Source organism: Agelaius phoeniceus, chromosome 3, assembly GCF_051311805.1.
Source record: "Agelaius phoeniceus isolate bAgePho1 chromosome 3, bAgePho1.hap1, whole genome shotgun sequence".
Lineage (NCBI taxonomy): Eukaryota > Metazoa > Chordata > Aves > Passeriformes > Icteridae > Agelaius > Agelaius phoeniceus.
The window spans coordinates 73693022-73803901 of NC_135267.1; the positions used below are offsets into that span (position 1 = coordinate 73693022).

At 41.5% G+C, this 110880-nt stretch overlaps 1 protein-coding gene across 1 annotated transcript; it reads right to left on the minus strand.

The window, feature by feature from the left end:
• Positions 1 to 833: 833 nt before the first annotated feature.
• PGBD5 (piggyBac transposable element derived 5) lies at positions 834 to 68975 on the minus strand. Its single transcript, XM_077175605.1, has 7 exons — positions 68266 to 68975; positions 42586 to 43013; positions 34376 to 34510; positions 23173 to 23353; positions 16181 to 16378; positions 10180 to 10285; positions 834 to 8718 (listed from the first exon to the last, which is right to left on the minus strand). Exons 1-7 carry the CDS (start codon positions 68948 to 68950, stop codon positions 8523 to 8525), a joined length of 1929 nt encoding a protein of 642 aa, XP_077031720.1. The 5' UTR covers positions 68951 to 68975; the 3' UTR covers positions 834 to 8522.
• Between the last annotated feature and the right edge of the window lie 41905 nt (positions 68976 to 110880).

The following is a 110880-nucleotide window of genomic DNA, read 5'->3' on the forward strand; positions in this document are numbered from 1 at the left end:
GGGTACCACTGGTGGTACAGACAATGCTCACCAGGAAGAGCCAGAGCAGCTAGGGCAGAGGGCTGGTTCTGTTCAGCACTGATATTCGAGAGCTGGGACAGCTCTCCCTGTCCTTGTGTCCATCCTGCTCTGCCCTGAGGTGGCTGGGAAGTGTCACAGACATCTTTTATGAAAAAGCCTTTCCTTAGGATTTTTCCTCCTGAGAAGCTGAGAGGCCTCAGGAACAAAATGTAAACATTGATTATCTGCTGCTGTGGAATGCAACAGGTGGATTTTTGATTGGCCCATGTTGGATGTTTCTAATTAATGGCCAATCACAGCCCAGCTGGCTCGGGCAGAGAGTCTGAGACAGAGCCTTTGTTATCATTCTTTCTTTTCTATTCTTAGCTAGCCTTCTGATGAAATCCTTTCTTCTATTCTTTTAGTATAGTTTTAATGTAATATATATCATAAAATAATAAATCAAGCCTTCTGAAACATAGAGTCAAATCCTTGTCTCTTCCCTCAACCTAAGACCCCTGAACGCCGTCACAGGGAAGTGTTACTTGGCAGGGTCAGAATGGCATGGCAGGGAGAGACAGCAATCCCCTTTCCTATGTCTGTGTGCTGACTACACTGAAAGGCTTTTTCAAGTCAATTTTTTCTAAAGAAAATGCCTTTGTTCCCAGTGGCTGGACAGAGATGGTAGCTTTATGATTCTGATGGTCTTAGAGTGTGAACCTGTAACTTATCTTGCAGTATATTCTCTACATCCTTTCACTTAGGCACCCAGAGCATGACCAAACATCTTCCCCACATATTTCAGAAAAGAACAAGACAGGAAAAGCAAGGGGTAATATATCTGACTGTATTTCAAAGTTGTTGATTGTAAACAAACTTTGTTGAAGAAATAAAATCACATGACAAGATATCAGAGTGATACTACAAATAAATTTTGTTCTTGTTGCCACACTTCACATTTTTGGAACTCGGAATTCAGCTTATGGTGTACAAAATTTGTAAAAATTTATTGCAAGCGTGCCTTTGTGTAGAACAAAACTGGTGTCACAAAAGTAGTTCCCTGTCCCATGCAGAAACACAGCTGTGTGTCTCTTACTGTGAAGAGGTCACACACCTGCATTTCCTGAAAGACTTGGCTGTTATAAAATTGGTCTGAGAAGATTTTTAAAAAGAAAAAAATAAAGTAATTTGCAGTGTATATTTTACCTCTGTAATTTATGCTTTCAACAGAAATCTTCAGAATTTTAAAGAATATGGAATTTGCAACAGAACCGCAGCTGCTGATGGTGTGAGCACAGCCCAGTGGTCTTGAAAGCACTCAGCCTGCTAAGGCCCATCTTCGCAATTGGAACTGTCACTGCATTTGATGGAATGTAAGTTGCACACATCGAAAAATAAATGAAAACAAAATGCCAATGGGGAGACTCCTTCTCCAGAATCCCCATTGTTCCTGTTTCTACTGTGGTGCTTCCACAGTCTGTAGCTTCCATGCTGTGCTGACATGCAGCAGTGCTGTGACTCCAAGGCTGACGACTACTGAACACGTATAGCCTAAGGAAAGGCATGGAGTGAGGCAGGGATGTAGCTAAAGCAGGGTTTGTGTTACTCAATCAGCTGTGCAGACTGGTTATGTTAAACATCAGCCTTTTCTTTAATTCAAGGGCAGCAGGAGAGAGGGATATACATGCTGGAATTATGAGAGTTAGAAGGGATCACCTGGCTTCTCTCTCTACACGTGCCCATCCTCTGAACTTTCTTCTGCCTTCTCAAACCCACTGTTGAACTCCTCCCTGTGTCTGTGTCTACATCCCTCCATGCTGATTAGCCACACCTTCACAGGACCAGAATAATCGCTGGCATAAACCTGAGTTTTGTTATCTCTGATACCAGCCCCAGACCATGGGATCAAGCTATTTTTTTTTATTTCAGTACTGAAATGCCAGGCAAATATTTAGTTTATATCTAGAAGAAAAATCCAGGTTGCAAAATAAGTCAGAGAGACCTGCGAACTGTTTTCCATCAAATGAGCAACTATGTTTCACAGAGACATGCAAATTGTTCAGCAGTCACGTTTTGCAAATGCCTTGACACAGATTATTTGAGAACAAGACCACAAAGTTACTTTGACACAAGTGGGTTGGGGTTCTGGACAGCTGAACCTAGTGCACTGTGCTTTGCTTTTAAATTTCTAGGCTTTTTGAGGGGAACTAGTGGAAATAGGTCAAAATGCTCTGAAGGCCAGAGCACACTGTAAATACTTGAAGTGTGAAAGCATTTGCCAGAGTGTTTATTTTAGAAACAGAGTTGCAAGGGCTGGGAGCAAACTGCATAGGCCTGGAATTTTCCCTTTCCTAGAAAACCTTCTGAGACCAACTTGACTATGAAGTCTGCTTGTCCTAGGAGCTTGGATTGCAAATTGTGATCTTGTAGCTCCCCAGCTTTTTTCCCCAGTCAGGTCCTGCCCATCATGGTCCTACAGCACAGCATGACAGTCCTCTCCCACTGGGTTCCTCACCCAGGGCCCCCAAGGCATCCAAGGCTGTTCAGGTACAGCAAATTATGCTCTCCTGGGTCAGGTTTTCACACTACACATCATGTGGACCACTCTGACATCCAATACAAGCAATTATTACTCTAAAAGAGTGATACAAAAGGGATTTACCACTTAAGGCCTTTTAGTGATACTTAACAGCTGTTCACCAAACCCATCAGAGTGAAAGGGCTTCAAAAACAAAGCAAAACACAAAGAAAATCCCCAGACCCTGTCAAAGGTCTCTCTATGACAGCAACGCAGAGCTGAGGACTATTACAGCCATGCCAGTTGGAGCAGTGGGTGTGGTGCTGCTGAAACCTCTTTGGGGTCCATCCAGACCTGCTGGGACAGCACTAATGGGGCAAAGCAGACAACACCTTCACAGTGATTGCAATCAGAACAGCCTGCAGAATCAATACCCTGTTTCATCTGAGATCTGCAAAACAGCAGAAAAGACCAGCAGAGCAACACTACAGAAGTAAACTGAAAGGCCAACTCTGTGTTGTCAACCCTTCCAGACTAACCAAGAACGTGCAGGATGCTTTGGATGTGTTCAAAGTGCAAGGAATGAAGGAAGCAAAGGAAAGTGTGGGGCAGGAAGCTTCTCCAGGGCTAGATTTCCAGAGAGGCAAAGCTGTCACTCAGAAGAAGAGGAAGAAATCCTTTTTACAAAGCACAGCTGTTCTCAACTGTTTCCCAACAGTGAGGTGATGATACAAAGGTGCTTCAAGTTCATGATGCTTCTGATGCTTACAAAGGTAAGTTTAGGAAGAATTGTGACAAGAATGAATATGTATCAAGTAGCACTGATGACAGGCTTGCTTTTGAGTAGATGATGTGATGTGCTGGTGCAATATCCTAGTTAACAGCAGGCCAAATATATACCTGTTTTGGGTTTAGAGTTCCTTGCCCTTGTGAAACTGTGAACAGGTCTTCGACACTTCAATGTTTTCCTCAGCCAGACTGAGATGAGCTTGTTTTATAAACAGCCAATCTTACCTCAATCCGAGCACGAAGGAAGTGCCATGGCAAACTCCATAACAGAGGTGGATGGAAGACTTCATATTCCATCTAAGCCTCAGTCACTTTTCTTAACTCAGTAATTATTTGTCTGAATTTCACACTGATTACTGGACTATTGCAGGGCTTCAGATTTTCCATTTATCTAAGTTCCTCTAGGCTTGTTGGGCTCCTACATTTTATCAAATTTTCCCTTACCTTTAGTGCAATTTGGTTTTAACTCATGCCAGCCTGTATGAAGGAACCTGTGCTAAAAGTCCCACAGCGCTTACTTACGGGGAAATGATATTTGGCATACTTTCATTTCTAGTTAGGAAAAGTGCTTTTGAACAAGAACCAAGTCATTGAAAACATAGAACATGGCCTTAATTAGCAGGAGAGCAAACTCCACTTTACAGTTTCATCACCCCCCTTATCTGTGCTGTGCCTTGGTGTCTGGTAGGAAAGGAAAAGCTGTGATAAGCTAATGATGTCTCACGAGTGCTGAGGTTGTTACAGCACTTTGCAATCCTTGCTTGGAAAGTACCAGAGATGCACAGAATTATCAGAGCAGCATAATCCCCCAGTCCCCCCCTTGTCAGTGGAATCAGCTCTACCACAAGGGGACTAAGGCATGGAAGAATGAGATACTGGAGGCTTCTTTCACTACTCACTGGCTCAAGACAGAGTTCTAAATAACTGTTAGAAAGAAAGTAACATCTTTGGGGAAAAAAAAGGCCACAGAAATATATCTGGAGGTAAAGAACAGGAATGCTGTTTTTGAGTTGCTAAATTCAATTTTCTCTAGAAATTACCCGAAGAAAAAAAGTTGTACTTCTATAAATTATGATTCCTGGACTATTTGTATATAGAAAGGTTGGGGATAGAGAATAGAAGCAGAAAATAGAAATGAGATTTCTTTAAATTGTGCCCTATTGTCAAGTATACAGATGGACTGAAGTAAAAAGTGGCAGAATTCCTGCAAGCCCTTGAAGCATTTTTCAACAGAGACAACAGTGGAAACCACTTCCGAGTGGCTTCTAAGCTCTGGCAAGTGTGGCATGACACACTGGGAAAAGAAATGTTTTCCAAGAATGGATCGTGGCACAACAGACATTTCCTGAAAGTACTGTGCATAGAAGGTGGTTGGTATGTCCTACTGATGGTCTCGGTTCTTTGAAATAAAGTTTGCATACCATGAACAAGTAATTATCGGTTCTTAGAAGTATGGTTCTAAACAAGTAAGTATCAGTTTTTAGAATATCAGTGAAAATTCAGTTAAGCAGGAGAGAAAGGAGCTGTGCTGTGCTCCCTTCACTACTTCAGTGTTGAACTTTTTTTTCCTGAAAAAGTTGAGAGACATTCCTCTGTGACTTGGTTGGCATTTTGGCTGCATTTTACCTACTGCTAAGTTCTCAGATCTCTTACCCAGATTGTCTTAAGGCTACAAACAAACCAAACTATAATTTCACAAGCTATTGCACAATTAGACACACACACACATTATAACGAGCATCCTTGCACTACTTTGAGACATTTTCCCCCCCTTTAATTAGGGAGAGGCTTTAATGTTACAAGCAGGTGGAGAACCAAATCTGAGTAAGCCAGTTTGCAGTAAAGGAAATAATCCTGCACAGGCTGAGCTGCAGTTGACAAACTTTAGCCTTTTAAAAATTATCCTATATCTTCTTAAATTACTTTGCCTTGGTTGTAGTAACAGAAAAAGTGCAAGATGCTTCTTCAACAAGGAGAAATCTTAACTTTCCCCAACCCTATCCACTTCCAGTCAATAAAAGGAGAAGATGAGGGGGAAGAGTCATCTGTGGATATAGACTACACTTTGGTGGCTTTTGCTTGTTGGCTTCAAGAGCCAAAATTCAGGCATTTTGTACATACAAATATATATAAATATTTTTGCTTACTTATGGAATGTTTGTGCATGATAAGAACAACAGTTCCAAATGATGAGGGATGTTTAAGGCTAAGAAAATGAAATTCATTGCAAAGCTATAATTTTGTTTTCATTTTTCTCCTTTACAAAGGAGACCAAAGCATCTTCCCTGTAATAGTCAGCCACTGTGTAATCCCCCGTCAACACCAATTCTAGGGAAAACTACTCAGGACCCAGTCCCTGAGGCAAAAAGCTAGGATCTCATGATTTGAGCTCAAGTAATCCGCATAATTAACTGCATACATTGGTGAAAAATTAAATATTTCAAGGCCTCAGGCCTATAGCCATCCAAAAAAAGAAAAGGCATTTTCTGTATGGGATGGCCTAGATCCAGGCCTTTAAGCATACATGATGTAACAATTGGCCAAGGGCTCCAGATTTATCCCAGGGGCTTACAGTGTAGCTGGAGAGTGGTCTGCCTACTCCTCAGAAATGCCAAGTGGCTCCAAGGTGGTGTTGGAAACCATCCCATGTCTGCTGGGGGCAGGGGTATCCTGCACATAGCCCAGCATGGCATGGGAGTGTAAGGAAGCTGGACTCTTCCTTTAAGCCATCCCATCAGTAAAGTTCCAGCCGTACTTTTCCTTACTGCCCCAGTTTCAACTACCATATAAATTTACGGGATATAATGAGCTAGTAGCTACACTTCCTGATCCAATATAGGCTGGCATTGTCTGAAGCAGGGAGCAATAAGAACACTCTGTGAAATTTCCTGAAAAAAAAGAAAAATATAGGTTTATATTGCTGAACATTTATTTTTCATGCTTCAGGCTAGCTGCTGTCTCCCTTTGAATACTTAGAAGACCGACAAGAACCAGCTATCAAACACACTCAGTCTGAAGAGGGGTGGGCTCAGTTCTCTGCAGGGTCAAGAAATTCTGAACTCATCCTTGGGTTCCTGTGCAGCTTGGCATGGTCAAGGGCTAGGGTGGTAAAAACCCACCCCCTTCTTTTGTGGTTAGGAGGCCTCAGTGAGCACAGTTTTGTCCTTTCTCCCATGTTTCCTGGGTGGAGACCTTGTGGACTGAGCAGTGAAAAGGATGCTTAGGAATCCCGCTGCTGTTCATTGTGCAGCTGGCAGGCAGAGCAGGATGTGTGGGACAGGCTCCAGGCTGTCCAGAACCACCATGGAGTCAGCCATGGCCATCCTCTTCTCTCCTTGCAACCAGGTGAGATCTGCCTCTAGGTCTATGCCAAACAGTAAGACTTTGGTGGAAACAGAAAGGTGTCAGTGCAAGGATACTCCATGGGTTAGTCATTTACTAACCCCTGCTGGATTCTTCCTCTCTTGTTATTTACATGCTATGCATTTGCATGTCACAGAATGATGAAATCTGAGAAGTTTGCAAATTTATGTTGGTTACCCTCTACTGCCTCTTGTCAGATAGATACATGTAACCTGGTAAGAATTACACTGATGAATCAATCATTCACTCCATTCCTCTTCAATCAAGTCTCGAGTCATTCTTTGGGAGTAAAACTTTTCAGGCTTAGGTCCTCTAATCAACATGGTTTTCTGCCCTGTAAGTTAATGCAATTCTGTTTGTGCCCATCACTGCTAACCTTCAGAATACAGAGTTTTTTGATGATTGAGTTGTGGACTGAAATCAATAAAGTGTAGAGGGCAGGGTAGTAGTTCCCCTCAGTATTGATTCCCTCATTTCAATCATAACTCTCTCTCAGCATTGTTTTCTGAAACTCCAGTGGCTTTCAGATTCCACAAGCACCAAAATATGGCCTTGACCATCAGCCCACGATGATGCTTGTCCTCTACAGTGTCACTCAGAACAGAAGAACCCTTTGGGCTTGCTCTGTTTTAGCAAGGTTTAAGGTTGGTTTCAACTGGACTTCTTTCCTTTTCTAAGACACAATGCTACGTTATTTTGCTAAACATGTAATCTGCTTAATTACAACTACTGTGACAAGCCCTGAACTCTACCAAAAGGAATTCCTATAGAACACCCCACAGTGATAATGGGAAACACTTGGCTATTAGTGACTTTTATTCCTGCCAACTGTGCGCCAAACAAAATTCTAAAGTGGACCAAAAAGGTCTTGACAGTTACCAAAGAAAAAGCAAGAAATTATTGTTCTTAAAACTTTAACAGTCCATTACATTAGCTTTTTAAGCAACATTTAAGATACAGTTGAAATCAAGAAAAAATATAGTTGGTATATTTTGATTTCTCACCTGTACAACTGACCGTGGCAGTTAAGATGTGAGGCAGTATTACTTACTGGTTTACTCACTGTTAATTACAGTAATTAACAGTAATTAATACTTAGAGTATTAATCACTGTTTGTGTAAAAAAATTTGAAAGAAAAAAGAAAATCACTGTAATGTATTTGTAATTTTAAATTCACTAATGTACTTGGTTTCTCCTACTTTTCCTGTGTTCTAACTGGGATCAAATTGTCTTATGTTACATTAATAAAAACGAAGGGGGAAAAAAGAAACAGAGAAAGAAGAAATCATGACTGGTCCTCAGTTCCTGGCTGCCTGCCTGTGAAGGTGGTGTTTGTGCAGATGCCTGCTGCAGTGTCCCAGCGGAGGACAGCAGCAGCGACGCCTCGCGGGACGGCAGCCGCGCTCAGCCACAGCCCACGGGGCAGCCTCACCGGCTTGTCCCGGAATTTAGCAACTCCCAGGAAGGTGCAGAGTTTCCTGTAAGGCCCATCTAGGACTGCTGAGCTGTGCCAGCTTCTGACAAGCTCTTGGCCCAGGAGGAACTTTACAAGATGACCCTGTTCAACAAATAGCATTGAGATGACGGTTAATTTTAAGTCTGTTCTCGGTGTACAGATTCCCACAGGGCATTCACATACGGAATTTTGTGTCAGCTTTTCCAGTGGCACTTTCTGCATGAGATGTTTACATCCAGCTGATACTAGGAACAAAGTTTGCACCTCTCTAGTGGCATCACTCGGCGTTTTTGGATGACAGCACTGGTGGTGTCACAAGTTCCTTGCTTTGCTGCTCCAGGTGTGGTATCTTCTGCTTTCCCTCCAGCCCCTGCCTATGCCACCAAAGCAAAGCATCAATGGGTGGGTGAGGTGTCCTCCAAGCCCAGAAGCTCCTTTACAAGTCTTTCACCAAACTGTGCACGGCTGTACCTTGTCACATGGTAGGCCTCTGACATTTTGTAGAGGATGTAGGCATTATTTATAGCAATGCTGATGGCAAACCAGAACACTTGTTGCCAGGTCTTGTTTGGTTTGTGAGAAATGAAATACCTAAAAGCCAAGAAAAGAGGGTAAAACATTGTTCAGCCAAACAGTTGCAGCTGGGATGCAAGAAATCACCCCAAAGATCCTGCAGTCCCAAAGGAGAAGCAGACATGGGACTTAACGCCTGGTTCAAGTATTATTTTAAGAAATTTTGTACAATGTATTTGACAGACATTAACAGCAAATTTGCACAATTTTGGACATTTCTGGTAGTATGTAAAAGAGCAGACCTCCTTGCTCTCAGAAGCAAACTTCAGCAATAATCTCACCTCTGTATCACTCCATGTAAATAAGAGTACGGATAAATATTCCTTGAGCTCACCCATGACAAATATCCTTGTGATAGGAGATGTAGGTCTGAATCCCTTCAATTTGTAACTAAAAAAAAAGCCTCAGTCACATTACATTACAATTTTGGGAAGCTTGCTGATGCTTCTCCTCAGATTTATTGTGAGCAAAGGATGATTGCTGCTGCTGTCAACAGTAGGTGGGAGGATGTGGGGGTAGAGCGAGAGCGTACACTGCTGGTAGGTGGACCACAAGGCAGAACTAGAAAGGACTGACATCTTTATATTTAGGCTCTGACTTATTCTAGGACTGCCAGAATATTCTCTCTTCAGTCATAAGATTTCCCATTCTCCCATTTTCCTACTTTCATTTTTTTAGTAACCACTTAAATCTACTACCCGCATTGATTTCCTCAGACCAGATCCCAACATCATTCTCCAGTGACCACCTCCTCCTCTGTCATATATTCTACTGAATTCTTGCTGCCTTGCCCAGAGCTGGCTTGAAAAATCTGTGCTTTTTCTCTCTTCTCAATTTCTAGTTCTTGAAATCTTCTGTACCTCATTGCTATTCCCACAGCCAAGCTTCACTACTGCTATTCTTACTCCCTGCTGTTTCTCCCTGCTACATTAAGAGCTAACACTGAGGACACCAACTGGAATTCAGGAGCCAAAGTTCTACATTCTGCCTCTCTTTGTGTAGATCAGTTTTACATGCAGAACTGAATGTCTTTTTCCTTCTGGCTCCAAGTGATGCAAATATCACCAGGACAGATTATCAACTCAACACCAGCTACTGCTAGAGGTGGAGAGCTGAGTTAGCCTGAGAGACTTGTGGGGCTCGTAGACCCTTGATGAATTCTCTATCAGTCTGCTGGCTCATCCTCCCATCACTTCTTAAAAGTCATTTATAAGATGCAAAGGACCTGTGTCTTAAAATTTCTTTTTTTTTTTTTTTGTCTGATGGATGGGTAGACAGAGCCAAACCAATACCAGCAATGCAGTTCTTGCTTTGTGCAAAGCCAGTATCTGACCTTTGATTTAAACAGAAGTTCTGTCAGAGAATCAGTGAAAGCAGCATCGGGCCCTCAGATGCAGCTCAACATGAACAACTCAAACCTTGCAGCAACAGAGAAAATGTGAAAGAGGTACACACAAACATGCACATCTTCTTACTTACTTGCTGTATTTATCATCATATTTGCAGATATAGCTAAGGTGAGCAGCAAAGGCTTCAACTGCCAGTGGGCATGGAATTTCTCCGCTTTTTCTCTTAATTATAACTCCTGCATCAATTAGAAACATAACAGTTTTAAATTGACATCATAATTCTAGCTACTGAAAAACATGTTTTCTATATATGACTTATAAAATAAATATTATTGACAGTTTTCCCCCTTAAGCTGGAAAATTATCTGTAACAGAGATGCTAATTTGATTTCTTTTCCCACAAGTAGTACATTGAACAAGTGGAAGGGGAAGAAAAGGGATCTTTTTTCAGTTGGAAATGAAAAGGTGCTAGACACAAACATCTTTAGCATATATTCAAAGGAACCCACACATTCCTGTAGTCCCACAGCAGCCCCCTATAGACAGTGTTAATCTCTCCTTTTTAAGCTCACAAGAAGTTGTGGTCACCTCTGGAGCAGTAACTTGCTGTTACATGCTTTGAATTCTGGAGGTCCCAAATTAGTCCCTTGAAATTAAATCCTTTGCTTATCTCCACCCATGGGGACCAACAGGGGAACTTCCCTTCTCTTCACTGGGTGCCAATTGACACAGAGAAGAAAATACAGTAAGAGGGAGCCAACTGGCTGAACTCAGTGAAGAGAGAAGTGAAGCTGGTGGGTGACTGCAGTCTCAGAAATGAAAAGCAGCCTCGTTCCAGCTGTGGGGAGCCAGAGCTCAGAAGTACCCGTAGGTTGCTCTCTGGAGATGAGCACACATTTCTCTGCCTGCAAGTGCTGCTTCCTGTCCTGCCTGCACAGCTGACTTGGTAATTCAGCTCATCATAGGGGATGGCCATCCTGCCTACTCCAGAAATCTGTGGAAAGTCAACAGGCATCACCCTGCAGCCTTCTACCAACCACTCTTTGCACAGGCAGGTGCTAGAGCAGGTTATTCCAGAAATGGGCCCCATTCCTTCATGTAGTCTATCTTTGACCTGGCCTTATCCAACACTCCTGCAGTATTTGTGAGTCCAATGTCTTCCTAAGAAACTCCCCTAACTCTTTTCTGATGTATTGCTCCTGGAGAGAGCTCCCTGTAGGAAGGAAGGGTGGGTAAAACAAACTTGGAGCATAGGAGTCTCTTCCCTAACTTTTGATGTTATGCCCCCACAGGTTTCAGTCGTGGGCTCTCCAGGGTATGGAGCACCACTTACTCCATGGCTATGGCACACTGCCCAGTGAGGCTCCCTTCTCTCAGGTACAACACTGTTTTGTCCAGGTCTAGAGAAGCACAGGCTTGGTTGCATCCTTTCTCAGCATTGTTTCAGGACAGGTACAATCCTTGGCTTTCTCATTTCTCAAGCTTTCAAGAAAATTTCTTCACCTTCCTTCTACCAACTCTTTTCCAATCAGCCCTTAAATGCTACTCACGTTTTGATTACAGACTTCACCATTTCATTCCTCCAGCTGGAAGTCTCATTCCATCCATTATCTCTGTCAAGCCCCCTGTGCTGTCCTAGCTGGCAGGCTCTATTTTGAAGCTAGTATGTGACATACTAAATGTCATGTTGCAGCTGAGCCATGCAGAAATTTATTTCGGGTGTTTAAAGTCTGATTTTTCAAGAGTCCAAAATTATATTACCTCTGAATTGCTCAATACACTCTCCTTTCACCTCTGCCTCCTCAAGCTGGGTGTAAATGTAGCCCAAGGAGTGGGGGGAAAAATCAATCAAACAAAAAAATTTCTTCATTACATTCATGTAATTATTATAGTGTGGTTTTGATTCTTTTAATGAGCCCTACACATATCTGGCCAGCATGAGGTAAAAAGAACAGATACACCACCAGCCTGCTGCATTAGTGCTGCAAAATTACTTGCCATCTCATCAGGGCAAGTCAGGAAAGGGTAAGTATGGGTAAGCGTTAAAAAAAGAAAAAATCACCTTCTTTCTCCTCTTGCTCTCTTCTCTTTCTTCCCCTTCTCTTCCTTTGGAGAATTTGTACTTCCTTTGCAATTTGCTTTGTATTCATAATCTTTAAAGGAATGCATTGCAGTGGCAGAACCACATACTCCCTATCACTTTCTATTATATTCCCCATAACATTCCCCTGTTTTGAGAATATAAATAGCTGTATAGCAATACTATTTTTAGCCTTTCCTAGGCTTGTTTCACAGCCATAGCCCACCTTCCCTGGAAGACAACTGCCAGAGCTGGGTCATTCCTAGCTGCAGGTCTCTGTGGCACGTGGTCCTGAGCTAGCTGACTCATCGGCACATCCGATGGATGAGCCATTTCCCCTCCTGGTCCTCCCCCAGCACTGCTGTGTTCCCATCCCTGGCAGCACTCCAGGGAACACACCACCTGCACTGCAGCCACAGCCTGCCTATGCTTCCATGCTGGAAAGGGTGCTGACTGCTGGCCTCCATCCTGTCACCATAGAAAGGCATCACCTTTTGGGTTTGGTGTTCTTTTAACCCATTTTTGTTTTTAATTTAAAATTTTAAGCTGTATCCTTGTGAAGCAAACCTTGAGAAATACTACCTCAAACAAAATAAGCCAAAAGACAAAGGTTTGCATATGTTTGTTTCCTGAAAACACTATCTAGAATCATGCTTTTTTGAAAATGGGTATCCCACTAATACCAGCACTTGCATCCATCTTGTCAAACCTTGAGATTTCATAACAGTGAAGAAGGAGTATTGCATGATCCAAGAAGAAGGGGTATTGCATGATCCAAGTGCTATCTGGATTTTTATCAGGACTTCAATTTCTTACACTCTTTATTGGAATTGCCAGCATTCAGCGTTGAACAAGGTCTGATGATCAAGGTCTTCCCACTGGGGTCCTCCAGCCCCATCCCCAATCTCACCATACTTGGACACAACCTCCTAGTCTCACAAAGGACACATGGAAAAGGTAAGTTGAAAGTCTAAGCTTATCCATTCTGAAACATGCTTTTTAACACCATACTTCTTTCCCCAGATTTTCCAATTCTGGGCCGATCTCACGAGCTGATTTTTTCAGGAAACTGGACTGTCACCAGTCACCTGTTGCTCCAGCTTCTCCTGGAGTAAGAACCACACAGAGACTCAAACAACTGCTTCATTCAATTGTGATGGCTCCACAACATCTCCCATCTTCTCACAAGTCACTTTTGAGATGCTAACATGCCATCTGCAGCTCTTTATTCCTTGCACATGTGTCCCAAGCTCTGTTTTCTATGCTTAGTTATTGATTGTTTAGCTTTTAAGTAGAGCTAGTTGGTGAAGAGCAGCTGTGGAAGTTCTTCTCAGAAAGAAGCTACTTAAAAAGACTTTGGGTTCAAGAGTTTTTTGCTGAAGATGTTATTCTGGGTATCCTACTGGGCAGCAAGTGAGGTCGCTGCCTGTTCCATCCTGCTACATATGGAAGGTAGAAAAGATTGCAATTATTTCTAGAACACAATAATGGAGATGCTGAGGAAGTGGGCATCAGATCTAGAGTGAAAAACCAAAATGCAGCTTTGTCCCACAGATGGGGAGATTTGGACCAGCACACAGATGACCTGCTTTAGAATAAGTTGACTTTTTGATCTCTGGGGGTCCCTATCTCTTTTGAATTCCCACTTCCTCTGTAATACAAGCACAAGGAAAAATTAAAGCTTAAGAGCAATTAAAAATCTGACCGGATTTTGTTCTAAGCAGAAACTACATACTTGATAGCAGAGTAAGCAGGATATGTTTGCAAGACCAAAGGAATTAGAGCCATCCTTGAGTATCTGAGATGATGTATTATGACATGCTGGTTTAAAACATCCATTATAAATAACCTTCTGCATCTAAGAATAGTATTCACAGATCTGCTCTGATGAGTGTACTGCCCTCCTGGTGCCTCTGGCTTGGGTGGGATTTGCACTCCAAGTATAGGCAAGATTTACCTTCTTGACTTTTTTTTAAATTGCAATAAATAGTTAATTATTAGCTCTGTCCACCTCTTTTCTCATCCTAAATGTTCTGTTCACCATCTTTTGCCTACTGTTTCTAAGGTTTTCTCTTCATGGCCTCCTCCAGCCCACGCACATTTACACTCAGCCAAGTGCAAACACACTGTGCATCACAGACAATCCCACTGGCACCAGTCTCTGTTCAACTACCCCACGTGGCTTTTAACCCTGTTGAACTACCTCCTCTCCCATGTAACATGGGCTGAGCACGTCTGTGCTACAGGCCTGCCTCAAGCAGCACAGATTTCTCCTCTTCCTCCTCTATATATACATATCTTAGAGGAGACTGGTGGTCCAGCTTCTCTTGAGTTGGTTTAAACTCTCTTTGCTGCACTGACTTCAGCGATGCCAAATCAGAGGCAAGCAATCTGGTCTCTTGCCTTCCCACCGAGCTTCCATCTGTTCCCATGTCCCTGCTAGAGACTCTTTGCCCAGCATCACACTTTAAAAAGCCAGGCTCTGTTTTCTGCTCTGATTCACAGTGATCTATGTCAACTGTCCCAGACAGAATTTGGTGAGCAGTGAGTTGGGAAAGCCTTGTCCATCACACACAAAGGTTGTAATCATAAATACCTCAAACATCACCAACAACCCCATTTATGCCAAAACAGACCCAAGGTCAATCACAAGCACAACAGGTCACACCTCCATGTCCTGCTTTTAAAGGATGCTGCCAGCACAGTCTGCTTTTGCTCCTCTTTTTAACAGGGCAATTAACATTGATGTTTACAAACAGAGTATTTTCCTAATATTTATGAATTATAATCAAATGCTCCATGCTAGTCTGTAAGAAATAAGTAGTAGTTTGTAGCGATAAGTCTTGTCCAGTTAGTGCTGCTGGATGATCTAAATCCAGCAAAAGATACAAGGAAAACAGCAGAAATCTTGATGGTGAAAGCCCCTCATGGGGAGCTCCATTACTCCAGAGACTGGCTTGAGCAGGGTGTTCAAGTGTCATACTTCCTTTTCATAAATATTTTCAGCATTTGTGCTCAGGCATCAGTCCACCTGAATCACCAAGTTCTCACTCTGCTGGGATGCTGAGCACAATTCCTCAGGATCAGCTCATTGCTTTGCTTAGGCAATGAGCCTCCTGGCAAGGCATTGAACAACACACTAAGTCAGCTTTTTCAGCTTACCATACAGTAATTCCAGGCCTTAGCTTTGCTTCTGTAGTCTGTAAATACATGTAAGAGTTGCTTGGGATTCAGAAAATTAGTGTAGAAGATGCCTTTGAATTGGTGGCTTTGTATTTAAATGTTTATATTATACTCATTTGTCTCTGGCAGTTATACATAAATCTGAATTATAAAAAATTCTAAGAAACTGAAACAATATTCTCATTGAAAAACTCATTTCAATAAGTTTTAGTCATTGCATTTTACAGAAGTTTCCAAATGTTCTTAAAACCATCTTATACTTTCAAAAAGGAAAATATTTCAGTAGCAAGAAGCTCTCTGTAATTATTTGAACTACCCGAATTATCTGTTTCAGTTTTCTTATTATCGACTGCCAAAATCAGTTTAACATACAGCAGGAAACCTTAATCATATCTACTTCTGGCAAAAAAGATACTTGTTTGTGACTAAGTTTTTACTAGATAAGAAAAATTAATTGTAGGATCTGCTTGGAGTTCAAAGTACATCATGACGTTTATTAATTTTTCTGTTGTAGCAATCCTACAAGATGCTTTGCAAATGGAACTAATATTGTCCTATGAAGCAATCATCTTCCTTTCTCTGACCATCAGCAAAGATATAATCTTAAAACCTGAAAGGAAAGTGCCTCTACCAGCTCAGGCAAGGATGCTGCATTAGCAGTAGGCTTTTTAACCTTTGTATGGGAAAGAAAGAACAGCTGTATGAAGATACAAAAGGGAAGTAATCATTACAGCTACTGTTTATCTAGGATGTATCATCAGTTACAATCAAGCTCTTTGTTCAGGCTTATTATCAATCTCAGTGACTCACTTTGGCTTGTGACATAAAGCATGTGCACTTTTGAGATGAGAATAGGAATATTGCTTACCTTGTTGAACTGGAGAATAGGCGTTGGTCAGAAAACGGAAGTGCCCTTTATTGTACCAGCAAATCAATGACATGTTTCCCTTCATTCTTATTCTGTACTGTCCTCTGGACTGTGGAGTTGCAGAATTGTTCAGCATGGATGGAGGTAGGCCTGTGCAGTCACTCTTCCTGGTGCTCAGCAACCCACAGCAGTAAATCTCTGCATGTGAACAAACACATTCCCTATTAGCAAGCCATTGCATGGACCTAGAGAGCAAAGCCAGCAGAGCAAGCCTGAAAGACCTCTGAAAGAACTTCCCCTACAACCTTTTAGTCCAACATATATGTCAGCCAATTTGGTTTTCTTCTGTAATACCAAAGATTTGTGTCCTACAGACAAGTGCAGAAAGCCTGATCTCCTATGATGCTTTTAGTCACAATAATCTACTGCTTCACTGTGCTGCCACGATCTTGATTTTTAGCTCAATAGTCCTTGCACTTGCATCATCTGCTTTGCTAAGGAAATCCTGCTTAAGCAGCTGGAAACCACTGAAACCAATGGTTGATTTTAAAAAAGTGCATATGCCAGAAGGATGGAGAAGATGGAAATTTCAGTGAAAACTGATTTTAGGGCACTAAAGCAAGTGCCGATCTTGTCCTGCAAAGACACCAGAGGCTCTTGCAGGAGACCAGGAGACACAGTCTGTTGCTCACAGCTTCCTGGCCTTTTCATATGTGAGAGGCAATGAATAAATTCTAACACAACAAAATGTATCTCAATGCAGCCAGGCGGGCACAAACAAGGTTTGAAAACAACATTAATAACAATGCTTGAATTTTTCATTAGGCTGTGAAATACTAACAGCCTGTTTCTGTTAGTCCAAGAGAAGCAGATCTTCTTGAGCAAATTGTTCCCTGACTCAAAGAAATCTTGGATGGAAATTTCCATGGTCTCCCTCAGTTTTGTGTTAACCCATTTGAGTAGAAAAAAACAGTGGGCAAGGAAGCAGGTGACATCAGTGCACATCTTGTGGCGGTTTAAAGCTCATCTGTCAGCTAAGTCTGCTTGTTCAAATTTTTCATCCTGCTGAATTTTGCATTATATCCTTACAGTGAAAATACAAAGTCAGAATGCCGTGTCCCCTAAATATGCTACCTCTGTTCTTATGTTTCCATAAACATGTTACCTCTGTTCCTGGATTTCCATTTATGTGGCTCTTCTGTCTCTGTCTTTCTGGAAGCACCTAAGCTCTTGAGTGCAGGTGCAGCCTTTGCCCTCGCCTATAGTGATTGGCATGCTGAACATCCCCTCAACAGCTCACAGACACTACAAGAATACTAATAAATTAATTGCATCTACTCATGCATTGGTCCAGTTGCTGAGGGCAGATCTACAAAGAGCTACAGCTCTTCCATCAGAAATTTAAGACACTGATAGGAGAAGGTCAACTAACACAGCAATGGGAAAACTTCATTCTCAAGGGAGAAACCTGCACTCCACCAGTTATTTCTAATGAATTAATCAATCCCTGGAAATCTGTAAGTTCTTTCCACAAAAGAAAATGAGAAAAGCCTGATGACAACAGGCTTACAATCATTATAGAGGGAACTGCACCTCCAGTGGAAAGCTGATTTTTGATTTTTCTTTTTAAAAATTTCTTCTGTTGCTAAGAGGTACCCAAACAGTGTAGGTCATGTACCTGCAGACTATGCTATTAACATAGCAAACATTTATAGAGCTTTATTCTAGCCAATATTAAGATCTTCCTGCTTTGATAACAAACAAACCTGAGAAGAATTTCCTTAGCTGCCCAGAGTTTATTATTCATTGAAATGTGATACTTTTTCTAGGAGGCTGCAATGGAATAAAACCAAGCTAGTAACTACATTATTGTGCTAAAGCTTCAAACAGCAACAGCCATCTTTGAGATCCCATAATAATTAGCTGTAGCTTTTCCTTGTATTGTAGCAATAAGCCTGCAGAAAACTTCCAGCAGGTGTTCCACTCCTCTTGTAGAATAATGGGAACCATTTTCTCTCTAAGGAACACATCGTGTAGCCTTCCTGCTGTACAGCCCAGAAAGTGCAGCACTTCTGTAGATTTACTAGCATCTCTCATCATGGATGAAAACCTTAATCTACTGTAGAGGTTTTTAAAATCACCCAGTTACTATAGCAATAGAAGCAATAAAAATTACACCCATCTGGCTCAATGAAGTTTTTGTCGGTAATTAAATCAGAATCACAACAGGTGTTTTCTGCACACACAAGAGTCAGTGGAAACAGTTTGTTCTCTGGTCTTCTTAAACTGTAGGTGCAATATAAATGAATACACCTAAGATAGTTTAGCAAAGAAGAAATGTGGTATAGTCACCCAAAACTCATTCCCAGAGTCTCTAGCCTCCAGAGAGCTTGTGCTGAAGCCTATTTCACCACATCTTCACTAGTACAGTTCACAAAGGCCATCAGGCTCGAGCTAATTCAGGCAAAAATACACATTCTGCAATCATTTATTCTGCATGCAACACAGGGTCAAGTCAGAGCTGGGAAACCAGGATGGGGGCTGCTGTGGGGAACAGAAGTGAATTTGTTTTAGTCTATGTGCTGGAGCTGCAGGATCCTGCAAACCTTGTGGGAATGCCATGGTCAACCAGGCTGGCAGTTCTTGCAGCTTTGCCAACACCAGCCCTTCTGCAGAATAGAGACAGCTGCTCCTCCTGGTTCAGAACATGCAGAAGAGACTTTCAGGGATCATATGTTTAAGGGAAGCATGGAACACGGGGCTTTAGGAGGTTTTGTCCTCTATAAAGGACAATTCTAATGCTTAGAGAGGGAACAAGGGATGTGACTATGAATGAATGTCACAGCAAATAGCAGTGACAGCTGCTCTGTCTGCTCACAGAACAGAGAATCTGGGGCATTTCAGAGCAGGTTTCCAGTTCTATTCAGAGGCCAGTGAAAGAAATTCTTTGTTTGTCCCCTGAAAAAAAGGTCTATTCAGTGTTTTGATTTTGAAAAAGATCAAAGTGCTATCTTATTTTCTGAAGTTTTCTCAGTTCTTGGTATCTTCACGTAGGTCTTAGAATTATGTTCACTGACATCCCTTTATATTACAAGGCACACTATTGTCTCCTGTGGTACAGTGAAGGTGCTGCACCACAGGCTCTCAATAAAGAGAGAGAATTATTGTCTTTAACAATAATACATGTGTGGGCTAGGGTGAGGAAAAGTGAATGATAGTTAAGATTTTACAAATTTTTTTTATAGGATCACAGGGTCCTATGGATTAAAGAATAGTTCAGGCTGAAAAACAACTCAGGAGGTCTCTAGTCCCACCCCCTGACAGAGACAGTTGAGCTCTGAGGCCAGACAGTGCCATTCAGGGCTTTATCTTGTCTGGGCTTGTAAACTTCCAAGGACAGAGACTGCACAACCTGTCTGGGCATCCTGCTTCACTGCCCTCAGGAAAAATCCTGCATCTAGTCTGATCATCTTTTTTTTCAGCCTAAATCTGTTATTTTTTGTCCTTCCACAATGCAGCACTGTAAAGAGCCAGCTCCATTCTCATGATAGGGTAGCATAAGACTGCTGTTGCATCCCCCCAAAGCCTCTTCTCAACCTGAACAAGAACAGTTCCCTCCCCACAGCAGAGTATACTTGTATCCAGAGTATTCTTGCACTGGAGGTATGCTGTCTAAAACTGTAGGAGGCAATAATCACCAACCTTGACCTACAGGCTAGACTCCTGTTAACACAGCTTGGGACAGTGCTGACCACCTTGGCTGCCAGTGCATGCTGCTGACTCAGGTTCAGCATGCTGGTTACCAAGACCCCAAGTCCGCTCCATCAAGAATTTTGAAAGGAACTAATAGAGTTTTAGTGGGTGACTTTCCAGATTTTCCAGAATTGCCTTTAGCTGCCTTAAAACTTTGATGTTCCCAGAAAGTTTATGACTTCCAAGCATGAACTTATCTAAATATTTCTCTGTTCATAGTCACGAAACCACCAAACAAAATAAAGCAGTTATATCAAAACAGGCCAACCCCTGTGGCAGGGAGGAATGACAAGGAGGACTCCATCTTATCAGAAGAATAACTAATTACTTTATTATACTATATTATTCTATACTATATTAAATTACATTACATTATATCTAAACTGAATCTGCCAAGCACTCCACTGCACTCCAACTGCACAGGATCTCGTGACTGTCAGCCAACAGTCCCGACACACACACACACTTGGCCCTGATAGGCCAAGGAAACAAAACACCATCACTTTGGGTAAACAATCTCCATATTGCATTCTACTTTGGCACAAACACAGGCATAGCAAATAAGATATGAATTATTTTTCCTTTCTCAGAGGTTCAGAGAATGTGAAACCCAGAAATAATCTTAGGAAGAATTGTGCCTTGTTTTTCTCTGTGAAGAGAAATGTGGCGACACAGTTAAGATCAATACCAATTTCTTTTTGGTTTTGAGTCTCAATGGGATCTTTCTACTACCGGTTCTGCTCTAGCCCAGAAATGGAATCTTCTTGAACAAAAAAAGTAAATTTATCAGTTTAAGAATGGGTCTTGAACTGTCATGAGCACTGAGCATAGATGCTTTTCAACAGGCTCTCATGACATTTTCTGGTCATCGTGTCGCTCTGTTCAGGTTTAGCTGAAATCATACACCAAAAAGGAGTCACACACCAAAAAACCCCAACACTGACTTCATTGCTGAAGGAGACTCTGTGGTAGATCAGGAGAGATCTCTCTGTCTAGTCCAGGCTTCTTTTCTTGCCTCTCCCCAAATGTCCTGCTAATGCAGCAGGATCCCAGCAGGTGCTGGCAGTACACAATCTGCTCTGCAGCAGAGTCAATAAACACCATCTCCTCCAAGGCTCTTACTGACTTCACCACAGCTTGACATCTCAAGCATCTCACCCCTCCCGATGTCTCACAGTCCTTCCAGCTCAACATTCCCTGGCAAAACCTCTTTGCTAGCCCCTAGCAGCTCGTGGCAAATGCGGACAATCCCACTGCCTTATTAAACAGAAACATTTTTCTCTCCGTGTTCTTCTTTATGTAGGATGCCATGCTACATTGCAAAGTCAATAAACCTGCTCTCTCGGTGTCCACCCCCTACCCACCTCATAGCTGCACCCCTAGGGAGGTGACAGTGTGTACCAGATCCGAAATTTAATTTTGGAGGCAGCTGTCAGAGATTATAAAGTCTCATGAAGCTATATAACAAATCATGCACTAAAATGAAATCTCAGTGTTGCATTAGCATATTTGATCAGATAGTAAGTCAAAATTACATGTTTTTAAAAGACATTACTGAATTTGTTACCTGCTAGAAACCATTAATTTGAATGATCTCTGCGGTGCAAAGCCTATGAATAATTCAACTCTGTGAACAATTTGAATTATCTGCAAGTAATAAACATTCAGCTGGTTTAGTAGCCATGTATCTTTTTCACCAGGGTTACTGATCAAATGGATCATGCCAGATCATCTTTATCCTTCTCTAGCTGAGCATAGAGGATGAAGTCAGTCAAGCTGTCTTTACATTTAAACCTTAACATTTCATCTCAGGTACAAAGAGTATGTGTGTTACCTTCTGCATTTTTTTAAACTCACATTTTGTATCATTGGTTTGGCAGTCTTAAAAATGTAATGCTTATAATCATCTGAGAAAAGCCATCTAACAAAGATAGGTCTCTGCTCAAGGAAAAACTCCAGTGCACTATAAATATGCTCTACTCCATTCCCATTTGGCTGTTCACAGCATTCGGGAAACCATGGCTCTTTTATGAGGTATGCAGATATTCCACTGTAGCCAGTGAGCTTCCAGCTTCCCTGAATTAATGTAGGAGCTAAGTTCTGCATGGAGCTCAACAGATGCAGCCCTCAGTGCCAGCACAGTCTGTAGTGCTAAACTACAGCACTGGTGCAGCTCACTGATCTCATTTTAAATGAGAATTAACATATTGTCTCAATTCCCAGACTTTCCCCCTGCTTTGGGCCATGTTTCATTAATATAATGTTTGGCGTGGGTTTCATTCTCTGCAATGACAAAAACCCCCAACTTGGACAGCAGTGGTGTGTCAGCAAACAGCCTCGTAGCTGTGATGCATGATGGCAGCCTCCAGCCTCATTGCTGGGAAGGACCTTTTCCATGCAGCACATCACTCTGAAAGGCTGTGCTGACTGAAAAACGAGACCAGAGTGATATGAAATGACTCAGAACTGACTGGCAAGAGCGCAGGATCCTGTAATTGCAGGGGAGTCACAAGTCCTCAGCTTCAGGAAAGTGGCTTTTCCATGCTCAGAGTGAGGGGGCGTTTGACAGAAAGGATAACCTGGGGCTGCTCTTTGCAGTAGCAAGAGACTTGCTTGGGAGAGTTGTATCAATGGACATTCCACTGATAAGTGTGCTTTTGCTAATGGAGAGTTTTATTATGCTTTCAAAACCAAAATCTGTCCTATCAAGGTATGTTGATACTAGCAAAAATCCCCCAAAACAGAAAAAAGCAAACTTTTCTAGAGCTTTTGCAAAGGCATAAAATGTCCTCTAGAGAAAACACATCTTTAATAGATATTAAACCAAGAAAGACTTCTAAGGCACATCTCTAAGGATTCATCCCATCCTTCATCTTTCACAACAGGAACAAAAAAATCACAGGCAGATAGGAAATTCCTTGAAAAGCCCCCCGGCTCACCTAACAAATTTTACCTCACATTTCTAAGTCAAAGAACCAAAGCAAACACTTTAAATAACCTTATTAAAATTGTTTTTACATCCTCATTTTGAAGACTTAATAAGGAAGATTTAAAGAGCAACTTAGAAAGTCTTCTGCATAGTACCTTCTCATGAATGAGAAATTTTCTTAGACATGAACAACTTATCTATACAAGGAATTGAGATGTCAGTGAAGACTTTTGGATTTTTTTTTAAATTCAGTGGCATGAGGCCCCTAGGTCTGTTGCCATTAAAACCCAATGAGTCACCCAATACACACCTTGCTTCTCAAATTCTTCAAAGAGATTCAGGCTGGTAATGCTTGGGCCTGTGAAGATGATGTAGTTCTTCCCAGAGGCGTTCTGACAAAGGCTTTTGGCCACCATGCTGTGAAGCTGTGGTTTATTCTTCAAAGCATCCAACCCATCAGCACCACTCCCTTCTTTGAGATGGACATAAATCTTAAATGAGAAATGATAAGAAAAGTTAGAAGGTTATAAGGAATCTAGAGGGAGCAGATGCAATTCCCAACACACTTGCACAGCTCATCTTGAGGCAAACTGAGAAGGCAGCAGACACTTGTTATAAAGGCTAATTAAAGTCCCTCTCAAGGGCCTGTTGCTTTTAAACCAATTCAGGTTAGCTGGCACAGCTACTGATAAATATGGCATACTTCACCTCCCTTCTGAGGCTCCTATCACTGTTGTGCAGTTTGAAGATTGTTTGCTTGGCAGGAAAAGACTCCAGTCATAACTGGGATTACATGTTATACTGAATCTGCACAGCCTTCATTGCTGCCAGCAAAAGGAGAGCATGGGAGCTTCAGTTTCAAGAAAAGCCAGTGTAAGATGACCAGAAGGAAATGGCCCATTACCTTCACTGCATTAATATTCAGATTTATTTCCCATTTGCAGTAACCATCAGGCTGTGACATAAGTATGTGTGCACCTCCATAAATGAGCAAAATGCACATCCAACCAGCCAGAACACCCTCATCAAACTCCCCAAGTACAGTGCTAACACAGATTCTTTATGTAGATCCTGGTTTGGAAGCAACCCACCAAAACAGTTTGAGCCATGCAGAGAGAGAAAATGTGTAACCCTTTGTTTGTACACAAGCCTTCTATTTTATTTCACTGACAGTATTTTAGAAGCACAATGTTCACCCCAGTTCAACACTTAATAAAGCCAACTAGGCATCCAACCTTCATCTTGTTCTAACATATAGCAGAAATAAACTGCTGGAAAGAGAAATAAGAAGAAGCAAACACTGTACTCTGTTACTGAAATACTACTGTAGTATCATGGAACTTGCAAATATTTAAATAAACAAACAAATGCAAATTCAGAAAAACTTGCCCAGGCCTGCTTTCATGACCTTGGCTCTGAAATACTCAAATCTTTTATGAATTACAGAAAAATTTACCTGTCAAAGAAAAAACTGAAACTTGTTCAGTATTCAGGGGCAGGGAAAAGTAATTTTGCCTTCGTTCTTGGAGTGATATATCCACCACAACTTCGTTAAATTTGTTTGAGAATTCAACCATGCAAAACATGCATCATTACTTTTCTGTATAGCTTATTTCTCTTACCAACAGACACTGTTAAAAATGAAAATTCATAGCAATCCTCAGAGAACAAAAATGCTCATGTTTGCACTAGTGCTTCCAGTAATTTGTAACTCAATGATCTTAGAGAAGAACAAAATTCAATTAAACAGCATCTCCCTGTTTTAGATGGTGCATCTCCCAGCAGTGGTATTCTGTGCAATATTCCCTAGCAATTCATGCACCATGGAATAGAACTCAACAGAACTCAATAGAATGTGTTACATATGAAATTTCTGGGAAATTAGACATAATTTGTATTTTGAAGGACCTGATATGCTGAAAACAAAGTTGGTACAAGGACAAATGTGCATTAATTTCAAAAAGTAGAGTGCATATTAAAAGGAAGTCTTAAATACACCATTTATCTTAAAAAAAAAAAAACAAAAAAACCCAAAACAAACAAAAAAACCCCTTTTATTGATAGAAACAGCTCTCAGATGAGGACAAAGGCAGCAATGTCTGCAGACTCCCTGATTCCCTGATTCTGCTCCACTAATTTTGGATGGCTGTCAAATTTGTGCTTTCTCCAGTTCTAAGACTGAGGACTAGCTAATTATGATAAGTCATTTAGGTTATTAATCAGGGCTCCAGAAAGCCAGTGGAATGCATTCAAAGAACAGATTGTTGCAAATTTACAGCAAAGGTATTTAGTGATTATTGGCAACAAAACTAAGATTAGGTTACTAGTATGTCAGCACAGAGACCACACATCAAACACTCAAAATCTACAGACAAGGCAGTGGAGACAGAAGATGCAGACAGATTAGTTTCGACCTTGCATTAGCAGATAAGCTGAAAATAAAGCAGGAAATCTCTCTAAGGCTATAAAAGTGTCTTACACCTTACCTTCCCATATCCAGTAAATCTTAGAGTCTCTCCCGCTCCATGCTTGCTCTGTGTTCCTCGTAGAGTGCTGCCTCTCCAAGGGACAGTCCTCTGCTGGTGTGCCAGCTGGTCCCAGCTGTGGGCTGGTTTGTGTCTGCAAGCAGCTCCTTCAAAGAGCATGCCCACCATGCAACTGGCCACTGAGATACCACTACTTTCATATGAAGATGCTACACACTTCACAGGTTTTGTTAGCACAGTTCTCTGTGCATCTGGCTGTGAATCTCAACCCCTTTCTCTGTTCACCTCCCCAGTGCCCATTACTCAAATGTCCATACCACTGCTGAACCTTTCCTCCTCCTCCAATGTTAAATATATTTTCTCCTTGGGCAGTTACCTATCAAAAACCAGCATTTTTTCTTGGCACAGTATTTTGTGTTTTGGAGAAGCATCATTCAAAGCTTTATCATGCTCAGCTTTATTGGGCTGATGGGTGACAGCAGCACAGTGTTGGAAAGCATAAAGGCTGCTGTGAAACACTGGCTGTGTACAGATAACTGGCAAAGGGATGGCTTCAAATATCTTTGCAATGCCTAGGATCCCATATGGCCTTCATTTTCCCTCATCCAACTTATTTCATTCTACCTCAATCCATTAGGATCCTACCAACTGAAGCCCACAGCACTTCCTGCCTTTCTGTAATGCATTAAAAGTGTTGTTTAGTAGTCAGGAATCTGCAGAAAAAGCACCAATTGCCAGAAATTGGCTGTTAGACCTTCATAGGCACAGTCAGAAACTGCTCCCCCAAAATGCTTGTTAGACCATTCACTAGACCTTCTGGTTTGTCCTGGGACATTAGAATTTTGTGTTCTTTCCATGTGCACCAACAGCAAGATATCAGAAGTACAGGCTCAACAGCTGTTGCTGGATAACAGATGGGAGCTGCTGGCAGCAAACATCCTCTGCTTCTGTGCAGGACAGCCCAAGCAGTGCTGCTGGAATATCTGCAGAGATCTCTTTCACTGTCTGTCTTTTCTAATGGCTACCAATACATTTGATCTACAGCACCAACTGGGAAAACCTGTATGGATGTGACATCATCTGTCTTAGGAGGTGACTATGGGCTGAAGATATTTAACATGCAGTGCTTTTTCTATTCATTCCTCAATTATTTGTTGAATATCTGTTCTTTATCAGAACAGTGACATGCTCAATTGTGCCTTCTCTCTATCTGTGGCTGCTCTACTGCACCAGATACTTTCCAGTATGTTTTCATTACCTTCTTGTGGAAAATTCATAAGGTCTCACAGAAACTGAGTAAAAAACTGAACACTTAGGAACAAAAGTTACATCTTGACGGCACATTTAAGAGAATATGCCCTAGAAACTGAAGTACTGGTGGTTTTTCTCATATTTAAAGCTCAGATGGCGTATTGAAAGCACTTGTGAATAGCACATCCCAAATATTCCACCTTCATACATAATTGAAGCACCCCAGGGTACAATTCTCAAATGAAATAGATGACATTTGGAAGCAAAAAAAGGGGCAGAGATAGTAATAAACAGAAGGAAGATTTTGAAAGATATATTGTGCAAAAATACTTCACAAAGGGCAGATCCTAAACAACCACGAAACAGAAGCCATGTTTTTAGATGACTTAGTTATAAAAGATAACTTTAGATGCTTTTAGTTATAAAAGCAAGATAAAAAAGTAAAGTAGTCATGACTTTTCGATCCTTGATAGCTATTGAAAAAATAACTTTATTTTTTCTACAGGCTTCACAGCCCACCCACAACTGTGCATTCCTCGCACTACTTTCTAGATCCTGCCTCAATTGGTCTTTCCCTCTCATCCTAAACCGCACCTTTAACTGTTGCCATTGCCAACACTGCTGGGAGATTCTCCTCTCCAGTTCCATCCTAAATCTGCTGCAGTTCATACCCTCTGCTTCTTTAATGATCTCTTCCCAGACAGCTCTTGTCTAGCAGATATTGGCACCGGTGGTGGTGCTCTTACTGAGACCAGATTTTTTCATTTGTTCTAGCCTATCTTCATTCTCTTCCTGCTACTCTAAAGGCTATTTTCTAAAGGGTATGCAGGAACATACCGTTTTCCCAACCTGTTCCCAGCTAGTTCCTGGTGTTCCTAATAAAGCTCTTTACTTGATCCCTTTCTTTTCCCCCTCTGCATTCTATTTAGAATTATTTCAATCTGCATTAACACTCATGGATGCAGCTAATATCTTTGTGCTGTGGAGTGACAAACATCTGTTCTGCTTGCACATATTCTTCAAAGTTTCTAGAAAGATCTTTGTGAGACTGGCAAAAAGATGCTGGTAGAGTTGACAATGCAAGTCCAATGTGGCTTAGAGTTCTTTGCTTTTCTTCCCTTGATTTCTTTGTCACTGAGGGCACAACAACATCTTACCTGCATGGCAGATTGACAACCCATGGGTCAACAACTCAAGGAGCAACAAATGCAGATTTTGCTCTGTACCCTCTCCCAGGCAGCCACATCTAGTTTAGGCAGATTCATTTTCTCTAACAGCTCCATATAAATAATTTCCTATTCTTTCACATACCTAAGAACTGCCTGGCTTTACTCCCAATTACTGCAATCATCCTTCTTTACTTTGGCCTTGCTGCAATGTATCTTGACATCCAGACAGTGCTTCAGCCCTCAGATGACTTGCCTGACCCTTTGCTTTAGCCATGCCAGCCTTCTGCCAGTACCCTCTTCTTTGCAGCATCAAAAGGAAATGGGGCTGGAAAATGAAGACAGGCCTTTATGGTCTAGGCTTCCCCATTCATCTCCTATATCATGTCAGTATAGTGATTCCTGCTCACACTTACCCTGTGAAGCCAAGTATCCACCAAACAATGTCACACAATCCCACATTTGCCTCTTTCCATGCTGCCCTTCTCCTGCCTGGTTGGAATCACCACCATCTCAGCAGAGCTCTTTATTTTTGCTCTTCAAAACCTTTCCTGGAAAGGATGCAATCCCCACAAGGCAATTGCTAATCAATGCATTGGTCCTCTTTCTTCTTAATGCTACTTTTCTAGGCTCCCTCTGTGTAACTGGCAGCCCAGCTCAAGTCCATGACTGAGGCTTCACTCTGATGCCACACACAATTGCACAACATTGGCTCAGTTTTTTCTATGAAAATTACAGCTGAGCTGTGAGAAGGTGTGTAAGTGGGAAGATATAGAAGTGATGCAAGGCAGGAGCAGTATAAACTATCAGAAGTGCTGTAACTGTGGAGGGGATAACACACAGCAGCTCAAGGAGGAAAATACATTAAAAGGGTGTAAAATCTTAAGATGAAACCGAGTGACAAATCAGTGACATCAAGGACCCAGCCATTTCCAAGGAGGAAGCACAAGGCTGATGACTGCCTGGCCCGTGCAGGCTCACCAGGAGTAGGGCATATACTGGCACCTAGCAGTGTGCTAGTCCCAGACCTCTGCCATGTGCGTTAGCCAAGAAACACTGCTGCACTCAGCCTGCTTCCAGAGTTCTCTGGGCAGCCAAAACGTGTCTGAACTAAAGAGATTTGCTGTAGGAAGCTTAAGCCTCTTGCACTTAGATCCTAAATTTCCTAGGGCAGGGATATTTTTTTTTTTTATTCTGCTTACTACACACCACAAAGGGCCTGACCTATTAAGTACACAAAACAGGAAGCTCTGGTGCTTTTAGTCTCCTTTCCCAAGCAAAGTTGCACTGAGAACAGCTGCAGAAGGGACACAACTATGCAGGTAGCTTTATTGTCATAAACTCCAAGCAGCTCAGATAGGAACTAAAAATAACTTTTGCTCACACTTGAAAATAGAAACTAAGACTGTGTGTAAGCTGTGACAGATATTTGCATTAGATCACATCTAGGTTTGGTTTCCTATTCATTTAGAAACATTTTAAGATTGTAAAGTCCATAAAAATGAATAGGACTGGCCCATCACACATGTGCAAAAATACCTTTCCAGTTAACACTGGTGAGCAAGAGGATAATTGACTTTTAACTGAGATCTGGGATTCTCAGATGCTGACATTACAGAACCACATGCATTAAAAAGGCAGAGCTGGGTGGGAGCCAGAAGAAGAAAGTAGATAGGATTTTCCAGTCACCAGTGGCTGACAAAGGAAGGTGATCATATTTCCTGGGATCCCCTCACAGACAAAGCCTGACCTTGAGGACCTCCTCAAAGCAGCTGCTACATCTGTGTGTTCCAGATGCAACTGTTCTAGCAATACAGGAATTATCAGGGCCCTTTTTAAAGAAATAGAAGGGCTCAGACTAATCTCTAAACAGAACTTAAATAGGCTGAAACACCAACATTTCTGAGCAGCTTATTAAACAAGTGCACAGATGGCCAACTCTCCTGCAACTCTGACCTTGAAAAAAAACTGACTCCAGGTTTATTTACCCCTCCCTTTCCCATTGACTGAATGCACTTATGTGGTGTGTTGTGAAATTATAAATTCTTTGGGGCACAATCTCAGTTTCTCTAAATTCTGGAAGTTCTTACTCTGTAAAATCAATGGGGTTATGAACTATTCAAGCTGGCTGTAGCTACCCTGTCTGACATGAGCTACATGAGCATATACTGTAGAAGCATGGTGTTTACATTGTTTGGGGTTTTTTGTTGTTGTTGCCACTGAGAGCTCTGCCATTGATCTGTGGAGCAACCTCAGACATCTCCCTTCACTGAGACTGCTGCTCTTTGGGGAGAGAGCCCTTTCTCACCCTCTCAGGCAGGGGCTACCCCGAACCAGGTTTCATTCTTTCAACATGGCTGTCATGCAAATCACTGTTTCTTCAGGACCATGGAAAAACTCAAGATGCAGAGACACAGTACTTTTCCTTACTCTGTTCTGACTCATCACTTCATGGGAAGCAGTGGAAGGTGGAAACTCAAAGTCAGTCCCAGCACAAGGACCTAAAGGGCTTCATAAATCTGAGTAACATATTTCACAGGGATATTAGTGAAAATGAAATGCATTATTGCAAGAATTTTCTGCCAGGGAATAAAAGCAAGTACAGAGCCCATATATTCAGGGGCAGGGAGGAGGTGTGGGAAGGGAAAAGTCTCCAGTATAGCCTCAGAAATTAAAATTAATCTCAGTGAATAGGAAAGGATATACACATCCATAAACTAATTTTTTCCTCACCATGATACCAGCTTTTAAAGCAAACAATAATGTTGATGAGTTAATTCCATTACTGCCTATCAGAGTGATTAATATTGCCTGACTGTCCCTTTGTGGTGCTCTCTACCATCTAAGTACTCTCTTTCATCTTGCTAATTGATGGCTCTTTGGGTCAGGGACTGTCTGAGGGTTACATTTGGGCTATGGGTCTGTGCTTCAGGATGAGGCACTATGGGAAAACCTTGCTCTGCCAGCTCTCCATGTGCTGGGGTTCACCAGCATCCTGTGCTTCCTTCTCCTGCAAAATGATCAGAAAACCTTCTTGTGCAGGAGGAGCTATACAAGGACTAGGCATCACTTGGTAACAGTTACTCATAACCATGCTCATTTCTTTTGAGCCACACAAGAATGCAAAGAGAGAGCATGATATGTCTCACCAGGAGAAAATAACTAGCCCTGGTAAGGAATTTGAGAATTTTCTTCAACATTTTTTGATGAGCAATATTGCTATATCTAAAATGAGAAATAGTCCTACCAATCATATTTATGAACCATTTTTATAATCAAGTGTTCCAGATTTTCTGAGAAAAAGAAAGAAATAAGAACTCACAAAAAAACTGACACAGCTGGAGTTTTGATTTAAATAGCATGACTTACTATTTAAATATACTCTAAGCAAATACTGTAAGAAAGACTTCTAAGCTACTTCAATAATTTAAACTGCAATCAAGACATTAAAATATTGGTTTTATAAGTGTCTCCATGGTAAGTAGGGAAAGAGAAGTGCTAAGTAGTATGTAGGGAAATAGATTGGAAAGAAACAAGAAATGCAAAGAGAAGATGGAGCAGAGAGGCACACACGAAGTCCTGCAAGCTGTGTTTGTTGTTCCCCCTGAATGAGAGAGAAATGAGATGGCCCAAGCCCTCTCCCACAGCAGCTGCTGCCACCTTGATGTCCAATGCCAAGGGCAGGTGAAAAAGGCAACGGTGTCAGGGCAGTTTTGCCATCTACTTTGCCAAAGTCAGCTCTCCTGGAGCCCTTCTGAGCCCTCTGAGAGGTTTTGATCATGTCCCCAACTGCGGCAGACATATATTTCCATTGTTTGAATAATGTGTCCTTCCTGCATGCTCCCACTTGGCCAGCTGACCGTGAAGAGATGCTCAGCCAACAAAGCTATTCACTGCAACAAGATGCTCTGCTTGAGGTTTTCTGAAGCAGAGATATAATCTGAAATTGTGCATCCATTTTAAAACAATTAACTGTCAGGGTGCAGTCAAGTTATCTGGAGTACAGAAGACAGAATATTAGTGTTATATTCATACATTATTTATATTATGAATATATAAGCCTATGCACCTTCTTATGTCCACAAGCAGCACTTGAGCTTTATGCCATTTCTGTTCCATGAATGGCTTATTGGGCTAGATTTTTAACCAAACACCATTTCCTTAAAAAAGTAAATGATGAGCCATCAAAAAGAAGTGTTTACTCATGTCCAAAAAATTGATTCAAAGTTTTGTTCACAAGAACAAGCAGGAACAGGAATTTGAGGAGACAAGCAGCTGAAACTCCTAATATTAACAACTGACCTGTCAACCAGAGTTCACACAGTAACTCAGCATGTGGCATATTCATATTTCATTAGGAAAAACCAACCAATCTTTTTCATCATAGGAAAAGCAGAACACTGGGAAAACTAAGATGTCTCCTCAGATGCAATTTTTTTTTTTAACACCAGGATTAATTCAGGATTGGGGGACATTGTTTTTGGCCAGAAGCATCAAAGACCTCTTGAGGTTCCTTTTGTCCCTGAAAACCTGTCACATATAGGTCTCTCTTCTGTGTGGGCCTACCTTTTACAGATACATATTATTCAGATTTTTGAAACTGAATTATCCTGATTTATGATGTGTTGATAGTCTTATTTTATCTTGAATAAAAGGACCTCAATACCATCATGTGAAAGCAGTGAGGGAGGGAATTCACCCAGACAGAATTAAAGAACATGTATATTCTGAAGGTTTTTCCAAGATTTGGCAGGTGATAGACAAGTCGGTCCTTAACTTTTAGAAAACAAGTCCTTTTTTCATGATGGCAGCTTCACAAGAGATGGAAGGAAAGGTGTGTACATGAAGGGAAAAGCACTGGATTTATTTCTGGTTTAGATCAATTTTCTCCCTTTGTTTAACACAGGAAAAAAAAATATAAACCTCTGTTTTAATACTCTAAATACACCAAACAACCACCAAAAATGCTTTGGATTCTGCAAAACTGTTTGTAAGTGTGACGCATAAATGAACATAGCATTTCAATCATATCATAATTGAAGTTGCCCATCCTCCCCAGATCAGGTTTTTCCATTTTGGCATGAAGGTATAGTCTTTTTCACTGGTCCCTAAGGTCCCTTTCACCCAGTCATTTCAGCATGTTGATAATGACAGCCAAGTCAAGGAATGAAAATAGAAGGCAGCTGGTAAGATAATCCTGGACGTCATCCGGATGCAAGTGAAGCATGAGCATCTAATTCATTAAGGGAGTGGGAGGATTAGGGTGGTGCTGAGCATCTATTCTGTTTAATTTGACATTCCATTAATTTAGCCTCTCAGTGGACAGGACAGGAGGTGCAACATAATTATGGCTCAGAATCTGAAACCTCTGGCATGTCTGAAGACTTATTAGTTTTGTGGCAGTTGTCTGGGGGGAGCGTGGCAAGAGATGAGCGGACTTTGTGCTCGCTGTACCCACTTCAGTAATAAACTGCATGTAGGACTGGTGAAACTCTCCTTGGAGATCAAAGACACTGCCTCTATATAGCAAATTACTTTCCAAGAGCTTTGAGAGCAGAAACTTCCAAGGATGCTTCACAAGGTGAGTCTATTTTGTATCAGACAAAATAGCTACTTTAAAAGCTAGATGGAAGAGGTAGGATCCTAAATTTCTTCTCAGAGTGAACAGCATTGCTGAAAACACAAACCCGTGTTCCCAGTGAGCCTCTTTTCCTGCACAGCTACTCAAACAGTCATAATGATTCACCAGCCAAATCCTGCTCTGAACCAATGTTCAACTGCAGCAAATCCACAGGCCCTGTTCTGACATGTATTCAGCCTTAGCAAGAGCTGTGCACTTCCTACCTCTGTACCACCATGCTGGAACATGCAGGATCCAACGTTTTCACAGGAGCTCTTGGGAGAAAGAAATATTGGAAAACATCTGCCCCCTCACCTCTAAGCATCAAAATAAATGACCAGATTTTTCAAGGGCTCTCAAAATACATCAGCTGTTGGGGAATCTGAGTATTTGAGAAGATGTTCCCAATGCTTTACAACAATACAAACAAACACTTTAACATGTCTCTCACTCCAGCTGACATCTCACCTTGAAGTCACATCAGATTTTATTTCTTTGATTGAGAGGTAGATGTGTGAAAAGATGTGTAATAGGGGCCCCCACTAATATGTTTCTCACAGAAAAATTGACATCTTGGTACCATATTGATTTAGTCTGTTGGACACTGCTGGCTATCAAAGGTGCAGTGTTATAGAGAAAACATCTGACTCATTCAAAATTACATAAGTCACAGTACCTAGACATTTAGATAAACTTAGGATATACAGACAGACCTTTTAACTGCATTTCAATGTAATTAGCTGAAGGCTGGCAGCCAGATGGACAGCATTAGAGACAGAAACTCTCAGTTAAATCATACAGCAAGCAAAGCATCAGGAACTTGTCATCATCGTCCGTCACGTCTCGTATCCGTAGGAGTCAGAGGCCTCCTGCATTCAGACTGCAGCCCCCAGCCAGGTAACCAAGAGAAGTGACTGTTACCTTTGGTCCTGCAATACATTTAAGGGCCTACTGGAACTGAATGAAGACATTTGAAGAGGTAAAACCCACCTGGCAGATGAAACCAGTGGATGAGCACTGCCGAACCCAAAGACTGAATTTCCTCTTTTTCCTCTTGCGCAGCTCCCTCTCTGTACAGGTTGCAATGAAAACAGGATCCTCATCTATCAGGGGCTCATGTAGTACCTGCAAGTGGCAAGAAAACAGGCAGGGAAAGAAATGGAAGAATACATGATTGCTAAAAAAAGGTGCTTTAATTGCTTTCAAGGAAATATAACCCTTGCACTTGCTTGCGTGCATCACCCCAAACAGAGAATCAAAGCCATTTTTGTTTGATGCTACCATCCAACAAAAACCAAAACCTGGCTAAGCACACCCCATTATGGATAGCTGGTCTACACATAATTTGCAAACATTGCAAGGCACAGCTCTCACTTCTTACTATCTGCTACAATTCAACATCCCTCCAAAATGATGCAGAGGATGGGGCAGGGAGAGTGGATTTTTAGCAGCATCCTTCTCCATGCTTCTTCATAAGCTTCATATTGTTTGGCAGATTGTTTTCTACCCAACCATCCCCTACAATTTGTTGTAAAGTATATTCCTTGGTTATAGCAAAGGAAAAGACATAATAAAGAGAGAGAGAAGTTAAGGGAGAAAAAGATGCTTTCTGCTGCCACTTGAGGAGGTGGTGAAGAGACAGAAAATATTTTTCCTAGCAGCAGCAGCTTTAGGGAAGTCTCTCTTGCCTCAGGAGCTGAAAAAATTGTCGAAAGGAGGCAAGGATAAACTACCAGATGCAGGAGTAGAAAAGCTAAGACAGAGCTTTTCTAAGCAAGTAATGAAGACCTGTGAAAACGAAGCAGTTTCTGCATTCTGCATCCAGATGATGTAAGTGGTTCCCTGTTTCTTAAAACTGTTTTGTTACATTTCTCTGCATTAATTTAGCAGCAAAACTGAAGTGTGCTACTGCTAGGTATCACACTGTGGAACTCACCTATAGCAAAGTACTAGTAGCTCCCCACAGCTCACAGGCAGCTGTGCATAACATACACACACCTGAGTGCACAATGTGCAAGCTGTTTAGCAAGCCACTTGTGAAAGCACAAAGACTTGCAAACTGTTGAAAGGTCTCAGCTGATGAATGCTGGCCAAATTCAGCCACGTACATCTAAATCAGAGCAAGTCACTGCAGGCTCCCCTCCTTGTACGTGTGGGGAAAGCAGTCCCAGCAGGCCATAATTCATACCCTTGTAAAGACGTGCAAAATAGTCAGATGGGTTATAATTTAAAGGAGTCTGTTCTTTTCCAGTGACCATCCCTCCAGGAGATAGGCTCAGATACAGGCATGCAGAGGCCCCCATCCTCAGACAAAGCCTCTCCACACCTGCATGTGTGCTACTTTTGTGCACATCTGCAGAGTCAGTGGCAGAAATGAGAACAAAGCCACACTAAACCTAGGAGTGACACTTGTAGGAGAGAAGTGGTGGGTGAGCAGTTAAGCACCAGAGACAAGCAGCTGCTTGCCTCCTGAACACAAGATGTTTGCTGAACATCATTCTGTCAGCCCAAAATAGGCACCTGTGCCCTCCCCACGCAGTGATGGCTGCACGCTGTCATTTATACGCACTCCACTTCGTAACGACTCATGAAACATTCACAGGACCATCTGAAAGCACTCTTGCAAAATGTTCAAATTATACACCAAAATGCAGATGTGAGCAAGGAGAGCTGCACACAAAGCTATTTGTTCTTCCAGCTGCAGCTGCCCTGTTTCCCCACTGAAGCCAAATCTTCCTCTCTCAAGGTCCACACAGAACAAAACCCTTCCTCTCTAAGGCCACCTGGGGCATTTCCCACTTCTGCCTCAGAGGATTCTCAACAGCATTTTGCAAACATTAAACTTGCCCTCATTTGCTTTTGCCTTGCTGCTTCTCAAGTGCAGAGGGAAGGAGCACTTCCTTGGGATAGGGTCAGATACATGGTTAAGAATTTCTCAGCTTCTGGAAAGGCTCTCTTACCTGCTAGATCCCATTGAGTGGTGTAGTTCCACTATTATAATCTCCCCTGCTGTAGGATGGAGAGCAGCAGAAAGAAAAGGCTGTATAAGCATCACCTTAGAACATCTTTTACCCTCTGTCATTAGCTTTTTTCCCTCTGCACCACAGCATCAACTCTCCTCGCATCAGCTCGACTGCATACTGTTTACCCTTCACACTCTTTCTGCCTTCTGTGACACAGTAAGGCCTGTCAGCCTTACATCTAGAAAGCAAATCTGAATATTTAAAACCTCTCTCCATCTTCCTTTTCTTCCTGCCCATGCTCAGCCCTGCCTTCCCTCCTTCGTTCCTCTGTACTGAATTTAAGTAATTTCTCTGTAAGTTCCAACTCAACTTTTGTGAAGAGGGAATAAAAATGTGAACAGACTCGGGAAAGATCTGCTGTTGCTGCAAAGACAAAATGTGGACAGGCAAGAAAATTAAATGAACACCCTGGAGCTTCCTTCAGAGAGTGGGGGACACCCACTCCACATGCAACCAACAGCTGTAAAGAACTTTGGAAGCAAGGCACTGTATGGGCTGTTCTTGCCCCTGGCACTGACATGGTGTTTTTAGGACAAAAATTGGCCCTGTTGTCACTGGCCCATCCTATTAGTTTGTTCACCCTCCTGTATTCTCAGTCTCCCTGCTTTTCCTGTAATCTCAAATCCATCTATTTGCCAAATCCCCATGCAAAATTATATTTGCTCCCTCTCTATTCCCCATTCTTGCTGTTGCTGCAATACACACTTTTACAGCAGTGAGCTTACAGGAAAGAAAGGCATATTCTTTCCTGCTTCTCATCTTCCTTGATAAAAATCTACTTTCAGGTTTAATTACTCCTACACATATTCCTGGCCGCCTCTTCACCATCTTTTTCTCACTCCCCAAGCGCTCCCCTCTTCCTATTCTGACTTCCTATGATGCAAGATAGTTTGTGGATTTCTTCATAGAAATCATCCCCATTTTCTTCTCTCAAATTCCCAGTTCTGCTCAGATCTCAGAAGCTCTTCATCTAGCTGCTTTGCTCCTCCACTGCTATCACTCCTTTCCTTTCCTTTCCTTTCCTTTCCTTTCCTTTCCTTTCCTTTCCTTTCCTTTCCTTTCCTTTCCTTTCCTTTCCTTTCCTTTCCTTTCCTTTCCTTTCCTTTCCTTTCCTTTCCTTTCCTTTCCTTTCCTTTCCTTTCCTTTCCTTTCCTTTCCTTTCCTTTCCTTTCCTTTCCCTTTCCTTTCCCTTTCCTTTCCTTTCTCTTTTCCTTTCTCCTTTCCTTATAGTAATCCTTATCCCTGATAGATCTACCTGCCAAATCTTCACTCTTTGTTTTCCCCCCAGTCTGTATTTGCACTCCAAGTGTTGCAAAGGCAAGATTCCAAGATGGGACTCCATCAATTTCTCTGTCTCACAATATCTTTCACTCGCAGAACAAAACAGCCCCTGTCAGGAGTGCCTTTCTTTCTTCTCCATTTTAGACCATTTCCAATGCTCTTTCCACACTTTCCACACCAAAATTCCACCCATCCTCTCTCACAGAGTCCAAACAGGCTTGTAGACAAAGCCCAGAATCACTAAGTCTGTTGCACTTGGAACTCCTGGACTCCATATACTTAGATAATGAACCAACATATCCAGGAAACATATTCCCCTGAGCTCCATGGCCATCCACAACACAGGCTGTCTCTTCAGCCTGTCTCCTGGAGAAGCTGCCTCAGCTTGCCTTGTCTCTGGCTTTTGGTGGGTACCATCCAGCTGCAGAGGATGGTAACTGTGTCTGGATGCACAGTCAGTCATTCCTTCTGCAAGGATAGCTTGTGCCTCTGCCTCTCTGCTCTAAAGCTCCTCCTGTCTAATCTAAATTCTCTTGCTGGTGTCTGACATCTCTGCTTGCATATCTAGCTGCCAGTTCTGATTCCATTATGCTGCATTTGAGAGCATCTCCCTTCCCTTAAGAACCCCTCAGCATTTCCTTTTTTGGTAATTGCAGACGTCCCTCTCCTCCTGCTGCAGATATCACTGGCTAGTGAATCTGAATGTCAGTCTTTACCTCCTACTTGCAAAATCTCCTCAGCCAGGCAATGCCTGCATTTTCCATGCTTTCTGAGTAAGAGCTCTAAAATGGCACTCATTTTAGAGTAGCAACCCACCCAACCAGACAAGTTTACATCCAAACCCCTCAATCATCCTGCAACAGTTTTATTCAACATAACGCAATCTTCTTCTACAGACTGCTGCTGGAAAGCCATTTTCCTAGTCACTCACACTGACCACATCACTTTTCTTTATTTCTCTATCATAGTTCTTCTCCAGTATATCAGACAGATTCTTTCTATTCCCATTTTTGAAGTCCTGCTTGGCCTTTCCACATTTTACAGCTCCTCTCTGCCATCATTCAAAGGTAATTGACTTCCAGTGGAGCCATGATTCCATGCTCCTCTGCCCATTTGTTCAGTCATCAATCAGTCCTCTTAAGAAACAAAAAGTCAGTTCTTACAGCACTCCATTACCATTAGGTAATTTAAAAATAGCAATGAAGTTTCATAATTTTCTGCTGCCAAACTCTCCCTAAAATCTGGCATCACAAAAGGATCAACTAGCCAAGAGCTACAGGACATCAGAAATTTACCTTGCAACTCAATAGTCCTATTGCTCCTCTGTCTGTCTTTCTCTTGCTCATACTTGTCTTATATTTGGCCAGCAGTCTCTGAATATTTATGTATTTGTGCCACTCTCACAGAAGCTCTAAGACAGAATGATTCACATTTGGGACCAGCACCCTCAACTCCTAAAGAATCATTTTGAGAACAAGAAATCTGAAAGACAGAGGTACAGCATAAGCAAGGTCTTATAATTTGGAAATACCCAACATCAAATGAACATATAAGCATGAGGACAAAAAAGCAGGTTGACTAGCCTGGTTTTGCCCCTCTGTGTTTTCAAAGAGGCTGTCACCTAAAGCTGTGAGCTGGTTTGGAAGAGCTATGTTGAAACTGCTTAGCTGTACCCTATGATACCATCTAGAGTGAAACACAAAGAAGCTGCCCAGTAACTGGCCAATGTTGAGCACCATGCCCTTGGAGCAAGAGGCTGGACTTAACATCTCTCTTTTTGTCAGGGGATTCACTCCTGCTGGTGACTGTTCCCAGCTGATATTTCACTGGGCAGATGCAAAACTGTTTGGTTCCAAAACATCAAAAAGAAGGTACTTTAGAGGGAGTGGGAAGCAGAGAGAGCCTGGAGTTATGCTCCTGACCTCTCCCACACCAGTCAGGGGCAGCCAGAGACAGCAATCCTGTCTAGCCACATCCTGCTGATGAGCATATAAACACTCAGCAGGCACAGAAGGATATTTGAGCAGTGATGTTATTTTCCATGAACTCCTCTGGTTTCTGGAATTCAGTGTATATCCTTGGCAGGTGAGTACCCTTGAATTTGTTGCTCTACACCTCCCAAGTGCAGGCAGGGCATCCTCCCTACCTTCAGGCTTGCAGACAGTAGCACAGCTACAAAGCTAAGCAGCAAAGAAATAACGCTGCTTAAAAGAACAGACCCAAATCACCACCTCTTGTTGCTCAGGTAGAGGCAGTGTTTATTTATACAGATGATGCTGAGGAGGGATAAGATGCAGAGAATATTCCTGTCATTTTTTTTTACCAATCTAGGTCAGAACAACATTTTTTAAACTTCAGAAACTACAGCTAGCACTGCTGATGCACAATTAAAATGTTCTGGACTTTCAATTCCTTCATAAGCTGGAGAGTAATTATTTCCTTTTGTTTGCTCAGTATATTTAGCAAAATAATTATAATTCACTAGATTGTCTTCTTTGTTTTGGTATACTGGCATAGTTCTTTCTCCCTGTTTCCTTTCATAGCAACTGTGGTGTTATTTTTACAGGCACATTTGGGTGGGGGGAGGGGTCACAGACAAGAAAAAAAACCCTAAGAATTTTCTGACAGAAGTTCCACTTGAAGAATCTTTTCTAGCTCTCAAAAAAGAAAAGATCAAATCTATAGAATAAATAACTGTGAAGGCAGATGTTGTACTGCCTGATGGATGCAGATAGTCCCTGCTCTGTCCATAGGGGTGAGTTAAACATGGCATCTTCCTAATCTGTGCTCTATGAGTCCACACTGCCAGAGGAAAAAAGTCAGTAACAAGCCTACCCATAGGCCCAAACAGCCCTGCTGCATTCAACAGGAGCCGTGATTTAGCTGTTTGATGCCACTTACAAGAAGGTAGCATAAAGCTTGTGGGTCAGCAACAAGCCACCCAGGCACCACAAGTTTCATGTTTAAGATACAGATGTACCTTAAGGAACAAATCTATTCTGAACTTGGGATTTCAGGTATCACTGATCACAGAAACCTGGGGATCCCTTTCCAACTGGCTTTCAGTGGCAGAACTTCCAAAAGCCCATCTAAGTGGTTCTTTCCCCTCATCTTTGCATTTGCTTCTTTGCAACTGGCTTATTATTTTTAATTATTTCTGGTATTTCTCACTAGGCATTCTGGGTCTGATGTTTACTGCAGTCTGAATTCAAGACAATTTGCAGGGAGAGGTCTTTCCTGCTGTTTTGAGCAGATGGGGTCCTCATCTCTTGAGACAAGTAGTGTGCTGCCCTGACTGATGGCACCCAGGAGGATGTCACGCACAAGGCTCCCTTCAGGAGGAGGCCTGGAACATCCCCCAGAAGCCTACTGGAGGTACACCAGGGTATTTTTAACAACAGATTCAAAACCTTATTCTTTCTCACAGGGTTATTTTTGAAGCTGTATTTTAGTGCTTTTTGTTCCACTCAATATCACTGAAACATGCTGCATAGAAATCACTGACGTAAACACTGACAAAGGAGCACAGAAGTGGAGGAGGAAGGAAGAAAATTGGGCTCTCTCTCCTTCTTCCCCCTTATTTTTTTTAAGTAGCATCTCCTTACCAAGCTCAGGATAATAAAACATTTTGCTTGTGAAGATTTAGATGTTTTGCCACTGCAAACAGGGTGCTGTGATTTTGTCAATTCAGTTCTCAAGCCTTACTTGGAATGGGGAATGCATATACATGCAAATAAAATCTTATCCCTTAATGGATTTGCACTCACAGTGTGTGCCACAGCACACCATTATAAGCACTTGCATTAGACACAGTGATCAATTTCTGAAGCCTTTATCTTCTCCCCGTTGAAGTTAGCAGCCATAAGGATTAGATTTCATATCTTTAAGGGAGCTCAGTCCCAACAATTACATGTTTCTCATTGCCTGTTTTGTCTTAATGGAAACATACCTTGCATAGCTTAGTGAGAACACTCTTCCCTCCTCCCTTCTCTGCCTTAACAGCTTTTTAGGTGGCTGTGTTCTCATGGGTTATATAGGTGTGATTTTTATTGTCTATAAAATAAACTGTAATCACTCGCCATTTATTTTAGGCACACTTCAATGCATGTACAGCATCTATGCCTTCATTAATTTTGTGCAGTGGGCAAAAATGGGATGCTTCAGAAGGGAAAGAGGAAAAATAAGAGGACTATGTATACAACACCCTTTCCAAATGCTTAAGTGAAATATTTATGTTCTGGAAATAGAAAATTGATTGAAAAGTTATATCAAGCAGTAACGTATTTCATGCTTATTCCTTTTTTTTTCCGGATTTCTGAACACAACCAGTAGCAACAGCTTCAAAAGCAGATAATTTGTATTGAATGAAGTTTAAATAGATTATGATGAATATGAAAAGATTTTCACCTGTCTCCCTTTCCAGTCATGAGGAAGCAGCAGTGTTACTGGACCCTACAGCAAGCACCTACTGCTAAGGTCAGGGACAGTCACTCTAGCAAACTCAACTCCTCCACCCCACTCAGCCTGCTTCCCTCCAGCCCAGCTGCACCAGCTCTACCCCTTCTACCCTTGCACAACTTGCAACCTCCCATCCTCAGGATAGCAAAACCTAGTGCCAGCCTCACTGAGAAGTGGCCAAGCTTTTTTAGGTCACTAAAGCAAACAGCTCCAGCTCAGAGAGCACCATTCCCACTGAAACCTATTTGGTGCCTGCACTGACAGACACTGATGAGCACTCACACAGGACAGTGCTGCTTTCTCTCTTGCTTCATGGAGGCACTGCAGCACAGCTTCACACTGGGAAGCCCCAGCTTTCCCCAAGCAGCTGTGCTGTGCACTTTCTGTCCCAGTGAGACAACCAGGTCAGCTGTTCCCTGCCAACAGCTTAACTCTTACCTGGGCTTGTGAAGGCTTGAAAGCAGAGTCAAAGCCATTCTGCAGAGAGTCCAGAAAAGGCTGGATTTTGTAGAGGCTATGCGTTGTCTGGCTCGAGCGGAAGGCCACAATGTGGAAGTACTTCAGAATCTTCTCAAACCTTGATTGTGTCATGATAAGTGCAATGCTCTTGTTGCTGTAGAAGCCGCTGCTCCAGATGCTGAGAACAGACTCACAGTGGTGGATGCTGGTTGATATCATGTAGCCTAAGAAGGCCTTCATTTCTGTCAAGGTGACGTCAATCCAGGCATCGTCACTACCAAACCTCTCCTGGTATTTCTTTGCATACATGTTGGTTTGGACCACCATATTCTTTAGTACATTGTCAGGGACAAAGAGCTGAAAAAAGTCCATGGCACTGGCCGTCAAGGGCATTTTTCGTGTTGGACCTAGGATAAAAGAAGGAAAGATAGGCACACTCCTGATCACCACAAGGCACATCCAACACCAGAAATTAAAAGCATGAGTAATTTTTCTCATGCAAATGATGGTATGTACCCATTGCCTAACAGACTTCACCAGGAAACTCCTCCTCCCCCCCAAATTCTTCCTCCTGTATGATACTGTACACTCTGAAAAGTTTCTCCCTCTGCTCTGCGCTCATTACTTTGAAGCATGCAGGCTTGTGAGACAAGCAGGCATTTTATTTCTCCACTTACACATTACCTGAAACTTTTATCCTCAGCAGCTGTTTTGGACTCTTTCTGGATAGTTTTTTATTGGTCCATATGCATGTCAAAGCAGTGCCTTCCTCCAAACAGCCCAGAAGGACAACGTGAGTCCTCCAGAGGCAGCACTGCCCTCATCCCAGACAACATAATTCCTAGGCTCTATAACCTGATCCCACCTTTCCTCCTGCACCTCTAATTCCTCCCTAGTTCACTGTCATAATTCTGTGACTTTCATATCTGCCCCTGCTCCACACAGAGTCACATCCAGGTCTATGTGTTTTTGAGTTTTGTGCCTCTGCCACCACACTGGAGTTTTATCCTGCACTCTGATATCCCCAAGAAAGCACATTACCAGAACAAGTGACAGCTACCATGTGGCTAGTGTCACTGTCCCACATCACAGGGAATATTTTTAGCACTATAAGACATGCAGTGGTCCTCTTCTTCCCTTAATGTAATAAGCCTTGCAGTCCCATGCTGTGATTACTCTAGCATTTCACTGATCTTGCACCTTTTCTGCCAGTTTCAACTACTCCATCAGAGGAGGGTGATAAAAACAAAAAGGAGGCTCTAAGGGCTGGCAGCACTGTATAAGTTCAGCCAGTCAGACACCAGATTACACTAAACTGAATTAGGAACATCAAACCCACAATACCAGGGATGCAGACACCAGTACTTACAGCCCCCTCTCCTCTAATCCCTCCCACAAATTAATCAAGCTCCATTCCAAAAGTAGTAGTTTTCATGCTTGCACCTCCTAGTAGTGTTTTAGTTATCGGGTAAGGGCAGGGAACATCCTCTATTCTACACAAGCAGTGAAAACCAACACCCTGAGCTGAGCAGCCTCTTCAAACCCAGCAGACAGGGGAGCACTTAAAAGCAACTACACTCCTGTGAAAAAGACAATGTCCTGGGTATAATCCCAAACCCAGAAATACTGCACCTTAGTCCAGCAGCCTTTAGCCCTGGAACTGTCTGAAATACTCCTCCTAATCAAAAGCAGAAGGCATACAGCTTCTCATTTGGAGTTCTGCCCAACAAGAGCGAGTCTTTCTTGCACTACAGGGCTGTCTGGATCTCAGCCCCAGCTGCATCAGAACATGAGATTGACCATCACACAACCTGGCTCTGCAAAGGTCCACTAGCACGTTGCTCAGGTCGCGTTCTCCAGCACCCTTGTATCTCAGTTCACATTCCCAGGTACAGCAACAACTACAGCTTGCAGAAATTTTCCATGAAACAGAACTACAAGGAATTACACAAATATGGTGGTTGGACTTGCTCTTAAGCCTTAATGCTTGAGTGCACTCTGGTGAACTCAAGCTACTAGAAGGACAGCAAAAATAGACTTTGAAACAACATCAAGACTTTGAAACAGTAAACCTCCAGATTGCAAAGAATGCCAAAAAAGCAAACAAAACTGGATTTTTTAAAATAAAACCTACCTATTTAAAGATTACTTTCCAATTTTAGTTTGTGAGATTAAGAAACTTTCAGCTGAAAGCACATTCCTCTATATTGTAAGACCAGAAGAAAGAGCCTTGCACAAACCATGTTTTGGTTAAAACAGAAAATTTCAGTTTAAATGATAAAAGGTTTTCATTATCAATGAAAACTATGGTGCTAGAACAGATATATTTACTTCACCTTAACTACTAGTGCAATAATAAAGTTGCTTAATAAATGTTTTCTTCTTTTGATCAGAAGGTTTATTTTCTGCTAGCACTGGCTAGCACTGTTATAGCTCACAAAAGATGCTCTATGCATGATTCTGTATCTTCATTCTTCCCCATAACTTAATCAAGTTTTTATATTCTACTGTAGGTATGGCTAATAACAACACATGGAACAGAGTGTATTCCTAGTTCTATATGAAATCTTGAGTAGCTATCAAACTCAGCTCCAGTGCTCAGACAACCTTCCAGGTAGCACACAGAGATAGTTTTTAAATACGTAGCTTCAGAAGCAGAAGCTGGGAGTAGGGGTAATATTTTAAATCTTGTCTACAGCAAACAAGAATTCATGAAACATCAAGTCTTACAAAGTGAAATATCTTGAGACTCTTGGATATGGACAACAGGTACATGCTGGACTCCATCTTCAGGGAGGTAAGAGCAGTCAGAAGCACAAAAAATGTAATTTTTGTGTAATTAAATTCTCAGCAGCTGCACAAGTTTACCTTGATAAGTGATAATGGAAACCTGACAGGTATACGGCATACAATAATCCTTCCTTGCCCAGCAGTCGTGCTCAGGACACAGAGAACCTGCTACATCCTCTCCTTCCTTGAATAAATACACAAGCTTTGTATCTCACTGGTCATGCAGAACCCACACAGCTCTAAAAAAGCAAGCTGAATCACTTTCTGACTCAAACATCAACATAATTGTTGATTAAATAAAATTATGAAAGCCCCTGTATAATCTCATTGTCTTAAAAAACAGCCTTTATTGGCAAAGTGAGCACAGCTGATTCATAATTTACTGATATGCAATATGATATAACAAGAGCAACATTGAATTTCAGTAGGAAAAGTGAATTTTTAACATTAATTGAGTTTTGCATAGTTAATGACCAGTCTAAAATATTTAAATATTACTTTCTAAATACACAAATATATCCCATAGAGAGAGCCAACTATCTGCATAAGGAACTTAAATAGCTAATTTGTAGTTTTAAAGGATTTTTACATTGACTTAAATGACACTTACCCAGAAAATACTGATATGAAGAGTTCAGTGTTTCATACATGCACTGTTTACCTTTCAAAGCTTTACTCAGATAAATGAGTGACTTTGCATAGTTGTCCATTCTCAGAATAATTATACAATTGTGACTGTATGTAAAATTCAGATTTTTCTCTCTCCTCTGCAATAGAGTGCATGGAGAATATATTTACTTTCATAGGGTTTCTTTAAAAGCCACTTGGGGTTTCCAATACAAATTACAGAGACAAAGTGCAAAAGCACTCTTGGAGTGTCTGAACATGCAGCCAGACCCAGTATTCCGTGCACAGTCACGACAGGGACAGAGCTCTACTGAGTAACCTCTGATTGGGCAGCACACACGCCAGCACCAGAACTTTGGGCTTGCTCTAAGTGACCTTGCAGGATGTGGAAAATAACAAACAACTTCTGTTATGATACAGCCTACACACAAGCTCCTCTTCCTTTTAACTCTGTCTGCCAGCAAGAACTTGCCTGCGCAATCTGCAGCAACCACCTTGCGAGTCATTACTGCTATTTTGACTCGCTGGTTCCATTTTCTCTTTTGCACTCAGAAGGAATATCTCCCACAAAGAGACATCTCCATTTGTAAGAATAGTCTCAAAATAAATGAAAAAACAAAGCATGAAAAGCTATTTGTGTGTCTGTACTGGCAATGTGACTGTGAAGCAAAAGCTGGCCCCTTGCCCTTGGAGCATGTGCATTGCAGAGCCCGGTGTGGCTCAGCTCGGCTCAGGGCAAACTGCAGCTGCCTTGCTGGCCCTCCTGTCTAGCCAGAGAGCACGCTGCACACTCAGCTTCTCAGCAAACATACCCACTGCACAACTCCCAGAATGATCTAAGAAAAAGTTCAGGTGGAACTTCAGGCAGGCCCTGCTTGTCATCCTAAAATCCCTGGTCTTCTCTCTTAGATGGGTGCCCACCAGTCACATTGTTCCCCCTGCTTCGTTCCCTTTCTAGTCTTCCTCGCTGAGCAACATATTAGGAAAAAAAAAAAAGAATCCCAAGTGAATTAAATGTTTTTTCCTTACTTAACTGGTTTGCAGAATTAAGTAATTTGAGAGCATTTTTAAAAGGTTAATGTATCCTTTCCCATTTTTTCTGTTCTGATTACCAACCTCAGAATTCACAGAATAAGGGATGGACAAAAGACAGAAAGTTTCAAAATGTACTGTAACCTATCAGTGCTTACAACATAGTATACAAATCTTAAGAAGGTCAAAAGCATCATTGTTTTGGGCACGATAAATCAGATATGTAAGGAGAAAACACAGTGAGAGAAAGTTCTTTTGCTCTGCTGTGCAAAAGACTCTGCTCTCATTCAAACTGCAATTGAGGCCCACAATAAAATATCCCATTACTCCAACGGACCCCTATGTATAACCCAAATTGCATGGTTTGTAAAAAAACCTTGTGCAGAGCTAATCACAGCTCATTTTGAAATTAATGCAACTTCATTAACAGCTTGGGCAGACCCCAATAATCCCAAATCAGGAACAGGAGTGGTAGAAGTATCAGTTCGATAATTTAGAAGTAATTTTATTGTCTTCTTTGAGGAAAAAAATCTAACAATTTATAGCCACCCACGAGAATAACACATTAAGCATATTAAATGCAGATACATACCTAAGAAAAATCAATCCAGAAACTGGTTTTTATTGGCCATTGGGAAGTACTTTCTTCTCCAATATATGGTACAGCCTTCAAAAACCAAGGTTTAAAAAGCCAATTAATTCCTTTTCCTAAGTCCAAGTAATTAGAAACTGTTTTATATTCCTGACAAGTTACCTTTGCAAAAGTGCACAACATGATTTTTGGGTCTTATTTAGAGAACATAAAAAAATGCTGACAGAAGCTTTTCATCAGAAAATATTCATCCATCAAAAAATCATGACATCTTTATGGAAGGTGTCAATGAAATATGACAGACAGTTAAAACAATTTCTCATCTTTTTCAATGTGTAGGGAGCATTATAAAGAGCTAAAAAATAAAAAAGGCAAGAAAACAAAAAATGATGTTTTAATATTTCCCAAGTGAATATTTTTCAGAATTTCTGTTCACACTAAGTTTCCTCATGCAACCTTTGGAAGCACTGGAGCTTATCTGGCTTGCCAGAATATCAGTCTTCATATCAGCTCTATTCTTAATGGCCTGGAAATGTACATCAGACCATCCTCAAACCATAGCTGGTTTGACAGCATTACAACAAGCCTGTCAAGATGGCTTGAAGTAAGTTCACTTAACACTTCTTTTCTGAGTTTTATTCCAGTTTATTTCAGAGGCCGCTCTCCTGTAGGAACTGGGTGGCAAGCATCCAGGTTTTTACCTTATTATGCTGCATGTTTTTGTTCATCTTCATTAGAAAAAGCTACCAAAGCTTCAGTGACAGGCCTATTTTGCTAAGTCAAAGGCATCATCCTAATATATACCAACTGTGGTTCTGACCAGTATTTTGGGTGAGTAGATGTCTGCATCTGTAATTTTGGTTGACAAATCTTAGTTTCCTTTAGGGACCACCTTGCAGAAGAATTCAATGATGAGAAGAATCAGCAAGAATAAATGATGAAAACATGATCCATACTGTGGCATTGCTTGGAGTTAAGAGCCAGCTTAGGAGGAGGCAATAAAAAAAGTCAACAACTCCCAGGCAGACACTCTTGGCTTAGAAAGAAGAAACTGGGCCTTCCAAAGACGGTTCTTTTTGTAGACTGTAAGGGCTCGCTCTCAGCCGCCCATGCTTCTGGGTGAGTTTTTGCAAGGTCACCTCTACAGAAACTTACTTTGCACCCTTGCGTGGGCACTCAGTAGCTGCACTTCTGCTCTACATTTAGTTTCAGTAAAACTATTCCAAGGTATTTAGCAAAGTGTGATTTCCCTGCACTCTTCCAACCTTATAAATAATCCTTTGACAATGCCTCCACGGCTGCACGTAACAACCGTAGTCAAAAAATTGTTCCAAAGAGCTTCTCTGAAAGGCCACTTTCTCCTCCCTCCCTGGCATTAAAAAGGATTGTTTTCTTCACAGCGTCAGCAATAAAGCGATCCACAGACTGCAGTCTGACTTTTATCCATAGAGAGCATTAAGAGCTGTGTCTAGAAGCAATCCAAGGACAAATGAAAGTGGACTGAAAAGCAGCACAGAGCTGCTCCATGCTGACTCTGGTCCTAAAAGTCTCTGGCTTCCACAGCAAGCAGCACTGAGTTACTGATAAATTAAATAGAGAACTTATTTAGAAAATCAAACAGTAAAATTAACGAAGTATTTCGCAAACTAAGGAACTTCCTGCAATTCAGCTTATTTCTGTGCTGTGTACTGGATGCAGACTGTCATTCAGCTTTTTAAAGCATTATAGCAAAATCCTTGAGCATTAAGTGTAGCAGGTCAGCCTGGCACAGGTCAGGGATGAGTGATGCACTGTTCCACCAAACACAAGACAGTCTCCTCCCCTGATGCGATGGTGACCTTCCAAAGCCTGGCGTGATAACCAAGGCACCCTGCCCATTCCTCCTCCATACTGCCATGCACTGGCACTTCAGCCTGCAAAAGGTGAAGAACTTCAATGGGGCATCAAGACTGGGATACCAAGGATAAATAATTTTGGCGGTCACTCAGTACATTATCTTGTGTGATAAGACACTGTAGAAGTACAACTAAATTTTGGGGCATTTTCAAGAGACCAAGCAGGCAGGACTTACACCTTTCTCATTGATCAAATGCATGTTGTACCACCAACAGCACTGGTCTGAGAATGAGAACACACCAGATATGTTGTGGCAGTTTCCATGGAAGTGTGCCTTGTTTTAGATTCAAGCCATGGTAAAAAACTGTTTAATTAAGAGAGTATTTCTTTGTGTTTACCATCATGTTTTAAAGCCACAAAGCTTTCAAGCTGTGACAAGTACTAAGAATAAACAGCCTACTGCAGCTGATGTTGATACCTTTAATTATATACTTAATTTATGTGGTGAGATCTTGCCATCTACCAATCACCATTTTTCTAACATCCAACAGAACCTCCCAAAACACTGGTACAAGGTCTTAGGGTTAAATTATTTCCAAAATCCAAAGACCCTAAAGAAGCTGAGTCAATGCTGAAGTAGTACCCTGTTGTGTCAGTTTACATAATTCTTTGCACATTATTTGGCTGTGGGACTGCATATGCTCCTCCTCAGGGGAATTCCTGCTGCAGCAGCTTCCATGGCAATAGTCCACTGTGCTCTTTTGCCACTGTAGTTTTCTATTAACATTTTACTGCACTGCTCCTGGCAGCCCAACTGACACTGGGCATATCCAGCAGATGAGAGATGACCATCGATGTGCTGACTCCATACACCACCTGTAATACAGCTTTTAGTAGATCACATAGCAGCTACACATCTGCTGTGGGCACAGCCGTGCACATTTACAAAATATCTGTACAAAGCAGCATGGATTATGTCAGCACAACTCCCATTACCAGCAGAGTGACCTTCATAGCTAAATCCCAGAAGATTGCTTTGGGATGCGGTTGCTTTGGTCCCACGGGGGGACTCTTCTCCTGCACTGGCAACTCTTGCAGGTGCAATCCTACCATCCCCTCTTTCTTTCCCAAGCTCCTGGTCTGTTCTAATACATACTGGTCAAAATACCATTACTCCCATGATACTTGCTCCTTTCCAGAAATTTAAAATAAAAATTCACCCTAAGCATCGCCAATATTTGATTTGAGGGCCCCACCTTGAAAAGTAGGGCTTTTGTGTTTGAAGGAGGGAAAATAGCCTGGTATGTTTTCCAACCAAATCATCAGAATATTTAATTTATCTTTTGTAAATAAAAGTCAATAAGTCAATATAAATGACCAACTAATGAGATACTGAAAGCCTTCATATCAACTCCTGCCTTTTACATACAACACACACATATGCCATTGAAAAATGAACCTCCAGTTTTTGAGTAAGTCTCACAAAGAAATGGCTTTGTTTTGTTCAAAAATTAGTTATTTAAGAAAAAAAGAAAAAAAATATAGCAACCAGAAACCCAGACAGTTCAGTAAAGCATTGGAGACAACCTTATAATGCATGGACATTAATTTCAGTACAGAACCTCCTAATGATTCATCTCCATCTCACATGAGCTAAGGTAGCTACAGTTCTGGTGTCTGCAATTGCTTCCCAGCAGCAACAGGCTCTTCCTGGAGAAGACAGGGAGTAGTTGTTAGGGTAAGCACATAGTCCCCAAGGTATTCAAAGCTACTTCTTACAAAGAGATGTGAGCACCTACTGCAGCAGCCACCTGGGAGAGGGTGAGCTGCGGGGTGAGGCTGCAGCTCTGCTAGAAGAGCTCAAATTCTGGAATCTGCCAAGGAGGCTGGTGACGGGAGCTGCATGGGGATAATATTCAGGCTTTTTCAAACCTGTTTCTTTTAGGTTGTACCAGCCTCCCTTGGATTTTACTGCTCTCTGTAGGAAAGTGTGCATTTGCATTTCTAGGCGAGTTTCATCAACTGCCCAGTAAGAAAAGTCTTCTCTGCTGTCATCATCCCAGATTAAGAAGGAAAGGAGCTCTCATCACTCCATATTGCATCTGGACTTATACACCTACTTTTAAATTTGTAATTCCCTTGCTTTATATTCTCCATGTTCCTCCCCAACACCCTCAAAAATCTTGGGACAAGACACATGTTCTCTGCATTAGGCTTAAAGGCAGATGAAAATCTTAATATTTTCTTAGGACACCTAAGATGCAAAGTGGAGGTCATGTATTTGAAATCCTTGCTAGGGTCAGGACTTCTTTACACATGCACAATATCACTTTGTGTGCTTTTTTGTTTTCTTTTTGATCTTTTACTCCTGCCCCTGTCATTAGACTGTGTTTTTCCATCCTTGTTCTGCCCGCCATAAGAACTGACCAGTGCTGCAGGCTGTCTGAACATCTCAACTCAAGATAGGCAAGCAGTTGGACAGTTCAAAAAATTACTTCTGTATACCATGTACATCAACACCCCTAATCCTCTTACCACATGCAGGAAACATGACACACTCCACAGCACTCCAAGTGCTTAGGCTTCCTAATAACTCTTATAAACCCACAACTTGCCAGTTTTAGGAAATCGGTGCACTTCTTCAACAATTAAGAGTGAAATAAAAGGCAGTCACCTGTGGAAAAGGTGGGATTTATTACTTGCACTGCCTGTGTTAACTTCAGGGTGACACAAATGTGTTTAGAAGCCACTGTACCCCCCGGAAAGGTTTTCAGGGAGCTGCATCTACAGAGAGCAAGCCAGAAACACAACTCAGAGCTGAACAGCGCATAGATTCAGAGTGGGATCCTCAGTGGCACAGCACTGCTCACTCTCAGCAGCAGCAGTCCCTCAGCAGCACTCTCACAACCTCTACCCGGGTACTTTGTACAGCCTGAGGAACTGCTTGGCTCCTGGCAGCTCCCACCGCAGCCCACGCCGTGCTGTGCGGCTGGCAGGGGCAGGTGCAGCAGGAACCAGGCCATGGAACTAGGTTTGCAAAGAAAAACATTGTGTACTTCCCCACACAGCCTTTCAGGCAAGATGCTTGGTTGCTCTGGAGCCAAAGTCCATCTCTTCAAACACAGGCTTAGAGTGCTGTACTCTGAGATCAGGCAGTGAAAAGACTGGAGGTCACCACACAGGTCACTAGCAGCCATCCAGAACACCAGATCACAGCTACACTTAGAGATCAACTTGTCCAGGCTTCTTGGGGGCTGCCAACATATGAACCAATAAAAGCTGAAAGATCTCATAAGAATTAGTCTCTGTAAGAACATAGTTTAGGTTATAAAAGGAGAAAGTATCTTGTATTTCTCATCTTGGACCTAGCAGCAAGAAAGATTTCAGACAGCAGAGGTTTTCAAAGAACTTCATGGTGTGTTCACATTTTAAAAGAAAAGGGAGCCTCCCACTTCCTAAGCTTTCTGGACCTAACTGCTAAAGTAGTTTTATATTACAGACAGATTTGTTCCTTTACACAGCCCTTCCAGTCCCTCAGCCATTCGTTACTATGTTCACAAAGCTCTCACTTAAACATTTCTTTCCTTTAATTCTTTATGTTGACCGCCTCATAAAATTAAGAGATCTATCGTGAAATTCCATCAGCTTCTTCCATCACCTTTGATACAGCCCCTTTCCTGCTCACTGTGAATGGCCGTGAATAGGAATAGCATTTTACCTTCCACATCAAGAATTTTTTACATGCATCACTTAAGGTCCAGATTCTATAATCCTCATTGATGTTTTTAGTAGGGGGTAAAAAAAAGTCTTCAGATTATTTTTAGCAAAACTGGGCCTGGAGTTTTTATAGCCTTGTCTGAGAAAACCCCAAGCCTAGTAGGCAAGGTAGAATGTTATTTATTTGGGAGAAGAGAGAAGACAGAGAAAGCAGGTGAACATACGGCTTTTCATCCCAGCTACATCTGGGTCTGGTAGCATCCCTGGCAGAGGGATTCAAACCACTTCACAGAAATTCTCTTTCTGGGCCTGAACTGAAGCAGTTTGGCAGAGCTGGACACAAATGACCACAGTCCTCCTTGCCAAGATCCAGGCACCATCTGCTTGGTGGTTGTATGTGAACTTTTATCAACATCATTACATAGGCCTTAGCACAGTGCTTTCCAACATAGGATACTGCATAAAACAATCTACTGGGACAATCTACAGCAGGAAGAAAATATTTTTCTCTGTTGTTAACAAATAAAAAATAAAAAATTAAATAGTGCTAATTTCATCTTTGTATCATCCTGGTTTAAATTCTGGTTTTGTGTATGCTTTATAATGTACATAGTATATTAGTACAGTAGTCCAGGTATATCACCTATAAATAAAGAAATAAACATAGATTGGGGGTACCTGTTGAGAAAACCTGCACTGATAGGGGTGAATGATCAAAAACGATCGGGGAACACTGCCCTAGAGCTCTCCAGTAACTGCACTCAGGACTAAAGCAGCCTAGCAGATACAGCTCACCTAGCAGGGAGCTGAACATGTCCTCAAATCCTATAAGCTTCAGCTGATCTGCTTTAGGTTTTATATCAATATAAAAAGGAGCAATTTCCCCTTGTCCTTTAAGAAAACTGTCTTCTTGTAAGAACAGGACAGTGGTGGTATCAGTCAGAAGTCCTTCTGCATTGGTATGACACTTTCCATGTCACTAGAGAAATACATATAATTCAAGTCATATCTCACATATCACTAAGGTAGTACCACCTATTCATATACTTATATGCCTCTCTGGATTCAAAGAATAATGCACTATATTTACATGCCTTGACACTCCCATTTGAATTTTAATTTGTGTCACTTGCAAATCAAAAGGAGGTGTAAGAGCCTTGTGTTTTTCTCTAGCAGAAATAGGTTTCCAGAGCAGATACTCATTTTGCAGTCAGCCATGCAAATTATTAATCCTAAAAGCAAGACTGAGGCCGCAATGTGCGTCATGGCAGGAAAAAAGGGGAATGTCTTTTCACTATGAAAATCCTTTGTAGTTTATCCTGCAGCCACTTTGTCCTCCCTCCTGGACCTTACAACCACCGGAGATTTTGCTCACTCTTTGCAAACCCTAGCAAGCAAATTGGAACTCATGTTCTCCAGGAAGCATGGATTTTTCCTTTTGATCAAAGGATTTAATATTAGTTCCTCTTAGTCAGATCTGATACCAAACTTTCTGATGTTGTGACAATATGAAGCAAACAGGTTGTACTTTCAATAAACATCAAAAGGGATGTTTTCTAAGAAATTTTTGAAGCTACAGTTTGACACCAGTAACCTCTCCTAGGGTCTTTTCACTCCAGCCCAGCAGAAACCATTTGAGGCAGACTTAACTTTAAACTACGGTGATCAAATTATTCTTAGGCATTAGTGCAACACTACCCTGAAGTGCATGTTTTTGAAGTGAGATTAAGCATACTTCTTCTAGCCTAGGATTGCTCCAAGCAAATGACTTAACAGTGTAAGTATTGCAATGTCAAGTGATGCAGTCCATAATAAAACACAGAAATAACTGCGAAAGGATGAATATTGGCAAGTATAGTACAGAGTCCTTGAACACACAGCAAAAGAGGTACTTAAAACTCTGCTCAGAAAAAGCTCTTTTTTCTACTTGAGTTTAAAAACTTGCTTACTTTCTCCTCCCTCTTCTAAATTATAAACAAGGTAGCTAACAATGACTCTCTACAGCAGTAGTCAGAGAAAGAAAAACTTAAAATAGATCTTCGTGTCTCCTTTCTTTCGGAAGCATTCAAGATCTACCAGTATGTAGAACATTGAGTTCAGCTAGCCTCAATGAGGAAAAGAAAAGCAACAGCTACCCCAAAACTGCTTATAAAAACTGTAACATTTTTGTTTCTTTATAAAAATATCACTTGATTTTGGTCATCCTCCTGCCTCTAGAACCAAGGTCTGGCAAATAATGGACTACAGGGTACATGTCACAAAGTGAGTGAAGAACCAGACACAAGAAACACAATCCCCACTCCTGCCAATACAGGTGATTGAGAAAGAAGAATATTCCTCAAATGCTTGCTATAAAGAATTGGGCCCATTACTCGGGGCATTAGCCTCTAAAACTGCACTCATCTCTTCTATTAAGTAGCAAGAGCACAGATGCATTCACAATTCAGACACAATAAAATGCTAACACAAAACTCCATGTGGGGGCAGCTGACACTCCTGAAGTGCAACCTTCATCCAAAAACAAGACTGAAAAATCATGGGATAACCAAACCCACATGAACTATCAGATCTGAACTCAGATTTTGTTGAGCTGTATACTGCATTCCTGCCAGCTTTTTAATGCTGCGTTAGATGCTGTGGTGGGTGTGACAGTTCACATATTGTATGGAGCATCAGCTGTAGCAAACTGGGTGAGCAGTGTGGTCAAGAGCACCTGGCCATTATTTTCTTATGTTAGAAATACCACCTGTTATCTTTATGTGACACTATGAGGCAAGAACAGGCATAGTCTGGTTTCACATGACCTCACATCTCAACATCAAATGCTTTTTTCATCACAGGAGATGCTGTTGGAGCCTACAGGCTCTTCTAACTACAAATGTGCTGTCTAATAAGGATTGAACTCAAGGGAGACATCTTTCAGCAAGGGCAATTCAAAAAGCTGTCATCCCATGAACTATCTTCCCATAAGTTAGGTAAGGACTCAATATCTGGAAGACCTTTACCTTCTCATCCCACCAGAATGGACATGGGGCAGAGAAAAATTGCACAAAGCCTGGCTTACCAAGAAGCAAAATCTGATTAACTCCTGCCCCTGACTACTTGCAATCTTAACAAGAACAGTAGAGACATGGTATCCAGCAGAGCCCAGAGAATAAAAAAAAGGTGGTTTCATAATGACTAAGAACAAGATGTTAAAATGGGAAGTACTGGTAGAATCTATGTTAAGATATAAGAGAACGGTTCATTTTTATGACGGGAGAAGATTTTAGAAAAGCAAAATACAATTAGAGAAACTAAATGCTGCAGCACAGAAGGGCAGGTTAGAAAGAGGTTATAGTACAGATGAAAAGGATTCAGTAGACACTGAAAGCTTAAAAGTAAAGTTTTGAGCAGCTTTTGTTACACTTATTTCTTGTTCCTTTTCTGATTAAAGTATTGTGCTGATGGATTCTCCCGTTAGCTGCCCATTTCAGCTTAAAAAAAAGAATCCCATCACCCTTTTATCTTGGGAAGAAAGCTGACATTAGAGCAATTGGCAGTGCACTGCTCAATGTCAAGCTGCTCTAGGTCAGTACTCAGACCCCTTCTGAGTCAACCTTTCAGCAAAAAAAACTAAAGAAGAGGCACGGTTTTTATTTTAACATCTTGCTCACTCTCCTGCTATATATGTCCATAAAATGCTATGAAACGTTTCTGCTTCATCATATGACACAAGTGGCTGCTTTTAGAAAAAAACTAATGCTCAGTTAGTTTCTTTTCATTGATTCAGGGAGAAAGAGCCAGCAGCCCAAAATAAAAAACCAAAAAAAAAACCCCAAAAAACAAAAACAAACAAACAAAAAAAAAAAAAAAAACAAAAAAACCCCAAACCAAACAAAAAAAAAAAAAAAAAACCACAAAAAAAACCCCCAAACCAGCGTCACATTAACAGTGTCAAGTCCATTTCATATTTCTAGAACCATTTCATATTCAGTACCCACTTTGACAGTACCATCTCAAAAAATATCCATAGCTGACTATTTCACACTCATCTGTCCCCAGAAAGCAGTGAGGTGTCTGCACTACTATTTGCACTCAATATAGTTCAATGTATTTTGAATTTACCCAGGTCTAGTGGGATTAAAGGTTTTGGTACTGCTGGCTGAACTTGCATCCCTCTTAACCAGAAACAGCCATGGCTTGTACAGAAAGGCATTATTTCATTTTTTTTACCAGGACATGGAATTAGAACCAATTTTATGCTCAACAGACTATCAGAAAATACTGGGTTGATCATCCCATGGGATAATACCTGAATTTATTGGCCAAAATAAATCTTAAAAACCCATATTTAAAGTTTTTTTTTTCTCTAATTATCTGCTGAAATCAGGGACAATCTCTTATTCTGCAGAAAAATGAGAATTTTTCAAACAACTGACTTCTAGAACAGTCACTTTTTGGATAGCATAAAGCAGGTTACCTTTAGTGGAGATAGTGACATATGAGTACCTTTGAACAAGGAACTTTAAGACCTTACTTGGCAACTGTGCAATTTGTCAACAAAGAGTTGACCCTACACTCGAAAAGGCAGAGAACTACCACTAGAAGTAGGAGTGTATTCTTGCAAGGAAATGTTGTGAAGAAATATCATACTTTCTTATTTTTAGCCTTGGGAGGAAAAAATAAGAAAAAAGAGAAAAAGAAATAGCTAGAGAAAAAAACACAAGAAAGCTAAACAGCAAATCTCTTTAAATGTACTTGAGGTAAATATCAGGGAAAAAGATGATAAGTGCCAAAAAGTAGTCTTTGAAGATGAAACAATTTTGCAATGCTCACAAAGAAGTGAAGGAACAACCTTCTGATGCCCAGTCCATGAACTGAAAAACCATGCAGTAGACATTCTGATGTTCTTTCTTGCCAGGACACCTGTTACATGATCATCAGTTATTGCAGGTGTCTGCACCATAACCTAGCTGAGCCTCTTCCAGACCTGCATTTTTCTTCCATGTATCTATCCTTATGGTCTACAGAGGGTTGTGTTGGGATTCAGTTGCAAGGAAGCTCTTTATACCTCAAGAAGTGTCATGAACAGAGGCAACTACAAGCCCAGGCACTGCCTCCAGAGTATAGCACTGCTAATCTCACAAGTCTTTGGGTAGTGCCACATCAGACATCCCTAAGATAAGCAGTTTAATGCCTTGAACATAAAGGAGTCTCAGAGTAAGTCATTTGAGTAGAGATACAAGATTCATGGGCATACAACTCATTACCATAGAAGTGAGTGTGGAAACAACACCCCAATTATCAAGTCTGCCTGGGCCACTTTTCAGGACAAAGGGAGGGAGGGAGTTTCACCTTAACAGACCAGGCAGCCTTCTGCAAGCACACAGCTCTTTCCCACAAGCTGCACAGCCTTCTCCCCACTCCAAAAGTTGACATGGAAGATGCAAGTAGCAAGTCCTTCACATAACAGTCCAGCATTTAACTGGCCACTAAGCAGCTTGCTAGTTTATCTTAGCCAATCTAAAACAAAAGAAAAGAGTGCTGGAAGGGACCTCAGGAAGTCCTTCAGTACAAGGCCTCTATCCCCATTCAGCACACATACTGGGTGTCAGTCTGTTACAAAAGATATAACAGGTTAATGACACTTGTTCTTAGGTTTTCAGTGATGCATTTGTCTTCTGCACCACTGCACTGTCTGAGAGTTTCTATCATGTCTGATTCAATTATCCATCAATTTATACCCATTATTCCTCATATTTAGTTTTCAGAGCAGGTAAGGCAGATAATTCCCTTTCCTATAATAGCTCTTTTACTTACCCATATGGCCCTTTGGCTTAAAACCAGAATACTAAAAGGGAGCCAAGTTAATAGATTTTCTGCTTCTGTCCTTTCTCTTCATATTTAACTATGTGCTTCTCACCTGTGTTGGCAACCCAGACTCTCTCTTTTAAGTGGCAAAACAGCCTCATTTCAAGTCTTGTAGATTCCATTTGGATGTTTGCCTTTTCACAACAGCATGACACTGAGTCACATTAGTCTGGTGTTCACCTCCAACCACCAGTTCCTTTTCCACCTCGAAAGTTGTTCCCCTCCCTTTTCCACTTCTGCTGTTAGCCCTGCCTTCACACTGAGCATTCTCCTCTTGCACCATGTCATTGTGTTTCCTGAACCAGGCTATTTCAGGCTATCAGCAAGCTTAGAAATTCTCAGTTTGCTCTTCGGTGTACATGCAATCACTCACAGCTTCATGTTATCTAACGGTTTAATAAACAATCTCAAGAAGTCCAGCTCCATTCAGGAATGCACTTTCAGGTTCTTATTATTAAAAAAAAAAGTGAAATTAAATAAAAATAAAAGTAAAAATGTCCCATCAGAATATTTAAGCTTTTGACAGATCCTTATGCCACACATTTTTGGAGATGCTAGGCCACACCTATCCAATTCAAATCGAGACAAACAGGCATTTTCAGTAATAACAATTTTACTGAAAATACCTGATGGGGATTGGATGGTATCTATCCAATCAGATATTTCTTCATCCGCCTGCTTCGCCCCACTATATATTTTAATGTCTGTAAGATTTGTTGCAACAGATGTAGTGCAATGCAAAACACAACGTGAAACTCAGAGCCAGTGGGGACTGATGTTGGGACTGCAGAGATGGTTCCCACCCCAATAATTTGCCTCCAGTTCACTGCAGAAAACAAAGCAGTGAAGTCCTATGGAACACAGTGACCATGGGGGGCCTCCACAAGGATCAGCTGGTTCCTTGCTTACCACAACTGCTCCAAGCACCAAAAGCCCTCACACATTTGTTTCATACACAAGACACACTGAAGGTAATCTGAACCCAAAGAACTTGCAGGCCACCCATGAAACCAAGGTAATGACAAGACAGCACTATGTCCCAGTCACTCTGTGACTCCCAGGGCCACTCCACTGTGGCAGCAGCCAGGCTCTCCATGGCTGACAGGAGGGCTGGCTACCAACAGCCTGTAGGGACAGGGTACAGAGAATCCACAGCCACAGGGAAGTGGGCTGGAAGAATGGTTCAACTGAGCACTGACAAATTTCTTTCTGAATGCTTTTTTTGTGGAAGAGCCATTATGGAAAGTCATGGCTTTTGCCAAGGAGCTGCTGCCAGTGCCCCAGTGCCCCCACCATGCCTGACTGTCCTTGCCTGGCCCTGCTGGCCCAATGCTCCATGACAGCTCCCCAGGGCCATCAGTCCCCACCCCAGCTGGGCCAGACTCCAGCCTGGCACAGCCCGGCACAGTCCTGCCCTGCTATGGGCCCACATCCTGAGCCAGCCTCACCTGTCACCCCAGTGCCTGGGGCTGCCTCAGTGCCCTTGGCTGCAACTGCCCTGGCTGGGGTGGCAGGACAGCCCTGGCTGGGACAGACTCCAGGGACACAGTGGCAGAGGGCTGCTCTAGAGGTTGGACAATCTCTTAGACCATCTCTGATGTCAGTTTAAGTGTGAGTCATTACCCTATAGTACAGAAGCAGATGAAGAAAGGCCTTTTTTAAGAGGTCATTCTTTATTCATCAAATACAACCTCATCAAGTGGAAAGACCAAGATGTCATCTACCCTAAAATCCATTGCTCTTTTCCCAAGGGGGATGGTTTCTGATACACTTGAAGACGTATCCTTAAAAGAAAAAAATGAAACTACTTGCAACAATGTTAGCGCCATGAAAATAGCTACAGATCACTCAAATGCAGTCCAAATCTTAGAGCTTAATTTCTTTTAATCTCAGAGTCAGTGACAAGAGAGAACTAATGCAGATCTCCAAGTATAAACCTTCAAACATTGTATTTTTCTTCATCTCAAAACAACCACCAACTACATAAAAGGACAAGTTTATGAGTAAGGAATATCTACAACAGCCAAAAAATGAGAAAGACTTCAGTTTAAGGAGGTCTTCTCATTTAGCAATCCTTTTCAAAAATACAGTCCAGAAGGTCAGAAGCCCTTTGAAAGGCTAAATAAGAATTTATATCCACACATGAATTTGTATCGACAATGCAACATATCCAGCAAGACAGATGTAAGAGCATCCCGCATTCTTCAAGATGATCCTGGGAATCCCTTGCCCCAAACCAAAGGTGGTTCATTTTCAGTTGGCTGCTGCAGCACATGGTTTATGAACCACCACCCTGCCCTCTGGGTGTTTAAGTGTTTAAAACACCTGTGAATATGGCACTTGATAATGTGATTTAGTTGTGAACATTGTGGTGGTGCTGGGTTGACAATTGGACTTGATGATCTTAAAGGTCTTTTCCAACCTTAATGATTCTGTGAATCTGAATGTGTAAGTTTCAATACATGTAGCCTCCTCCAAGTAGTTTTCCTGGGCATGAACTGACAAGATTACCATTGTCTAAGTCAATAGGGTGCATCCAGCAGCAGACAGCACCATGACATCAATGGGAAGAGTCACACGCCCACAGCTACATGCTGACCCCTAGTACTGCACACCTACAGGTGCTCCCTACTCAGGAGTTAACCACCATCTACCTTTCCAAAAAATGCAGAGATGACTACGTGCACTGGATAGGCAGACTTTCCACTACAGTGAATTTTGTAAGTAACTTTAAAAAAAAGAAAAATATTCTCATTTTTTGCTTGAATTTAATCTTTCATACACACCCACCTCCCTGCCATATGTAATCAGAAATGAATCACAGTTATAACAGCAGCTGCTTTAAATCCTTTTCTGCTTTTTCTTCACTAGAAATAACACCTTCATTTGTGCCCACTGGTGGGCTCACAGTATCTTTTATGTCAGTCCAATAATCTTCCTTCCGACACGCAGTTAATTGCCCCCATCCATACAGACACATACACAGTATTCTTCCTCTGTGTATCCCTCTCCAACATGATTTTGGCATCCTTACAGTGTGCCTCATTGACTACATTTCAACTTGCCCAGTTTTCAGGTGCATAGTTACAGCTTTGTATTGCTTGCTGAAGAGAAGCTGCTTGGTTTTGTTTTTTGTCCTTAACAGCACGTATGGCTTGGCAATACAGGTCATGTGAATCCCTCATGTCATCCAAGAAAGCACAATCAAAAGCATATTTTCTATCATGTTACATGAATACCAGTTGTTTTCACAGAAAATAAGGACATAGTCCAAGAGTAATTTATACAGACACAAAATCAGCTGTGGAGCTTTCCAAGCCTATGATCCTGCAGTCTGTCAATCAAGGAACTCTGCCTTAATTTTTAAATTACCTTCTCAGGTATCAGTTCATTCATTTTCACACAGAGCCAGTGACCGGTTAACATCCTGTTCTTTAAAGAATATGAAGAGGGAGCTTGGATAAGCTCCTAGAAATAATGGCTTGCTACAAGGAACTGAGGTGTCAAATGATAGTATCCTCATGCATTTGTCTCAGCCATGCAATCCTTTTGAGTCCATCTGTTCTGTTTTCTAATAACATGCCCAATTTTTGGCAGTACTTGAAAGAATGAGGTATTTCAATGATAAGTACCTCTAGTCAGGATGTGTGACTGTATCCATGATTACCTTCCCTTTTAGAAATACAAGGTATTTCCAAACTACTAAATCCATCTACTCCAAAATTTTTGAAGCTTTAGCACAGGAGGGAAGCAAAACTCTTATATGAACACTAACATGTAAGAGACATTTCCAGTTTCTTTTAAATCTAGGGCATCCAGGACAACTTCCTGTGACCTAGCAGTCAATGCAGAGTTTGCAAGTCAACTCCACCATTAGCATCCTCATTAGACTGAGCAGAGGCTGATTTCCTCTCTAGGCTGACTTAAAGGTGTACAGACAGACATGGAAGCTGTTTGCTGTCCTGTTTCTGAGATGTGGACTAAAGGACATTAGCAGCTGTTGGAACTGATCTACTTTAAATGACCCCAAGAGTACCTACAAGGAGAAAACATTCATTTTATGCAGTAACAGATCTAGGAGCAAATATGCTTTTTCTCTGTAAAAGGCTAGGCAAGTGCCTATGGAGAAGACCTTAATCTGCTGTGCTTACAGACTTTCCTGTCTCAAGTACTGACTAGAACAGATTGTAAAAGCAGAGGAAAAAACTGTGCTGGTTCTTTTTTCCTGTAAAGTCTATCTAAATACCAGGTTATTCCCCAAATGCATGTTTAAGGCAGAGGTATGAGCAAAAGAGACAAGGGAACATGGCAAGATAGCTAAGCTGCACTAAATTTTTCAATCAATAAGGCTGTCATGTGCACTTTGCTCTCTTCAGTGACGATGGAAGCAGAAAAATGTGCTCTAAAGCCATTAAAACCTCCTGAGAAGCACATCTAGATTTTGTAAGATGTATGAGATATTATGCCTTTGCACAATTCACTTATTTAGCAAAACTTCAAGACTTTAAATCATCCTATAAAGGCTTTGCAAAGTAGTAATGTACATCTTTGAGATGTATTTATCATATCTCACTGAAAGTGTTGTGATACTGTCATTATAAGTAACTTCTACGTAGAATGCAAGAACAGATTATATAAATATGCATTTTCCCCCAATATTTTCCATGGTTATGCAAGTCAAAAGCAGCTAAGTTCTCTGATGACACAAATAAGAACAAAGCATATCAGCATCACTTTATCCACTTAGAGTCAGAAAATTTGGGCCAGATATTTCTGAAGCAGAATCTGACATAAGTGACTAAGTAGCATTCATACTTTTCTTACTCTAAAACTTTTAAATATTGACATCAATCTAGTAAGATGAAAGCCTTCAGATTCTATTCAGGATTTGAACCAAGAGCTCCTGCACTGTTAGGTGGTACCATGTATATGGCCCTCTTTTATGGCCCAGCCTGACCCAAGAGCTCTTCCTCCAGGCTCCTTGCTGTTAGAATGCTGACTTCCCATCTGACTGTCCATGCTCTTGGGAACAGAAATACTAGAAACTACTTTTAATATTTGCTTAAACTTCTTCAAGGTGACAAGATTGTTGAAATGGTCCTAGCAGCTTCTTCCTGAGAGTATTGTTATACAGCAACATGTTCTTCAAAGATGGCAACTTATGGCACATTGCTTCAGAGAAACACTCTTTTTCATAGAAGCTATTTTCACTGTCTAAATGCAACTTGAAGAGGATCTGCTATGCTCTTTCAGCAAGGAACATTCTTAATATTTTGTCCTTAGGTCTAGCCTTAAGAACATGGTTTGGAGGGCATAGAAAATGAAGGAAACAGTAGCACTAATTGCCTCAATCTTTGAGGACTTCAACCTTAACTTTTGCTTAGATTTCCCTGCTGTTGCTGCCACCCTAAAACATAACTCTAACATAGCATCCGAAGAGTAAGAAGTGCTCTTACATCTGAGGTCAAATTTTCTGGTTGCTGAACTACATGGATACAGGACACATCAGATCCTAGGAAGAAAACACCAGCTACCCCAAATCAGAAACATCTAGCTGAGCAATACCAGGATATTCTTACCTCCAAAGACCCCAAAAAAACCCAAGAGCAGAAGCAACAGTGCCTCTGTGTATTACACAACAGTTCCTGACAAGATTACTGAGCTTACAAGGGAAAGCACCAATCAGAGCCACCCCACTCCTAAAGAAAGGAAGAGCACACCAATTAAGTCTGAGGCAGGAGTGACCAGAAATGAGGGGCTTATCTTGAGTTACTGGCATATACTGGCTTGTAATAGTAGTTGCTTGCTCTCTCTCTCTCTCCTTTTCAATTATGCTTCTCCTATCCCAGTAGCAATTTGTTCTCTTATTCTTTCTGTCCTCTACAAGTAGGTCAAAAAGCTTGGATCCAGCATTTGATCATGGATGACATCTTTTTAAACACCATGCTAAACAACCATGGACCTGCTGTAGCCAGGTGCTCTTTGTGAAGGAAAAGCATTTCAGCAACTTTCCCAAGACCTCATACCCATTAACCACATCCCAGTACCTCAGAACTTATATTATTGCCTTGATGTTTATGACAGACATTTGTTTCCTGAACCTGATTTCATTAGAATTATACAGTGCTACAAATTACCAGTTTAAAAACCAGGGTATCAAATCAGACGGTTGAGAATTTTCTCACCCACTAAAAGAGTGATTTGCAAAATAGTTTAACAGGAAACAAAGTGGCAGCAAGCCATCTGTTCTAACCTCTATGTTAAAGTTAACAGCTATTTTGGATTTCAACAAAGGAAGTCACCTAAAGCTATTAACATTGTGGTGGTTTTTTTTCCCCCCCAGGGAATCTAAGCACCCACTATTTTTATTAAATGGAAAAGGAACAACAGGAAGTGGAGATCCCTGAAGAAGAGACAGAAAACAAAAAACCTGGGACAGAAACAGCACTGTGCTGCATAGCTATGCCAGTCACTTATCTCCTGGCACAGAAGATAAGCCAGACCTTTCCCAGTTTGTCAGAACCTGCCCACAAGCAAGGCAGCATCACCCCACACAGGTGCAGTGACTGACTGCAAACTGAGGACATACTCAACCATCTAACACACTGCCAGCAGCTTCCAGCACATCTGGGTCTTGAGTGTATTTCTGGGATGAAGTATCAGTTAGCCTGTCTGTGCTCAAGATTAATTCTAGGGATGGATGCAATGCTTTTTAAAGACCTAAGTTTAATATTCAGGCTGGGAAGGCAAAAGCAGTAGTAAGCAATCTATTAAAAAGAAAAAAGGGAAGTGATAGTATTTTCTACTTGTAGTTAAAAAGACCACAAGCTTTACAAGTGGCTCTTTATTTTTTCTATTGGGAGCTTTAGCTCACTCAATAACTAACTCAAACTTTTTGCTCCTCCACACACTCCCTTTCATGAAGGGGCAGTCTCCCAAACCAAAGAGCTTGACACTAGGTTTGACCCTGGTCTGATTTGAGAATTTATCTCCAGCATCAATGAGGCTGAAGTCTCATGAGATATTTGTCTCCTGGCATGAGATGATGTCAAGTACTTGCCCTAAGCAAACCTTGAGATTTTGACCAAAAGGCCATGCTCGAAACTCTAAAGTTTTGGTGCTAACCAAAGGTAATTTTTATCTTGGTCTCATGTAAACTTATTCCTTTTAATATCAGAACCTAGAAAGAAATGATCTTACATCCAACACATTTCAACTGAGAATACAGTTTTCTTGGTGCTCTAACCCTGTATTTCTTGCTTGTATTGCATAAGATGCTGAAAGGCATCCTGTCACTGCAAGGCACCTCAGTGGAGACCTTTTCCTCAACAAGTATAGATACAAACTTTTGTGTCAGAATGGTGTCCAATGAAGCAACAACAGTGCCAGCACAAGTACATTCAGCATGACTCTGATGATGGTATCTGCAAGGCCTAAAGCCAGTCAATGTACAAAGTAGATTTATAAGATCCCAGTTATATACAATGCAGTAGTTTCCACAAGTTGGAATTTGAGTAGTCAAAAATAAAAATATCACAGATAGTTCATGTTTCCCACATATCCAAGCATGACACTACCTGAACTTCTGCCAAACCAAATCACCATTCAATGAAGAGCATGCAGCATCTATCATCATCATCACAATCAACACAACTAAAGGGCAGAAGAAACCTTTTCTGCGTCTATTAGTGGGAGGAAATATTTACAGCAATATCTATACACCTTCCTCAAGGGACATCTTCATTGTTCCTGTCAACCATAAATCTGACTCCTTCAGCTCAAAGGAAATATGAATTCCTGAATTAACAGGTCATCCAATTCCTTTCCAAACCAGTATTAAAGCACTAATCCCAGTTTTGCCTGTGTTAAAAAGGATATTACTATAAAGCAATGATATGAAGGAATAAGCCATCAAAGGCAGATAAACTAAATGATAATCAATGCTGAAATATCATCAGATCATGAAGCTTATAGTCCAGAATGTCATCCTAGGTATGCTTATGAATAAGAACCTTCAATAGAACTCAGGAGTTTTTTTACAGAGGCACATAACAGTGATTTTTTAAGCATTTTACAAGGTTCAGCTATTTACAGAGGCAAACACAGCTCCTATTTGCACATTTGTCAGAAGCACAACTGAACTTTCTCTGGGCTCCAGTGCTAGCTCCACCTTCCTCCCGAACCATCCAAAGCTGCTTCCTCAGATAGGTTCCTGCCTACCTCACTGCACAAATTTCAGCACACTACACTGAGTGCAGCAGCACTCTTTGGCATTTACTTTTAACAGCCAAATGAAGGAATTAAACACTACTGAAAAAAAGAAAAGACAAGCAACCTTAGCACAGGCAATCACCCTATCCTATTCTGAGATGCACATGTTGAATTTCACATCCCAGCTTTTCATAACCATTACCCTGTTCTTGCAATGCCTTGCTACATGGTCAACTTGGCTGCCGAGGCCTGCAGATCTATTATATATGTTATAATGGCTCCCTCGGCAAACCAGGGTTCTAAGTTGCCACACAAGCCACTCCACGGAGATCTCCGTGCCGTGCACTGCTGCTGTAGGTCGCGCTGTGTCATTTCACCACTCTCTTGGTATTTCCTCTGGCCAAAAGCCACGCAAGGAGGGTTAAGTTTAGGGACGGCTGCATAGAAAACCTTGCAGCCAGGGGGAATCCCAGTCCCAATCCCAGAGCCCTAGTGCACAGCGTAGGGCAGGTGACCCGCGGCTTTCCCCAGCCGTGAGTGGGGACGAGGAGCCAGCCGCACACCGGAGCGGAGCCACGGCGGGGCCCGGACACCCACCCTGCTCGGGGCAGCGCCTGTCCTCATCCCGCGGGGCGCCCTGCGCTGCCGGCGCTCGGGGCACGGCCACAGCCCCGCCGGGAGGGGATGCCTGTGACTAAGCACACGCGGCCTCTCCTCTCCCTCCCGCTCACCGCCTCGGCCGGGCTCTCCAGCACCGGCGCGCCCGGCCCCGGGCACCAGCGGCCGAACAGCGGGGCCGCTCCCGGGAAGGGGCCGGGCAGGCAGGGGGCACCGGCCGTGCTCCCCCCGCGAGGCCCGGTGCCGGGCAGCAGCCCAAGCAGCAGCCGGGCCCGTGTACGGGTTTCTCTCCCGTGGCTGCGCCGCTCCGCGCACCCCCCGCTGCATCCCCACGGCCTCCCGGGCCCGCCGCCCCCGGCCCCGGCAGCCCGCTCTCCTCGTACCGCTGCCATCCTTGAAATGAGGGGGTGGGACGTCTCGCAGCGACCGCGTCCATCCCCCCCTCTCGGCTTCCTCCTCCTCCTCCTCCTCCATAGGGCCGGGGCCGCCCGGGACGGCGCTGCCGCCGCAGACCTGCCGCTGCCGCCGCCGCTCCGCCGGGGTGGCCGCCGCCCGGGGAGCGCGGCGCCGGGCCGCCCTGCTCCGCGGGCTCGACACCGCCAGGCGCCCCTGGTCTTCCTCGTCGTCGTCCTCGTCCTGGGAAGAGGCGGCGGAGCGGGAGTCGGCCGAGGTGCTGTAGAAGGGGTTCCCGCTGCTGTCCTGGCCCGACTCCCCGAAGACGTCGTCGGAGATCTGCAGGCTCTCGTAGCGGGATCGGGCCGCCTCCAGCAGCGATAGCGCCTTCCTGCGCGCCGGCCCGCCGCCGCCCTCCGCCATCATCTCGGCCGCCGCCAGCAGCCGCCCGCGCTCCCCTCGGCCCGGCTCGGCCGGGTCCTGCGGCCGCAGGCAGCAGCCCAGCAGCAGGAGCGGCTCGGGCACGGCGGCGGGCAGGCAGCGAGTAGGGGAAGCCTCACCGCCGCCGCCACCGGGGCTGAGCCCTGCCTCCCGCTCCCGCCCGCACCACCCGCCCCTGTGTGTGTGCAGGGACATGGGGGGAAGGAGCCAGCTCAACATCTCCAAGTACCACATCCAGCCAATTGCCGCGGCACTCCGCGCTCGGGAGGTGGGGTTATATGGGCGCCGCGGGCCAGCGCGGGCCGCCCCCCGCCCGCCCCCCGCCCGCCTCCGCTCCGCCCATTTAAAACCACAGCGCCGGCTGCCGCGGGACCGTCGCTGCGCCCCGACGCCGGGAGGGGGTCTCTAAGCCCAGCGCCGCTCCAGCTCCCCGTCCTGGCCCCGATCCTGGCTCTCGGTGCCGGCCCCCATCCCGGCCTCTGGTCCCGGCCCCCGATCCCGGCCCCCGATCCTGGCCGGAGCTGTTCGCCGCCGCGGTGCTGAAGCGGCGCAGGACAGAGGCAGGAGCGCTGGCCTCGGTGCCTGCGGGTCCCTCAGTAGCGCCCGCCGTGCCGGGACACGGAGAAAGGCTCCGAGAGAGCTGGAGAAGAGCGCCGAGGTGTTAACCCGCTGGGTACGAGCCCCGACAGCCTGGCCGGGGCCACACAGCTCGTCATGCAGGGCAGCGTGTGCAGTGGGGACCGTCATGTCGCTGCCCCAAAGCAGGACACCGAGCTCCAGCAGCCTGTGGGGCAGCCCGTGAAGGAAAGTAGGGAAGGTGCTGGAGCGCGGGCTGTGGGACACCTGGCACCTGGCCGGCCCTGCCACCCGGCTGGGGCTCCGTGCAGACTTTGACTGGCCTTGGGGACACACACATGCCTGTCCAGCTCTCTGCCGGTGTCAGGCTCAGTGCCTCCAGTGCATCCTTTGGTTTCTCAAGTGAGCACAGAGTGAAGTAACCATTCTTCCAAAATCACCACCGATTAAAAAGCAATATCATGGCACAAGAAAAATGAGAGAACTGAAAACACTCATGCCCTGACTGGGTTAGTTAAACATCATTCCGAAACATCCCTGGAGTAATCTAAGGATTTTGTACAGCAGCTTATGCCCCTGGTTGTGCAGCAGTCAGAATGGTCTCTCTGATGTTACAGGAATGTTTGAAATCCCTGATCAAGGTTTATTATTTGCTATTGGGCATCCCACTGTGCTGGTTACTGTACAAACACTTATTAGGACGACAGTCCTTGTCAACAGCAATAGCAGCTATTGAGCCTACCCTTTCACAGCACTGCTTTCAAAATAAACAGTAATCAGATTCAGGGGGGTGGAGAGGTTTTGTGCAGCTTATTATTTGCAATTTTTGATGCAAAATTTCAGTGCAGGTTGGTCTGAAGATCTGTTAGTGCTGCAGATTTAACAAATTTTATAACACTGAATGTTTCTGTCTTTAGGAAAGGAAGATTAATGACCTTCTGATGATTCTCAAGGACTCTAGCACAACATGAAAAATTATAAAAGCTGGAATGTGTAGGTATTTAAAAGACCAACCTTATGTTCTCTTCAGATATTTTAAAGTTGCAATAGCTTCATTAAAATGTTAAAGTTCTATATAAGGTACACAGGCAAATCCAGAGAAAAAAATCCATCTTCTGCCTCCTTAGGTAAACAGGAAGGCCCAGTGTATTTTGAGGGATGAGATTTAAGCTGCATTTCTACTTTCAAAAATGTCAAAACTGTTTTACTGATTATATTAAAAAAATCTGTAAGTTTATATACAAACTTTTTTTAATTGCAAGCTCAGCCAACTTAGCCTGTGACTTGAGCATTGCACTGTCTTCATTTCATCTCACTGGTCACCAGAAATCATAGCTCTGTAGGCCAAGCTATCTTTTTACTTGATCCATGCCACCCTGTGTCTTCAGAATACTGTGATGGGAAGGCATGATTGGATATCATAAGAATCTTTCTTGCTGGTAATGATGAGTGACTATCTTGAACCTTATGAATCCTCTTTGCTTGGTTGGCATGTAGAAAGCCACAGACTCTTCTTCACAAATGTTGTCTGTTTTATAGCTGTTCTCACAAAACAAAAAAATTAGGGATGGCCTTTGTTGAACTTCTCACACAATGGTTTTTAAGACTGAAAAAAGCCACTTTAAATATGTTGACATGTTCTTTGTAGTAGGGACATTGAAAGAAACTTTTGATTTTTACAAGAATGGAGGTGTCCATTTAGGTGATGTAGAATTCACCTTGGCATCCAGGTTCTATGGAAGTGTCCATGGATGGACACCATCCATGTCTCAAATGTCAAATGTCTTCAGATCTGCTGATTCTTTTTTTGAAACACAACAGCTGGAAGGACTGCTCCAAAGCCCAGGACAGAAAGAGAAGGTTTTTCAGAATGGGCTGCCAGTAAAAGAACAGATGGGAACTGTCCAGAGACCAAAGAAACCCACACAGCCCTCTCTAGCTGCTGGTTGCAGCAAGGACAATGTCTCCCAACTCATGCATGCTTTGTGCCAAAAACAGGCTTCCATCCCAGCTGCCTGATGCACACTGCCAGAATCTTCCCACCTCATGGCCAAAACTTCAATTTTCATTTTTTAAGAGAGTGATGTACACAAGAGCTCTGGGAGGAGACCACTGCATTGATGGAGAGAGGTGGGACTAACTCTTTAATCTACCAATCCAACATGACATTTTAATGATGGAGTCTGCTGCCATGCAAACACATGCGGGTTTTGTTGATGGAAATTTCCCCTCTTTCAGCATAGCCTATACAATGACAAGTCCCTCTTCTGCCTGTCCCACAAGCAGAGAAACTGCTTTAGTCTCTCATGCATGCATGGGAAGATTACTTTTCTCAGGCAGGACTATAAAGGCTCCCACACAGGGCTGCATGCCTAAGGTTTTGGCTTGCCTTATGGTCTAAGACAGCTTTTCATATGTACCCCTCTGAAAATCCACAGAAGCTGCTGATTGGATTACTGTAACCCAAAATGAGTATTCTGGATTGTGAAAATTTCCATGTATGACATGGTAGTAGTCATTTGATCCCAAATGATTGCAGAGGCACAGAGATATGATGGATGATTCTAAAAATGGTTACATAAGTCCACTGGGTATTTATGAACAGTCAAGAAAACCATCACCAGGGGTGGTTTGCAGTTGAAAGATCTAATTATATAAACCTAATGGAACGTTATAAACATAGCTGTGTTTTCTCCCGAATCACTTAAACTTGTGTTTAGCTGCTAGAAAACACTACTGGAGTAAATGGACTTTTGTAGCCATGGCAACCTGTGGATCCACTTTTAATTTGTCTACAGAGAAAATGTTTGGTGTTATTTTCCTTGAAGTTTTCTGGTTTTATTGCAACAGCAAAGACTCCTTCTGCACACTCCTTCTGACCCTGACAATCTTCATGGTTAAGACTATGATAGTGGGAAATCTTGTGTTTCTCAGTTCTCAGTAACTTATTTTTCATAGTTAACTCTTTGAGGAAGGGTCTTGTGCCATCTTCCACCGTATTTACACTCTCAAACCATGGCCTAGATCCAAAAGAATATTGACATTTCTATCTCCTACCCAAGCTTCCTCACTTCCTACTGATTTCACCAAGCCCTTGTGTGTGCCTGGTCCTTTCATAACACAAATACACCAAGATGGAATAATATATAATCAGATTACAAAATTTTTCTTTTTTTAATCCCTTGTTCTGAAAGTGCAGCCTGTAATCTGAATTTCAAACTGTCTTCCATCTCAACACCCACTAAAAGGAGTCTGTAGAGTCAGAGTCGAGTTGCTTAACCAGGGTGAGGCCAATAGGCTTCAGTTCCCTCTTCCGTTATTGCATGGCCTCAGAGGAACAGAAAAACTTGGGGAAAAAGCTACATCAAGACTGAAAACAATAATGAATTGGAGCCAGTGGATTGTTTCCTCCCAACCCCTGAGAAGAGGATAGGGAGGGAGTGTCCCATCCCTGGCAGAGATCATGGATTAGTCTGGTTCTCAAGTACACGGCCATTTGGTGTCCCTACTTTGCAGGGAAGAAATCTCTATGACCACAGCCTGTCCTGTTACAGTGCTCTGCACACCCTCCACAAAGGCTTCTGTTCCATGTCTTGCTGCATGGCACAGGGAAAAGCAGCTCAACAGGGATTGATCTGCCACTGTCCTGCCCTGCGAAATCCACTGCTCCATGCAGGCTGTTGTGGAGCTCTTTCTCATCCACCCTGCAACTCTCCTGTTGGAAGCAACACTGATAATACATGTGGGTTGTGGTTTTTTTCTTTTAGATTCATTAAGTATTTACAGCACATGGCATGATGAATACAATAAAATGCTTGTCTAAGTATTTCTTTTTTGCTTTCTGTTTTCCGATTGCTTTGTGTTGTTTGAACCCTGTATTTCTTGGATTGATGTTTAACATTTCCCAAGTATGGCGTTGACCCAAATAAAGGAATAAAGGAATAAAGCAAGCTGATGTTTTCACATGAGAGAAATGGAACAAATATGTTTTTTTCTTATAGTATGAGAGGGAGAGATGATTTTTGACTCTTCTAATACTGAAGCAAAAGTGCACTGAAATTTAAAATTTAGGAGAGAAATTTCGGTGCTTCAGTGATGAAAAAAATTTGATTTTGAGATTAAAAGCCTTTGGAAACCACATTTTTGTGCGTTCCCAGTATATTTTTAGCAAAAGCTGTACTATGAACAGGACTCACCTAAGCTCCAAAGGGATAGATAAGGTGTGTGGTTCATGCATGCATGGAAAATCAGCAGTTTAATCAATAATTTATGGAGGGTCCATAGGGTGTTCTGCAATGGTCTGCAAAAACCCTTCCTTCCTCTGTGGTGGGGGTGTGGGAGAAGCTAAATGCAGTAGGCCAGAGCAGAGCAGTGCTGTCACTCAAAAATCAGAGTGCTGTAGGGCTACACCTGCTTTTCCACTGAAAACCATGCAGTTTTGAAATGCACTGTTGGAAGGGCTGACCCCATGCACAGTCAGGCAGAGCCTCAGGGGAGCCCTGTTAAAGGCTGCAGTCCTTAAGCCAATGCTCTACAACAGCCTGCATCCCCCTGCAGTGCAGATCAGGTTTAACTTTTGATCATCATGGGAGCTAAACCTAGAAAGCCCCTGGGACTGGTAGTGTGGAACCATCTGGAGGCTCTCTGTTTAGCTAGTTAATTCTATTAAAGCACGCTACAGGATTATGAAGTTTGCAGGGCTTGATGCCCAAAGTTAGTGACAGGAACTTAGCTCCTTGCGACCTACTACTCACAGTCAGGTCTGAGAGAACACTCCTTATCATGCAAATCACACATGCAACGTTACCTGAATTTCTACCATCTACAACCCTGTTTGCTGCAAATTATAATTCCATATCCTATCCTGTATTTGTTCATTAGCTCAGTAAAAACATAATAGGATTTTCAGGGAAAGCCGTGTTGTGGAAACGCATGAAGGAAGTGATCAGAAAATGGGATTCCAGCCAGGCTGGTTCCTAGTTTGCTGTTATGCATAGTATTTGCTTTGCCATGGCCACCCTTGCTTTATCACCACTGGTCTGCAGATTCCCCAGTTTGCTTTCTTGAGATTTTTCTTGAAGGATGCCTCAGGTGCCAAGTCAGGAGCCTGCCTGGGTGCATGGGTACGGCCGTATTCTGTCTATTTCCTCCACAGATTACACTGTCATTGCAGCTCAGACTAGAGGGTTCTTCAGCTGCAGAATGAGCTCATTCTTTCTGAGCATCAGCTTGTTAATTTACTTTTCCAGCACAGAAGTGGTAAAATCGTTAAATAGTGCAACCATTCATCTTCTACAATAAATATTTAATAATTGATGTTTAATTTTAAATTACATTATTATTATTATTATTATTATTATTATTATTATTATTATTATTATTGTTAATACATTAATGTTTAGAATAATAATATAATAAAATTAGGATGCAATGTTATTGAAAAGAGGCCCCAAATCTGCAATAACATTTTGAAGACCTCTTCTTGGAGACCCATGAGTAGGTAGATGAGCTATAGTGCCCAAAACCCGTTCCTCAAGTTGTTTATTATCTACCATCACTTTATTTTTCTATGGGGAAGTGCATTCTGATTTCTAGCATGTTTTTCTAAAATGCCCTTTAAAACCACCAGGAAATACAGTACCCCATCTGGCAGTTGCCAAGATGCATTGATTAGCTTTATCTAAATAGGCTCCAACCCATCAATAACTTGTGCTAAACCTTCTCATAAGAGATGGTTTCTTTCCTTTTTTTGTTCTAGTAATTTGTTAGACAATTTTAATCCTATTGAAATAGGTAGTCCTTGCAAAGCAGTACAGGTTAGCAAAGTGAGTTTAGACTCATGCTCTGTTGCATTTCATCAGACACTAAATAGATTCATTTAAGTTTTGGTTAAAAGCAACTCCCTTCATCACATTTTTTAAGGGATTCAGTTTCTTTCTGGAGTGGAAAAAAAAGACTGAAAAGTCAAAATATCATCTCTATAGGATGATTTGAATTGCTTAAGGATCTGAAATGGAATCACATCTTCCCACAAAAACAGAGTAATGTTAGTCATAGACTGTGGCAGATGTCTGTTAGTCACCACTAAATTAGGAGAGTTTACCCACTCTGTTCAATCAGTGCAAACATGAAATAGATCAGGTCTCAATTAGCTGTAGCAAAAGAAGTCTTTCAGAAGTCAAACTTTGATCATAAAAGAGGGCAAAACTGAAAATGTAAAAGGGAGCAGGGAAGAAGAGTGACAGATTATTTTCATTAATAAAAATAATTGTTAATCTCAAAAAAACCTTCTGTTTGACATCTGCCCCCCCACGGGAGATAATTTCTTTTTCCAAGCAAAGGCTGAATGTTCAACCATCACAAAATAAGTGGGTTTTGCTCTTGAGGGTAATTGAACAGCTGCAGCAGTGAATGAAATGTACAAACACTTCCCAGCTCTCAGGATTTGGCCCATCAGGTGGTCCTTTCAGGGCATGGAACTGGCTGCTGGCTCAGCACACTCGGAATTTCTGTTCTGAGATGCACCACTGAAAACTACCAATTCCAGGAGCTGAGGTCTCTAAATAGCTTGCAATGTTGTTAGAAATAGGATATTTAAAAGACATCTGGAAAAAATATTTGTGAACTTCTGTCAGAAATGGCTTTATTTGCATGCCAGTTTTTCTCCAAATATGCAGTCAGGATTCAAAAGAGGAATATTTCCAGAGAGTGTTGTCAAGATAAAAATCAGATTTTTTGGTACTGCATGATGGAGAAAATTATTAGTTGAAATGCATTTTCAGAAGTTCCCACTAAGTAATGCTGAAAATAGTTTTACAAAACCAAAAGAAATAATACAATTGGCTTTTACGTCAGATTTACATTCTCCCTTTGTTGTTATTGTAGCTTAGGCAGTTTGGTTAATGACTGTTACTTTCATTCAGATGGGCATGCCCTGACATACTCCCGTATTTTTTCATCATTCGGCGACCTTGTTGTGTGTTGGGTTGATTACATTTCAAAAGAAGCGTAACATTTTACTTAAAAAGCCTGTTCCAACTGACTTAAGAAAATGTCAGAGCACTGTTACGTGATGGAATCCTATTCTGAGCCCTTTTTTTTTAGCACAGAAATGATGTGGTCCAAGAGGCATTAAAGCAGTGTTGGTGAACAGATGCAGCAACCTTGAGCCAGAAGACTGCTCTTCCATGTGTGTCATGAAAGCTGCCCTTCCATGTGTGTCATGCCATTGCTACCTGGTGGATCAATGAATGGATCACCACTGCAGAGAGCTGCTGGCAATGCCCCTGCTGCTGCATTTCTTCTTCCTGACAGTAACAACCTAGAGGTCAAATCCAATATAAGAGTTGTAAAGCCACTGTTTCTGCTTGTTTCTCAGTTTATTGCAGCTCATTGTCCCACACTGGGAAGCTACTTCCTGCTCACTGAGGGTTCATGGCAGAGCAGTCCATTTCTCAGGCCTTTGGAAAGTCTCCTAGTGCTTAGCTTGGGGATTGCTCTTCTTAAATCATCAGAGACTACTTGAAGAGATCAATTCTGTCTTTGTGCTTATTCTTTCACTGGTCAAACACTCAAGCTGTAGTTTGTCTAGAGATTTACCATGATTTTTCCATCAGAGCATTGTCCAGCTATCAGAAATCTACAAAAATCAGGCAGAACACATTGGGCATCTATGACATCAGGGTATCAGCCTTCCCCATTGTCTGCTTTCTCCAAAAAGGGACAATGAACACACAGCTTTTTTCATGTTCTTTTTTATATATATGCAGAAAAAAATTCTGCTAGGTGAGCACAGTTTTACTGAGTTGTTTTTTTTGTTTTTGTTTTTTTTTTTTGCAAGGCTATGTCTGCTGAAAGCAGCAGAATGTTCATGGAAATTCAGCTAACACTATAAATCTATCTGTGCTTCATGTGTCATGTCCTAGTCTGCTTAATTTCATGAAGCAGATGAAAAACCACAGTGAGTAAAGGGTTTACTAAATTTTTGAGAGACAGTGATATTTGACAGGTACTTAATTATTACTTTTTCAAAGTTAGTCTGTAACATGGAGTCTAGTATAAAAGAGAAAGACTTCTGAATGCCAGATGAGTTATTGAAGCTTAAGATAGATATTACACAAAATACTGCAGCTGCTTGCTGTCAAACTGTTCATTTGTGCACTGCAATGTCTGTTTAACTTTTCCTCACTTGGGCCACCTGCCTTTTCAAAATGTTTTATGTGTGAGATAAGTCCCTGGAGGAGATTGCACAAACAGCTTAAGGAAATATGGTGTTATTGTCCTGATTTATACAACAGTTGCATTTTCCTTCATGGTCTCCATTTTGCACAACTATTGTCTGGGAAATGTGCTTTCATAGATGAGAGGTTTCTTTGCTGACTGAAGGCTGAGGACACACACTGGTCCCCTGCATTTCCTTTACACACAGCCCTGAATTGGTTTGTCTCCCATTTGGTCCACCTGTCTCATCAGGACCAGTGGGGTTTTTTTAGCTAAAAATAGGCTCATGGACTTCATCATCCTTGTAAGGTTTCCCTGGTAGGACATTTGATTTTAGGAGTCTTTTCCTGTTGTGGCTTGCTTTTTCTCTTTGGTTTTGTTGGGGTTTTTTTTTAATCCTCTTCCCCCTGCCATGCTCAAAATATAGAAAAAAAATCACAAATTAATAACACTCCCTGGTGTGTGTTTGTGAAGCAATGAGGAATCAGGAACTGACTGACTTATATGAACAAAAAATATCTTGTAGGTTTTTGGATTTATAGTAATTACTCTTAAAAAAAAGTTGCATGGCTTGATTTCCCCTCTGGTCATCCTTATTAGTGAATTGCTACAATTGCAGAGGGAACATTCTCTTTTGACTGTGATTCCTTACTCATTAAAGAGGGGAAATCATGCTGCTCTGTCAACTCAGCCTTCCTTCTCAAGCTGTACTGCAATTCCAGGCATGGTCTGAGCAGCCATTGACATACCAAGCAATGTCCCTGGGTAACTCTGTACCTGTCATTCCTGGGGCTCCATTTTCCTATGTAACCCATGTCTTTGCCTTCTAGAAAGAAGGCAAAATCTTGTTCAAAACTTCTTCCCATCCTCAGTTACTGCTACTAGGTGTCTGACAACTGTCTTCTCCAGGAAATCTTCCCATCCACTTTTGCATCCTGGATATCTTCAACTACTTCAGCACCTACTAACAAGGTGATGCCTCAGGAACACACTGAGTATTACACCCCTCTCCCAAAGACAATTAGTCTTAGCAGTACTTAAAGACTGGTATGTAAATTATATTACTCTGGAGCCTTGAACTTCTTAGTAAAGTAGGTATTTGCTGCAGGCAGCTGCAGTACAAGTCAAACCAATTTATTTAATGTATATTAATAATTTGATATAATTATTTTCCAAGGACACTTACTAGGCTTATTTTTGAATGTTCAGTCATTTCATAGCCCCAAATATACTGTATGATGAAAGTAGCTGGACTTCTACTTTTAAACCATCTTTGTTTAATTTCAACTCCTTTTTTTCCAAGCAGAGACTCTACAAAGATGAGCTGAGGTCAAATTGTCAGCTGTTGGCTGTAACACTCTCCCCTTTCTTCTAGTTCAGCAAGCTCAAATCCCATAAATCTCCTTGATCTTGAAATACACAAAAGCACACTGAAATCTAAAAGAAAAACTTGAGCATTTAGCTGTCTTGAAAATGTGCTTCCAAATATGTATTCTGCAAGATTTATCTTACAAAGCTTGTTAAACAGATGTGTTCAGTACTGGGCACCTTTTGTCTGGTGGTTTAAGTAAAGAGACATTGATTCTACTGAGAGAAAATAGTAAGTAAAGACTGTTGCAAAATAGCTGACTGTATATATGCACTTCTTTAGAAGTAAGGGCATACTAATGAATTTCTGTAATTGTGGAAAATCATGGAATCACAGAATAGTGATTCCAGTTAGGGATGGAAAGGAGCTCTGGACATCATCCAGTCTAACCCCCCTGCCAAGGCATGGTCACCTCAAGCAGGTGACACAGGAACAGATCCAGGTGGGTTTTGAATATCTGGAGAGAGAGAGACTCCAGGCTCTCCCTGGGCAATCTGTTCCAGTGCTCTGCTACCCTCAATGTAAAGAACTTCTTCTTCATTTTAAATTGAAACTTCTTGTGATTTAGATTATGGCCACTGCTCTTAATCTGTCTCAGAGCACCACCAAAAAGAATCTGGCACGGATGTACTCATATATTAAGGAAAATCTGCCTATTTCTTAATCACATAAATGTGTTTATAATTTGCCATGTCAGTAAATGATTGCTTGTTCACGAAGATATGTGTTTGCAGCAGGTACTGAGATCAATCAATAGGGTAGGCCAGATAATCTGGGGTAGTAACAGTGATTCAATAATATTCAGCCCTATTAGCCTTATCTGGCTGTAAGATTTATACTGAATGTGTTGGGGAAGCCTCCATTTGTCAGTGCTCTCCTCTGCCTGGTGTGCAGAATGGGAAGCAGCACAAAAATACATGCTTGCAGCCTGGATCCCATGAGACACTGACAAAATCCACCTTATCTGTGCCCCTTTTTCCTTCACAAAGGCTCTGCCACATTCTCTCAGAAAGACACTTGAGGCACAGCTGAGAGCCAGCTGCTGGCTGGATGAGTAGTTCCAACAGTGACAGCCGGCTCGGGGTGTCTGGTGCACACCCATCCTGTTAGTTCAGAGATCGGTGCTGCCACTGGGTGATGGGTGTACCAGGCTGCTTGACAGAGAGTGCCAGATGCCACACTCCTTTGGCACATGCATGTCCTGTCACCAGACAGATGTTGGGCCATATTTTTGTGCCTTCCATCAGAAGCATCCCTCTCTGGCATGAGCACGGAGCCTCGCTCCCATAAAAGCTCTTCTGGTCAGGATTTCAGATATCTCCCTCACTGTCCTACCTTTTCTGCATTAACTCAGAAGCAAAACTCATTTCTTTGATCAATGCTGAATGTAGAGTGCACCCATCCATCTCTTATCTCTTTCTCCTATTTTTGTTTTCATATTGATCTCTGCTACCACAAGAAAGTCTGTGAGATGTAGGCATGATATTATGAAGCTGGAAGAGATAGTCACATTTCTTCATCCCTAGAGGTATTCTCAGCAGTGTGCAAATGCTAAAAAGGGATGAAACCTTAGGAAAACCAGTTGATGTTTCAGAAGACTTATGCACTAGAAGTATAAGTGTCATCAAGATATAGTTTTAGACAAATCAATACCCAGGAATTCCTATGAAAGAGGTGAAGGACATGGGAGGGTTACAGTAGGAATGATGTCCTTCAAGAGGGGAAGAGGAAAAGAAAAGGAGTCCCACCAAGAGGGAAGGAAGCAAAATAAGAATGACAATGTTTAGGAATTTTCAAGAACAGATGTAACTATACCTTTCTGTCTAATGGTCTTGGTAGGCTTTATTTCCAATCACTTTTCTGATTCCTTTTTGAGCAAACTTGTACTATCAGCTTTCTCAATGCCCTTTGCAGCATGCTGTGGCAATGAATTCCACAACTTGAGAACAGCTTGTGAAGTATTTATTTTTGTTTAACCTGTCACCTGATCATTTCATTTGATGTCCCTCAGTTCTTGTACTATGAGAAAAAGTCAGTAATTATTTCTCATTCATCTTCTCTGTGGAAAACATAAATTTATACATTTACATATTTTTAAAATATTATTTTATATAATTTTGTATTTAACTATAATTTTAGAGTTTCACTAGATCCCTTTAAACATTTATTAATCAAAGCTCAATGAAGTTTTCTAGGTATGAGTGCATTGCAGACTTTGGCAAGGACTTATTGATGTTTCTATTTTCTACTCCTTTCTTACTATATTTTTGCCTTCTGCTTTCCTGTTTCATGGATGCTGAATAGTGAACTGTGCTTTTCTGGAATTAGTCAGAAAAATAATCAGTTTCTCTTTCATGGATAATAGTTGCTGATTAGAGCATAATGAGGTGGAGAACTTCAGAACTGAAGTGCTTTAATCTCATGCAAAAACATTGACAAAAGTATGGAAAAGGAAACAAGGGTGCATACAATCATAGGAAAACATGTAATGCAAAATTTTCTTCCTCAGCTCTTCCTCAGAAAGAACAGTAGGTGTATGAGAGGAAGCTACAGAGAACCAAGTTGCAGTGAGAGGTAAGAGATGACCAAGATGTGGACTATACAACTTCTCTTTTCACATTTGGATGACGTAGACATTATCAATGAGAAATAACAGCATTTATTGTAATTCTTGATGAGGACAGAAAATAATAGAATGCTACCACTGTGAAAATGGTGACATTTCATTTGAGACAGGAGGAGATGAAAAGGTGAGAGAAGAAATGATGTAGCTATTCAGCACACAACTACACCAGGGACCAGTTATCAGAGGGGCCCAGGTGCAGCTAGGAAGATGGGGGAGGCAAGGAGCAAATGTCAGCAGCTGGTAGGATAAACAGTTTCATTCTGATTATTGCACTGCTGCCTGTATTAAGCACACAGTTCCACTAACAACAAATGCATAACTAGAAGACAAGTCCTCAGCTCCCTTTCTGTTATTTTTGAAATCGTGAAAAGATGAAAATAATTATTTTGATTAAAATTTTCCCTGTGTTTGTTGACAGCAAGGTTATTTACCAGTAATATATGAATTTACAGCTATTGTTGCCTTAAGAGGCTTCCAGCAGCTCTGTCTTAGAATATTTCATGTGAAAATTCATGTGCTCCAAACATTATTAACATCTTTCTTGCCTTTATGGGATTATGATGCACATTTTGCTTTATGCAATCTGAATAGTTTGATCCTTTCAGTCCCTTACAAGGAGATGACCATTGGTTAAAGAGGTATTTTTATTTCCCTGTTCACCCCAAGAATGTCTAAATTCACCTGTTTTAGCCTGATTAGTTTGGTAAAAATTGTTACTAGACAGAATGAAGGCTGGAAGGTTTCTCCCTCTAGTTATAAATCTTATTTTTCCTCATTTATTATTTTTAATTAAATAATTGATTTGGTTTTAGTTAGTTACTCTTGGTTACTTTGCAATCTAAGGAAAGAAAAAGATCTTGGAAGCCTGAAGAAAAAGGAACAATTTTATGGAAATAAATGTCGCCTTTTTTTTTCCATATATCTTTGCCTTAAAATAAATGTTTAGCATAACGTAGCAATTTCCAAAATGGTTAAGTCAGTGAATTACAAAAGAATATTTGGAAAATGTGATAAATGTACTCATTAGCAGGCTTTAAAAAGCATATTAAAAGCAGACTTAAATGGGGGAAGGGAACCAGCACCGAAGAAAATAATAGCATCTCTGGAAACTGGTTTATTCTGCCCTCTTATATAAACAGGTCACAGCAGAAAGAAGCAGTTTCTTCCAAACAAAAGCAAACACCACACTGTTTTCCAGGAAAATGCAGAATTACAGCAGGTTCCCTCAGGGTTTGGAAAGCATCTGATTTGTCCCACTACTTCGCTGGAGGTCTCGCACAGAGATAAGGAATGGCACTTGCAGTCCCCTGAGGATGTCCCCTGGGCACCAGAGACAGAAAATCTTACAAGAGAAACCTATTGTGTCTTGCTGGCAACCTGCCCCCTTTCCCTGTGGGGAGAACAATAAAGACAAGTCAGTGGTTCTTGTCCCTAAGCACTGAGAAGCCCCAGGCTGCTCTGGTGCAGCAGTACATGCTTGAGCCCCAGCAGAGCTCCATGCAGGACAGCTGGACTGGGCTGCTGTGTGCCCATTCCTGAGGCCACACTGTGCACCCAAAGGAGATGCTTGGTACAGGCTAAAGCATCCAGCAAACCTGAGTATTTCTGCTCTCTGTGTATGTACTTCTGTGTAGGATTAGTCTGAGCTGGTAACCCAGCCAGCTTCCATATTGAACAGGTGTTGTAGACAAACTTTTTGATACCTTGGAGCACTAGCCACATGCACAGAGTTACAAATGGCAGTGAAAGTGCAGAAAAAGTCTGCCTACATCTCCTCCAGTGCCCGGGGTTAGACTTTGTCTGTGTCCAGATCAAGAGGCCGTTACGCTTGCAGAAGCTCCCCTACACAGGCAGAGACTGTGGAGAAATTATGAAGTCTCTTGGGCCTCCACGAATTGGAGTGCATAAAATATAATGCTAGGGAAAATCTAAAGTTCAATGCTTTCCTTTCCTTAAGACAACTGTGTTTCCACTTCACTTGTTATTTGAATCATGCCTTGACTACTTTTAAAATCACCTCTTGCACAGCAACTTCATCTCGTATTCTGACTTCAGTCATCTTCTAAGTCAACTAAAAGCTAGTGGCTGCTGTTCCAGGAGCTCACAACCCTAATTGCTGTCCCTGATACTGAGGAGCTTGACTTTTTTTCCACGTGGATACACTTGGAAATCACAGCACACTTACATAAAATTGTTATCTTCAAAAGACGTGATTCCTCAAGAAGTCATGTCAAAGACTTAATCAGTGTAAGAAATCGCATCATCCTGAATTGCTCTTCAGTGTGGCAAAAGTTTCTTCTAGGCCAACCCAGCAAAAAATGTCAAATCAGACAAGGACTGTATTAATTTTATTTGGCAGTTCTCTGCAGAACATAAGAAGGTAGACCTCTGCTCTATATTTATTTTATTGGAAGGAGTAGAAAGCTTGTCACAGATCAAAGTCTTCCAGCTACCCTCTTGGGAAGGCACCACTCTTTCTGCTGGGTCTACAGAGCTATAAGAGCACTGGGCATACAAGTAAGAATAAATAATATATAATAATTACTTGTGATTACTTTCAGTATTCATCTGTTTGTACAGTATAAGCTAAACTTTCTGATAACTTACTGTTATCAGACCGTAAGCAGAGTGGTTTTTAAAAATGTCTGCTGGAAATGGGGCTGCAAAACTATCTATATATCCATTTTCCCAAAAAATGAGATTTCTTCTCCCCATATTTCACAGAAATATGCCTGGTTTTTTCACATGTATAATAGAGAACAGACATAAATGTCTTGTGTTTGTCTTGTTTTAATAAATTAATTTAGGTTGCATTGTTTTCATTCAAATAATTTTGACACATTAAAATATTAATAATATATTACATTTATCAGTACATGTATTAATATATCTATATTTTATGTTTAGACTTTATTAAGTGTTTCAGTAGAATCAGAATAAAGTATTTAATATATAAAAATTTTAAATTCAGAATTTAAGCTTTTATTATATAAGCAATTTTTTTTTAATAGAAAATATAACTTCATTTGCAGCTTTTTACTATGCATCAAAAGATACTGAAGACCAGGACAATTTTTATCATGTATTCTTTCCACAAATATTTGGAACTTTCTGAAAAACTGCTTCTTGGGAACCAAGTCTTTACATGTAGGATCCTCATCTGCTGGGGAGCCTCTGCCTGTGGCTGAGAGGCCCCTTCTGGGTTAAAGCCACTTATAGTCACAAAACTGGTTAGTATTTATTTTTAATATGTTCATTGCAAATCACTTTGACTTGCACCTCTGTCATTTTGGAGACTGGGCTCAGATACATCTAATAATAAATATACATTTGTCTGTTCCCCTCTCCAACATTGCTGATGCTTTCCACATTTGAAAAGTTATCATATGCCATAGAATAAAATATCCAGTCCCCGTGCCCCCTACACCATCTCTGTTAGTCCATTTATTTTTAAAATTATTTTCACTTCTATTCAATTTCAGATTTGAATACAACGAGAGCCTTTATTTCCTGTTCTTTTCTATGCCTATAATTGGAAATCAGAACTCACTTCTTTGCTCAGCTCCAAGAATTCTGAATCCTGAAAGAATGGAAATTAAACTGCAAAGAAATTTCTGCCTATGGTCACCTTATTTAACAGGGATTCAGCTTCTTAATAATCCATAGGGTGATTAGATAATTAAGGAGCAAGGAAAATGTGAAAGAGCAAACAAAAAATTATAGAGACCCATTACCAAAATGAAACAGACTAATACACCCTAAGATGAATGATGCTTACTAAAAAATAGTGTTTTATTGAATCAGGGAGAACTTGACCTATATTGGAAACAGAAGGAATTATGGTGATTATGTTGGGATAATGTCAGAAAGCAGCTTGGCTGCATTATTAAGCTAGAAAGAATCAGCTGCCACTATAAAATTCATCGCTAAACAGACAAGGACAGTAACAAATAATCCAGAGGAAAGTGAGGGAGTTGAGAGGCCATTTTGTTACTGCACTGTCATTGTGCAGGCATGGATCATCCGTCTTCTGAGGACAGTCCAGGGAGGTGGGGAATACCTGTGCTCTCAGGAAACCAAATCAAGCCCTGGCACAAGGACACTGTGGAAGGATCCTATCTGATCCTATTGAAACCCAGGCAGCAGCTCAAAAATCAATACCAGGATGCTGCAGCTGGATCAAGGTCCTTCGGGAAGAGGCAAGTCCTTTCCACCCCCAGGGACAGCCCATGTTGTGTGTTTGCTGTCTTGCTGTTCCTAACAACACAAGCAGTTGCATGCAGATGTTGTTTGCTAAAGATGCTTAGAATACAAATACAAATAGAAAACAAAACATACATTAGGTGCCAGGGTGAGAAGGGCAGTTACAAATGAAGATTGTTTCAGTCTTGGTTATGCCTTTCTTACCCCTGCAATGCTGGTGGAGCTGCTCAGTTGTGACTAAAATTTGTATTAAAGCTAAGAGAAATGAAGGTCATAGCAAGAACACATATGTCACTGTCATCTATACTTGCCATTGAAGTGTCTATATTTTAAAAGTTAGTATTCTTGGGACCAAGAATGCTGAACCAATAAACAACAATGGGAGAACATGCCTCAGGCCACCTTTTGTTTCTAGGAGAGAGATGCAAATGATGATAACTAGTTTGTGGGGATTTAACGTGCCAGTGCGCACCAGGGGGTGGAAGTGACCTGACGCTACCTTGGAACAGAAGATGGTTGAATGACACAAACTCATCTTCTAATTACCCAGATGAGGCTGCAGGTCAACATAAAATGTAACATGTTATTGATGGATCATATTTATTCAGTGAGAGATCTTCTGGAGGTACTATACAATATAACCACAGATGTTAACATTTAAGAATAGAACTTGAGACTGGGCTTGAGGCTTTCAGCTGCAGAAATTTCCCCGGTGCTAATTTTTGCTGGAGGGCTGAGAACAGTCTATGGAATTCACACAGGATTTTTTAGACCTTTATCATGTTTTCATAACTACAGGCCCATTCCCTTCTGTTAGAGAGGCTCTCATGGGCTTGATGCACCATCTGTAATCTCCTTGTGGTGCTGAACTTTAAGACGTTGGTTTCTTTCACAACTTAATCAAGGTCTTTTGGAAAAAAAACCAAACAGTAAAAATATTAGTCAGTGTTTTGAAACAAACTTATGTGCTAAATGCAGATATATTGACCCAGATTTTTAAGGAAAAACAAAACAAATAAAAGAACTTACTTTATCTATAGACCAAGAGGGGAAATCCTGGGATTTGGTGGGCTTTGGAGGTGGCTTATTTACCTCTTTGGGCTTTTTAAGAAAGAAATTGAAGAAAGACATTTCATGTTTGCCAATTTTTTTGTTTCAAAACCTTTGAAATATTTCCACACAATTTTAATTTCATGTTACTCAAACCATGGAGTAATAAACAAGTGTTTCAACAGGGGGAAATTCTTTAAACATAATAGAAATATGCTGTAATTAGAAAAATACTTTAATTGAAACTTTTTTTTATCAATTTGAAATTTTTAAGGGTAAAAATAAATGTCAGAACTGACACTTTCCTGCAAAAAGTTTTGTCTTGAATGAATCTGCATTATTCCTTAAGAAACCAGCTTGCTGAAAACTACCTTGATTGTTCAAAGCTTCATTCAAAGCTGATGATTATGCATCACAGGTGTCATCCACCATGATCCTTTGATACAAAAGAGTTTTATCATTTTCAATAATGAGTAAATTTGACATGAGAACTCTTTAGGAGAGTTTACTTCCATGTAGTCCCTTACCTAAATACATATATTTTCATAGATAAAAAACTCTCTAAGGAACTCCATTATGTGTTACAAATTTATTTTTCTTACTCAATTCAAGCAAGCACAGTTTGGATCAACTGATTTGATAGAGGAGAGGTGTTGAAATCTGATTTCTCTGTCTCATCCCATTTTGACTTTCTGATTTTAAACTAAAACAGAATTTCTTTGGCTCTCTGACTTCCTCAGCTGTATGTAATTTAATAGAAATCAATTTAGAAATTAGATGCATGAATTACCCAGCAGTGGTCAGAGAAGAATTTGCCTTTTTATAGCTGGTTGAGTCCAAATATCTCTCTTAAGTGCTAAAGCATTAATTCCACTTGGAAGTGAATTCAGATCCATTTTTAGAAAATGACAGTAGTTTTCAGTGGAAACATTCCAATTGAAAAAATCTATTTTTTAATGGTTTTAGGTTGATCCAAATTTGGACTCATCAGTCACTCAGCTCTGTGAAATGCTAGACGTGAAGGTGATCCCTCTTTTGGTGACAAATGTCCCTGGGATCACAGCAGCATGCAGGAAGACAAATAGTAAAGAACCCATCTTCCAGAGGGAAGGGATGCAGTCAGGAATCACAAGCAGAGCTGCTCCTTCCACTGACTCTGGCACATGCAGGATCCTGTCCTTGTTTGTAAAACCAGAAACACAGAATTATTCTTCTGTTCTTTGGGTAAGGGATGAGGTTAGTTTATGTGCATTTATTAAACATTTAAACTTCCCCAGTGGAGGGACTGCTATAGCTCAATGTTTTATAAAACCTACAGACAAGGGTTGTTGCAAGGTAACAACAAATCTTCATCAAGGGCAGTATTTTAAGAAAAACAGTTCATTGATATCAACAGTCAAAAAGAAAAATCCTTTAATTTAGCACTTCAGTGCTAATAATTCTATAATACAGGTAGTATTTTTTCTAGATAATATATCCAATAGTGGAACATTTGAAACTCACTAACCAGAACTTAGTATTGATTTGTTTGTTCCTGTCCATAAAAGGTACACTTGTGGCATACTGTAAAGTCAAAGTTGCAGTGGAAGTTGTAGTCTGTGATAGTCTCCAGCCCATTACTCAAGAAGGTGTGGGAAAAGAGAGTTGGCCATGTCCTGTAAGCAAACAGACCAGTGCTGTCCTCGGGTTACAGTGAAATTAGTTTTATCACCTGCAGATGTTGCCCTTTGTTTTGAATCACATGCTAGCCAGGAGAGTGAGCTCTGCACCTCTGATTGCACACCTTTACTGCTCCTTACCATCACTGTAGCTGACCACTGCCCTGTCTGTACTTGTTAAAGCACCCAAGTCATTCAGTGTAGGGTAAGCTAAGATGTCCTTCAGTCATTTTAAGGTTAGAAATCTCTTTGCCCCTTCAAGATGCAATACAGAGCCAAAGCTGATTTCACCTCAGTTTGAAGTCAGGCATATTTGATGTGTCTCTTAAGAGTACCTGTCCTGTTTCATTATTTTGCTTCTTCAGCTCCTCCCTTAATTGTGCATGTTTAAGGAGAACATGGAGGACAAACTCAGTTCACTAGGTCTTATAAATTCTTTGCTTCTAAGCAAGACTGTAAGAAAACTGATCATGCTGAGCTATAGATCTACATTTTTTCATCAGTGGTTCCAAGAAAAGATGTTCACACCAGAAGCCTATGAAAAAAACCACCCCTGCAACCACCATTTGGCATCTGTCTGAAAAGACACTGATACTGTGAATGGATGAAAGGCATTGCAGCGTGAGGTGCACACCAGGTGGATTTGTATTGCATAACTTGGAGTTGTTTCTCAATAATTTCCTGCATGACAGAGATAGTGCTGGAAAATGCTAGGAATGGTGTGAGAAATGGTACTCACTTGTAAAGAAATGAAAAGGTTTATTAAAACCATATCAAAAATACAACAGAAGACTGAATAGAGAAAATATTACAGCACTGGAAGCAGAGGATTTTCCCCACCATGTGCTCATCCACACAATGGAGGTTTCACCTTTTAACCCTTTAGTGTGGGATTCACATTCTCTGAACCTGAGAGAAGCAATGAGACAAGCAGAGAAAAGAACAATCAAAACAATTCTTATCTCACCTGCTGCTCCTGTGTAGTGCCAAAGTAGAATGCAATATGGAGATTGTTTACCCAAAGTGATGTGTTTTGGTTCCTTGGCCTATCAGGGGCAAGCTCGTGTCCAGACTGTCAGCAGACAGTCACGAGATTTTGTTCAGTTGAGTTCTTGTGCAGTTTCAGTTTAGATGTAGTGTAATATGGTATAGAATATTATAGTACAATAAAGTAATTAATAAGTATAATAGAGTAGAATAATATAGTATAATAAAGTAATTATTAGCCTTCTGATATCATGGGCTCAGATGCACATCATTCTTCCCAGACGTTGGGGTCACCCTACATTTTACGTTTCTTTAGCCCCTCCCAAAGTTCTCTCCACTGACTCCTTCTTTGCTGTCCAGTGGTGGAGTTTACTTCCTCAAATCTTGGAGGTCAGGTGCTGCCATATTAACAAGCCAACCCTCCCAAATGTCCCAAACGTCCCAAACACAGGCCACCCCATGAGAACAATGCAAGGAGGGTAAAACATAACTCTTAAGTCTATAAAACTTCTGTTAACATATATACCTGGTATTTGCCTCTTAATGGGAGCGTCAACCATCGCATTACTCGTCTATCACAGTGTCATGTTTGTCTCTGGCACACAGAGGGACCTTAGACAATTTTGCTTCAAACAAGAATTCAGAGATCACTGTTGCTCCCCATCAGTCTGCTGACTTAATACAATTTTTGCTCAGATTTCAGCTCAAGTGCTGATCCCAAGAACCAGCTCCCTCCTGTAATGGCCATGCACAGGCAATCCAGTGCATAACTCAGCCCAGACCCTGTTCCCTTGGGGAAACAGTGGCTTGGGAATGGCTGGCAGTATGGGTGGTATTGGGTGAGCTGTCAGTCCCAATGTCAGTGGTGGTCCCAAAGTCTCCCTCAGAAGTTTGTTATTGAAAACTGGGTAAGGCACTTCCATAAATGACACCAGTTAGCTGTGTTCCCAGGGGCACAGAGAAGGCTGGGTCCTGCAGCGAGTTCTGTGCCAGTGACAGAGTAAGATCCTACAGTGTAAGAGGCCCTGGCCACAGGCTCTCAGCCAGCTCTGGGGACAGGCACGGGCCTTTTCAGGGTGCTGTTGTAGCTCTCAGCCTTCTCCTCCCCCCATCTGCTTCAAATGAATGTGTCCCAGAGCATCAAACAGGGCAGCAGCCTTTTCCTCCCCACTTAGATGATGACAGTCTCCACCCTTCAGTGGCCTCTATGGGGGCAGGAGCAAACCTTTTCAACAGATATCAGAAAAACGCATGAGAAATATTCCATGAGAAGTGTTCAGAATATTTGTCTGCGTATAGGGACCAAAATGATGACTGGGTCATGATTACCAAAATCTGGATTTTTTTTTTTACCTTTTTACATAGCGAACTTCTGGTCCTAGTCCCTGGTATTCTTAGGAGATGTTGCTGTAGAAACATTAATCCCAAAGGTAAATGCTAGCTGTAGATGTTGGACAATTCCTGAGTGCAGCAGCAGAGGTGGGGAGGAAGGGGCTTTCACAACCTTCCCCCACTGTTTCCCTACTGCTGAAGTGGCCATGGATGTGCTCAGTCCCACACCAAATTCAGAGCAGCTGATGGGCTGTCCCATCTGTCCCCTTCTTTGGATCATCCCTGTCGTCCCGTGGGCACCCCTCCTTCACAGACCAGCCCTGGCAGAGACATCCCTTGCTGAGAGGCACCCCAGGCCCTCCCAAAGGGAATGGCTCAGCTCCCCCAGCCCGCTGTCCCCGGCAGGGCCCCGGCCGAGCTGCACCCCCGGGATGCCATTATGGGCCTGTCTGTCACGCTGCCATTAGTGCCACGGAGAGGAACGACTCCAGCCGGTAAAAGGCATTAGCAGAGGTCATTAATGAAAGGTTCTGGGTATTCTTAGAAAATTGTAGCATTACTGGGATGACTTGAAATATTTATTAACGTGGGGAATTATTTCAGTTTGAAGATTTCTCTCATCATCTTCCTTTTTTTTTTTTAGCTTGTTGCAAGGCTACTGAGCAGGCTTATGAGGAATCCAGCAGTGGTCTCTTCAATCATGGAAAGTGCTTTTAGAAAACATTATGGTAATATTCAGCTAAATGCTGTCTTTTCCCCCTAAAAAAGGAAAAATCACCATGAAGAAAACAAGAAAGTACCAGAGAGAGGAGTCTTCACTGCAGGAAACAGGCTTCTTCACTCCACCTGCAAATGTTTTTCAAATGCAAAATCAAGATGGCTCTGAGCAACAAAATTCTGGTGATGAACAGTCCCCAGGCTTGAAAATAGGTAATGGGCTAGGCACACAAGAAGGCAAAATCATGTTTTCACCATGTTTCCTATTGCTTGCCAGGGATGTTTCAAAGCAAGCAAGCAAGCAAGCATGGTTAAGGAGCTGGTATTTGGGACAAATTTTGACCTAGTTTTCAAGATAAATATCTAATATTCATTTGCTGTTCCTTTGTAGGTGCTGATGAGTGGATGTCACAGCATTTGAATACTCTCTTTAGAGACAGTAAACAACTTCAGATGCTCTTCCCAGCTACTGTACTTCACATCATTTGGAGCTATGACCTCCTCTGTAGACACTAATGATGCCTGCCTACAACCGTAGGCTGGAAAAGTGGAGAAAATATACAGAATCAAGTTAGAGGAGGGGTTTTCAATCTGTGTTCTCATAGTTCATGTAGAATCTGACTCACAGAGGAAAACTGCTACCAGAAAAATCATCTTTGAGGCTTGTATACCCACTCACACCTCTGCTGAGAACTAGCTCACTCAGAATGAGTCTAAGGACTGATGGGTGAGCATTCATGTTTAAATTGTTGTTGCAGCAGTGGAGAGGTTGTTAAAGTTACCTAATGAAAGGGAAAATGATGATAGCATTCAAACTGATGAGTAGAACAGAGGTGATTGACATAAACAGGCAAAAGAGCATTTGTCATTCCTGTACTACGCCAGGCAGAAATTGCTGTGTGGGTGTGCAGCTTTGCATTTGCTTGTTGTGGTTGTCTTAGCTTAAGTCAATGATTCTGCTGAGATAAGTACCTGAAATGCCAGGGGCAAATCAATGAAGGAAAAGGCAGGTACCTAAACCCCAGAATCGAAAGAAATCCCCCATGTAATACCTCACCATTACACTCTAGAAAGAAATTGGCAGTTAGTTTTGAATAGAATGTGACTTGCACTGAAAAAACATTAAAATGTAAGAATTCACTGCACAATAATAACAATCAAAGGATTTTGATGTTATTGTTATTTTTAGCAATCAACTTCATGATTAATCATTTACCTTCCCTGTGTCTGAGAAAAGAAAGGGTGAGAGGGAGTGAAGAGAGATGTGAATAATTCTATAAGTACGGACTTCAGAAATTTTTTCTTGAACCTGACAACCTTCATTCTTTCTGTCAGTGGGGGAACTCATTGAAGAAGGAAGGATATCTGGTAATAACAACTGTAATATTAAGAGAAATTAAATTAAGGGATGCAGAGTCTAAAATATATATTGACCATTTGAATCATTAAGGAAACTCTAAGGGGCTCAAAGCCAGAGGAAAAATGTAGATTCAGGATTATACCATGCAAATCTGATACTACATGGCAGTTTCCCACTAATGCAAGGGAAAGCATTTCATTATTGATAAGCAGAGTGCATTCTATGTTAGTAGCTGAAGTCAACACAAGGACTAAATTAACATTCATATTTACCATGCACATCCCAAAATTGGATCAAAACCAATAGAAAGTAGCTTTAAAACCTTAATTTCAGGCACTGTTTACAAATCTGTATATGTGACTTATAAATGTTTTGCTCAGCCACCACCTTCAGTAAGAGAAGGAACAAAGAAAATATTGCTAAGATTTCTTCCCTAAGTTATGTGTAATTATCTATAGAAGTGCAGAAGTTTCACATTATTCTCTTGTTCATTTAACTAGGATTCCTCATGTGACTACGGGCTCATGGGCAGGAATAAACATTAATAAAACCTGCCCCTGAAAGATCTTCATGCTATTGACAGATAGATTTTATTCTTGCAGTTTATTAAAAATATCAGATATCTGAAACTGAAGCACGGTTGCCTAGATTTCATTAGATCCATATGTAATACAGTAAGTGCATGTCCCTAGAAGGATGTCTCTGTTGGAAGCAAATTTCTAGATACATTTTTCCTTTGTTTAAAGGCAAAATGTATTTCTTCCTTTTTGCCATCATTATTATAATTAATTTTCTTCTTGTTAATAAAAATGCTCTCCAGAGAGCTTCCAACTGAAGTATTCATGCATAAGGAAACTACTACACTGTTATGGTTTTTTTATATAAATTATGCTCTTTTTGCTGTTGTCTCACTGCAGATTTTTTACAGGGTATAAGGAATTAAGGAGCTTTTAGATGCTAAACAAATTAGTCATAGGGTACCTTGCTTTCATATGAAAGGGAGAGCTGAGACACCACTGTGGAACATGCAGCATAAAAATGAAGCTCACCACTTTTTTCAGGGAGCTCTGGAAATGGGTTCTTGTGGTTTCTACAGCTGGAAATGTGAAAGGTTTCTCAGGTTTCTCCTTTCTTTTGTTAAAAAAATTTCAAAATTGCTGCTCCTGATGGCCTTCTGCACAACATCCTATGGCCTTGGGAAGATCTTTTCTCTGAGTGGTCTTGGGAACAACACTCAAGTGTCTAAATGGAGTTCAACTGAAATAAATATTAAAATGCCCATAATTTTCAAGGAAAAATTATGCCTTCCCCACAATTTTAAAATGCTACAGAAAGCATACCAACTCCTCTGAAAAACTGTACATTTCCTTTCCACCTTTTAAAGGGCTATAGACAAATGAATGTTTTCTGAAGCGCCTGACTGCAACAATGCTGTATTGAGAATGTGTGAGCAGTCGCTAAGGTGAAGCTAGACCCTGACAAGTTGGGTTATTACTCTGAGGAACGTGTGTGGCAGCTGAAGAAGCTCTGTCCAAAGACAGCTGCTACCTGTCCTGCCATGGATGGTCCCCGTAGCTTTTCATGCATGTCCAGTGAGATGGTGGTGGCATGGAAGGTCATGGTTCCCAGAACTCCAGCAAGAGAAAAGAGACTTACAGCTGTGCTCCTGAGATGAACTGCAGTTGAGACAAGAGGAAAAGTGCAGTGAAAAATGAGGACAAGTTGCAAACTCTCAGAAAGTGATTGGCACCACAGCCAACTTCATTCACTAAGGCATGGGCATAAAACCAAATTGCTTTCTCATGAAAATACTGAGGGTTTTTTAATACCATTCTCCTAGGCTTTCATCCCTTCTATTACTTTATCCATGCAGTTTTATTCTTTCCTTCTCTCTGATCATTGGCTTTCTGTTCGCCCTTTTCTCTCTTAGTTCAAGCATTTTTGCTTTTCTCTGTCCCTTTTTTCAAACACTTAAACTCAACATTCCCCCCCCCTTTTAAATAGCCTTTAAATAGTCACTGTTTCAAGCATCCTTTTTCCCCCTGCTAGTTTGACTCTCTCACCTTCTGCCTTCTCCACTAATTCACACCCTCCCACACTCACCCAAACACAAAGTTTTTGCCTGGAAATCGTGAATGAATGGGTGATGGGTGGGAATGAAAGGGTATTCCCAGAATGGGTATCTTCAACTCCAGTCATCAAATTCCCAATGAAAATTGATCAGCAAATATGTTGGAATAAAGGCAGAGAAGGTGGCAAGGAGGTTTTTGGACATCAATTTACTAAATTGGAAAGCTGGGGACAAAGATGCTCAAGACAAAGGGTTTGCATTGGAAATACAACTAACCTTTCCAGTGTCTAACTCTTCAAGCTAATAACCCTCTGGGAGTTTACAATAGTCTCAGCAGAGACACACAGACACACACTGTATTTTCTCTGACATGGAATTTTTTTCTGTCTTTGTTATCTGAAATTTTAATTAAAGTTATCCAAACTGAAAGAGTTTTTGGCACTGTGCACAGCATAACAAAAGACTCCACTAGCACAGCACAGCTGCACATCATAACAAACCCTGTCTTTTCCTGCAGCAAAAACATTCCTTCAATGGTCAACCAGGTACATTTCTGTGATGACACAGGAGAAAGCTCCACAAAGAAATGCCAACTCTTTTTCCTTGTAATTCTGTTAGTCACATAACTACACACAGAGAAGGAATTTTCTGATAGTGGTTAAAGCCCTGTCCCAGTCAACTAAAACATGTATATTTTTTAATAAACTCAAATTTCCAGTCAGCCATTGCTTTGCTTCAAATAGGTTATGTAGTATTTTTGTTTCCTTACCTTTTTAAAAGTATGTGTTAACACTGCATAAGGAGCAGTTGGAAATGTAAGTTTGAAGAATAAAAATACATTTGATAAAATACCACAATTCTTTTACTGAGAAGGACAATTTGGTAGCAACAAGCTCCATGGACCCTTACGAAGATGGATTAGGCATGCAGCACATACAAAAAGCCAAGACTGGGGAATGAAGAAGCAACTCCTAATATTTTTCAAAACAAATTTTCAACCTCTCTCTCAAAATGATGAAATGTATAAATCTGCTCGGTCAGAGGTAAGTGGTGGCATAAATACAAAATAGAGTAGGCTGAGTGAAAGATCTCACCAAGCAAAATAGTGTGTCTTCAGTCATTAGTGCAAGCCCATTGGAAATAGGTTTGCTGGTGGACTGTGAATGATGTTTTCCCACCTATCCAGTCAGTCTTTGGCTTCTCTGATGGCACCTTTCATCACTAACAGGCTGAAGCAAAGCCAGTTTAATGATCTGTCTCCTCAAAATTTATTGTGGGAAGTACTATTCCTCCTCTGAATTAATTGCCACCCAAAGAGAAACAGTTTCTAATAAATACCATCCATACACACTAGCAGGCTGGGTCATGAGAACTGGTCCAGTCATGGAGCAGCCACCCAGAAGAAATTCTGTGTTGCACTATTTGAATGACTGCTTGTAAATAGAGGTTCATAATGTACTCAGATAGGCCATGAGATGCTAATAAGTCTTAAGGAGCACAGCTCTAATCTGGTTTTAAAATGACAACCAAATAGGAATGAGACATACAGCATGTCCCTCAAGTAATCTAATTCTTTTTCTGTGACATGATTCTAATATAATTCTTCACATTCACACTGTATGGCTTAATCTGAATTAGCTTTCTGAGCAAGAGCTGATATGGGCTGATCATTTAGCCTCTCCAGCTGATTTTCTCTCAGACAGACCTCATTTTAGGTTTCCTTAATATATAACTTCTGCAGCTGTTTTGTCGTGACCTTCAGCAGCTCTATCTCCCTCCAGCTGACCCAGATGCTTTGCTTCTGTAATCTGAATCCCCCGTTTTCAGAGGCTGCTGCTGCTGCTGCACTGCTCCTTTTTGTGTTTTCAGTGAGCTCTCACAGAAAGCTCTTAGACAAATATAGTTGTCATGGCATGAAAGAGAAGTCATTCTTGCATTTAAAATCTGCTAATGACATAGGGAAAAGAAGGTATGAACAAATGGTCACTTTTCACAAAGAAGGGGAATTGTCACTAAGAATCCCAAAGATAATGTGCTCAGACTTGGGAAGCAGTTACACACAGGCAAGGAAGCTGCATGTGTAGGTGAAAAACCTTTTGTGATGATTAAAAATGGTTTAGTAAAACCAGTTCTAAAGCTGACTGCAAAAAGTGTCTGAGGGATTTCACAATGCTGAATAGCTGTGATATAAAATAGCAGGTGAAACATAAGGTTAAGACCATTGTATCTCATACAGGAAAAACACTTCTATGTATACATAAAAGTGAATGAGCTCTAATTTAGCTACTGACATTGGGGGGAAAAAAAACAGGAATCACAAATAGAAACCATCCTTAATTGGATTAGTACAGTGTGCCCACGCTTTGTCTGAGAATACTTTTTTCCATAAAAGATGTGGACAAAGGAAAGTCTGTTCAAAGCTATGGAAATGGCTCAGAGCATTTTAACTTGGAAAAGAGATGACTGAGGGAAAATATGATCAACATTTATGAAATGATAATGGCTTGGAAAAGAACAACAGATCTTCACTGCTTCTTATAATGCAAGAATAAAGGTGCACAAAACTGAAATAGCCAGTAGCAAATATAAATAATAAAAATGTAAGTGCTTTTTTTGCACAGCAGGTAGTGAAACCATGTAACTCTTTGTGTGGAAGGTGTTAAGGAAACAAAAGCAAGAACAGGTTAAAAAAGTCCTGCTAGATATATTCATTAGTGTGGAAGTTCGCCATGGGATATCCAATATACGTTCAGTTAAATCTTGGAAGTGAAAAAAACCTCCCAGTCCAAAAACCTGCAGCTCTTCATGCTGATGCATCAATAAATAGAATAAAGATTGTTTCATATTTGCCATTTTCTCAATTTCTTCTTCTAAGTAGCTGGTATTGGCCATTATCAGAGACATGAAGTCAAGTTAGAGTTGTCTTTATCCTGACTCAGTACAAGCACCCTCCTGTAATTAAAGTAAAAAGGTTATACAGAAACTGTTGATCAAAAGCATCTTTATGCTGAGAATGGAGACAAGTAAACACAATCTCCAGCTCAGGTACTTTCAGTATGCAATTAAGGCAGCCTCCAAAGAGACAATGATATTCTTAAGTGCAGAAATTGCATGTCTACTGCAGAACCACCCCAAAAATAAATCTAGGCAAGGAAGAATCTTGTTTAGATCTTCTGTTGCTCAGATATTTGGATGTGGAGTTAACATAAGCTTCTCTGTGAGCCATCCTGCTCAGGGCAATTTTGTAAACCAGCTTCTATGGTCAAATACTCTGCAGCATGAGGGAGGAGCTGCTGATGATTTCAAATGAGCTATAAATAAACTGAAGGACATTAAATAAACAAGTCACATAGAATCATAGAACAGTTTGGGTTGGAAGGGACCTTTAAAGGTCATCTAGCTCAACCCCCCTGCAATGAGTAGGGACATCAACTAGATCTGGGTGCTCAGAGCCACATACAATCTGACCTTGAATGCTTCCAGATATGGGGCATCTACCAGCTCTCTGGGGAATCTATGTGTGTTTTACTACATTATAAAAAGTTTTCCTTATATCTAATTTAAATTTAGACCCTCTTTAAGTTTAAAATGCTTGCCCCTTGGTCTATCACAAGAGACCCTGCTGAAAAGTCCCTCTCCAGCGTTCTTGTAGGCCATCTTTAGGGACTGTCAGGCTGCTATATGGTATCCCAGAGCCTTCTCTTATCCAGACTGAACAATCCCAGCTGTCTCAGCCTTTCTCCATAGCAGAGATGCTCCAGCCCTAGGACTGTTTTTGTTGCTCTCCTCGGGCACCTGCTCCAGCAGGCCCACATCCCTGCTGCGCTGAGGATCCCAGACCTGGATGCAGCCTTGGGTGAGTTCCCACCAGAGCAGAGCAGAGGGGCAGAATCCCCTCCCTGGCCCTGCTGCCCACACTGCTTTGGATGCAGCCCAGGGTACAACTGGCTTTTCTGGGCTACAAGCACACATTGCTGGGCCATGAGCAGCTTCTCATTCACCAGCACCCCCAATCCTTGATGGATGTGATAGAGATTAGTGATTCTGGGGAACAATAACAGATCCTTGTGGAAGAAAAACAGAGCACACACAGTGAGGATTCTGCTAACAGGCCAAGCTTTGTATCAGGTGTAGAAAGCAGATGGCAGCAGAAGGAAATCTGAGCTACATGTAGTAGTTGCTACAGGCATACTCTGAACACAATGAGCCAAAACTGCCATAAGAGACAAAAGCTGTTTATATAACTCCATGGAGAAGAAAAAGGAAGGAAAAGATGATCCGAACAGGATGCTGCATTTCAGGACATAAGGTGGGAAGTGTTAGTCACAGCATTAGGCATGCATGTTTTTAATCCAGCAAGAGGAACTGTCTGTGTAAAGGCATTGGCTTTACTTTCTAAAATTGTCTGGTACACTGTGTTTTGAAAGGGTGCCGTGAAAGTTCATGAAATGAGACTTTGAATGGTGGGGTATGCCATGTCAGATGGAAATGTTCATCTTTCCCTTTGCTACTGAATCACAATGAACAACATCTCTCTGAAGTTCTGCAGTCTGGAAATTTCATCAACTACCCTCTTATGAAAACAAAATCCAGCTCAATTCCATTCACCCAAAGTGGTGGGAAGTCAAAACTTTTTCTGGTAGCAATGCTACCAGAAGCTTGGAAATTGATGAGGTTTGCAAGTGCTTAATAATAATAATAATAATAATAATAATAATTTTAAATCTGACAAAATGCAAAAGCATGTGACAAGTAAATTCAGACAATCAAAGTAACAGATTCATGGTTTTAAGCCATCTATTTCAAACATTTTATTTCCCAAAGTTTAGTATCAAATCAAGATTTGAAGGCAAGAGCGACAAAAATTGTTCAAAATCTGACAGCTCTTACCAATCTCATTGCTAACAAAATTTCAGCTTGGGGTATATTTATAGATCAGCATTCTGAATCCAGCTGCAATCCAGCTGATTTTTCAGCTTTGTTTAGCTGATTTGGTAAAACTGCCAATGGTATGTATACAAGCAATGACCTGCTGCAAATTATATTAAAAATGTGACTTTGACCAGGATATCAGAACTCAAGATGAAAATATTTTCTACCTCATACAAGGACAAATCTGATGTCTTTTGACTTCTAATAGTTGCAGAAGGATGCCCTGAGAATGCAAAAAGAAAGAGAGAAAAGCTCAGTACCTCTTCAGCTTCAGAAGTCATGCTTCGAAAAAGTATGGCTTTAGTGAGTTTGTTTATCTCATTACTGTTTTCCTCCATTGTTAATAAAACTGAGATGTGTCTCTTGCAAAGGCACTGTGCCCTTTATCTACTTATATAATTCATTGTGCTAGTTTTGACTGCAGTAGAGTTAATTTTCTTCCCAGCAGCTAGTACAGAGCTGTGTTTGGATTTGTGCAGAACACAGGGTTGATAACACAGAGATGTTTTTGTTATTGCTGAGCAGGGCTTACACAGAGCCAAGGCCTTTTCTGCTTTTTATATTCCGTGCTGTCAAGGAGGCTGGGAGTGCAAGGGAGGTTGAGAGGAGACACAGCCAGGACAGGTGACCCCAACTGACCAAAGGGAAATTCCAGACCATATGGCATCATGCTCAGTATATAAAGTGGGGGAAGAATGAGAAGGGGGATCCAGGAGATGGCTGAACACCAGCCTGCCCATGGGAAGCAGTGAATGAATTCCTTGTTTTGCTCTACTTGCATGCGTGGCTTTTGCTTTTCCTATTACACTCAACTAATGAGTTTTTTTTGCCTTTACCCTTCCTGTTCTCTCCCCAGTTCCACTGGTGGGGAAGGGAGTGAGTGAGTGAGTGAGTGAGTGAGTGAGTGAGTGAGTGAGTGAGTGAGTGGCTGACTGACTGACTGGGGCTTGGTGGCTGGCTGGAGTTAAACCATGACACCCATAAACACTTCATAGAAGTGAGGACCAGTCCCTAAAACGGTTGTGGCTTTTCTTTGGATTGTGTGCCTCAGACTGGTGCATCAGCTGCTTTCTGTTCACTGGAAATGAGGTCTGAGTCTGTCATAAATTGCAGACCTGGAGTTACCCAGCCAAAGTAGGTCCCTGATCACAGACCCCAGGGAGACTTTTTGTTATTTGCTTTCTGCAGAGGGAGCTGGAGCTAAGGGACGTGGGCAGCATTTACAGAAGCAGGAGTCATCCATCCCTCACAGCAAACCAAGAGTGGACATGACTAAACTGATGGACAAGAATGAGCCTCAAACACACATTGGACTGAGGCTGAGGAAAGAGATGGAGAGGCTCAGGGTAGAGTGACAGCTTTTACACAACTCAGCCTTCTGTAAAAGGGATCTGAGCCATTGATAGGTGGATTCATAAGGCACTTCTTGAGTACTGCTCTCAAAGCACAAAGGAACAGTCACCTTGTGAAGTCAACATGCAAAGCCTGTCTGCCTCTTCACCAAAAGATCTGCCACTGCATTTGCAGCTCACAACACTGACTACAGCTGCCTCTGCAAGGATCAAAATACACATAGAGCTTCAGTCTCTCATCTTCATCACCACAAAGCCAGTCACCTTTGCTGTCCTCAGTTTCAGAAAAATAGATCTGATGTACTGCACTGCCTTGCAAAACTGAGAAGTTGTCACATCCCATCACAGAAACAGTGGGTTCTTAAAATGGATAGGTCACCTGAATAAGACTGAGGTTTCCAAGGATAGAGAACTGCTACCTAGGTTTGAAGAAGAAGGCAGGCTTTTTTATTTGCTTATGTCAATAGCAACATATATAATAATCCATTAAAAAGGCTTTTCTGGATGTTCCTGGTATGTAAGATGCCATTCTGGAATTTACTGTTCCAGATGGTGAACATCAGAGAAAGCTTCCCCACGGTTTCTCTTCTGTTATTGAGTATTTGACTGGCTTAAAAAAAAAAAAAAAGAAAAAAAAAGAAATAAATCTATTTGTGGCAGTCACCCAGCAAGGCATGTTTCATCCTAAACAGCTAAAGAGTTATATAATTACAGTCAACAGAAAGCAGTCTTATCTGGGAAGTGTCAGGCAGACTTACTTACAGGCAGTGATAGGAACTCAGTCCCTGCCACAATATGCTTTTTCATGTTTTTTCTCCTTTTCATTGCTTTTTCTGTATAACTTTGTGCCCTGATTTTACATGGTTTGGATTAGTTCATTATTAGTCTTCTGTAAAATCAGTATAGCCTCTGAACTAAAAATACAGATTAAAAGAAAAAAGAAAGGGTTTGCCAACAAAATATTAATGTCTTGACAAGACAGCTAAGTCTGGCATATGAAGGCAGCTTTCTTTGGCTATCCAAAATAATTTCTACAGTAATTGGCTTCTTTCTCACATTTTTGAAGGTTGTATCCCCAGTACAGTGCTATACAACTGATGATTTATGCTTCTCATAAAAGAGAGGTAACTACAGGAAAAATAGTGCCTAAGCCACACTGGGGGAAAAAATGGCTAAAACATAGCTGCCAGAACTTTCTTAGGCCACTTCATTAAAAATAAAGAGGTGAGTATACTGTAACAAATCCTTCAAATCAATAAAGCCTAGGCCTCTCACAAACTGCAAAGTCATTGCAATAGGCAAGGCATGGAGAAGATATTTCCCTAGGTGAGTGTAAAATAACTTATACAATGCAATCTTTAGCAATTGTGGAGGAGGTGTTTTTAGCAGCTACATTGTCCTAAAGGGACATTCCAGCTCTGGATTTTGGCATGCTACCCTTTGGATTTGTGCCTCTGTGTGTTTGTTGACTTGCAAGGTTATGCCCTCTGCCTTTGAGAAGAGTGGGAAATTGTAACAACAAGAATAGGGGCTCTGGTATATCTTCAGCTCTTTTTCCAGGTGCCTTTGTGAGGGACTACTCAACTGGACAGGGCAGAGCATGGCTGGTGGAAGTGCCTGTGCAAGTGGGCTTGGGCCAGGCAGCTGCTGGTGTCACCTGAACCTCTGCAAACCTCTCCTTCACAGTGGAGTCCTGGGTATGGAGCAGCTGTTCAAGGCAGAAACATGCAGAAGTGATGCACTTACCCACCTCCCACACAGTGAGAGGAACCTTGCAGGTCCTAGGAAACAGAGGAACTATAAGGCAAACAACCATACACCTTTCCCTCTCTGTGAAACAGAATGAAGTCTAGATTATTTTCTATTCTGGTTGTCAAAGGACTTACAGCTAATGCAGAGAATCTATGTCATAGGTAAGAAGACATGATTTTTCCATCAGCAACACAGTTTATAACATGAAAGAGAACAAAAAATAAAAGAAATAGTACTGGGTAGTTCTTTCTTGTAGTAACAAAATTACGCTAAGACAATAGAAGATAAAGGTGTAAGAAAATGTTATTTTAGCAAAGAATGGATGAATAATCCCCACAGGTGTTCTTTCAAAAAGTCCCTATCCAGTTATTTTACAGAGGTCTTTATAAGGACACAGAAACCTGTTCTGGGTGAGGTACTGATCCTAGGGTAGTATGACAGCTTGCAACAGCCACAGGACCAAAGCTACCACCAAAACAACAGGGCAGTCACACTTCCCTTGTCTGTGATACTCTTCTGGGGTCAGCCCATGGGCCCTGCCTTCCTGAACATCTGTCTGCATCTGTGCCTTGCTATGCTGCTCAGAGCTGCAAGTCACTAAACCATGGTTTGAGGAGAAGAGAGAACGAAAGACCATGGCATTTATCATCCAGACATGAGCAGCGCTCTACATGGAACGGCTTCATGTTGGGAATCAAATAAAAGTTTGTGTTTTTGAGGAAGTGGTGAAAGAAGAGATTGAGAAAGTGGAGAACAAGCCAATCAACCTTTCACATTCCCTCAGATCTCGGGGGATGTCCAATCCATTTCCTTGTGACTTGTGTTGACACCTCAGTGGTATCTCCCAATGCTCTGTTGTTGGTAAACTTCTTCAGAGTGGCTTGAGTGGCTTCCTCCTAGCTTGTTGACTGGCTCCTACACTGTGCTCTCTGCAGCTTAATCACATGCTGTCAGACTCTAATGGGGATGCTAATGAACTAATTATCATCTATTGGTAGCTGATCTTCCTGGGAATGCAAGTGGAGCTGCTCTTCACATATGTCACTAGAAGAGTCTCTGCTCTCACCCTAATCAGAGATTTTCACCTGCTGTTTTTTCCTTTTTGGCAAAAACAAAGCTGGGAAGAGATACGCTACACAGTCCTTCTCACATCACAGATCCCAATAAGGTGCACCCATCAGTGGGACAGGCAGTTGTGGGGAAGAGAAACAGAGGATCAGTCACTTGAGTACGGCCATGCATATTCCATAAACATCCTAAGCTGGGCTTGATCCCTCTGGTAACAAGATTTAGAGGAATTCCTCTTGCCTATTGCCCACAGCAAGAATAATGAACTAAAAGCCTCATACATTAGATACAACAGAAAAATCAATTGAATGTAAAAGGACTTTTAAAAAAATTGATTCTGGGTTTTAGGTTTTAGGCAAGATGCAGCTTGTCCAAAAAAGCAAAAATTGAAATGGATATTATCTTCAAGGGAATACTGGTACTGCTGTAATAAGACATGTTTACTAGACAGTCTGGATGTTAAAATTAAAAGAGCTCTGGCTAATTCAGAAATTAGAAAACATGTACAAGGCCTACAAATGAACTGTATCTCTGCAAAGATAAAAATCAGCATATGGGACAGAGCTGCCAAATTCCAGTGTGTGATCTGTGCTGTGGAATAAGACACCAGATATGCCAGCCACCAGTTCCTGATATGCTATTTCTATCTACAGCAGAAATGGAGAGATTTCCCTTGGTTAAAATGGATCTTAAATCTGTCCCAGAATCCATTGAGATATCTAGGATATTCTCCTAGGAACATTAAAATGAAGAATTGGAATGGAAGAGTGGAGAGAACAGGAAGAAAAAACTGTTGGAAAACACATGAAAGGGAAGGCAGGAAGAGACCATTACGAAATTTCACAATATGTACGTAGGCAAGAGATACACCACACAAAAATAAGTGAACAAAAGCTACATAAGGAAAGAAGAGAACATTTCTATTCTCCTCTCTCTCTGCTTTCTGAGAATATCAGAGGGACAAGGCATTAGTCCTATTAAAAATTCTGGTTGTAGAATGGACACATGTTGTATATATGTCCCCACTTGAGGGAACAGTCAAAGAATGACTGTGTGGGCTTTGCATGGTTTGAACAACTGATGGTTGGATAAGAATCATTGGAGATGCCCAGCCAGCTATGTGATTGCTTTCACGTCAGGGAAGACAGAAAAAAATGTGATCAGTTTTGGTGTAGTTGCCATTTTTTTTGAGTGTTATGCACTTCTGCATAACAGCCCTGGATAGGACTGAAATTTGTTAAAAATGTGCTCCTGTCTCCTATGTTGCAGTGTCCTATCAATCTTCATGGCAGTTTGGATTTCTGTCAGAGGTTTGCCATATGACTTTGAGAAAAGGACATTCCCAAAAAAAGGATTTTTAAAGGAGATTTTACATAAACTTCAGGAACCGTTACTTTTAAATCATCTCTAGTTATCTTCAAAGAAAGGGTATGAATAAAATGAAAATAGTAAATAATATTTTAAACAGTAGATTTTAATATTAGTAAATAAAATCCTATTTTTTCCATGTGATTGGATTTTTTACTGATTTACTTTTTTACTGAAGTAAGACGGGCAGGTGGGGAATTGGTAAAGCTGCATGATACTAGAGTTCAGTTCTTTGGTTTATCATTTACTTCATGCACAGCCATACACAAACTACAGTACAATTTCTGTGCTTTGGTTTCCCTATGAGGTAAGTAACAGGTATTTCTACTAATATCATAGTGATTTCTTTAGAGGAGTGAGATGAGACTTAAATAACACAAAGAATTTTAAGATCCACTGAGAGTAAATGCTAAAAAAATTTCAAGTGTTGTTGTTACAGTAAATAGGTTTCCAGAGAAGACAATCAACAAGCTGAGAGGAAACAGTAAATTATAAGCCTCTTGAATGAATGGCTTGACTTCTCTAGATACAATTCATCCAAATAAATTGGGACCTTCTCTTGTGTTAGGATCACATCTCATCCTTGCTGCTGCACATGTTATACCCAGATTCCATGAGCTGCATGGACAAAAGGGTGAGGGGAGAGGGGGAACTGTGCTGTCTCATCCCATGTCACACAAGCCAAGCACATGCCAGCCAAGATATCTGAGCAGCTCATATCCTTTCATCTGCAATGGGAAATCTGTGTTTCCTCTCTGCATTGAAGCTGTGGGGAGAAATAACTGGGGGAAAGTTCCAAAGGGCAGGATTGTGCAGCTTTTATTGCCTTGTTGCATAACACATTATGTGAGCATCTGAAACACCGAGTTAAGACTTATCTTGAATTTAATGATGCTATTGCCCCGTTCCATAGCAAACTGCAGGAATCACTAATTACATCTCTTAGAGGCCAAGCTATTCAGCTTACATCAAAAGAGAGACTGGAAAAAATAATTACTGTTAACAAGTGAACTGAAACTATTATGCAAACTTCCCCAGTGAGCAAAAGCTGCAAGCCATAATCTGAATGAGGTGGAGGATAATAAATGGCAAATGCTGTTAAAGCATTTGTGCCCTCTTTTAAAAGCAACAACGAAACAAACCAAACAAAAATCTGAGAGGTCAGTGCAAGAAATGCAAGTAGATATTTTTGTCCCAGGGTCACAAAGATAAATTGGGATGCTGATGAGACACTGCTCTCTGCAAAGCCTCTGAGTTGAAGGAACAAATTATATTATTGCCATCATCCAAGCTGGTTGCAGACCAGTTCAAAGTCTGCTTTTCCTTTTCCATGCTATCTGCTTCCAGCTGGCCCTGTCAGCTCAGATGTTTTGAAGACAATTCTTCTCCTTCTCTGGTGAGGAGTGAATGCATGCTGTAAAGACTGGCCTGAAATAAAACTGGGCCATCTGCCAAACTTGGATTCAGAACTCCAAGTTGTCCTAAAATAAACACATTTACCTTTACCCACGTGGTGAGAGTCCATCCCATGACTGTTTTCATCCTTTCTGCCTCTCCCATGTTCTCTTTACTCACCTCCAGTGTGCCACTCCACATTGTACCTGCTTCCCAAGCCTCACCAGGACTTTTACAGGGCAGTGCTGATCCTAACATGGGCTCAGTGTTTGCATGGGGCACTGCAGAAGAGATCTGGGGGCTGCAAACCCACCACGTCCCACAAGAACACATCTGTTGCTCCAGCATCACTACTGATTGTGCTACAGTGCATATCAAGCTGTCTTTCCTTCCAAGGGAAAGAGATCTTCAATTATCTTCAGTTAAATTCTCCAAGCAGTGGCTGCTGCAGAGGGCTGGCTTGATAGAATGAAGGGTCTGGCTTGTGGCAGGGTCCTTGTAAGCACAAGGCTGAGATAGTCACTGGATATGGCTGAGGCTGGTCTAACTGTAAGCCTAAGACTTGCTCTTTTGTTTCCTTAATGAAGTTATTGCAATCAATTTTTTGGCATTAGGAGAGATTTTTTTGACATCTCAGGTTGCTAACTTGCTTTGAGGCATCGGAGTCCCTTTGAGTATTATCTAGGGCAAGATTTCAGTAGAGTATCTTTCAGGGATTTAATAAATATTCTTTTTTTTGTTTTAGACACCATCAAAGACAGAATGTGGGGCTAGCTGATGTCAATCAGACTTTCTGTAGCAACTGCTATCATCTGAGAAAAAAAAAAAACCCAAAACCTGAATTAGAAACATTTTTAATTTAAAGAGGGGACTAGAGAAAACATTTTAGGATATGGATGTTGCAGGATGTGAGAAAGCTGGAACAGGAAAGCAGAACTGAAATTTCACCTGTCATACTTTATGAGACAGTGGGAGAAAATAGCAATGAGTTTTATTTGTAGCAAGGTGACCCAAGGTGCTTTCACGGCTGAACTCACAACTTGCACAAAATAGTCATGGTTTAGGGTCTATGAGTCAGAAATAAATTTAAACCCTGTATTTTTTAAACTGCCTGCAGCACTTGTTTCTTTCTTCTGTATTCTCCTGTCCTTGCTGAGTGTGCCGCTTAGAGCCTGTGATCTGCAGGACTTTAGAGAAGAGAGGCAGGTATGATGATAGCTTTAGTCTATTTATATCTACTCAAAATGTACTTTTACCTTGAAAATTCTCCCAGGCTCTTTTCTCTCTTTATCAAACAATGTCATTGCTGTGGCTGACAACATACCCAGCTGGGAATCACTCACTACAGCCATGTGAAATGCAGCTTATGAGACTTCAGGAGTGCACAAAACCAATCAAGCAATGGAGGTAGATCTAAGGTACCTGGTCAAGTGGAATCAAGATGTGAACAGTGAGGGAAATTGTCATCACAGAGCACCAGATGAGTCAGCGCTGCCAAAAATTTTGAAGGCAACAATTTAGAGGTGAGCTTCAGAAAGGCTTAAAATATTAGAGCATCATTGTTTTCCTCATGAGTTTATCCCATAGTTGAAGCAGGAACTATTCCTTCCCTTGAGTTCAATCCTCCTTCTTTGGCATTTCCAGATGTACTGTAACTCTTCCAGGTTCATTTCCTGTGATTCCATTAGCTCAAATGCTTCACACAGCACTCTTGGGCACCTTAGCAACATCTGTATATGGGATTATTTAGTAAGATCAGACCACTCTGGCTCCTTCGTTATTTTTCTACCTCTGTTTTTTGGTCTCTTGCTCTCCTTTCCTGAGATACAAGTATTCTAAAATGCAAAGTAACACTCAATATGTTATGGGGCTTTCCTCAATGCCATGACTTTTTAAAGACAGCAACCCAGAGAACACTCTCAAAAACACCTGTCAGCCAAGCTCTGGGTTGCACCCTGCATCAGGGAGGTTGCAACTCTGATCTTAGTCTGAGAAGTTCTAATTTCTCTGTCAATCAAATATATATATGCCTCATCCCCTGTACATGGCCCCAAAGGATTCATCCAACTACTGAAAAACAGTTGTTGTTCACTCTGCCACTTGGCTATGATAAAGAGAAATGAAAGAGAAACTCAAGGAAACAAGTGCTGCATTGTGAGACTTTTAATGAAAATTGCCAGCAAGCAGCAGTGTGGGAGCACTGAGAGCAGCTGATATAAATGCCTCCCTCACACTGGCAGCTCCCCTACAGTGGCGTGACCCAGGGCTAACTGGCTCTGTTAGTTTAGAGCAAGGCCACAGGTAACACTGTGGGTATGCCAGAGCCCTGCCCTCCATCCTGACATTTAGTGTGGGTCTGGGGAGCCCCAGCAGAAAGCTCCATATATCCAGTGCTCCTCATGCAAGATTTGCAGAATAGGACCACATGTATTTTCTCAGAAAGCTGACAATGCCAGTAACCTTGATCAGTGAGGGAGGAGTAGTAGTTCATCATAGGAAAAGATATTTAGCACTGCTGTTTCTAATCAATCTCCATTGCACATCTTTTCCATATCTCACAGGAACTGTATTCTCAAAGACATTGGAAAAGATGAAAACACAATTCTTGCATTTGAAGAACTGGGTCAGGCTGGGCTTTGCCTTTCTGGCACAAAGATTTATTTTTTTGTATAACAAATGGTGACCACTTCATCAAAACAAGTCCTTTTAATCTGTATAAAGAAATCATATCTTGCCTTTAGTCTTCCCCATGACAAATGTAAGCTTATTGGAGCGATTTGTGTTCTTTATTGCACAGCAATTATCCTGCTGTGAAGGGATGGACTTAATGACCAATCAGGTAATTTGTATTGCTAATTTCTTTGCTTATATCTCGGGAGGGTGCATGCTAAAAATTCTTTTTAATAAAAAGAACTTTCTTAACCCAGTGCATATAATTACACCACTGGTAAAGCACAGATACCTCCTACTTTTTAATAAATGACTCATGATAGTGCCTGCCTTGCTTTTCAGATGCTGAATGTGGTCCATTTTTCAGGGATCTGATTCATAAGAAGCCTCAAGTATGGATTTTAAATATGCAGTCCCTTAAAATGTTGTAAGTTATCTAAACCAAAAGCTCCATAAAACTATGATTGAAAAAATTCATCTGCAATTGTAATATCTTTCTATATTGCAGCTGAGGCCAGAGGAAAACTTTTTTTATCAAAGGCAACTTGGCTGCACAAGTGTCCTGACAAGAGCCATTTGTTAAGATTAGATGGCAGAGGACAAGCTGAAAATGGTGGAATCAACAGAAAATATGAGCTCATGTCCAGTCATTTATTGCTGTATGTAAATTATTTGGTAGCCCAAGTGAGAGTCTGACAAAACTAGCCTAAGGACAGAATGAAGATTGAAAATCACAGTCTTGTAGTTTGGGTATTTTTTCCCCCTCTCTATCTGTACAGCATTAGGCAAAGGCAGCCCTATGTGTAGTTCAGGATACCATCTGCCTCAGGTATGGTCTCTTTCCACTCAAAATCTTTTCTTGGGTATAATGAAGGGATCTCTCACATTTGGGCAGCTGGCATTATTTCTCACTAGCTCCAACCAGCCTATTGAATGTCTGGAAATGGGGATATTTCCTCAAAGCATCAGTAGCTTAGATTTGTAGTGTTTGGCCTGCAGGAGCAGCACATGGCCATGTGGACGGTGTAGCACGTGTGCTCATGACAGGTACCCTTCCCAGGAGGTTGTCATCACCAGCTGATGAGCACATCTGTACACACTCAGGAGATGTATCATAGAAGAACTGAATATTCTATATGGCTTTTAGTATTTAGCTGAGTCTTAAAACTTTAGGAGCACCACCACTGTTAATTTACCGAATCCAATACAGAGCCAGTAAAATTTTCTGAGCATATTGAAAAAGGTTGGTTCCCTGTGACTAATTGTGCTGACACTCACCTACCTGTGCATTAACTGGAAACCATAGTATGACAAATACAAAAAAAGGAATGACACAAACATTATTTCTATGAGTTCTTGAAACTGTCAAGATGTGCAGGTTTTTCCACAAATATTTGAATAAGGAGCAGAGAGAACTTTCCCCTGGTAATGAGTCAAACTTGAGTCCTTAAACTACAA

Excerpts from the sequence above, each read along its gene's own strand:
- PGBD5 (XM_077175605.1), bottom strand. The coding sequence starts at position 68,950 with ATGTGGTACTTGGAGATGTTGAGCTGGCTCCTTCCCCCCATGTCCCTG. Across the intron at positions 23,354-34,375 it reads CCACTGGTTTCATCTGCCAG|ATTTATGTCCATCTCAAAGA; the intron begins GTGGGTTTTACC and ends TTCTCATTTAAG. Across the intron at positions 16,379-23,172 it reads TGAAGAATTTGAGAAGCAAG|AGATTTACTGCTGTGGGTTG; the intron begins GTGTGTATTGGG and ends GTTCACATGCAG.